The sequence below is a fragment of the Zingiber officinale genome, chromosome 4B (assembly GCF_018446385.1).
Source record: "Zingiber officinale cultivar Zhangliang chromosome 4B, Zo_v1.1, whole genome shotgun sequence".
NCBI lineage: Eukaryota > Viridiplantae > Streptophyta > Magnoliopsida > Zingiberales > Zingiberaceae > Zingiber > Zingiber officinale.
In genome coordinates this window covers 129,659,045-129,803,223 of record NC_055993.1, presented here as the reverse complement: position 1 = coordinate 129,803,223, position 144,179 = coordinate 129,659,045, and the positions used below count along the sequence as shown (strand labels likewise).

Here is a 144,179-nt window from a genome sequence, read left to right as displayed (position 1 = left end):
AACTGTTTGAACTCCTATATCCTTGAAGAAATGTGTTAAGCATATAATTAGCTAGTCGATAACCCATGCACAAAAATTAGTTTCTTCTTAAGTTGAAAGATTTTAAAATCACCAATCAAACATGAAATATTTACTTGAAAATTTTACTGATTATTAAATTAAATTGCTCACCTTGTTAATTTAAAATTTACGAGTTATTTGCTGAAATTTAATATTGAGAAAAATAACTATTAAATTTGAAACAACTACAACAACAACAACAACCAAGCATTATTCCATTAGGTGGGATCGGTTATATGAATCCTTCTACTCCATTGGGCGCTATCCCCTACTTTATCATCACTAATATTTATGATATGCTTACTTGGGAGAGCAGAAAGTAAAACTAAGGAAAAGTTTTCGCAGTGAAAAAATTTCTATTATTTACTTCATTAAAATTTTAAGAGGGGAGAGAAACACAATCTATCATCTATCAGCAGATGGTTTTAGAGCCAAAATCGATCACCTCAAAATCGGACGGAAAGCAATGGATGGAAAACAAATGATACATGTACTCCTTTTCATTCACAATATTACATCATATATAAAAAAAATGGCGCATGTACCCTTTTAACTCACAAAATTACACCATATACCTCCCCAAAAAAATGACGCATGTACAAAAATTACACCATATGTACCCACCTTCCTCAATCAAGGTAAACAAGAGGAAGAGATTTCTTTCCCATTCCACTCTCTTCCCATGCCCCTAGGTTTATTTGATCCATCCATTGTTCACTCCTTAAGATAAACAGAGCATTAAATAAATTTTATCTTAGTTTATTGTTGCTAACCAAGTTTTTTTTATCTTTCTCGTTTGATGATCATATCTGTCATAGTTTCACATCATTTGCATTTATTGGTCTACATGCTCGTACCATTTTAAACGTGTCTTTCGGAGTTTTCCCAACAACTTTCTTTCTAATATTTTTATTTCTTATTATGTCCATCATTGTATGTTCGCATATTCATTTTAACATCCTTGTCTCTATAATTTACATCTTCTGCTCATGTGCTCGATCCAGATATTCAGCCCCATATAACATAGCAAGTCTAATAATCATTTTATAAAGCTTTCCTTTAAGTCATAGAAGTATTTTACGATTAAAAAGAACACCTAAGGTTCTCATCCATTTTAATCATCCTGCTTGCATTGTAAGACATAGCAGGTCTATTATTTAGTGATATTATATTGATTTAAAGATACTTATTTTTTTCATATATAATAAAAGGAATGAGATAGATGAAATTGACAAAGCAGCTTACAATGCAAACTATCTTTTAATTTTTTTATTTGGATTGGAAATAGAATAATTAATTAAAAAATTTACTTGTATCCAATTAAGATAATATTGAATTATTAGTAATCTTGTTTTATAGATATTACAAAAGATAAAACTTTTAGGCCATTATTCTTTTTTGATTCATTTAAATTAGATTCTTTTGCCATAACTTTCTTATCGATGAAAATACTTGAGATAAGAAATACTAGTTGAGAATTTGGTTAGAGCATGATCTTTAATAAAATGTTTTATAACACAATCATTATTATTTTGCACCTTTCTAAGCATGTTCTTAGAGACATTACGATTATTTGAATACATCCGCTAATCAAATATTTGAGAGAAACTAAATAAATTGAGATACTAGTGCACCTATTAATTGGTACAAACTCGAAGATTTCATTTATCATCTTAAAATGGATGATGAATACAAAGAGTCAAAGATCTAAAATATCTTCATAAATAAACTTTGGCTTGGTGTTTAAAGTGTTGAGTCATGCTAGTTACCACAATCAGACTATTGATTTTCATGGTGATTGATATGTGAGAAGGCATTGATATCGACACTGGAGTCTCACAAGTCACAATTGATCTCCTCACTTTGTAAATCCACCACTCCACGCAAGAATTCTTAAGAAATGGTGGCAACACACGTGGGAGAAACAAAGGGACGAGAGAGAGAGACTAGATGAGAGAGAAGGTTGCTAAAGAAGTGGGTTGAAGGAGACCAATGATTGCCGACAAATGATGTGCGCTATTGACTGCATCGTGAGGTAGAGGAAGAGAAGAATTCAGGGAGCTGAGTGAGGAGAACATGTGGAGAGAGAAAGGGGGAGTAGAGTAAAAATAATTTCTAACCTCCTATAACTTATAGCAATCATTGAACTCATTAACTAGACTATTGGACTACCCTATACATGATGTTAGTTTAGTACTACACCGACAAAAAATAAGGTGCAAATTGAGCCTCTTTTGAGCTCATCAAACCCTAATCGTTGTTTGCTTAATGGACTCCACCCAACCCTAAACTGAGTTTCATTTGACCCCCAAAACTTAAAATATTAATTCATTTCAGCTTAATTAGTCTCTAAAATTTTTAAAAATTAAGATGCAAAATTTTAAATAGGATAAAATTTATTATTTAACATCAAGTAGACTTGAGTTTCAACTTTGGTGACGTTGGGAGAGACAGAGAGATAATGAGCAAGTGACAAAAAAACTAGAATTTAGTGAGATCGTGTTTGTTTGGCTTCTCCTCCACAGCTTCTCTGGTTCCCATTTTCTCGTTGTTCATTCCAATGTTTTAATCAATAAATATAAACATAAAATAAACATTATCAACAATCTAATTAATTATTAGCAAATAATTAATTATAATAAAATAAATAATTAAAAGTTATAATTTATACTAAATAAAGTTAATCATATTATCATCAATAATTCAATTAAATAAATATCGAAATTGTACAGGCACAAAATAATACTATATGAAAATTTGTATCATTTTAATTTGCGATCAAAACTTTAACATGTCACTAGATTTTAAACCTTGTTTTGACATGTTATAATATCATGAAACAAACTGTAGTACAAAATTGGTCATTAACAACAGAAGGTTGCTTGAGTTAGATTGATGTTGATCATTCTTTTTGAGAAATATGCATCTCACAAAGAACGAGAAAGTAATTCAGAAAAAAGGATATTCATAGAGAACTCGTACAGTAAGTAACTACAATCTTCCTTGCCCTCTTGATTGCTTAGCCTTTTCGGGGCTTAAGATTCACTATGAGATCAAGCATGACTCATTCAACTTTGTCATTGCTCGATAGAGTTGATGCTTCACCTATCTTTCTCTTGCTTGCTATTGATTGAGGATTGTGGATTAAAAAAGATTATTATGGCATGAGAGAGAACACAATAATCTCTTGGCCAATAGTCATCCTAAAATTGCCCTTCAACTAAAAGCCATGTCGAATATAGTTAATTTGACCTAACTAGAGCCCATAAATTGAATACATAATACTACTTTTATTAAAAATTGTATTAATAAAATCTAGCACTATTGAATAATTTAAACAAAAATATGATTTGATTATTGGTTATAATATTTTTTTATTTATTAATGTTGTATTAATATGTGTGACATTATTTATAAATATTGCATTATTAAATTGATTGTAATAGCATATAATAGACATTTAACCATTTTAGGATTTATGGACAATTGAATCATCAGCCAACACCCAAAAATTTGCTATTGGAAGGATTTTATTGTTGTTGGTTTAAAATTGAACTGCTAAGTGTTCATAGGATAGCTAGAAAGAACCTGCAACTCTCATTAGTCTATGCTATATCCTAGACAGATGTCATTCACCACTATGGCGCCATCATCATGCGGTTAGATTGACTAGTTATAGTGGCCTAAGTTGATCTTTGCTATTGAAGTGACAACAAATCTTCCACATTGTGCTTCCCATGGTTTGGAATCTCGTGCCGGACTACGATCAAAAAGTATCATATCGGTAAATCACTCAAACTCAATACCATTCGGCACCAAAGTTCACAATCTCAAGTTGTGCTGTAGTTTCAGCCAGAAAGATACTATTCTTGTATCATGTTGATGCTCCGATGCATGATATCAGGGACAGTTTGGAGGTTGAAGGAGAAAGAAGATGAAGTAAAGGAAGAAGACATTGTTTGTGTTGAATGGTATGAAATTTTGGTATGCATCAAAATATTGACACGATACAAACAATATCATTCTAGTCATAAACTAAAACTTCGGCATGACTCGAGATTTTGCACCATGGTGCTTCCTAGAACCTCACCTCAATTACTAACGTGATAGAATGACATTTGACATTTTCTAGGAGTTTGAGATAACTATTGTAAACTCGTGTACGAAATATTTTTATTTCTCGATTCTCATTGGTTTCAATATCATTGATCCTACCCATCCAATGTAATTACTACTTAAATTCTTTGATTATCTTTTGGTGATTTTGACAACTATGAGGAGAGATCTCAAAAACTAACCATATTGGTGGAATCACTTATCTTTGTAGAATGTGACTATTATGATAAAATTTTGCAAAGGATATACTACTAGGAAATGTCCATGAAAACGCATTAAAATTTCCAAATGCAAAATAGAGAAGATGGTGTTGTATAAGAAGTTTTGCTATTATGGAATGAGAAGAAAAGTGTTTCAAAGTATAAAATAATATGATTATCCCAAATGTCCAACTGGATTTATGTTGATCCATCTCTGATGCTAGCAAACTGCTGTTCTTTCTATTAGGAGATTTCTTAGGACAAAAGTTTTAGAATTTATAGAGAAATTCCTTCTGAACTGAAAAGAGAAAAAAAGGACTTAAGGAGAGTAAGAGTTTACCTAAGGGAAAGCAATTTAAGAAGAGAGATGAAATAGGTATTGTATATAGTAACTTCATTACATAGTTATTCAAGTAGTTCAGATTTATTGGTGCTTTATGAGTTGCAACAACCGATCTAAATTAGGTGACTTTAGATTTTTAACTTTTGGTTTATGACCCATTGATGCATTCTGGTGATGAAGTAGTACGCTTTCCTTAAATGATGAGACCATTTATGTCTCAATCACACAATCAATTCCCATAAAGAATTCCTAAATCAATTGGAACCTAGCACTTCAAATGGGAAATTAGCTTTTCCATTCAATTTGGAAATCTTGCAACTAATCTGCATGGTTTTCTACTGAAGCTTGTCAGAATCCATTTAGTCATTTACCATTTTGAAATTAATATAACTGTGAATATATGTTGTGGCAAGTAGAACAAAAATGGGAACTTTTGATTAGCTATTCAATCTAAAGAAACAAATTATGTGGCAAGAAATGGGTAGGCCAAGTGTTGAACGCAACTTTTAAATGCATATAGATTTGGCATGAATCCTGAAAAAGTTAACCATTTGTACATCTTGCTTAATAGTCAGTGACACTTTTTTTTTTTTTTGAGTAAACTGACTTGGATTAATATGCTTCCTCAATCATGTAAATCACTCGTGGCCATGAAATTTGCTGGTGTCACGACCTGTAATTTTTTTTACTTTCCTGTGCATTTGTATGAAGTGATATTTGCAAAGTGAGGTAATTATGAAACTCATCCTGTACTAAGTCACCCATGAATCATTCAAAAGTTGAATCTTTCACTTAGCCTTTCTTGACTTTGAATAAACAAACACATGTAACTATTGATAAATTAATATTACATCCTTGTAGTTTATTGTTGTTTTAATTGATTATTGGTGTTTATGAGGGCTATAAACTATTCAAAGTATTTATGAAAAAAATGCTAAAACAAACTTCTTTGGATTGTGGAGTAATAGAAATTGAGGAAACAAATAATGCTTGTTATATTTTTGCTAATAGAACTATCCATATTTTATGATCTAAAAACTGATTCTACTCCACCGTGCAGATTTCAGATACTTAGAGACCTCATACCTCAGTGTGATCAGAAGAGGGATAAAGCTTCGTTTCTTTTAGAGGTAACTGCATGATTCTGATGTTTTCAATAACTTTTATTCCTGTACGATTAATAATTTGAGAAGTTGTTTCTCCTTGCAGGTTATTGAATATGTCAAATTTTTACAAGAAAAGGTACAAAAGTATGAAACCTTCCCGAGCTGGAATCAGGAAAATGAGAAATTGATACCATGGGTAATCTTCTGTCATTTCTTTGTAATTGTGGCTTGATAAGAATTCACATTTATAGGCTTCCTCCATGTAGATGCAAATTAATATGGTGGTAAACGTAATGTCAAACTGGATGAACTACATCATAGCCTTGATATTTTAGAATCGACCAGATGCAATTAATAGATAACAGTTGTTCTATATGTTTGGATTGTGAATTTTTAGGACATGGATGAAAGGTAAATCTTTGTGTCTGCATGTGTTTGTAATCCATGATCTTGTACATGAAAGTCAAAAAGAAAATGGAACAAAACCCATATGTTTTGAAGAAACTAGAATGGTGTTTCACTAAAAAATCAATTTTGTTGGCTATTGTGACAAGTGGAGAAGTAGGAAGAGATAGTAGGGTATGAAATTGCATGACATATTTGTTTTGCTTGATGAGGTTGTGGTAAGATGGTTTTGGGCTTGTCAATGTTTTGTGGACCCAATTAAGGTAAAACTGTGGTGGTTGCCTGATCTGAAAATACAAGCTACCAATCAATTTCCTTGTTGTCAGTCCTCTGCTTATCAAATGTAAGAGATATGATCTTAATGAAAACCAAAACAAGTAATCTGTAATGTTTACTTGCCAGATTGATTAATTTAATTTTATGCTGGTCATTTTATTCTTTGAAATTAGGAAAAAGAAAAGAAAAAAGATTGTGGAAGTCTAGGAGTTATAGGCACACTAGTCAACATTGTAAGTGCTTGTGTAAAAGAACATACTATTTAGGTAGTTTGTTCAAATGCACATTTAATTTTTATGTATGGAAATGTCTCTAAGAATATTGTATTTAGAAACTAAATTGGAAACTGATGCGTGAAAGTTGATTTTTGGTTAACTGGGAACTAGAATTTGTTTGCTATCATATTGATCATTTTAGTTTCATATTTGAGCGAAATGCAACCAGGTTTAGTTTGAATGATAAGTTAAATCTGGGCAGTCTTCCTTTTTTAGCATACTAGCATATAGTCATTTGCAATGTGCGTTCTGCTCTTCTTTATCTTATGCTTTGCTTTTGTTGGTACATTTTGACTAATGATTTTTCTTGGCTACCAGAGCAACAATCAAGGAGGGTCTAGAGAGAGTATAACAGACCCTTCTAACCTTGCTAAAAATGGTCCTCAGTCTGGCCTCTTGTTTGCTGGAAAGTTTGTGGATAATACGAATCTGGGGGAACAAATATCTCTCTCGAACGTGCAGAATGTAGCAGAAGCTGATGTGAATCTTGTTCCAATGCAGTCAAACTATTATGCTTCTGTTGGTAGGGGATCTGATTTTATGCAGCCTCAAGAGAGATTAATTACAGACTCTGAAAACTTAGTATCTCATTCTCAATCTGAGTGGCAAGGTTCATCCTGCATGGCCGATTGCACTGTCGGCTGTGAAAATGATCAAGAATTGACCATAGATGAGGGCACAATTAACTTTTCTAGCATCTACTCCCAAGGGTGAGTCCTCATTCAAACCTTTAGTTTTTTTTTCCCTATTATGTTGCTAAACATGAAATAAGTGATCTTTATATTACCTGATGCAGTTTGTTGACTACGCTATCACAAGCGGTTGCTAGTTCAGGATTAGACCTGTCGCAAGCAAGCATTTCTGTACAGATTAATCTTGGTAGGCGTGCAATCAAAAGGCCTACCAACACTAATGTGTCCGATGGAAAGGTGTGAACTATTTATCTAATATTTTCCCCTTATCTTTCACTTAACTAGACGGTATGATCATCAATTGCAAACTTGGGATCAGTGCGATTAGAGCACTCATGTCGCCTAGGGTTATTCTTAGATGCAATCAGGTTTTCTAATGGCTACTTGCTTAAACTCATTGTCATACGAATCAAGTACTTACTGGATTTCAGAACACTTGATGTCCATGCCCTGCTTAAATATGCAAGCTTAGTATTTTGCTACTTGTTTCTTAGGATCTGTCTGACCCGTCAATTATGAATCAAGCGATTGGGGTGCCCGGGCCAGGGAGCAACTTTTCAGAGTCCGAACAAACTAAGAGGCAAAAGGTAGACAACAGCTAATGCCTATTGTGCCTGTGATCTCCTGCCAAATGAACTGGTGGTGTATGAGCAATATTGTGTATTCTTTGTATTCTGCATCATATTTTGTGAGGTTTTCATGTAGTGGTCCTTGTTAACCGGCTAGCAGCGCGAATTGTACTGATCAAGAAACACAATTGCTTTCCTCCTATGCTTAATTCGATTCATCTGTCTAGTTTAAAGTGTTGTTTATGCAGAAACTGATTGTTCCTTCACAAGCGTCTCAATGCTGAAGGCCTATTTACTTGCAAGGACAGCTACCCAGGGCCAGGGAGGGATTAATGGAAGCGAAGGTGTAGGAGACGAAAATAGCGGGCTATTTGGAGAAAATTTATTAGAGAATAGGAATAAGAAAAGTATCAATCCTTTTCACTGGAGCAAACAAAGAGCCTAAGTTTTCATTTCGATACCTTTATCTTTGGCATCAGAGAAGTACTTTCATCATTGGGCTGGATCCATGCACAAATGTTTGACACAGAGGTAAGGTTATTGCTTGAATTGCTGCACTCCAGCTAACAGGCCCCTTGGTTGGATCAACAGACTTTGAATCCTTCAACTTGTACCTAAGCTTTCTTCCCACTCAGACTGACTCAAGCATTAAAGTACCATAAGCCAAGCCCACACCCGACACTGGTTTTGCAGGTTAGAAGACAGTCGAAGGTAACATCTTCGACTTAACAACTAACATACTCTGATAAAATTCACTAGTCATAGCAATCTGGTTTACCACCTTAGACATTCATCTGCTAACACTTTTTACATGGGCCATTCTTACAAGTCTCTTGTCTTTGCTCCTTAGGTGTTTCTAGAGTCGAACTACAGAATCATCTCTTATTGGAAACTGAAAAATCCACAGAAGCAGTTGGAGGAACAATTTAACATGAAATGGCAAAGATATTCATTCATATTACAGATACAACATTGCAATTACACTGAATTGACTGCTAACTATTTTCTATCCCGTGCCAAGTTATTAATCATATTCACAAGAGGGAGAGTACCTTTTGCCATGATTTCTAACCTAGAAGTATTTGAAGCATGGGAGAACAAAGCAAGCCCAAAGAACACAAGCTCTGGAAGAAACAATCTTGATGACAGAAATCCATGCCAGTAGTGAGGTTCCAAATCAAAAAATGCATCAAAAAATCTCCTTGTACCTTCCAAGTCGAGTTTAAGCAGGATATCCATGCCAAAGCAGAAAAACTCCCTCTGTCTTCTTCTTTCAATAGGCCAGAGGTTCTTCCAAACTTGCGATGATAGTTGATCGCCAGTGAGGCGGCGGTCAGAACCAAGGAACTGAACAATTGATTCCGCAACTATAGGAGCAGCAGCGAGTGTCCTAGCAACCATGTACCCAGTGGATGGATGAACCATACCTGCAGTTCCCCCTATTCCAATGACCCTTTGTGGGAGCACGGGGAGTGGACCGCCCATTGGAATCACACACCTCTCGTCCTCTTCAATGACTTTCACTTTTATGCCCAGGTGCCTCAATCTTGAGGCCATCCTCTCCTGTATGTCATGCATCTGCAGACCAGGACGGGCGACTAGTGAAGTTTCTTCCAGGAAAATTTTGTTTGGTGAGAAGGGCATGGCATACAGAAACGTCGGAATCTTGTCATTCTTATCTTTCAACTGTGAGCCCTCTTTGAGGTGTGAATCTCTCCAATCCATGAAAACCATCTTATCCACATCAAAAGGGTGTTCTTCGACTTCAGCAAGGATTCCGTAAGCCACCTGGTAACCTGGATTGTAAGGTTTATCATACTGGACTAGGCATCTGGAGAAACCAGTAGCATCAAGCACCACAGCTGCTTGAATTGTGACTCCATCATTGCAAATCAACAATGATTTGTTCTCTTCGTGGATGACCTTAATGACCTTAGCTTGATGAAACTGCACACCATTAGATATGCATCTCTGCATCATCTTCGACTTGAGTTGCTTGCGGTTCACCCGACCGTAAGGCCGACCGAGAGACTTCTTCTCCACTTCATCAACATAGACCACAGCACTAGACCAAGTGGCATCAAGACAATCAAGTAGATCCATAGCTTCAAACTCGTCCACCCAAACACCATAGTTATTCGGCCATATCAGCTTAGGTGATGGGTCGATAGAACAGACAGAAAGGCCTGCCTGGGACACCTGCTGGGCGACAGCTAGCCCCGCAGGACCTCCTCCAACTACAGCGAGGTCCAAGGTGAGATCTTTAGACGGGTCATACAAAGGGAGATCGAATTCGAGATTCTCTTTTTTGGTTTCTGGAACAAGTTCAAGGAGTGCACTGCTGCTAGCTCTAGCAAAACCCCAACTCCTGTGACCTTTCCTACTGAAGCTGCATATCAAGCTGTTCTGAAGCTTGTGTAAAGACGAGAGGCCATGCCTTCCGCCGACCCCATGACTGAGGTCTAGCAACTCAAGCCTGCTGTGAGTTCTAAGAAGCGCATCCATCGAAACAAGAGGTAAGCTCGTCCAATAGTTCAACGCCGATCCTGTTTCCGAAGGCTCGTGTCAAGGAAATCTCAACACATACCTAGAAATAAATTTCTGGACGAGAAAAGAGCTAGAAAAAAACAACAACAATCCCAGAACATCTCTGATTTTGTTCCGAGAGGTCAGGAAAAACTCATCAGCTTCAAAAAAAAAAAAAAAAAAAACAGGAGCAACAAACATCATAGATTCACCAAACCCTAAGAATTAAATATGTAAGAGCAATTGCCATCTTCGGAAATCTACTAGAGTAGATTCCAAGATCTCGATGGGTTCTATCCAATGGCAAGAAAGGAGATTCGAGGAACTAAACGACTACGTAGCAGAAAATACTCACCGGAGGAAGCGATCGAAGCAGAAGAATCCCAAACGGCTCAGGGATTTGGAAGAAGGCGACTGGCGAACACCTTCGTGAGGCCAATAAATCTCGTCATATCGCCACTTGCCAAACGCACTCACTGATATAATCGCCTTGGAGTTTAACCACTTTTATCGTTTTCACCTCTTTAATTTGAAATATTTTCATCCATCCCCCGGAGTTTCCTGTCAACATACACCCTCTATTAACGTTAATTTGCCAGCAAGCGTACGAGATTCGAGAAGCAAGGCAATTGTCATTTAAAGATTTTTTATTTATTTAAATTTTGGTTAAAAAGCTCCAATAAAAATTCTCATGATAAACTGGAAATAGTAGTTGCAAGTTGCAACTTGCAAGGGAAAGGAGATTAAACCCTTATTAACCGGCTTTGACCTTTTTTTTTTATAAAACAAAGTGTGAAATTTGAAAAATAGGAAAATTTCTAGGCCCGTGTGAAATTGTTCTCGTATTATTATTATTATTATTATTATTATATTGGCCGCCTAATGCACATCACGTGCGACACCAGGAAGAACAGGCGCGCAGCGATGAAACGTGTCCCACGTTGCTACGTTCTTCTCGGATGAGACAGACATAGGCGGCCGCACCTAACCGGTATTGAGAGGAGGATAATGGACCGGATTGTTTGTTGAGCGTGACGTGGCCCCGCGGAACGCAGCTTTAGTGCCGTGTTCGAGTTGCAGTGCTCACTTCTCACTTCTCACTTCTCACTTCTCACTTCATTTCATTTAATTCATGTAATTAAATATTGGACAAAAATTAGGAAGAAAAAAAATTAAAAGGATGATAATAGGGTGTAATCGTATCAAGTCGAATTGAATTTTTGAATGTTTGAACTTGACTTATTTATAATTGATCTGAACTTGAGTTTTATTTAACGAATATATTCATAGTTAATGAGCTTATTCGAACTTTTATCGAACTAAATGAGCTTAATAAATATAAATCATAAATTTAAATATCCATCAAAAACTAAATTATATATTTAGGAAAAATTATAATATTATTATTAAAATTTATAATTTTATTCTAATAAATAAATTTAATATATTTGTCTATATTTTTTATAAGTAGAGTGTAAAATCTATAAATTCAATATCAAAACTATTATTATTTTTATTTAAAAGTTATTTAATGAGCTTAATGAATGTGTTCACGAGCTAACGAGTTGAATATTGCGAAGCTTGAACTTCGTTTGCTTATCTTAACGAGCCTCATTAAATGAGTTCAAATAAACTTTTATCGAATCGAGTTTCGAATAACTCGCGAGCAGCCTGATTCATTTATATCCAAGATAGACCACATTATATATTTATTGCAAGAATATCATAATGCTATTTTAACTGCTACGACTACTTGTCCCAATATATATAAATTATTAAATATATATTATAATGTATACCACTTAATATAATATTATAATAACTATTTATTAAATTCTATACGGTATAATAAGTAGTTTTATGATTTTAATTCATTTAGAATAATTTTAATAAAGTTTAAATATTTTTTGCTAAATTGATAAAAACATATTAATATAATAGTATTAAATTTAAATTTTATTAAAATATTTATTTATTTTTAGTTATAATAACTATTGAGTAGATTCTACGTACTTATAAAAATTATTGAATAACTTCTACGAGCTATATTCTAAATTTTAAAATATCAAATTCTAAATAATGAAATAATTTAGTTTTTGATATTTTAACAGTTTCCAGTAATTTTTATGTGATATAATAATTACCAATTATCTTCTACACGTAAAATCTTAATCCCAATCTTAATTTCTAAATAGTAGCTACATAATACTTTCTGCACATTATAATCATAACTATTATAATAACTCTAAAAGTAAAAACTAATATTGTAATAACCACTCCATAGTTACTACAATAATACTACATAAAAGATATTTTAGAAATACAATATCTAATGGGTGTCGTTTTGACTTTTTTTTGTTTTGTTTTTGTTTGAAAGAGTGTTTTTTTATGATTTATATATTTTGAATGACTCTTTTGAATTTTGCCCTTAAATATTAACAACAGATTGTTATAAAATGTAATAAAAAGGTATTTAAATGTAGGTATATATCTTCTATTTGCTTTATACATATAATTAAAATTTTAATATATAAAGTATTATTTATATTATATTTTAATATTTAGATGATATTTAAATAAAAGATGACAAAACGATGAAACAAATTAATATGGTAGTTAGCTATTTATATTTTGTGTATATATAGATCTGTATTGACATAAATAAAATATTAAATGCAACAATCGTCGTTTTGCGCGGCTAAGTGAGACGAACTCAATAAAGAAATAAAAAAAATGTCTGTTTACTATTTATTATTTTATATTTATTATCTTAATTTCTAAATAAATTCTCTGAAAAAAATACACGTTGCCATAGTGGGTAGAGCCGTCGGGGTCTACTCACAGGGACGAAGCCAGGATAGCCCGTCAAAAATCAAGGGCCGGGCCAATATCATGAAGGGGTGATCTGAAATTATCTAAAATTTTATCTCCGTATAACTTTCAAAACACACGTTGTATAAATCCTCTTTCCCCAAAAAAAACAAAAAAACAAATGAGACAAATTAAATAACTCAACCTGGTGTATCTCAAAATTTATTCAACTAAAAATTAATATAACACAATCTTATATGAATATCAGAAACGGTGTAAATAAATTTTTAAATACTCGAATGTAACTAATTAAATTAAAGAATTTAAGATATCTGACCAATAATTACATCATCGGCTCCGAAAAAATTCACATTCTAACGCAAAAAATAACATAAACTGAAAAAGAAAAAAATAAGATCATCGGATGTACAGTGCCTGGTATGAGACTATGAGCGAGCTCATTCATTAAGACTCTCCGTCTCCTCATTACATGTACCATATGGATCTAGTAAGTCTAACGACTCAGTAAGTTTAAATATTTTATAACAAAAATAAACATTTAAAATTTAAACGACTCAGTAAATATTTTATAGTAAGTCTAATGACTCAGTATGTTTTTAAATATATATTTTTAAGAAAAATACTTTAAACATTTAAAATTTAAATTTTGCTGACACTTGGTCCCATGGACCTTCAAATTTTAATAAAATAATATCAAACATTAATTTTCAACATCAACTTTAAACATCAGAATATTTAAGTGAGTTCATATCATTGAATGTGACTCCTTTACTTCAATCTTTGTTCGTTTGGCTAAACGTTTACTTTAGTACAAGGTTTGGTAGTGTTTATCGGTATCGTTTAAACTTAATTCCTTTACCATAGTATTAGATTTGGTAATGTTCACCTGTATCTTCTAAGCTAGATTTCACAATCCTTTTTCCTCTAATTTAGTAAGGATTCCAGTATCCTTTAAGTTGGACTCCTTACCTGTCAAGTAACCACAAACAATTCACATTTACTTTAAAAAAATAATTTTACTTTTCATATATAAAAATCATTATTGCAAGAAAATTATAATTTTATTTCCTTTCTCTATGTTTTAAAATGAAATACTAGCGACTCACATTAAATAAATTAAAGGTGCTTAGACATAGAAAAAAAATTCAAAGATGTTACTCGCCTTCCTCAATTATTCAAAATAAAACTCAGACTCTCTTCCATCCACCTCTAGACGTTCCCATATAAGTCTGAACCTTCAACCCCTCAATTTAGGACTTAAAACTCAACTCGAGACCCACATACTGACACCTCAAGTTGTTGTCTTCAAATTGATCCAACTCCTCTCATCTCCAACTGTAACTTCTAAACATGATCGATAGCAAATCTTCATTTGAATCTCTTCCCAACCCTTGACTCAACCATCAACTCGACCATTAACTCATGGTCACACCATTGGACCGAACCTCCCCCTCCAATAAACAACGCCCACACAACCCCAACAACGACCCACTCGTCTCGCCCAACCCTCCATCCAATGCAACCCTCCTCCTCTCCTACTCCATCCCTTATTCCTTGCCACAACCACACTTCTTCAACCACTCAAACATCCCTACAATGTCCCTAGGGAAACAAAAACTCTCAATTATTTCCAGCATCAAATTTTTAATTAAAAATTGATAAAACTTTGTTATGATCCTAAGTCAGCAGCAAGCTCTCGGTTCTTCCCAGCATCAGAATTTCAATCAAAAATCGATAAAAACTTCATCAAATCATCGCTCCAACAACCCTAAGGCAGCAACAAGCTTTTAGTTCTTCCCAGTTGATATGGGTTGTAATAAGTGGATCCAGGATTGACCTTATAATCAAAGTCCAGGTGACATGACAGTCAAAGTTAAGGTGACATGACAGTAAAAGTCGGGATAGGAGTATACTTCCTAGTTAGCTTCGTGGTTTGTCCAACATCAAGGCTCTCGGTCCTAGCTTGATCGAATAACAAATCGTGCGGGAGAGAGCCGATCGGTTAGAATAAAAGCCGGTTGGACCTAAAGCACTTAGCATTATAACTCTCCATTTGCGCCCGGTTGGATGAAATATCGGTCGAACCTAAAGCACTTACCCTCATAAATCTCTATGTATGATCGACTGGATGAAAGACTAGCCGGGCCTAAAGCACTTATCATCATAACTCTCCATGTGCACTCGACCAGATGAAATACCGACCTAACTTAAAGCACTTGTCCTCATAAATCTCTATGTGCGCCCGGCAGGATGAAAGACCAGCCAGGCCTAAAGCACTTAGTATTATAAATCTCCATGTGCGCCCGACCGGATGAAATACCAGCTGGGTCTAAAGCACTTGACCTCATGCATCTATATGTGCGCCCGGCTGGATGAAATACCGGCCGAGCCTAAAGCACTTATCCTCATAAATCTATCTGTGTACGTGCAGCCAAATGACAGGTCGGTTGGGCTTAAGGCCTATAGCCTTATAAATCTTTCCATATATACCAAGCTAGATTAAAGGTCGGTCGGGTTCAAGGCAATTAACTTCATAAAGCTCTTCATACATGACCAACCATGAGGTCGTAGGAATTAAGAACCTTAGTTGTATACTTACTTCTGAATGGATCTTCAATACACACAGTTTATCAGATGGTTGTTTATGTGAATTTTAGCATGCTTAACGTATCATATGAATTTTTGACCAAATGTATAACAACATTCAATACATAACAAAGAAGTTCAATGCAAGGACAGGCATGAGGGTGGCCAGCCTTGTTAGCCAGCTGAGATATATTCAGCAGACAAGCAATAGATAACATTTTAACAATCTATCAGAATTATCGGGGAATATTCCTTTGAGACATCTTTCAGAGGTTATGTTGTTTCCCATTGGGCGACCGTTTATGATAACATATTCTTGTAACAACTTCATCAAAGGTCTAAGCCATAAATGACAAAAGAGATATATTTATGGGTAAATAAAAGATTCATCGGATACTCATTATAGAAAAAACTAACAAACTCATATACACGAGGTCACCTTATGATCACGAAGGTTATGCGCAGTAGTATATAAAGGGGGTCTTCTCCGTTGATGAGTACACATTTTACATCATCTAAACCTCATTCTCATGTGAGCACCTTTTTTTTGCTATTCCTCATTTTCTTCATCCGACACCGAACTAACTTGAGCGTCAGAGGGCCTTGCCTGGGTTCCCCTTCCCGGGTTTTTGGTCACGAACTCTTTGTTGGATCGTCGGCGTGTGTGCAGGATCACAAGAAGGCCTCATCAAGAAGAAAAAGTTTTGCTCTAGTCAACCATCCAGTCATTGCCACCAACGCGCCATCTTTTCAGCTTTCAGACAGGATCAAATTTGACATCATCTATGGGAATAACTATGTAAGAGGGAAGTCTGTAGTTGAGGGTGAGGTCGTAGGCCTCCATGAGGGTAAAATCGGAGGAGCATTGTGTGTACCACGCATTATCTTCAACCATGAAGGGGAAGAAGATGAGAAGAATGATGAGGGTGAAAACGGAGAAGCATTGTGTGTACCCTTAGGGTTTTACAAAAATTTTTTATAAGAGGTTATTAAAATCACCTATTTAGCAGAGCCGTCGAATTATGATAGTAAAAAGGCAGGTTGTATTTTCAACCGTTAGATGAAGAAGATAAAATGGTGGGTATAGGAAAAGGTGTATACTCATAATGACAAATATATACGTGACACCAATTAGAAACCAACAGTAGTAACTGATTTGACAGGTAGTCCTTTCAAAGCGTCGATGCTTTAGTTGAGGAAAACTTGGTTTTTTGTACAACTCTTTTTAAAGCACAGCTAGCCCTAAGCTCGCACAAGTTTTTACAACTCGCTCAAGATGACAATAAGTATAGTAACTTGGCTAGAATTGCGTTGGATTAATTCAAGACTTCGAGCAAAACTAATACCGATCAGGTTTTATTCTGACTGAGCCTAAACATCTCCACCTAAATATGTAATATTTATTGTGGTCTGTCTTGCCTTAAAGTCTAAGCCTGAGTGGAAGTAAACTCAAGCGAACTTAAGCCCGGTCGGCTACATGGGTTGTCGTACTTAGCTAGAGACGTTTTATACCTTATAATCCGTTTAGCCTTAAGGGTTGAACAAATTCCACTCCAAAGGGGGTCTGCGAAGATTGGTTTTCCCCTGATTAAATTTTTGTTTCGTCCTGTTCAGATTTTTGCTTGGCCGGATTTACTTTATCCTTAATATACATAGGTTAAGGAAGGAAAACATTAATTATTGAACTACTAAATTGTATAGTAAAGACAACTAAAATGAAAGTCAATCTATATTAATGGCAAATATTTATATCTTATTCATTAACTAAAACAACAAAAGAAAAATAAGAGCGCAAATTACAATAGGTTTGGAAATAAGCCGGGTGGATCACTCTGGATTATCCTTTTGCGATCCAAGAAAGTGGCAGGGGGATAAGAAGTTAGATAGTCACCTTCTTTTAATTGCTCCACTGCACCATCCCCTCCGTGTAAGAGTGCTTTGGAAAGAGAGTAGGAGATGGGTGCGTTAAACTCACATGTTAGAAAAAGGGATTTCTTCTTCATCTTGAACCTTTCGTCCTCCCTTGCCTAATAGGTCGCTAGGTCCGCCTGGGTAGTTGTCACTTCAATTTGAGCGCTCGCCAAATTTGAACACGCAGAATCACATTCGGCACGTTGCCTGATCTGAAAATACAAGCTACCAATCAATTTCCTTGTTGTCAGTCCTCTGCTTATCAAATGTAAGAGATATGATCTTAATGAAAACCAAAACAAGTAATCTGTAATGTTTACTTGCCAGATTGATTAATTTAATTTTATGCTGGTCATTTTATTCTTTGAAATTAGGAAAAGAAAAGAAAAGATTGTGGAAGTCTAGGAGTTATAGGCACACTAGTCAACATTGTAAGTGCTTGTGTAAAAGAACATACTATTTAGGTAGTTTGTTCAAATGCACATTTAATTTTTATGTATGGAAATGTCTCTAAGAATATTGTATTTAGAAACTAAATTGGAAACTGATGCGTGAAAGTTGATTTTTGGTTAACTGGGAACTAGAATTTGTTTGCTATCATATTGATCATTTTAGTTTCATATTTGAGCGAAATGCAACCAGGTTTAGTTTGAATGATAAGTTAAATCTGGGCAGTCTTCCTTTTTTAGCATACTAGCATATAGTCATTTGCAATGTGCGTTCTGCTCTTCTTTATCTTATGCTTTGCTTTTGTTGGTACATTTTGACTAATGACTTTTCTTGGCTACCAGAGCAACAATCAAGGAGGGTCTAGAGAGAGTATAACAGACCCTTCTAACCTTGCTAAAAATGGTCCTCAGTCTGGCCTCTTGTTTGCTGGAAAGTTTGTTGATAATACGAATCTGGGGGAACAAATATCTCTCTCGAACGTGCAGAATGTAGCAGAAGCTGATGTGAATCTTGTTCCAATGCAGTCAAACTATTATGCTTCTGTTGGTAGGGGATCTGATTTTATGCAGCCTCAAGAGAGATTAATTACAGACTCTGAAAACTTAGTATCTCATTCTCAATCTGAGTGGCAAGGTTCATCCTGCATGGCCGATTGCACTGTCGGCTGTGAAAATGATCAAGAATTGACCATAGATGAGGGCACAATTAACTTTTCTAGCATCTACTCCCAAGGGTGAGTCCTCATTCAAACCTTTAGTTTTTTTTTCCCTATTATGTTGCTAAACATGAAATAAGTGATCTTTATATTACCTGATGCAGTTTGTTGACTACGCTATCACAAGCGGTTGCTAGTTCAGGATTAGACCTGTCGCAAGCAAGCATTTCTGTACAGATTAATCTTGGTAGGCGTGCAATCAAAAGGCCTACCAACACTAATGTGTCCGATGGAAAGGTGTGAACTATTTATCTAATATTTTCCCCTTATCTTTCACTTAACTAGACGGTATGATCATCAATTGCAAACTTGGGATCAGTGCGATTAGAGAACTTATGTTGCCTAGGGTTATTCTTAGATGCAATCAGGTTTTCTAATGGCTACTTGCTTAAACTCATTGTCATACGAATCAAGTATTTACTGGATTTCAGAACTCTTGATGTCCATGCCCTGCTTAAATATGCAAGCTTAGTATTTTGCTACTTGTTTCTTAGGATCTGTCTGACCCGTCAATTATGAATCAAGCGATTGGGGTGCCCGGGCCAGGGAGCAACTTTTCAGAGTCCGAACAAACTAAGAGGCAAAAGGTAGACAACAGCTAATGCCTATTGTGCCTGTGATCTCCTGCCAAATGAACTGGTGGTGTATGAGCAATATTGTGTATTCTTTGTATTCTGCATCATATTTTGTGAGGTTTTCATGTAGTGGTCCTTGTTAACCGGCTAGCAGCACGAATTGTACTGATCAAGAAACACAATTGCTTTCCTCCTATGCTTAATTCGATTCATCTGTCTAGTTTAAAGTGTTGTTTATGCAGAAACTGATTGTTCCTTCACAAGCGTCTCAATGCTGAAGGCCTATTTACTTGCAAGGACAGCTACCAGGGCCAGGGAGGGATTAATGGAAGCGAGGGTGTAGGAGACGAAAATTGCGGGTTATTTGGAGAAAATTTATTAGAGAATAGGAATAAGAAAAGTATCAATCCTTTTCACTGGAGCAAGCAAAGAGCCTAAGTTTTCATTTCGATACCTTTATCTTTGGCATCAGAGAAGTACTTTCATCATTGGGCTGGATCCATGCACAAAGGTTTGACACAGAGGTAAGGCTATTGCTTGAATTGCTGCACTCCAGGACCTTCCTAACAGGCCCCTTGGTTGGATCAACAGACTTTGAATCCTTCAACTCGTACCTAAGTTTTCTTCCTACTCAGACTGACTCAAGCATTCAAGTACCATAAGCCAAGCCCACACCCGACACTGGTTTTGCAGGTTAGAAGACAGTCGAAGGTAACATCTTCGACTTAACAACTAACATACTCTGATAAAATTCACTAGTCATAGCAATCTGGTTTACCACCTTAGACATTCATCTGCTAACACTTTTTACATGGATCATTCTCACAAGTCTCTTGTCTTTGCTCCTTAGGTGTTTCTAGAGTCGAACTACAGAATCATCTCTTATTGGAAACTGAAAAATCCACAGAAGCAGTTGGAGGAACAATTTAACATGAAATGGCAAAGATAATCATTCATATTACAGATACAACATTGCAATTACATTGAATTGACTGCTAGCTATTTTCTATCCCGTGCCAAGTTATTAATCATATTCACAAGAGGGAGAGTACCTTTTGCCATGATTTCTAACCTAGAAGTATTTGAAGCATGGGAGAACAAAGCAAGCCCAAAGAACACAAGCTCTGGAAGAAACAATCTTGATGACAGAAATCCATGCCAGTAGTGAGGTTCCAAATCAAAAAATGCATCAAAAAATCTCCTTGTACCTTCCAAGTCGAGTTTAAGCAGGATATCCATGCCAAAGCAGAAAAACTCCCTCTGTCTTCTTCTTTCAATAGGCCAGAGGTTCTTCCAAACTTGCGATGATAGTTGATCGCCAGTGAGGCGGCGGTCAGAACCAAGGAACTGAACAATTGATTCCGCAACTATAGGAGCAGCAGCGAGTGTCCTAGCAACCATGTACCCAGTGGATGGATGAACCATACCTGCAGTTCCCCCTATTCCAATGACCCTTTGTGGGAGCACAGGTAGTGGACCGCCCATTGGAATCACACACCTCTCGTCCTCTTCAATGACTTTCACTTTTATGCCCAGGTGCCTCAATCTTGAGGCCATCCTCTCCTGTATGTCATGCATCTGCAGACCAGGACGGGCGACTAGTGAAGTTTCTTCCAGGAAAATTTTGTTTGGTGAGAAAGGCATGGCATACAGAAACGTCGGAATCTTGTCATTCTTATCTTTCAACTGTGAGCCCTCTTTGAGGTGTGAATCTCTCCAATCCATGAAAACCATCTTATCCACATCAAAAGGGTGTTCTTCGACTTCAGCAAGGATTCCGTAAGCCACCTGGTAACCTGGATTGTAAGGTTTATCATACTGGACTAGGCATCTGGAGAAACCAGTAGCATCAAGCACCACAGCTGCTTGAATTGTGACTCCATCATTGCAAATCAACAATGATTTGTTCTCTTCGTGGATGACCTTAATGACCTTAGCTTGATGAAACTGCACACCATTAGATATGCATCTCTGCATCATCTTCGACTTGAGTTGCTTGCGGTTCACCCGACCGTAAGGCCGACCGAGAGACTTCTTCTCCACTTCATCAACATAGACCACAGCACTAGACCAAGTGGCATCAAGACAATCAAGTAGATCCATAGCTTCAAACTCGTCCACCCAAACACCATAGTTATTCGGCCATATCAGCTTAGGTGATGGGTCGATAGAACAGACAGAAAGGCCTGCCTGAGACACCTGCTGGGCGACAGCTAGCCCCGCAGGACCTCCTCCAACTACAGCGAGGTCCAAGGTGAGATCTTTAGACGGGTCATAAAAAGGGAGATCGAATTCGAGAGTCTCTTTTTTGGTTTCTGGAACAAGTTCAAGGAGTGCACTGCTGCTAGCTTTAGCAAAACCCCATCTCCTGTGACCTTTCCTACTGAAGCTGCATATCAAGCTGTTCTGAAGCTTGTGTAAAGACGAGAGGCCATGCCTTCCGCCGACCCCATGACTGAGGTCTAGCAACTCAAGCCTGCTGTGAGTTCTAAGAAGCGCATCCATCGAAACAAGAGGTAAGCTCGTCCAATAGTACAACGCCGATCCTGTTTCCGAAGGCTCGTGTCAAGGAAATCTCAACACATACCTAGAAATAAATTTCTGGACGAGAAAAGAGCTAGAAAAAAACAACAACAATCCCAGAACATCTCTGATTTCGTTCCGAGAGGTCAGGAAAAACTCATCAGCTTCAAAAAAAAAAAAAAAAACAGGAGCAACAAACATCATAGATTCGCCAAACCCTAAGAATTAAATATGTAAGAGCAATTGCCATCTTCGGAAATCTACTAGAGTAGATTCCAAGATCTCGATGGGTTCTATCCAATGGCAAGAAAGGAGATTCGAGGAACTAAACGACTACGTAGCAGAAAATACTCACCGGAGGAAGCGATCGAAGCAGAAGAATCCCAAACGGCTCAGGGATTTGGAAGAAGGCGACTGGCGAACACCTTCGTGAGGCCAATAAATCTCGTCATATCGCCACTTGCCAAACGCACTCACTGATATAATCGCCTTGGAGTTTAACCACTTTTATCGTTTTCACCTCTTTAATTTGAAATATTTTCATCCATCCCCCGGAGTTTCCTGTCAACATACACCCTCTATTAACGTTAATTTGCCAGCAAGCGTACGAGATTCGAGAAGCAAGGCAATTGTCATTTAAAGATTTTTTTTTATTTAAATTTTGGTTAAAAAGCTCCAATAAAAATTCTCATGATAAACTGGAAATAGTAGTTGCAACTTGCAAGGGAAAGGAGATTAAACCCTTATTAACCGGCTTTGACCTTTTTTTTTTATAAAACAAAGTGTGAAATTTGAAAAATAGGAAAATTTCTAGGCCCGTGTGAAATTGTTCTCGTATTATTATTATTATTATTATTATTATATTGGCCGCCTAATGCACATCACGTGCGACACCAGGAAGAACAGGCGCGCAGCGATGAAACGTGTCCCACGTTGCTACGTTCTTCTCGGATGAGACAGACATAGGCGGCCGCACCTAACCGGTATTGAGAGGAGGATAATGGACCGGATTGTTTGTTGAGCGTGACGTGGCCCCGCGGAACGCAGCTTTAGTGCCGTGTTCGAGTTGCAGTGCTCACTTCTCACTTCTCACTTCTCACTTCTCACTTCATTTCATTTAATTCATGTAATTAAATATTGGACAAAAATTAGGAAGAAAAAAAATTAAAAGGATGATAATAGGGTGTAATCGTATCAAGTCGAATTGAATTTTTGAATGTTTGAACTTGACTTATTTATAATTGATCTGAACTTGAGTTTTATTTAACGAATATATTCATAGTTAATGAGCTTATTCGAACTTTTATCGAACTAAATGAGCTTAATAAATATAAATCATAAATTTAAATATCCATCAAAAACTAAATTATATATTTAGGAAAAATTATAATATTATTATTAAAATTTATAATTTTATTCTAATAAATAAATTTAATATATTTGTCTATATTTTTTATAAGTAGAGTGTAAAATCTATAAATTCAATATCAAAACTATTATTATTTTTATTTAAAAGTTATTTAATGAGCTTAATGAATGTGTTCACGAGCTAACGAGTTGAATATTGCGAAGCTTGAACTTCGTTTGCTTATCTTAACGAGCCTCATTAAATGAGTTCAAATAAACTTTTATCGAATCGAGTTTCGAATAACTCGCGAGCAGCCTGATTCATTTATATCCAAGATAGACCACATTATATATTTATTGCAAGAATATCATAATGCTATTTTAACTGCTACGACTACTTGTCCCAATATATATAAATTATTAAATATATATTATAATGTATACCACTTAATATAATATTATAATAACTATTTATTAAATTCTATACGGTATAATAAGTAGTTTTATGATTTTAATTCATTTAGAATAATTTTAATAAAGTTTAAATATTTTTTGCTAAATTGATAAAAACATATTAATATAATAGTATTAAATTTAAATTTTATTAAAATATTTATTTATTTTTAGTTATAATAACTATTGAGTAGATTCTACGTACTTATAAAAATTATTGAATAACTTCTACGAGCTATATTCTAAATTTTAAAATATCAAATTCTAAATAATGAAATAATTTAGTTTTTGATATTTTAACAGTTTCCAGTAATTTTTATGTGATATAATAATTACCAATTATCTTCTACACGTAAAATCTTAATCCCAATCTTAATTTCTAAATAGTAGCTACATAATACTTTCTGCACATTATAATCATAACTATTATAATAACTCTAAAAGTAAAAACTAATATTGTAATAACCACTCCATAGTTACTACAATAATACTACATAAAAGATATTTTAGAAATACAATATCTAATGGGTGTCGTTTTGACTTTTTTTTGTTTTGTTTTTGTTTGAAAGAGTGTTTTTTTATGATTTATATATTTTGAATGACTCTTTTGAATTTTGCCCTTAAATATTAACAACAGATTGTTATAAAATGTAATAAAAAGGTATTTAAATGTAGGTATATATCTTCTATTTGCTTTATACATATAATTAAAATTTTAATATATAAAGTATTATTTATATTATATTTTAATATTTAGATGATATTTAAATAAAAGATGACAAAACGATGAAACAAATTAATATGGTAGTTAGCTATTTATATTTTGTGTATATATAGATCTGTATTGACATAAATAAAATATTAAATGCAACAATCGTCGTTTTGCGCGGCTAAGTGAGACGAACTCAATAAAGAAATAAAAAAAATGTCTGTTTACTATTTATTATTTTATATTTATTATCTTAATTTCTAAATAAATTCTCTGAAAAAAATACACGTTGCCATAGTGGGTAGAGCCGTCGGGGTCTACTCACAGGGACGAAGCCAGGATAGCCCGTCAAAAATCAAGGGCCGGGCCAATATCATGAAGGGGTGATCTGAAATTATCTAAAATTTTATCTCCGTATAACTTTCAAAACACACGTTGTATAAATCCTCTTTCCCCAAAAAAAACAAAAAAACAAATGAGACAAATTAAATAACTCAACCTGGTGTATCTCAAAATTTATTCAACTAAAAATTAATATAACACAATCTTATATGAATATCAGAAACGGTGTAAATAAATTTTTAAATACTCGAATGTAACTAATTAAATTAAAGAATTTAAGATATCTGACCAATAATTACATCATCGGCTCCGAAAAAATTCACATTCTAACGCAAAAAATAACATAAACTGAAAAAGAAAAAAATAAGATCATCGGATGTACAGTGCCTGGTATGAGACTATGAGCGAGCTCATTCATTAAGACTCTCCGTCTCCTCATTACATGTACCATATGGATCTAGTAAGTCTAACGACTCAGTAAGTTTAAATATTTTATAACAAAAAATAAACATTTAAAATTTAAACGACTCAGTAAATATTTTATAGTAAGTCTAATGACTCAGTATGTTTTTAAATATATATTTTTAAGAAAAATACTTTAAACATTTAAAATTTAAATTTTGCTGACACTTGGTCCCATGGACCTTCAAATTTTAATAAAATAATATCAAACATTAATTTTCAACATCAACTTTAAACATCAGAATATTTAAGTGAGTTCATATCATTGAATGTGACTCCTTTACTTCAATCTTTGTTCGTTTGGCTAAACGTTTACTTTAGTACAAGGTTTGGTAGTGTTTATCGGTATCGTTTAAACTTAATTCCTTTACCATAGTATTAGATTTGGTAATGTTCACCTGTATCTTCTAAGCTAGATTTCACAATCCTTTTTCCTCTAATTTAGTAAGGATTCCAGTATCCTTTAAGTTGGACTCCTTACCTGTCAAGTAACCACAAACAATTCACATTTACTTTAAAAAAATAATTTTACTTTTCATATATAAAAATCATTATTGCAAGAAAATTATAATTTTATTTCCTTTCTCTATGTTTTAAAATGAAATACTAGCGACTCACATTAAATAAATTAAAGGTGCTTAGACATAGAAAAAAAATTCAAAGATGTTACTCGCCTTCCTCAATTATTCAAAATAAAACTCAGACTCTCTTCCATCCACCTCTAGACGTTCCCATATAAGTCTGAACCTTCAACCCCTCAATTTAGGACTTAAAACTCAACTCGAGACCCACATACTGACACCTCAAGTTGTTGTCTTCAAATTGATCCAACTCCTCTCATCTCCAACTGTAACTTCTAAACATGATCGATAGCAAATCTTCATTTGAATCTCTTCCCAACCCTTGACTCAACCATCAACTCGACCATTAACTCATGGTCACACCATTGGACCGAACCTCCCCCTCCAATAAACAACGCCCACACAACCCCAACAACGACCCACTCGTCTCGCCCAACCCTCCATCCAATGCAACCCTCCTCCTCTCCTACTCCATCCCTTATTCCTTGCCACAACCACACTTCTTCAACCACTCAAACATCCCTACAATGTCCCTAGGGAAACAAAAACTCTCAATTATTTCCAGCATCAAATTTTTAATTAAAAATTGATAAAACTTTGTTATGATCCTAAGTCAGCAGCAAGCTCTCGGTTCTTCCCAGCATCAGAATTTCAATCAAAAATCGATAAAAACTTCATCAAATCATCGCTCCAACAACCCTAAGGCAGCAACAAGCTTTTAGTTCTTCCCAGTTGATATGGGTTGTAATAAGTGGATCCAGGATTGACCTTATAATCAAAGTCCAGGTGACATGACAGTCAAAGTTAAGGTGACATGACAGTAAAAGTCAGGATAGGAGTATACTTCCTAGTTAGCTTCGTGGTTTGTCCGGCATCAAGGCTCTCGGGCCTAGCTTGATCGAATAACAAATCGTGCGGGAGAGAGCCGATCGGTTAGAATAAAAGCCGGTTGGACCTAAAGCACTTAGCATTATAACTCTCCATTTGCGCCCGGTTGGATGAAATATCGGTCGAACCTAAAGCACTTACCCTCATAAATCTCTATGTATGATCGACTGGATGAAAGACTAGCCGGGCCTAAAGCACTTATCATCATAACTCTCCATGTGCACTCGACCAGATGAAATACCGACCTAACTTAAAGCACTTGTCCTCATAAATCTCTATGTGCGCCCGGCAGGATGAAAGACCAGCCAGGCCTAAAGCACTTAGTATTATAAATCTCCATGTGCGCCCGACCGGATGAAATACCAGCTGGGTCTAAAGCACTTGACCTCATGCATCTATATGTGCGCCCGGCTGGATGAAATACCGGCCGAGCCTAAAGCACTTATCCTCATAAATCTATCTGTGTACGTGCAGCCAAATGACAGGTCGGTTGGGCTTAAGGCCTATAGCCTTATAAATCTTTCCATATATACCAAGCTAGATTAAAGGTCGGTCGGGTTCAAGGCAATTAACTTCATAAAGCTCTTCATACATGACCAACCATGAGGTCAGCCGGAATTAAGAACCTTAGTTGTATACTTACTTCTGAATGGATCTTCAATACACACAGTTTATCAGATGGTTGTTTATGTGAATTTTAGCATGCTTAACGTATCATATGAATTTTTGACCAAATGTATAACAACATTCAATACATAACAAAGAAGTTCAATGCAAGGACAGGCATGAGGGTGGCCAGCCTTGTTAGCCAGCTGAGATATATTCAGCAGACAAGCAATAGATAACATTTTAACAATCTATCAGAATTATCGGGGAATATTCCTTTGAGACATCTTTCAGAGGTTATGTTGTTTCCCATTGGGCGACCGTTTATGATAACATATTCTTGTAACAACTTCATCAAAGGTCTAAGCCATAAATGACAAAAGAGATATATTTATGGGTAAATAAAAGATTCATCGGATACTCATTATAGAAAAAACTAACAAACTCATATACACGAGGTCACCTTATGATCACGAAGGTTATGCGAAGTAGTATATAAAGGGGGGGGGGGTCTTCTCCGTTGACAGAGTACACATTTTACATCATCTAAACCTCATTCTCATGTGAGCACCTTTTTTTTGCTATTCCTCATTTTCTTCATCCGACACCGAACTAACTTGAGCGTCAGAGGGCCTTGCCTGGGTTCCCCTTCCCGGGTTTTTGGTCACGAACTCTTTGTTGGATCGTCGGCGTGTGTGCGGGATCACAAGAAGGCCTCATCAAGAAGAAAAAAGTTTTGCTCTAGTCAACCATCCAGTCATTGCCACCAACGCGCCATCTTTTCAGCTTTCAGACAGGATCAAATTTGACATCATCTATGGGAATAACTATGTAAGAGGGAAGTCTGTAGTTGAGGGTGAGGTCGTAGGCCTCCATGAGGGTAAAATCGGAGGAGCATTGTGTGTACCACGCATTATCTTCAACCATGAAGGGGAAGAAGATGAGAAGAATGATGAGGGTGAAAACGGAGAAGCATTGTGTGTACCCTTAGGGTTTTACAAAAATTTTTTATAAGAGGTTATTAAAATCACCTATTTAGCAGAGCCGTCGAATTATGATAGTAAAAAGGCAGGTTGTATTTTCAACCGTTAGATGAAGAAGATAAAATGGTGGGTATAGGAAAAGGTGTATACTCATAATGACAAATATATACGTGACACCAATTAGAAACCAACAGTAGTAACTGATTTGACAGGTAGTCCTTTCAAAGCGTCGATGCTTTAGTTGAGGAAAACTTGGTTTTTTGTACAACTCTTTTTAAAGCACAGCTAGCCCTAAGCTCGCACAAGTTTTTACAACTCGCTCAAGATGACAATAAGTATAGTAACTTGGCTAGAATTGCGTTGGATTAATTCAAGACTTCGAGCAAAACTAATACCGATCAGGTTTTATTCTGACTGAGCCTAAACATCTCCACCTAAATATGTAATATTTATTGTGGTCTGTCTTGCCTTAAAGTCTAAGCCCGAGTGGAAGTAAACTCAAGCGAACTTAAGCCCGGTCGGCTACATGGGTTGTCGTACTTAGCTAGAGACGTTTTATACCTTATAATCCGTTTAGCCTTAAGGGTTGAACAAATTCCACTCCAAAGGGGGTCTGCGAAGATTGGTTTTCCCCTGATTAAATTTTTGTTTCGTCCTGTTCAGATTTTTGCTTGGCCGGATTTACTTTATCCTTAATATACATAGGTTAAGGAAGGAAAACATTAATTATTGAACTACTAAATTGTATAGTAAAGACAACTAAAATGAAAGTCAATCTATATTAATGGCAAATATTTATATCTTATTCATTAACTAAAACAACAAAAGAAAAATAAGAGCGCAAATTACAATAGGTTTGGAAATAAGCCGGGTGGATCACTCTGGATTATCCTTTTGCGATCCAAGAAAGTGGCAGGGGGATAAGAAGTTAGATAGTCACCTTCTTTTAATTGCTCCACTGCACCATCCCCTCCGTGTAAGAGTGCTTTGGAAAGAGAGTAGGAGATGGGTGCGTTAAACTCACATGTTAGAAAAAGGGATTTCTTCTTCATCTTGAACCTTTCGTCCTCCCTTGCCTAATAGGTCGCTAGGTCCGCCTGGGTAGTTGTCACTTCAATTTGAGCGCTCGCCAAATTTGAACACAGAGAATCACATTCGGCACGTTGAGCTATCAGCTCAGACTCTTTAGCGGCTAGCTTGGCACTGTGCGTAACTCGTAACTCCTGCAGTTGAGCGGACAATTGTGAAATCTTTGCAGTTTACTTGTCCAACTCTATTTTCATTTTCGCCCAAAGAGTTGTTTCTGATTGGAGTTGGGCCTCGAAGTTGTCCAGAGCGATTTTCAGCTTGGTCACTTTCTCAAGTTTAATTTTGGCTAGCTTTTGAGCCTCTTGGAGCTAAACATCTAACTCCTTTATCCGTCTAGAATCACGAGTGGTGACTGCCTCAGAAGCTTGTTGCTTCAATAAGTCATTTTCTCGGGCCTGGGTATACAATTATTGGGTCACACCCATACTCATCGCCCGACGCTTAAAGATAAGCATTAGTGTGAGCATTCAATATGGGTATAAAATAATAAAATAAATCATATTACTTTGGTTTGTTCATAGGAATGCTCGTCTGCCAAGTCCATAAGTGAGAGCTCACTGAGTTGATTTCCAACATTCGCCCATACATTTGTTAAACGACCCTCTAGCATTTTTGAGACGACAAATAAAGAGGTGGTTGTCGAAACAATCGCGTCCTAGGCAGATGGTAGAACAAAAGTGATCAGCGATTGATAAGGTCAATTCAGTGTAATAATAGGGGGTCTTTGCCTGAGGAGATACAAAAAATGTGGGCGATGAGAAGCTGCTTGGTTGAGAAAGGGCCTCCTATGTTGGGTTGGTTCATTGGGTTGGACTGACAAAGGGACGACCAGATAAGGTTCGTTCGGAAGATTGCGCCTCTTCCCAGATGGGTTCTTCTTGGGCTGACGATGGAGGCAAAGAGGGTGTTTCCAAAAAGGAAGCTCACCTCTTAGGAGATGGCGCAACGATTAGTTTACGCCCTTTGCATTTTTTCTTTAGGGAAACATCCTTCTCTAAAGGTAAATCTTCAGGTATGGGAAGTAAATCCGGAGGCAGCTCTCCAGAAGAAGCGGCAGCGCCAGACTTAGTTGCGTGAATCTCAGAGGCCCCACAGGAAGGGGCAGCCAAGGGCAGGCCTCGTTCAACCAACAATTCTTGCTTCTTGAGGTGGAGCTCTTCGGTGGATAGGTCAATGGCTTTATTACCCAAGGATTTTAAAATAACATCCACTGTATAGAATAAAAAATATCTTAGTTAGCAATAATGCAAGGATTAAATTACTAAAACTTACCAAAAGAGTAGGATAGTTTCTTTTGGATGGAGCTTAAACCAAACAGATACAGAAAATTTTCATGTGGCCACTTATGGATTTTAAAACATTGGTTGCTCAACTTGGGGAGGTAGGAAACATAACTTGGATCTTGCTTGAACTTTCTAGGATCAGGAAGAGGAGTGATGCGGATATGTCCCTGGGCCCAAAGGTAATTAGGGAGAAGAAGAGCGACCTTTTGGTCATTTCACGTGAAGAATTTTTAGGGATTATGAGAAGAGGCACTGTTCATGGGTTGAAGAGGGGATTTGGTTCATGTTTTGTTCCGCCGCCAAGAAGGGGGCTTTCTTCCTCTCACACTCCTCACCGGCGCCGACGCCAATCATCGGTTGCTCCCCTCCTCTTCTCCTCTATCTCCTTTCCTCCGGCCTCTTCACACTAGCACCACCACCAGGAGGAGGAAGTGGGGTTTTCTATCGCCGCCCTCGCAACAACGCAGGCTGGGGCCACCTCGCCGCATCCCCTCTCATCAGCGGCACACAGGCAGCTTCTCTCGCCGGAAGCCTCCTCCGACGTTGGCTTCCTTGCGCTTGGCCACCGCAGTGTAGAAGCGCATGCAGATGTTACCCTCTCCGCCTCCGGCGCCGGTCGCGCTCAATGTCGGCAACCCCTCGCCCTCACGCACGAGGGCTCTTTGCCACAGCAGCTCTTTTCTCCTCGCGATCGCTGTCTACGAGCTCTGTCATTGATCACACCTCTTCTCGCCCTCACCGCCGTTACCATTGTTCCCAGTGCTAGTCCAGCAGATATCGCTGCCTCTGTGAGCGTTGTCGCCCTCGCCAGCCGCCGCCATCCTCAGTGCCGCCTCTAGTGGCTGCCGCCGAGTCCAGCAGCCACCACCGCCACCTCTAGTGGTCGTTGCCACCCTCCGATGTCACCTCCAGCGATAACCACCGGTCGACCCATGACCTTTGTAGGTGGCACAACGTCGTCACCGCAGTTGGCACCCCTATTGCCAAATCCAATCGTCCAGCGCCACTGCCACATTCATGGCCTTTGTTCAACCCTCAATCCACACTGTCATACACTTCGGATGCCGATTCGATATTCGATCTATGTCGACGTACGATTTTGGCGATGATCCGACTTTTGAGCCACCGTTGATCCGGCCTTTGGGCTACTACTATTGCACTTTACCTTTGTGATCTATGTTCTGCCCTGTGTGTTGTGTTCTGGCCACCGAGCCGCTGTATTTTTTATCGATATTATGATTGTAAGTTACTGGTATTATCCAGCCTGTGTGCCATGTCCTGACCTACGAGCCGTTGTGGTATTCTGGCTCAGGAGCTATTGTCATATTTTGACTGACATACTGCCTCTTGGATCCATGCTGCATCAAATTCCATGTCGTCGCCCCCATATCCGGCTCCTCAGCTGCCTCACATTCGTCTACTCTTCAGGGCCGCGATGACTCGATCAACATCGCGACCAACTCACCGATCCATCCGAGGGTGCCCCCCGGGGTCAGGGTATGTCATTGTACTCATGCATCCTGTATTTATTTCATTGTTCTACTATTATTCGGTTGCTTATATATTCATGGAACCTGCCTCGAGCTTTGGGGTACCAGAGATCAGGGTAATCCGGTCGCTGGCTGCAAGTACTATTGACCAGAGGACTTCTGACGACTTGGTCAACACAGAAGACAACTCACCATCCGGGTCATGGAGATGTGGTCAACATTCTAGACACATCATTCCGGTAGTTCTATCTTCTCAGATTCCCGACAAGATCAAGGAGGAAAGGAAAATTATCACTCGATGGACCAAGTAGCAGGATCAGGCATTTCCATGAAGATGAAATGAGATTTCCAGCCTTTGTTTGAGGACGACATGTCCTCAAAGAAGACCACCTTTGGTTGAGACTGGAAAAGAAAAGCTCCAGGTTCTGATTTCTTGGGATAGGAAAAGAGATAGGGATTTCAGGTGTTGGTCCATTGCGACCGGTAAGAGGAGGGTGAATTGTCCTGCACAAATAAACAACAAGTACCTTTCTCAACTGGATCGGGCTTTAAAACAATTACACACTTTGAACACAATATAATGAAATAAAGCAAGTACGATACAATCAATTTACTTGGTTGACAATTAGAGGATTGCTACTCTAAGGAAAATAAACTCACTATGAAGATCTCCTTCTCAAACAAAGCGTCGGAGGCGGAGAAGCCTCATATATGAAAGTAATGCTCAGAAATGAAAAGCAGAAAGTGATTTGAAGTACAGAGTGTGTTGTATTGAACTACTGAGATGAAGGCTATATTTATAGCCCTGCTCTGAGCGCCTAGAAGGTTTTCGTGCGCCTAGATGTGGATAATTTTATTCACGTCGTAACGGATCACAACAGTTCGATCTGGATAAAACCTCTTTAGTTTGGGCGCTTGGAATAACTTCAGGCACTCGAATCCTTGTTGACTTTTATCCACAACGTCACCAAGTCGAGGCGCCCTTGGGTTGCCCTGGGGGTCCGACAGCTTAGACCAAGACCGGGCACCTGGACGGTCCGGGCACCCGGATCAGTCAGCTTCAGCTGACTGGTCCGACAACTTCTTCGATAGCTTGGGTGATTTCGGACATCCAGAATTGGGCCGACCCGAACCTATCTTCTGATTTTCTTGAGTAATCTTCCACTTTGGCTTCTCATCTCTCGGAAAAGTCGCACGCTTCCTTCTCGTCCGCTAGCGTACTCTTCCGTAGCATCTCGTTCCTCAGACGCACCAATCTCGTCGACTCTCTCCCGTGTCATCCTTCTCACTTGCTGCATCTTTCGCTCGACTTCTTATGCTCCTTTGTTCTTGCACACTTAGACACAAGGTATCAAAAGACAACATGACCAAACTTGACTCGATTGATCACATCAAAAGCTACTACAGGGTACTTACAACAGGGAGTAGGAGGGATGCTAAATGAATGGAATAACATAACATCCCACACATATATCGAAAGGTGTTCGGGACAAACTATTGTAACGGGATACGGAAGTATTGATTTACTGCCAACAAAAAGGGATGGACAGGAAAGCGGAGACCGACTGCTAGCTAGTCAGAAAAGAAAGTGATATGGTTAAGTGGAGGGTGATGGGGAGGATCATCTGGAGACGAAGGGTGATACGATAACTATTGGGAATGACATACCTTGACTATAGGAAATCTTTATCAGAATCGTTAATACTAGAACTGGTGAAGGTATATTAGGGGACGAAAGATTCTTGAGCTATAAGAAAATGTAAGAGAAGTGAAAATGAATTACTTACTGGATCACTTAAGGTGTGAGAGAAGAAAAGATTGGGAAGAAGGTTCATCAGAAAAGAAATCGACGGAGATAAAGTGCGAAGTACTAGGAATGTCGATCGCTTAGGGTTTTTATAAAGAATAGTTTAATTGTAGTCGTTTGATCAAAATGGCATGTGCTTAAATAGTCGTTGATTTGCAAGGAAAGGTGTGCCATAGAGTTGCACGAAGTAGTGTGCGTCAGCGGCTTCTTTAAGAAACATGAAGTGATGTCACGTGGCGTTTACCCATAAATAGACATTTATAATGGACATGACAATCAAATTATTTCGCTACTAGAGTGTCTTTCATCACGCCCTTGGTACTTTTTCCTTCTAAATGGTTAGCTACCAACACATATTTTTTGAAAAAACCGCTAAGTGCTTGGGTCGTAAAGAATAGCATGATTAGTGAGATGACCTGTAGATAAAAAGGACGAGTGCGTGAAAGTAGGACTTAGGCCTAGTCAGTCGCTTACGTCTCCTTCGATTAGACTTGAAGGGGAGGTTATGATATAAGTTGTAATAAGTTGACCCAGGATCTGACCTGACAGTCAAATTTCAAGTGACATGATAGTCAAAATCAAGGTGACATGGTAGTAAAAGTCAGGATCAGAGTATACTTCTTGGTTAGCTTCGTAGTTTGTCTGACATCAAGGCTCTTTAACCTAGCTCGATTGAATAACAAGTCTTATGGGAGAGGGCCGATCAGTTAGAATAAAGGTCGGCTGGGCCTAAAACACTTAGCATCATAACTCTCCATGTGCGCTTGACCGGATAAAATACCGACCAGGTCTAAAGCACTTATCCTCATAAATCTCTATGTGTGTCCGGCTGGATGAAAGACTAGATGGGCCTAAAGCACTTAGCATCATAACTCTCCATGTGTGCTCGGTCGGGTGAAATACCGAGTAGGTCTCTAAAGCACTTGTCCTCATAAATCTCTATATGCGCTCGGCTAGATGAAAGACTGGCCGGGCCTAAAGCATTTAACATCATAACTCTCCATGTGCCCCCGACCGGATGAAATATTGACCGAACCTAAAGCACTTGACCTCATGATCTATATGTGCACCCGACCGGATGAATACTGGTCAGGCCTAAAGCACTTGTCCTCATAAATCTATCTGTGTACGTTCAAGCAAATGACAGGTCAGCTGGGCTCAAGGCTTGTAGGCTTGTAGGCTTATAAATCTTTCCATATATATCGAGCTAGATTAAAGGTCGGTCGGGTTTGAGGCAGTTAATTTCATAAAGATCTTCATGAACAACCGACCATGAGGTTGACCAGAATTAAGAACCTTAGTTGCATACTTACTTCTGAATGGATCTTCAGTACACACAGTTTATCAGATGGTTTTCTATGTGGATTTCTAGCATACTTAACGTATCATATGAATTTCTAATTAGATTTATGACAACATTCAATACATAACAAAGCAGCTCAATGTAAGGACAGGCATAAGGGTGGTCAGCCTTTTTAGTCGACCGAGATATATTCAGTAGACAAACAACAAATAATATTTTAACAACCTGACAGAATTATCGGGAAATATTCCTTTGGGACCTCCTTTAGAGGTTATTTTATTTCCCATTGGGCTACCATTTATGACACCATATTTTTGTAACGGTTTCATCAAAGGCCTAAGCTATAAACGATAAAAGGTACTCATTATCTATGGGTAGATAAAAGATTCCTCGGATACTCATTACAAAAAAATAACAAACTCATACAGACAAGGCCACCTCATGATCACGGAGGTTATAAGAGGTGGTATATAATGGGGGATCCTCTTCGTTGACAAAGTATACATTTTACAACATATGAATCTCATTCTCGTGCGAGCACCTTTTTATGTTGTTCCTCATTTTCTTCATCCAACACTGGACTAACACTAGCGTCGAAGGGCCCTTCCAGGGATCCCTTTCCCTAATTTTTGGTCACTAACCCTTTGTTGGGTCGTTGACGTGTGTGCAGGATCGCAAGGATGCCTCATCAAGAAGGAAAAAGCCTTGCTTCGGTCAACCATCTAGTCATCGTCACCAGCACGCCATGATCTCTTCAGCTTTCAGATAGAATCACCAGTATCAGAATTTTAATAAAAAATTGATAAAAACTTCATCAAATCATCATTCCAATGACCCTAAGGCAACATCAAGTTTATGAAATTCCAACATTTAAATTTTCGAATAAAAAGTGTGTGGAACTTCACCAAAACGTTGTAATGATTGAAAAATATACTCATTATCAATAAATCATATATCAAGTATCAAAACATCCATATTATGACCCATATAGTGCAAAAATAAATGTTAGAAATTTTGTCTTAGCGTTTTAATGTGCGAAAAATCGAGCGAGGTGTAGGGGACGACGGGAGATGATCCGACCACTTTCTCCTTCAATTTCTCAAACTATTGGGATATTTACTCGGGGATTTCCTAAGGATGAAGGTGGCGTCACAAAGGTTGAAGAAAAAACCCTAGAATTCCTTCACTCCACTAAGGAATTATCTGTTTGATGCAAATTGGGTCAGACCGTTAATGCATTAGTTTAACATTAATTATATAAATTACACAACTCACATTTTATTTAGTTTTATTATCATTATTTTTTTTATTTTTTTAATACTATAATTCCTCTCTCCTTAAATGAATTTTGTCCTTGAAATTTAAAACTTAACGAATAGTTCTGGGTCCCCTCATGTTTGACTCAGTTTCCCAAGTGGCCTCCTTGTCGAAGTGATTTAGCCATTTGATTTTGACCATCTTGATTGTCTTGTTCCATAACTTCCTCTCTTGTCTACCTAAGATCTGAATAGGCTTCTCCTCATAGGATAAGTTTGGTATAAGTTGCAATGACTCATAACTCAGTACATGCGAAGGGTTCGACACGTACTTTCTCAGTATCGACACATAGAACACATTGTGTACCTCTGCAAGATTCGGCAGTATCACCACTCTGTATGTCAATATTCCCACTCTATCTAGGATCTTCAATGACCCAATGAACCTCAGACTGAGCTTGCCCTTCCTCCCAAATTGCATAACATCCTTCATTGGTGCTATCTTCATGAAGACATGGTCACCAATTGCAAACTCGAGGTCTCTCCTCATTTTATCTGTAGTGTAGAACTTCAACAAAATGTTGCAATGATTGAAAGACGTACTCGTTATCAATAAATCATGCATCAAACATCAAAACATCCATATTATGACCCATATAATGCCAAAATAAATATTAGAAACCTTGCCTTAATGTTTTAGCGTGTGAAAAATCGAGCGAGGTGTAGGGGATGGTGGGAGACGATCTGACCACTTTCTCCTTCAATTTCTCAAACTTTTGGGACATTTTCTCTGGGGTTTCCTAAGGATGAACGTGGTGACACAAAGGTTGAAGAAAAGAAACCCTAGATTTCCTTCTCGCTCCCTCCTTAAATAGCATGCTAAGAAATTATCTATTTAATGCAAATTATGCAAATTGGGTCTGACCCGTTAATGTATTAGTTAAAACATTAATTACATAAATTACACCACCTGCATGCATTTTATTTATTTTATCATTTATTTATTTTAATGCTACAATTCCTCCCCCCTAAATTAAATTCATTCTTGAAATTTAAAATTTACCGAACAACTCTGGGTAATGACTCCTGATGTCAGACTCAATTTCCTAAGTGGCCTCCTCGTCAGAGTGATTCAGCCATTTGACTTTGACTATCATGATCATCTTGTTCCATAGCTTCTTCTCTTGTTTGCCTAAGATTTGCGTAGGCTTCTCCTCGTAGAACAAGTTTGGTGTAAGCTGCAATGACTCGTAACTCAGTACATGAGAAGGGTTCGACATGTATACCTCAGCATCGACACGTGGAACATATTATGCAACCCTACAAGATTCGATGGTATTGTCACTCTATATGTCAATATTCCCACTCTATCTAGGATCTTGAATAGCCCAATAAACCTCAAACTGAGCTTGCCCTTCCTCCCAAATCGCATAACACCCTTCATGGGTGCTATCTTCATGAAGACATAGTCACCAATTGCAAACTCGAGGTCTCTTCTCATTTTATCTACATAACTTTTTTTTGCCTATTTTGTGTAGTCTTCATCCGATCTCATATTCTGACTACTATTGTTGTTGTCTGTTGTATGATACTCAGGCCCACCTATGTTCTTTCCACTGCTTTGTCCCAATTGATGGGAGATATGCATTTCCTCTCATATAAGGCTTCATATGGAGCCATATATATAGTCAACTGGAAACTGTTGTTATAGGTAAACTCCACAAGCAGTAGTTTATTCTCCCAACTTCCTGGATAGTCTATCATGTATGCTCAAAGTAGCTAGATCCTCTAAAATCTATATCGCCCTTTTGGACTGACCGTCTATCTATGTGTGAAATATTGTACTAAACAATAACTTCATCCCCATGGTAGAATGGAGACTCTCCCATAAAGATGAAGTGAATCGTTGGTCTCTGTCTGACACTATAGAGATTAGAATGCCATGCAATTTGACTATCTCCCTAAATATATAACTTTGCATACTACATCATGGAGAAAGTCATCTTCACTGGCAAAAAATGTGTAGACTTGGTGAGACGGTCAACTATCACCCATATAGCATTGGATCCTCTTTCTGTCTGTGGTAGCCCAACTATGAAATCCATCATGACATTCTCCCACTTTCACTGGGGAATAGGGAGTGGCTTAAGCCCCATTGACATCTAGTGTTCAGCCTTAACCTGCTGACATGTTAGTCATTCATATACAAAATGTACAATATCTCATTTCATACCCGACCACCAATACAATTGCTGTAAATCTTGGTACATCTTTGTATTCCCTGGATGAATGGAATACGGAGTGGAATGAGTCTCAGTCATCACATCGACTCATAAGATGTACGATCCTAGCGCCCAAAGATGACCTCTAAACTTAACGATATCATCCTCAATTGTATAAAGTGCATGCCCCTTGGCCTCATCTTGCTACCTCTACTTTTACAGTTGCGCATCGGAGGCTTGCTCATCTCGAATACGGTCTCTCAGAGTAGGTTGCATTGTTAAAGTAGACAAGTAGACAATCGTGGAGCACTGCCCCTCGCATAAATCTCCAATCCAAATCTTTAAATTTGTGTGCGTAGAGGTTTTTGTACTACCAATTGTGATACAACTATTGTCTTTTGACTTAGGGTGTTTGCAACGACATTAGCTTTTCCTGGGTGGTAGCTAATCTCACAATTATAGTCCTTTACAAGCTTTAACCAACGTCTTTGCCTCATGTTTAGCTCTTTTGTGTGAAACAGTACTTGAGACTCTTGTGATCGGTTAATATCTTGAACTTCTCACCGTATAAGTAGTGTCTCTAGATTTCAAGGTAAAAACAACTATCACTAACTCTAGGTCATGAGTCAATTAATTCTTCTCATGCAACTTCAACTTTCTAGATGTATAGACAATAACTCTCTCATGTTGCATAAAACTGCGCCCAAACCAAGCTTAGAAGCGTGAGTAAACAACACAAAGTCCCCTTTGCCCTGAGAGCATAGCTAACACTGGTGTTGTTGTAAGTATTTGCTTCAATTTGTCAAACCTCCTTTGATAGTTTGCTCCCCACTCGTACCTAACATTCTTTTTCATCAACACTATCAGTGGTACTATAATACTTGAAAAAAAAATCCCTTGATAAATTTTTGATAATAGCCAATTAAGTCTAAGAAATTATGAATCTCGAATGCATTCCTGGTTACCAACCATTCTTTCACGGCCTCTACCTTTGATGGATCAACTTCTACCCCTTCATTCAAAATGATGTGGTCCAGAAATGCTACCCTCTCTAGTTAAAACTCGCACTTACTGAACTTTGCAAATAGTTTTCGGTCTTGCAGAATCTACAGTGCTGTCCTCAAATGTTATCTATGCTCCTCTCTGTCTCTAGAATAGAACAACATATCATTAATGAAGACAATAATAAACTGATCAAGATGTGGCTAAAATATACGATTCATGAGATCCAAGAAGATCGCTAGAGCAATTATCAACTCGAATGACATCACTAGGAACTAATAATGCATATATCAAGTTCTGAAGGTTGTATTGTTGGACCCCGTGGTTGTTTTGATGTGATCAACCAAGTTAGGTTAGGTCATGTTTGTTATTTGATCCTTGTGTCTAAGTGTGCAGGAGCTTAGGAGTGCTAGAAGTCGAGCGGAAGACGCAGCTAGCGAGAAGGATGGCACGGGAAGGGAGCCGACGGGCTCGGTGCATCCGAAGGACGAGAGAGTTGCGGAATAGTACACTGGTGGACGAGAAAACGTGCGCAGTGTTCGAGGGACGAGAAGTCGGGTTGGAAGCCTGCTCGAGGAGAAGGCCGAAAATTAGATTCGAGTGAGCCCTATTTCGGTTGGCCGCAATCACCCATACATTCGGAGCCTTAGAAGAAGAGAACAAGTCAAAAGGAGCTGGAAAAGCTAGCTGGAGCCGCCTTCAATGAATTGCTGAAGGTGCCTGCGCTAACTGCAGGCATGGAGGTGCCTTCATTGCCTTGAAGGCTCCCTCAACCTTGTCCAGGGCGCCTTCAAGGCCATTAGAGGCGCCTTCGACCTGGCCAAAGTGGTCGTTTGTAATCGGATAGAATTTTATCCGATCAAACTCCTTGGAGGCCCCCTCAAGCCCTTTGGAGGCGCCCTCAAGACTCGAGATAGAGTTTCCAGGAGCTATATAAAGGCCCCTAGAGCTAGGAAATTATTCAATCAACTATGTATCAACTTCCTATCAGCTGTTTGAGCTTCTAATGTGTAAAAGGCTTCCCCGCTTTCAGAGAAGGAGACTTTTCTAGTGCGCATTTTCAATCGCCTTGGATTAACAACCTTCTTGGTTGTAACCAAGTCAAAAGTCTGGGTCCTTTCTCTTATTGTTTATTTCTGTTATTTCTTTTATTATTGTTGCTATTTTTCGAGTTGAAAGTTTGAGGAAGGTATTTTTATTTTACAGGCAATTCATCCCTCCCCTTTTACCAGCTCCGCTGCACGAACAAGTGGTATCATAGCAAGACAGTCTCAGAAGGACTAATCGTCGACTGAAGCATAAAGATCAAGATGATGGCCGAAACAAGCATTCAACCCCCGAAATTCGACGAAGACTTTGCTACATGGAAGCGAAGAATGGAGGTATTTTTTAAAACGGATTTTGACATTCTTCTAACTATGAAATTTGGTTTTAAAGCTCCAAAAGACAAAGAAGAGTATTAATGGACGAAAAAGGAGCAAGGCGATTTCGTGGCCAACAGAAAGGTGGAATTTCACCTGCTTAGCGTCCTGCCGCCCCAGGAGGTAAGTCGGATCGGAAGATACGACTCCGTTAAAGACCTCTGGGAAAAATTCTTGGAGCTCCACAAAGGCACTTCAGAAGCGAAGTTAGTAAGGCGGGACATCCTCCGGACTCAGCTGACAAATCTCCGATGAACAACAGCGAAAAGGTAGCGCAACTTCAAGCGAGAATTAAGGAGCTGATAACGCAACTGAACAACCTCGGAGAATCGGTAACAAACTGAGACTCGATCCGGTACACGCTCAACGCCTTCCCAAGGTCTCTAGAATGGGCATTCTTAGTAAATGCATATTACATCTCTAAGGACTTTGAGGTAAGTACTTTAGAAAATCTGTTTTCTACATTCGAACTTCACGAGTCTCGAATTGCAGAGCCTAAACAAGTAGAGAAGACAAACCTCAACGTTGCCCTACAAGCCGAGATGGACGATCCCGACTCCAAAGCGTCGATCGATGAAACCGAAGCAGCACTATTGGTAAGGAAGTTAAATAAATTTATTAAAACTAATAAATTTAGATCGCAGTCGAGGAAGCATCAACGCAACAAAAGGACGGTATGATGCTACAACTGCAATGAGGAAGGACACATCAAGGATGACTGCCCGAAGATGAAGAAAAAGAACAATAAAAAGGAAAAGTACAAAAGACTGACGTCCTCAAAGCGCAAGAGCCTGAAGGCTACATGGGATGAATCTTCATCCTTCGAGTCTGAAGTGGAAGCCTTCTCAGGATTAGCACTGATGGCCAACCATCAAATAGTAGAAGATGAGACCAGCTCATAAATGAGCATAGATGAAGGGGGAGGATCATCAGAAGAAGGAAGCTGCGATGAAGGGGGAGCATCAGAAATAGAGGTAAGTGAGGTACATAATCTGACTCCTAAGCAGTCCTTTCAATTCATAAAAGTTCTCACTAAAGACTTAGTTAAATTAGAAAAGGAGAATAATGAGTTGAAGTTAAACTTAGTAAAAACATGTCCACTAGAAATGTACGATAATTTAGAATTAGAGAATGAGAAATTGAAAAATTAAAAAATGTGTTGGTGTAGGAAGCATCAGACGATCGAACCCGAGTTTTGATAATGGCAAAGGGTTCAAAGTTAAGTCGTCTTGTGATCTAACAGTTTGAATGAGCTTGTAAGAAAAGTCCTACGTGTACTTAGGCAAGAGTCCTAGCTGCGGTTAGGCAGGTGGAAAACCCTAGGGGGTGGTAACCCTAGGTCATAGAGGGTGGTAACCCTATGCGGAAAGTCTTGGCGGGTCGAGAGCTTCAGGTAAAAGTCCTAGGGGGTGGAGGCTCCTCGGATGAAGCTGGAGGTGCCTCGGACCAAGGCTGGAAGGCGCCTTGAGGAGGCTTGAAGGCACCTTGAACCAGCTAAGGTTCGACCTGGTCTGTGCTGATCCACCCGTGCGACTCGACGGGCTGGAGGTACCTTGGACAGGCTTGGAGGCGCCTCCAGCACAGTATAAAAGAGGGGTCGAGGCAGCAGCTCAGAACAACAATTTCTAAGTGATCAAGCTACAACGTGCTGCTTCAAAAACACCCTGAAGTGCTGCTACAAGTTCCCGACGACTCGAAGATCCGAAACAACCATTCTATCGTCGGTATAATTGCTTTTTTAATTACTGCATTGATTGTAATTCATTTGTAACCTTTTACCGAGCTTATAGTAGTTGCCCATAGAAAGCGATCAACGATCGCGGGCCTTGGAGTAGGAGTCGTCACAGGCTCCGAACCAAGTAAACATCCTGTGTTTGCGTGTGTTCTTGTTTTATCTTTTATTTCCGTTGCATTTAATTATCCATATTTTACGATTTCGAAACGAAATAGCCATGAGCGCTATTCACCCCTCATCTAGCGCTTCTCGATCCAACAATTAGTATCAGAGCGGGGTCGCGTTGATCTGGTGCAACCACCAATCACGCAATTTTTTCTTCATGGTGTTTTCAATTTTATGGAGTCAATTAGAATCTAGCTTAATAGCTACATTCTAATTCTTTTTACAAATCGGTTTTTGCTCGAAGTTGGTGCAACACCACTCGAGCTCGTAATCTTAACTTTATTTTCCGCACTGCTAATCCAAGACCTAGTCTTGGGACGTTTCTTTTCCCTTTTATTTTTACATACTATCAATGGCCCAACAAGAGGGTTTCAGCACCGTTCGACCCCCGCTCTTCACCGGAGAAGATTTCGGGTACTGGAAGGGACGAATGGAAATGTTCCTTAAAATCCAGTTCGAAACATGAATGATCATCAAGACGGGATTGCAACTACCAACCGATGAAGACGGCAAGCCTACACCCTGCGAAAAATGGGAACCGACCCTAATCAAGAAGGTGGAAGCCGATGCCAGAGCGACCTGCACCCTCCAGTGCGGACTGACCAAGGAAGAGCTCAACAGAGTTGGACCGTTCTCCGACGCAAAAGAGCTATGGGAGAAGCTGATCGAACTCCACGAGGGCACCTCCGACACCAAGGTTAGTAAGAGAGATTTGTTATTTAATAAATTATATAATATAAAGATGCAAGAAGGAGAGACAACAAGTCAACTCCATGCTCGCATACAAGACATTCTCAACTCCCTCCATGCGATCGGGCAGAAAGTCGAAAATCGGGATATTATAAGGTACGCTCTAAATGCTTTTCCAAGGAGTACATTGTGGGCCTCAATGGTAGATGCCTACAAAGTCTCCAAGGACTTATCTTCCATTAGTCTAGATGAATTATTTTCTGAATTCGAACGGCATGAACAGACTAATACACAGCCAACCGAGAAGGGTATTGCTTTGGTTGCAGGTACCAGTCGAACACGCGAACCAAGATCACGGCAAAGAACTGAACCGGAGTCGGAAGATGAACCCGACTCAGACGATGAAGACGACGAATTAACCTCCGAACTCGTGAATCTTGTGAAGAAGCTCTACAAGAAGAAGAAGGGCTTCAACAAGAGAGACCTAAAGAAAGCAGTCCAATCCAAGGAGAGTCAACCAAGCTCAAAAGTCAAGTTCAAGGTAACTTGCTACGGGTGCAACCAGAAAGGGCACATCAAGGCCAACTGCCTAAATCAGAAGGATGTAAAGACGTAGAGGAAAAAGGAGGTGTTGAAGGCGACATGGGACGAATCCTCAGAAGAAGATACTGACGATGAACTTGATCAGACGAGTCTCCTCGCACTGATGGCCCGGGACCAGATCGTTGTGTCCGAGAGCGAGAGCGAATCAGAAGCCAAGTCCGAATAAAGCCACGGATCTGTATCCGTTTCTGAAGGGCCTGACACCGCTGTAAGTATTCCTCGACTTAATAATTTAGTTAATTATTTATTACGCAAATTAGAAAAATCAAACCTTAGGGTCAAGTTACTTCTAAAGGAAGTAGCATTTCTTAAAGAAGTGACTAATTCCAAAACCTTGCTTGACCCAGCTCAGACTGGAAATTCAACTCAAGTTCAAAAACTTGAGGAAGAAAATTCCAATCTGAAAAATCAGGTCAAGGATTTGGAAAAGACATTGGAACGGTTTTTTTTGGGCTCTAAGAACCTTGACCTAATTCTTGGGACACAAAGAGTCGTTTACAATAAAACTGGGCTAGGATATAAAACCAAAAAGAAATATAGATCTTATCTATCCTTAGTAAACAGACTAAATAGCAAATCAGTCCAAGCATGGGTACCCAAGTCCAACCTGATTAATCAAGTTGGACTTGGTCAATATTGGGTCCCTAAGGATCGAATACATTACCTCGATAGACCATATCGAGGTTATGATCCAGGGGGAGCTAGAAGAAAAAAAATAAAAATAAAATTAAATTAAAATCCAAAATCCAAAATTTAAATTAAAATTTAAATTAAAATTAAAATTAGCGTTAAAATAAAAATTTAAATTAAAATTAAATTTAAAATTCAAATTAAAATCCAAATTAAATAAAAAATTCAAATTTATGAAATTAAGTTTTTACAAAAATCTTAAAAAAAAATCCAAGGGCAGGCTTCAGAATAGCTGGCACCTCCAAAACTTAATCTACCCGACAAGGGTAACCAAGAGTAGACTACCCGGTAGGGTAATTAAGGTTAGAATAAAAAGGGCTAGGTTTAACTTGACTCATGGTACTGGTGAAGTATTGGATGATAGTACGTTGGGGAAGCTTAGTCATCGCATGTCTAGGAAGATATGGCTTCGACCTGGTGCATTTGGCTAAGTGGAACTGACCGAAGCTACCTTGTATGGATCCTAACCCGTTAGACCAAGGTTTTGTACTAAGTTCAATGGGTAGGACTATTTGGAAAACCTCGAAGTCATGGTTATTTTAATGATGTCCTTGTGACTCACCATAACCCAGAAGTTTATCCGAAGAATGTCTATTTGTTGAACCCAAAGCTAAACATGAATCTAACACAAAGTTAAACCTAACCCTATAATTAAATCTAACTCATCTCATAAAATTATAGGATTCCCTGATTGAAAACTTAAATCGGGTGAGATGACTAAGGACTAAAAACTAAAAAAGAAACTCAAATTAAAATTCAAATTCAAATTCAAAATTATATTTGAAATTAACTTAATTTTCAAAATTGAGCTAAATCAAAATTCACAATTAAATTAAATTATATTTTTTATTTAATTAACTTAATTCAATTAACTTAACTATTTTTCAAACTTAATTAACTTAATGTTTTCAAAAGTTAATTAACTTAAAGTATTTTTCAAAATTTAATAATTTTTTCAAAATTAAATTAACTTAATAATTTTTCAAAATTAAATTAACTTAAATACTTTTTCAAAATTAAATTAACTTAATAATTTTTTCAAAATTAAATTAACTTAATAATTTTTTCAAAATTAAATTAACTTAAATATTTTTTCAAAACTTAAATACTTTTTCAAAAACTCAATTAATTTAATACTTTTTCAAAAAAATTATACTCTTTCAAAATTTAATTAACTTAAACACTTTTCAAAACTTTAATTAACTTAATACTGTTTCAAAATCCCAATACTAACTCAAACTTAATCACTTCACTTTCTTTTCATCAAATAGAGTCCAATTCAACTACTTTATGTGTAGGAACATAAAGAATTGGATCAGTGGATATTGGATAGTGGATGCTCCAGACATATGACTGGAGATAAATTAAAGTTCACAAAGCTCAAATTAAAGAATTTAGGGTTTGTTGCATTCGGCAACGACGACAAACTTAAGGTAATTGGAAGAGGTAACATCGAACTCAAATATGATTTTATTATTCAAAAAGTGTTACTAGTTGAAAATTTTAACTTTAATTTACTCAGTATAAGTCAATTGTGTGATAGTGGTTATTCAGTTAACTTTACAAAATCTGAATGTATAGTTAAAAATATTGATAATCCTGAAATAATACTTAAGGGCACTAGGAGAGATAATGTCTACACCATTAACCTACCAACATCCTCAATAAGTGTTTTCTAACACAACAGGAGGAAATTGAGTTGTGACACAGAAGACTGGGACACACTCACACTAGACTCATTGCAAAAATGAGTCAAAATGGTCTAGTTAGAGGTTTGCCCAAATTAAAATTTATTGAAAATTCAACCTGTAATGCTTGTCAACAAGGTAAACAAACTAAGGCAAACCATAAATTAACCAACCTTAATAGAACAACCTCAATACTTGAGCTCCTTCACCTAGACTTGTTTGATTCACATGGAGCTAAGTCACTAAGTAAAAATCAATATTGCTTAGTGATAATCGATGATTACTCAAGATTTACTTGGGTAAAATTTATAAAAAATAAAAGTGAAACCTTTGAAGTATTTAAAATCTTCTGTAAACTAATAGAAAATGAAAAAGACACTCAAATAAAAATAATTAGAAGTGACCACGGGGGGAAGGGGGAATTTGAAAATCACAACTTTACTGAATTTTGTGAAATTAATGGGTATCAACATGAATACTCTTGCCCTAGGACCCCCCAACAAAATGACCTAGTAGAACGTAAAAACCGAACCCTATAAGAAGCCGCTAGGACTATGTTAAATGAATACAAACTATCCAACCAATTCTGGGCTGAAGCGATAAACACAGCATGTTATGTACAAAATAGAATCTTAATTAACAAATCTCATAATAAAACACCTTATGGAATATATTATAATAAAATCCCTAATCTAAATTATTTAAAAGTTTTTGGATGTAAAGTACACATTTTAAACACTAAAGACTACTTAGGAAAATTTTCATCAAAAATAACTCTAGGAATATTTTTAGGGTATTCAACAACCAGTAGGGCATATAGAGTGTACAACAAACATACCCTAAAAGTTGAAGAAACGATAAATATAATATTTGATGAAGATAATAAAATAACAAATGAAAATAATACAGAAAATCTTAACCCAAGAATTATTGAAGATGATGAAATTCAATCTAACACTAATAAACCAGAGGAATAAACTTTTGACCCAAATATAAGACCAACAAGAGTAAGTACTTCTCACCCACCTGACTAAATTTTGAGTGATCCAAACCTAGGAGTCAGAACTAGATATTCCTATAGAAAACTGAGTCAGATTGCCCTTATTTCTAAGATTGAACCTAAGACCATTGAAGAAGCCCTACCTGATCCAGACTGGATCATTGCTATACAGGAAGAATTAGTCCAATTTGATAGAAACCAAGTCTGGGAACTTGTACCTAAACCCGTAGATAAGTCCATAATTGACACCAAATGGGTATTTAGGAACAAATTAGATGATCAGGGTGATATAGTGAGAAATAAGGCAAGACTAGTAGCCAAAGGGTTCAACTAGGTTGAAGGTTTGGACTATGACAAAACCTATGCACCAGTAGCTAGACTCGAATCCATTAGGATGCTACTGACTTATGCAACACATAAAGGATTTAGATTATATCAAATGGATGTCAAGTCAGCCTTTTTGAATGAGTTTATTAAGGAAGAAGTATATGTAAGTCAACCTCCAGGGTTTGAGGACTTAGACAACCCAAACCATGTATTTAGATTGAAAAAGACATTATATGGATTAAAGCAAGCACCTAGGGTATGGTACGAACGGTTATCCAATTACTTAATATCCAAAGGCTTTAATCAAGGTCAAATAGATTCGACCCTATTTGTAAAAACCGTAGAAAAAGACATCTTCATAGCCCAAATCTATGTTGATGATATAATTTTTGGCTCAACCAACTCTAAACTTTTAAAAGAATTTTTTAAACTAATGGAAAATGAATTTGAAATGAGTTTGGTTGGGGAACTTAACTTTTCCTTAGGCTTACAAATCAAACAAACCAAAAATGAAATATATATTTATCAAACTAAATATGCTAAGGAATTAATTAAAAAATTTTACATGAAAAATTCAAAAATTATAAATACTCCAATGGCAACTAACATCAACATTGACTCTGACCCAGAAGGAAAACCAGTATACCCAAAGTACTATAGAAGTGCAATAGGTAGCTTACTCTATCTAACTGTAAGTCAACCCGATATATTATTTGCAGTAGGTATGTGCGTAAGATACCAATCTTGTGCAAAAGAGTCGCACCTAACATATGTTAAAAGGATAGTTAGGTACATTAAAGGTACCCTAAATGTAGGACTTTGGTACCCTAGAACTTGCACCTTTGACCTTTTGGCTATTCTGATTGAGACTATATCGGGTGTAAACTAGACAGAAAAAGCACAAGTGGTAGCTGCCAAATTCTAGGTCAGTGCCTAGTAAGTTGGTCAAGCAGAAAGCAACATTGTGTTGCTCTATCCACTACTGAAGCTGAATACATAGCCCTAGGAGAGTGTGCTTCTCAACTTTTGTGGATGATGCATACACTAAGAGACTATCAACTAGAATGCAAAAATATAAAAATTTTAATTGACAATATGAGTTCAATTAATCTAACCAAAAATCTAATTCACCACTCAAGGACTAAACACATAGAGGTAAAACACCATTTTGTAAGGGATCATGTAGCCAAGGGTGAAATTGTACACAACTATGTTGAGGCCAAATCAAACTTAGCTGACATTTTCACAAAATCCTTATCTGAACTTGAGTTCAGTGCACTTAGAAGGTAAATAGGAATATGTTGGGTAGAATAGATTTTGATTTTTAAATCAGTTTCCTACCTTTATTCTTAAATGTTTTACTTGTTTTCAAAATCATCTTGTGTTTTAAAAATTCTAGGAAAATTTTGGTTTCAAAATTCCAATTTTACTAGACTTTCAAATATGGACTTAGCCTAGGCTTTACCTTAGAAATCATGTCCCCCTAGAATTCAACCAGAGCATCTCACAAACACCTAGACTTACCTTGATTGTGCTTGAAAAACTTAGAATGGTGTGAGATGCATAGGGTACAGCCTGGACTCAAGAATGCTTATATCTATGCATCAATATGAGTCTGGGCGTTAAATACCTAATTTACAGTAATCAAGTCAAGTCTTCCAGCCCTAGTCAAATCTAATTGGATCTATTGACTTAACTTGACTAACCAAGTGAAAGCTGTTGTCTTCTAGGCAATCAGCTAGTAGCTAGATGGTTAGATATGTGGCCAAGAAATTAAGTGTTTGATTTTTAGGGTTACTCAACTTGCACTTTAGGGCTCTGATACCTTACTCAAAGAACTTAGTTAACTTGCAATCAATTTAACTCGACTCATGCTTGGACATTAAAGTTTAAACTTATTGCTCCTCCTTGCCCGTTAAGTATTTTGGAATTCATTATTCGTTTCAATATTTTTTAAAAATAGTCTTAGACTTTCTTAATATTTTTTTATATACTTTTCAAAGTCTTTTGAAAATTTAGTGAAGTTTATTTTTTTTTCTTTCCAAGTTATTGTTCAAAAAGCTTGTTCAAAATTGAGAAAATATTTACCAACAAAGCTTTTCGAATCTATCTAACAGAGTTTGAAAATTTATTTTTCCCCAAAGATTTCAACTAAGTTTCAAAATTGGCTAAAGTTATTTTTCAAAGTAAACTTTTGACTAGCTCTTTAAACTTAATTGAAAGAAAATTATCTCTTTAGACATTTAGCTAAGATTTTTACAATGAAAATTAATTATAAAAAGCTAAGTGTTTGAAAAGTTCTTTAAATTAGCCAAATATCCTTTCTTTAAAGCTAAGTGTTTTCTTTAAAAGTTTTTCCCAAACTTAATTCAATTTTTATACTTAAGAAAATCCCTTTTCTAAAGACTTTTAAGTTTAATGAAAAATCTTTAAATAAAGTCTTTAAAAGCTTAAGTTTTCAAAATTTTGGCTAACCAGAGTTGTTTTGCACTTAAACTATTTTCACTTAGTAAAATTTTACTAAGTTTTTCCTACAAAGTTTTCCCTACAAAGTGTTAAAAGCCAGGTATTTTAAATGTTATTTTTGGGCTTCAACATTTTTACTAAGTTTTTCCTATAAAGTTTTTTGATATATGGCAAAGGTGGAGAGTAGGACAAAAAATTCAAATTAAGGATAAGAGTTCTCTTATTAAGGGGGAGCCTTAACTTTAAAAATTTTAAATTTACCTTAACTTTTATAAAGTTTAAAATTTCTTTAGCTTGTACTTAACTTGTTACTTAAGTATGCTTACGTTTGTGCTTAAACTTCTTATTTAAAAGCATGCTTATGTTTATTTATGCATTTTGTTTTACTTAACTTTGAATTTGAGTTGCCATAATCAAAAAGGGGGAGATTGTTGGTGTAGGAAGCATCAGACGATCGAACCCAAGTTTTGATAATGGCAAAGGGTTCAAAGTTAAGTCGTCTTGTGATCTAACAGTTTGAATGAGCTTGTAGGAAAAGTCCTAAGTATACTTAGGCAAAAGTCCTAGCTGCGGTTAGGCAGGTGGAAAACCCTAGGGGGTGGTAACCCTATGTGGAAAGTCATGGCGGGTCGAGAGCTTCAGGTAAAAGTCCTAGTGGGTGGTAACCCTAGGTGGAAAGTCCTGGTATTGCGAACCAGGTGGAAGACTAGACGGGCCGGGAAGCGGGAGTCCAGCAGAAAGTCCGGAAGCTTCGAACGCTGAGCAAAAGTCCAGTCGATCTGGAGGATCACACTGGCAACAGGTAAATCTCCTGAGTGGAGTAGGTGAGGATGCATTCCCCGTAGAGGGAACAGTAGGCGTCGGGTCGACCTAGGGTTTCCGATTGGAAATCCGAAGTCAGACCCAGACAGTCCGATGACTGTCGACTATCATTTGTTATATTGTTTCTGTGCTAACTTTATTTTGCAGGGTATGTGTTTAGGACTAACACATTTTGCAGGAACAAAGAAGCAACCTTGGCCTCGGATGAACAGTGTCCGAGGCACCTCCATGGAGCTTGGAGGCGCCTCGGGTGTAAGCCGAAGCCATCTATCTAGAGGAGCTGGAGGCGCCTCGGATGAAGCTGGAGGCACCTCGGACCAAGGCTGGAAGGCGCCTTGAGGAGGCTTGAAGGCACCTTGAACCAGCTAAGGTTAGACCTGGTCTGTGCTGATCCACCCGTGCGACTCGGCGGGCTGGAGGCGCCTTGGACAGGCTTGGAGGCGCCTCCAGCACAGTATAAAAGAGGGGTCGAGGCAGCAGCTCAGAACAACAATTTCTACGTGATCAAGCTACAACGTGCTGCTTCAAAAATGCCCTGAAGTGCTGCTATAAGTTCCCGACGACCCGGAGATCCAAAACAACCATTCTGTCATCGGTATAATTGGTTTTTAATTACTGCATTGATTGTAATTCATTTGTAACCTTTTACCGAGCTTATAGTTGTTGCCCACAAAAAGCGATCAACGATCGCGGGCCTTGGAGTAGGAGTCGTCACAAGCTCCGAACCAAGTAAACATCATGTGTTTGCGTGTGTTCTTGTTTTCTCTTTTATTTCCGCTGCATTTAATTACTCGTATTTTATGATTCCGAAACGAAATAGCCACGAGCGCTATTCACCCCCCTCTAGCGCTTCTCGATCCAACAAAATGATTATGCATGCTTAAATAGTTTTCCAAAATCAAAACTCAAGTTATATGAAAAATTAAACTGGTACATTAGAAAACATTAGGGACAACTTAGGAAAGTTCCCAAAAGTTATGTACCCCTAAGTTCTTGATTAATCCAGTAGGAAGGAATCTTTACGGGTTCCAAAATCTTTTCTAGACTAAACTTTTTTTGAGTTCAAGCTTTCAGCGAGAAAATTAAACGTTAAAATTTCTTTATGAGGTTTTGTCTAAGGAAGTGGTTGTTGCTCCAATAACCAAGAAGGCCTAGTGCCTCGCCACGACCTGGAAGCCAAAATATTGAAATAAAATGTTTAATTAACTTTATGGTAAAGCATTAAAATTAGAATTAAATAATGCTTTAAAAAAAATTTCAAATATTTTTTTAAAATTTGTCAAAAATATTTTTATATACCTAGAAAAATGTTTCATGCATAAAATTTTTACTTAGAAAAATTCTCAAATAATATTTTTTTGCCTAAGTTAAAATTTCTTCTAAAATTAGAAATTTTTCGTTTAAATTTTTTTTTTAGAAAATTATCTCACCTAAGTTTCACTTAGAAAATTTTCAAAAGAAATTCTCAAAATTGTTTAAAAATTGCCTAAGTTATTTTGAAAATGATTTCTTTTAAAACTTGAACTTTTCCTTAGAAAACTTCTACTTGAAAATTATGACCCCATTTTTTGCTGTGATTAAAGGGGGAGAGATAGGAACAAGTTTAGGGAGAGTTAAAAATTAAAAAATTTCTTTTTCTTAGTGTTGCAAATTCTATTATTGCAAATCTTTATGCTTAAACTATTAGTTTAGTAATTTCTATAAATTATTGTTTGTCTATTTTTCCCTAACTTAAACTTGGGTTGATACACATTAAAAAGGGGGAGATTGTTGGACCCCGTGATTATTTTGATGTGATCACCAAGTTAGGTTAGGTCCTATTTGTTATTTGATCCCTGTGTCTAAATGTGTAGGAGCTTAGGAGCGCAGGAAGTCGAGTGAAGACGCAGCTAGCGAGAAGGATGACACAGGAAGAGAGCCAACGGGCTCGATGCCTCCGAAGGACGAGAGAGATGCGGAAGAGTACACAGGTGGACGAGAAGAATGTGCACGACGTTCGAGGGACGAGAAGCCGGGTTGGAAGCCTGCTTAAGGAGAAGGCCAGAAATTAAGTTCGGGTGAGCCCTATTTCAGCTGGCCACAATCATCCATGCATTCGGAGCCTCGGAAGAAGAGAACAAGTCAAAATGAGCTGGAAAAGCTAGCTGGAGGCGCCTTCAACGAATTGCTGAAGGCGCCTGCGCTGATTGCAGGCTTGGAGGTGCCTTCATTGCCTTGAAGGCACCCTCAACCTTGTCCAGGGCGCCTTCAAGGCCATTAGAGGCACCTTCGACCTGGCCAAAGTGGGCGTTTGTAATCGGATAGAGTTTTATCCGGTCAAACCCTCTGGAGGCGCCCTCAACCCCTTTGGAGGCACCCTCAAGACTCGAGATAGAGTTTTCAGGAACTATATAAAGACCCCTGGAGGTAGGAAATTATTCAATAAACTCTGTATCATCTTCCTAGCAACTGTTTGAGATTCTAGTGTGTAAAATGCTTCTCCGCCTTCAGAGAAGGAGACTTTTCTAGTGCGCCTTTTCAACCGTCTTGGATTAACAACCTTCTTAGTTGTAACCAAGTCAAAAGTCCGGGTCCTTTCTCTTATTGTTTATTTATGTTATTTCTTTTATTATTGTTGCTATTTTTTGAGTTGAAAGTTTAAGGAGGGTATTTTTATTTTATAGGCAATTCACCCCTCCCTTCTTGCCGGCCTCGCTGCACGAACATGTATTATACATATTTTCTTCTTTCACCTTCAGCTGATGATACCCTGATCGAAGATCTTTCTTTGAAAATACTATGTCTCTCTATAATTGATCAAATAGGTCTTCGATCCTCGGGAGTGGGTACTTATTTTTCATTGTGACCTTGTTCAACTCCTGATAATCAATACAAAGATTCATACTACCGTCCTTCTTCTTAACAAATAGGATGAGTGCACCTCGCAGGGAGAAACTAGGGCGAATGGAACTCTTCTCTTTCAGCTTCTAAATCTGTTCCTTCAACTTCTTTATCGATATAGTACCTTAAACATTGACACTATACCCGACATAAGATCAATAGAAAACTCCACCTTCCTATCGGGTGGAATACCAGCAACATTATTAAGAAAAGCATCAAAAAACTCCCTGGCCACCTCTACCTCTTCCAATGATGGAATGTTTGTAATAGGGGCCGGAATCAAACTGACTAAGAAAGCCTGATAGCCTTTAAAAATGAGGTTCCTTGCCCTTATACAGGATATCACTCTGGACAAGGCCAGGCATCTTAATTCCTCGAATCAAAACTGCTCTCTTCCTTTCGATCTGATCAACACTGATCTCTACTAGTAGTCAATCAATACTCATTCTTTGACAATTAATCAATTCTGAGTATAACGTCAAACTCTAGCATTGGTAATAAGATAAAATTGGCATAAATAGGGTGATCATGCAAGTTATGCTCAAGCTCTCTGACCATGCTAGTAGACCAGAGTTCTTTCTCTGACGAGACTGTCACAGTATAACCTACATCAAGTTTAACTATTTGGATACCCCCGCTATGAAGATTTTTCCTGCACATAAGTCATTAGTCACATGCAATTTTTCTCATGCTTTCAAAGTATGCTAAGAAATTTAAAGATTGAAGTACTAATAATGCAAAATTTTTAGCTCTACCAGTAAGTATATCCGTAATGAGTGTTGTGTCTAGATTTGCCTTCTCAGCATGCATTACATACAATCGCCCTAAAGTGGGCTATTTCAACTGTGAACAATCCTTAGATATATGTCTAGCAGCTTCGCATTTGAAGTACTTGTTCGATCCCCACCTACACGTACCGTAATGCCTACGTTTGTACTCCTTGCATATGGGCTTTTCATTATTCTTAGGGGCAGCATGCTTGTGAGATTGCTGCTCTTAAGGTCTCTATGGCCCTCTGAACAATCTCCTCCCTTGCTGTAGCTGCACTAGTGGTGGTCTCTTCCTATGCATCTTAAAAGCAATATTTTTCAAAGCCTGCTCGGCTGACCCTAGAAATTGTAGGGTCCGCCATTATGATGTCACGGCGAATAGTTGGTCGTAGTCTCAACTTCTTTGCCGCGTCATTAGTGATTAGGGGGCATGAAGTGACACCCCCGATCAAACTTCCTCACATACTTAGCCATCGATAAGTCCCCTTGCCTCAAATTCATAAACTCCCACTTCATTCGCGAGCGTACATCTGCAATGAAATACTTGGCATAGAACACCTCATTAAACCCATCGCACGACAGAGTATTCATATCAGCAGATAACTCCGCTCCTTCCCACCATAATAATGCATCCTCCTTCAATAAATAAGTAGCACACCTCACTCTGTCAGCATCATCAAAGAGCATGAATTTGAATATCACCTCTATAGATCAAATCCATCCCTCAACAACTAGTTGGTCAGTCGTTCCCATAAAATTCTTCAGATCCATTTTCCTAAAATGCTCATACACTGCCTTGGGTCTCACTCTACGAGCAGTCTCAGCGTGTTGTTCTAATAACTAAGCCATCCCCTAAAGCACTCGATCCCCAATGTCAGACGGAGATGAGGGTGGAGGCGGAGGAGGTGGCGCCTCCTCATGCCTTTCCTCCCCATACCCCCTATTCTCTTTGCGTACAATCTAGGAAACATCTTTGTACACAACTCAAAAAAAGCACATAAACCACATGTATTTTAAGAGAAAAGGTGTATCAATTAAATTCTTAAATTCCTCAGTGTAAACAGTTAAATATTTAAAATTAATCTAAACTTTTAAACTTCCAAACTTTGAGGCTTGACTTCTTGATCTTCTCGTAGCAGACAATATGCAACCCCTAATCAAGACCATGCTCTGATACTAATTGAAACGACCTAAAACTTTATCTTCTTATAACTTTCAAAACACGTCATACAAACCCTCCCTCCCAAAATAATAAAAAAAAGTTAAATAACTCAACTCCAATGTCATGTATCTCAAAACTTATCAACTAGAAATCAGTATAACACAATCTTTCCTAAACATCAAAATCAACAGTGTGAATAAATATCTAAAGACTAGAATGTAAAACCAACCAAATTAACGAATCTAAGACATCTGCCCAATGATTACATCATCGACTCTGAAAAGAAAACTTCACATTTTAACATGGAAAATAACATAAACTGAAAAAGAAATAACAAGGTCATTTGGTGTGCACTGTCTGGTACGAGCGAGCTTATCCATCAAGAACCTTTGTCTCCTCATTACTTTCACCATATAGATCTAGTGAGTCTAATGACTTAGCAAGTTTAAACATTTTATAGCAAAAATAAACATACATTCACATGTTTTTCAAAATATATTTTAAAGACAAATATCTTAAACATTTAAAATTTAAACCATGCTGACACTTAGTCTCATAGACCTTCAAACTTTAATAAGAAAACATCAAACATTAACTTTCAACATCAATTTTAAACATCAGAATATTTAAGTAGTTCAGATTATTGAATGTGACCCCTTTACCCTGTGTTCGTTTGGCCAAATGTTTACCTTAGTACTAGGTTTGGGGCCGTTTATTGGTATTCTCTAATGCAGATTCCTTGACCTTAGTATTAGGTTTAGTAGCGTTCACTGGCATCCTCTAAGCCAAATTTCACAAGTACTAAGGTAAAGATTTTGGTTTGGTAAGAATTCTGGTATCCTCTATACCAGACACCTTACTCGTCAAGTAGCTACAAACAATTTACATTACTTAAAAAAAATAGTTTTACTTTCATGCATCGAAATCATTACTGCAAGAAAAATTATAATTTTTCTTTCTTTTCTCTATGTTTTAAACCAAAATACTAGCAGCTCACATTAAATGAATTAAAGGTACTTAGATATAGTAAAAAATTTGGAGATGCTACCCACCTTGCTCAATTATTCAAAATAAAATCCAAACTCTCTTCTTTCCACTAGATATACCCATATAAGTTCGAATCTTCAACACCTCAATCTAGGACTTAAACCTTGATTCAAGACCCACTTACTGACACCTCAAGCTATTGTCTTCAAACTGATCCAACTCCTTCCATCTCTAACTGCAACTTCTAAACATGATTGATAGTAAATCTTCACCCGAATCTCTTCCCAGTTGATGGTTGGTCGAGTCGACTCGACCATCAACTCATGGTCACACCACTAGACCAAACCTCCCCCTCCAATGAATCATGTATGCACAACTCCAATAGTGACCCACTCGTCTTGCCCAACCCTCCATCTGATGTATCCCTCCTCCCCCCTACTCCATCCCTTATTCGTCACCACAACTAACTTCCTCAACCACTCAAACACCCCTACAATATCCTTAGGGTAGCAACAACTCCCTATTATTTATAGCATCAAATTTTTAATCAAAAATTAATAAAAATTCATTAAATCATCATTCCAACAACCCTAAGGCAGCAACATGCTTTCGGTTGTTAGGAACAGTTGAGCTAGAGGGGGTGAATAGCTTGCTTCGATTTCTTGATCTTCTTGATTGCGCAGTGGAAACTTGGAAGTAATGATGACTTCTTATGTTTACTCGGCATCCATCTCCTTGAAGTGGCTAATCCAAGGATCCGCATGGTGCACACACATACACTATCAAAACCCTCATCCTCGGAAATAATCCGGAGGCGGAAAAGCCTCGTACAAACTCACACGTGAAGAAATACAAGAAGAAGAAGATAAGAAGCTAATACAAATAAAATATTACAAGATTACAATAATGAAATCCTAGCTTTCTATCTTCTTGCTTGAAAACGCCTCTTGATCAACTTGGAAATGCAGAAGCACTTTACTCTAAGTCTCCAAGAACTGGTCGTGTGTCATTGAGAAACTATGAGCAAGAGAGTTAAGAAACAGTGCCCGCGTTAACCCTTTTCTAGGGATCTTCTACTCTCTTGAATAGCTTAAGATTCTCCTTAAGTGATTACTGCCTCTGAAACCTACTCAGAATGACTATATTTTTGAATCTAAGCGATTACCTCAATTATTTAAGAGGGTGTAATTGATTAGCCTGATTGATTCCGCTCCCTTCTACTCGATCGCGAGAAAGGTCGTAAGCAATTAAGCTACCCTGCTTAATTGCTTACCATCCTTTCTGTTTCCTTATAGAAAAGGTCGTAAGCGATCAGGATGATCGCTTAAGTCATCCTGAATTGCTTAGTTTAAGCGATTCAAGTCGTTGTTGTAATCATAATTTTGAGCATTAAGCAATTAAGCTGGAGCTTAATAGTTTAAGCTCTGCCAAATCCCAATCAATTTTGTAATCCTAGCTCCTAAACTCAAGTCTTAGGGTTTCCTGCCCAACATCTGATTAATCGTGATCTGTTGGGACTCCTCATTACCTAGCATTCGATCACTCTTGATCTGCTGGGGCTTCTCCACCAAATGCCTGGTCAATCCTTAGATCCACTTGAACTTTCCATCTCATGCCAAGTGTCCAGTCAATCTTTGATCCATTTGGACTTATCATCTCGTACCATGCGCCCGATCAACCTTTGACCCACTTGGACTTTCCAATCACCAGGTGTCCAATCAACCGCTGACCCACCTGGACTTTTCCACTGTATGACTTCACTCACCAAGATTTTCTAACTACCTAGCTCCACTTACTAGGACTTCCTCACTGTTTAGCTTCACTCACTAGGATTTCCCAATTGTCTAACTTCACCCACCAGTACTTTCTCAATATCCAACTTCACTCACTAGGACTTTCTCACTGCTTGAATTCACTCACCAAGACTTTTCACACCAAGTGTTCGGTCAACATTGACTTATTTGGTTTTTCTTCTTCTGTCAACCATCCTGTTGGTCTTGCCCTTTCCTAACCTCCAGTTAGGACTTTCTCAATCAAGTACCCGGTCAAACTTGACTACTTTCTCACTTCAAACTGGTCAACCTTTAATCAGAGGAGACTTGCACTAATATTCTCCTTGATGGACAATTGCACCTGTAATCTTCATATATTGTCAAACATTAAAACTCAAGCTTAAGCTAAATTGGTCAACTTTGACCCATGGACAATTACACCAACAATCTCTTTTTTTTTGATGTTTGACAATATATTTAAGTTAAACTTATCCAATAGCCTCAACTTCTTCCTGCCAAAACATGAATGAGAGTTTTCTATATTATCCCCCTTAACATGAGGGTTTCATATTCTCTCTCTTGAACATAAAGAATTTTTTTAACTTAAACTCTACATTCTCTCCCTTTGGCACACATAAAAAATCTCATCCTGAGATTATTTCATGTGTTGTTCACAACCTCACTTATTGTTTATAATATCACAATTAAAGTTCCATACCTTTCATTGTCTTTCAATGATCATCCTTAAGCATTTATCTCTCATCCAGTGCTCATCTTAGAGCATTCGCTCTCAAAACATGCTTCAAACTTCTATCATTGCAAAAACAATGATTTGGAATTTCTAAACCTTTAAAAAATCTAAAATTTGAAAGCATGAGGTTAAAATTATAATCTTGATAACTAAACCTCACCCTAAGCTCCAAATTAGCCCCCTTGAATCATTCCTTTCTTATTTTCATAAAAAAAAGTACCCTTAAATGCTTATCTAAGTACTTCATAGGGTTAGGTAGTTATCTTTGACTAAATGTGGATCAATCAACTTAAATAATCTTCGATTGCTTTCAGTAATCAATCGCTTAAACCAAACCTCAAGCACTTAGAGACGACTTCTAATTTCTTAAGCCCTGTCTTAAGTGATTAACACGAAGTGCTAATTGATTAAGCGACTTCGTATGTGATTAAGGAAAGCTCTTAATTGCTTAGCATTTCTGATTTTCGAAGTTTTCTTCTGTCCAAATTTCAAAAATGCCTTGATAATTCTATAAAATTTAAAAAATCACAAAAAAATCATGTGGGCATTATTTATGTCATATACTATTATGGAAAAAATATTTTTCTAAGAAAATATAATATATTTTCAAAGATTGACACGTAATTAGAAACCATTGAAAACTTCAATGTTTCTCTCAAGTTTGTGTCTAACTATTCAGTAGTCTTCACCAAGATTTTCCAAAATATTTTTGAAATCATTTTTAAAATCAATTTCCAACCTTGATCTTTGGGCTAAATGCACATGACTTGTACACTTACTTTCTCTATAATTGGATAACACATAATCTATATGTTTTAATGAAACTAAAACTCAAATAAATGCACTAAATTAACATCTTGAGTTTATTTATCCTCCTAATATCTTACTTGTATCTATATACATCAAAACACATATAAGCCAACTTATAGTCCTTGTTGTTAGAGTGTATACTAAAAGCCTAGCTTTTGGTATAAATATTTATCTAGAAAAAAGAATCACATTGGTCAAATGTCTACATTTATGATAAATGTAGTTGTTCAATTAATTTATATTGTAGATAATATGATGTGTGGTGTCACACATAGAAGATCATGTTATCAGCACCTTATAAATTATAAACAGTAGCTCACGACCAAGATGGAAAGGAACAAACCGTTAGAAGGTCGTAGTGTAATTAGGTATTAGTTTATCTTAACTATATAATTACACTAGTACACTTAGAGTGTATTGAGTAGGACCATTGGAGGTCGTTTCCTTTTATACTGACTTTATAAAGGAACAAAGACCTCAGTTATTATGGAAGTGTGTGCTCTTAATCCTAATATAATAACAAGCACATATATTTGATATTCATTTCTTTAATTTATCAATGGGTGAGATTTAGTTCGATAAATCAATAAGCCCGATAAGTTGGGAAATGATGTTACTTATAGTGTGACTTGTTGATTATAGAAGGAAACTGTGTCCTAGTAATCTAGGTTGATAATGTCCCCAAGAGGAGCTCATAAAGATTGTCAGGTTAAACCATGCAGGTGGACTTAGTCCGACATGATGATAAGGTTGAGTGGTACTACTCTTGGACTAAGATATTAATTAAATGAGTTGTCAGTAACTCACTTAATTAGTGGATATTCGACATCTTAAACACAGGAAGACTAACACACTCATAATAAGAAGGAGCCCAAAAATATAATTTGGGATTGGTGCGGTCGTTCAATAATAATTCTTTAGTGGTATGAATTATTATTGATGAAGTTAAGTTGTGTGTTTGGGGCGAACACGGGAAGCTTAATTTCATCGGGAGACCAAAACCAATTCCTCCTCTTGGTCTCTATCGTAGCCTCTTGTATATAGAGATTTATACCCACCATATACCCACCTTCTTACCCATTTTTGGTGGCCGGCCAAGCTAGCTTGGAACCCAAGTTAGGGCCGGCCAAGACCCAAAGGTTGAGCCAAGTTGGTGGCCGGCCAAAGCTTGGGTCCCAAGCTTAGGTGGTCGGCCACTAGAAAATTAAAAAGGAATTTTTATTAAAATTATTTCTTATGTGGATATCATGGTTTTAAAAGAGAGTTTAAAATTTAAATCTTTCCTTTTATAGTTTTCTACAAAAGATTAAGAAAAGATTTGAAATCTTTCCTTATTTGTAGATTGAAAGGAGATTTTAATTTTGAGAAAACTTTTCTTTTTTAACCATGTTCATGTTTTAAAATAGAGTTTAAAAATTAAATATTCTCTTTTATTAGTTTCTACAAAAGATTAAGAAAAGATTTGATATCTTTCCTTATTTGTAGATTGAAAAGAGATTTTAATTTTTAGAGATAACTTTCCTTTTTGGAAATTATCCACATGTTTAAATGAAAGATTTTAATTTATAAAATTTCCTTTTTACTAACCATGAAGGGATTAAAATTATTGGAGAAATTTTTATAAATTTCTGGAGATAAATTAGGAAGTTTTAATTAATTAAAACTCTCCTTGTTTATAGCTTGTGGTGGCCGACCATTATTATTAAGAGAAGAAAATTATTTTTAATTAAAATAATTTTTCTTTTTCATGGCAAAGAAATTAAGGAAGTTTTTATTTAAAATTTTCTTATTTTCCAAGACCAAGGATTATAAAAGAGGGGGTAGAGGTGCCTTAATGGCTAACGACTCTATTCTATTCTTCCTCTCTTTTCCTCCTTGGTGGTCGACCCTAGCTTCTCCCTCTTCTCTTCTTCTTGTGGCCGGCGGCAACCCCTCTTGGAGCTCTTGATGGTGGTTGGTTCTAGCTAGGAGAAGAAGGAGAGAAAGGAGGTTTTGTTTCTTGCATCCCTTGGAGCTTGGTAGTGGTGGCCAGACCTCTACTTCTCTTGGAGAATTGTGGTGGCCAGAACCTAGAAGGAAGAAGAGGGTGCTTGGTGGTTCTCATCTCGGAAGATCGTTGCCCACACAACATCCGAGGTTAGAAGAGGAATACGGTAGAAGATCAAGAGGTCATTAAAGTTTACAAAGGAAGGTATAATTAGTAATTAATTTCCGCATCATACTAGTTGTATTTTTTTTGTATGAATTCTAAATACAAGAGGCAATTAGATCTAGTTTTTCGAAATAGTTTTTCGAGTTTGTGTTTTCTTCTTTTTCGAATTTGTGATTCGATTGTTCTTTTTGGTTAACCTAGAGTTATTTAAGGAAATAAATATTAGCTTTCCTTAAAAGGCTTTGCCTAGGCGGTGGTGGTTGCTCCCATATCCAAGAAGGTCATGTGCCTCGCCATGTAGTCCTGGAAGCCAATTTTGGAAATTAATATTTATGGAATTAATAACTTAGGTAGATTTGAATCAATAGTGTTAAGTTCCGCTTGCGATTCAAATCTAAACCATTAAGAACAGATAAGTTAAACTTGGAATCAATGATGTTAAGTTCCGTCTGCGATTCCTAATTTAACTTCTAAAGAGCACAATAGGTTATTTAAGGAAAGGTTCGACACTTGTACAAAAAATTTTTGTACAGTAGAACCGGTACGTTTTCTTAGGACTAACCAACACTTGTGAGATGTAGATATTGGTTTCCCCTAATCTAAGGGATTATGCATTTCTAACTAGGCATTTTAAATTTAGATCATCCACCTAGGATGTCATTTGATAATTAATGTCAATGTCCTTAGTTACAAGGAATTAAAATAATGTATAAAAATGATCATGATATACATCACATACATACTTTCCAAAAATGCAATCTAAATATATCATAAATTGAATGATGTATATATAAGATGTATCAAAAATATCATGACATTTTTCATAATGAAATATAAGTATCAAATATGATGTCATGAAAGCATGGCATGTGATAGGGCAAATAAAGCATGATAATTTAACATAAATAAAAACACCTAGATTTTTCATCTATGTTTTGTCCTTAACCTATTTTTGCTAAGTTGAACCTAATTTGACCTAAAACCCATCTTTTTCGTTAAGTGTGCCAAAATTTTAACTTATCATATTTCGCCTTCTATCCTAGTTATGTCAATTTAATTAAGTTCAATTTCTCAAATAGTTTAATTGACACATTTACTCTTCAAGAGTAAAAATTAAATTTCCATTTTCAAAGTGTTACAACAACTTGAAAACGCCATAAGATGTCAACTTTTTCATGGTTAGGTTAACTATCCTTCCAATTAGGGTTGACATCCTCTAAACCCATCTAGGATGTAGAGAACACTTTCTTAGGAACCTAAAATCTATTAATGTTCCTTGGGTGTTCTAGGTACTCACTAAGGATAACTTCCCTAGACACCTTCCTAATGACTCTCCTAAGCTTCTTAGAAGCCTTAGTCACACTAGTCTCCTCAAAGTCAACTTTAGGAGTTGCTTTCCTTGTAACTTTGACTTGACTCCTAGATCTATGTCTAGTTCCATAATTATATAAAACTCTATGGTATGAAGACACATCCTTCTTGGCTTTAGGTTTGTATCCCAAACTCCTACAATCATTAGATGAATCTTATCGATTTTGACCTAGGTTTTTATTCTTAGACCTTTTTTCTTCATTTGTCATTTCTCTAAGAGTCCTCTCTAATTTTTCAAATCTTGACCTTAAGACTTGATTTTTCTTTCATAAATCCTCAAACTTATATTTTTCATTTCTCTTTTGAGAATATTTTTTCTTTTATCCTTATATCTATTTTTCTTAATTTTTTTGCCTAAATCATTTTCTACCTTCCTATCCTTAGGTAAGGTAGTTCTAGCATAATATGTTACATATTTTTCATTAATCCTATTATGCTTCCTATTTTCATAATAAATAGTATTAAAATAATAGAAATTATTTCTAGCATGATTTTTATTATTTCTTAAAGGAATTGCATCAATAAATGATATTTTGAGTTTGTTCGTAAGAGCTCCCCTTGAATTGAGCTTCCTTCTTGTCTCTTGGAGATCTCCTCTCACTTGGATATTGATTTTGATAGTGTCCCTTTTGATTACATGAAAAGCACACAATGTGCTCCTTGCCCTTTCGTATCACGAGACTGACCTCCTTTGATTTTTTTTCCTTCATCCTAGTTGCCACCAGGATATTCTTTTTAACCAAATTAGGACACCTACTCTTGTAGTGTCCTCTTTCCCTATACTCAAAATAAATAATATGATCTTTATTTTTATAACTTAAAATTATTATACCTTTACTTGTAGGAGTGGTACATGATCCTCCATTTGATCCATCTTGACTTATTGAGGTGACACCATCTTCCTCTTTATCATCTCTGGAAATTGAGGCTTCTTTTGATCCAGCATCAATGATTTACACTCCTTCTCAATTCTTGAGGTGGGTATCTCTTTAATTTCCTCCTCAGATGTTGCGCATCTCTCAACCTCCGAATTCTCATGTACATGAAACAAAGAGTTCCTTCTTTACCTTTGTCTTTGCATTCCATTGACGATGGTTCTTTATAAAGCTTCACCAATTTGCTCCATAGCTTCTTTGTATCTTAATAGTCTCTAATTTTATACAAAATAGCGCATGACAATAAATTAACTAAAATTTTGATTACCTTATCATTTGCTTTACATTTTTGGATTTGTTCCTCACTCCATTTGCTTCTCTTGATGAGTTTGCCTTTGCTATCACTTGAATCTTCAAATCCCTCTATTAGAGCAAATCATTGCTATGTCACCATCATGAAAATTTTTTGATCCTTGATTTCCAAAGATCGAAGTTTGACGATATGAATGGTGGAAGTGCTCGAGTATCAAATCCAAGTTCATCTCAGAAATTCATCTTGAAGTTGAGCTCTCTAGATGAAATCTTTGACTTGTTGACTTTTGGGCTTCAACTTTTTCTTCTTCTTCCTCTAGTTCGTTATCCTTTCCAGCAATGAGTCTGATGAAGTGGTCTCGCTCTAATACCATTTGTTAGTACTAGTTGAGCTAGGGGGGGGGGGGGTGAATAGCTTGCTTCGATTTCTTGATCTTCTTGATTGCGCAGTGGAAACTTGGAAGCAATACTAACTCCTTGTGTTTATTTGGTATCCATCTCCTTGAGATAACTAATTTAAGGATTCGTACAGTGCACACACATACACTATCAAAACCCTCCTTCTCAGAAACAATCCAGAGATGGAGAAGCCTCGTACAAACTCACACACGAAGAAATACAAGAAGTAGAAGATGAGAAGCTAATACAAATGAAATCTTACAAGATTACAATAATGAAACCCTAACTTGTTCTCTTCTTGCTTGGAAACACCTCTTGATCAACTTGAAAATGCAACATCACTTCACTCTAAGTCTCCAAGAACTGGTCGTGTGTCGTTGAGAAACTATGAGCGAGAGAGATAAGAAATAATGTCTACGTCAACCCTTTTCTAGGGCTTTTCGACCTCCTTGAATCACTTAAGATTCTCCTTAAGCGTTTACTACATTTGCAACTTACTCAGAACAATTATATTGTTGAACCTAAGTGATTACCCCAATCGCTTAAGAGGAGCATAATCGATTAGCCTAATCGATTTCACTCTCTTTTGCTCGATCGCGAGAAAGGTCGTAAGCGATTAAGCTATCCTTCTTAACCACTTACCACCCTTTCTGTTTCCTTACAGAAAAGGCCTTAAGCGATCAAGATGATTGGTTAAGCCATCCTGAATCACTTACCTTAAGTGATTCAGGTCGCTTTTGTAATCGTGATTTTGGGCATTAAGCGATTAAGCTCTACCACAATTGATTTGGCAACCCTATCTCCTAAACTCAAGTTCTAGGGTTTCCTGTCCAACATCCGATCAACTATGACCTGTTAGGACTCCTCATTGCCTAGCATCTGGGCACCCTTGACATGTCAGAATTTCTCTACCAAATATCCAGTCAATCCTTGGACCCACTTGGACTTTTTATCTCATACCAAGTATCTAGTTAACCTTTGATCCACTTGGACTTATCGTCTCGTGCCAAGTGTCCAGTCAACCTTTGACCCACTTGGACTTTCCAATCACTAGGTGTCCGGTCAACCGCTGACCCACTTGGACTTTCCACTATCTGACTTTACTCATCAAGACTTTCCACTATCTGGTTTCACTCACTAGGACTTCCTTACTGCTTAGCTTCACTCACTAGGGCTTCCCAATTGTCTGACTTCATTCACTAGGACTTTCTCACTGCCCGGCTTCACTCACCGAGACTTCCCAATTATTTGATTTCACTCACCAGGACTTTCCAATTGTCTAGCTTCACTCACTAGGACTTTCCATACCAAGTGTCCGACCAACATTGACTCACTTGGTTTTTCTTCTTCTACCAACTATCCCCTTGGTCTTGCCCTTACCTAATCTCTATTTAGGATTTTCCCAGTCAACTAGTCAAGTATCTAGTCAACCTTGACCTACTTGACTACTCTCTTACTTTAAACTTGTCAACCTTTGACTAAAGGAGACTTGCATTAACATTCTCCCTAATGGACAATTTCACCTGTAATCTCCATATATTGTCAAACATCAAAACTTAAGCTTGAGCTAAACTGGTCAAGTTTGACCCAGGGATAATTAGACCAACATCGATTATTCCCAACATCATAATTTCAATAAAAAATTGACAAAAACTTCGTCAAATCATTACTCCAACGATCCTAAGGCAGCAACAAGCTCCTGATTCTTCCCAACATTAGAATTAAAAAAAAGGATAAAAACTTTGTCAAATTATTGTTCTATCGACCCTAAGGCAGCAACAAGTTCACAAAATTCCAGCATCAAAATTTCCAAATAAAAAGAGTGTAGAACTTCACCAAAGCATTGCAACGATTGAAAAACATACTCGTTATCAATAAATCATGCATCAATCATCAAACATCCATATTATGACTCATATAATGCCGAAATAAATGTTAGAAATCTTACCTTAGCATTTTAACATGTGAAAAATTGAGCGAAATGTAGGGAGTGACGGGAGACAATCCGACCACATTCTCCTTCAATTTCTTAAACTTTTGGGATGTTTTCTCGGGGGTTCCCTGGATGAAGGTAGTGGCACAAAGGTTAAAGAAAAGAAAACTCTAGAATTTATTTTCTCCCCCTCCTTAGATAACATGCTAAGAAATTATCTGTTTGATGCAAATTGGGTACAACCCATTAATATATTAGTTAAAACATTGATTATAGAAATTATACAACCTGCATTTTATTTAATTTTATTATCATTATTATTTTTATTATTTTTATTTTTTTTTTCAATGCTACACGACTAGCTAATGTAAGATGGATTAAAAATATATATTAAATCATGTAACACTGAATCTGGGATCATCAACTAAGATAGATTATGTTTGATGGATCAATTTATTAAAATTATATATTTTTTAAAATGAATTATCATTTAATAAAATAAAATATTTATAAAAAATTTATAATTCTTAATTTCACACTCCAAAATAATTAACACATAAAATCCAATTTTTCCCTATAAAATAATATATATATATATATATATATATATTATAAATTCATAATCCAATTTTGATTTTTTTTCCCCTTCTCAATCCGGATTGAGTCAACTTAAGCATGTCACGATCTGGCCTATATATAGACCTACAATATGTGCAAACTAACTTGTTTATGTCCATTTATAAATAAATTAATAAAATTTTAATTCAACGTATTTAAATTATTTGATGGACGGCCAATGGACGGCCAATGGACAGCCAACTCGGTCAAAATCTATTTTAAATAGTTTGACATATAATTTGTGTTCATTATCTATTATATAATCATATCACACGGTCCTTTGATTTTTTTATTTTTATTTTTTGGCATTTTACTGGAGTGACAGTTAGGTTTTGGGATTTTTCATTTGGCTTATCTAATTTTCATAGTATCAAGCATTCCCATTGGCCATTATAGCAATCCTCTTTCTTCCGTGAAATAATTATGTGGGTTTACATGTGCGTCTTTAAATTTTTATTTGCTCATTCAAAAATTCATTAATCTCAAATTAGTTGAATTCAGATTTATGACATAGATATATTAACAAGACTTTAAGATTACTTTAATTTAGATTTAAACTGATTTGAAATTTTCTAAATCCAACTGCCAATTTCATTAGAGTTCTTTAAGTCCACCTACCCCATTCAAAAGTTTAATATATTTCGAACCAAATGATTCTTAAAATCCATCGGTAGTGTTGGTTAATATCATTGTGTTATATATTATAATGTATTTGTAATAAATTTTATAAAAAAATTTAAATTTAAAAATTTATTGTTCTCCTATCAATTCAAATATGAGGACATAGAAGTTTTATTAATTTTATTTTGAAGTGATTTAAAGTTTTCAAAGTTTATTAGCTAATTTTATCTTCTTAATATATTTATATCCATATATCTGAATTCAAAAAGTAAATTAATTAGCAGTGAATTTTTGAATGAGTAAAATAAAAATTTAAAAATGCGTATGTAAATCCATGTAATTATTTCGTGTAAGAAAGAAGCGTATAATTGGAATACACTGCGTGATTTTGATATTACCCAGATTAGATATGGGAAATGAGAAATCCCAAAATTTACACGCACGGTTTAGTAAAATACATAATTTATTTTATGCATGCGATTGTATTATGTGGGTTTAGAATCGAATTAATTAAATTGGCTTACCGTGAATTAATTACTTTTGCTGGGAGTATTTGTAATTTTAATAAACACATTAAGCACATTTATTTTTTTAATAAATTTATGTGCATATTTTTAATTTCATTATACATTTGTTACACAATAAATATGGACAGATTGATATGGGTAAAAATTAAGACTATAATTGAACGTTAACGAATACGTTTAAATTATATAATATTTAATTATATGTTTTTAAAATTATTTTTTTAACAAACAAATATAATTTTTAATAAAATATTAATTAAATTTATAAGAATACCAATATTGTTAGTTGAACTCAATAAAAATGAGGCAGGATCTCTTGGACCACTTTTTGTGATCCAGGGAATGTGTCACTCGTATTTGCGGTCGGATCATGGCTGTAATCCGATCGTAAATGGTTGCAATCCCTTCTTGGGGTCATCGTCCCCACCAGGTTATAATTTTTGTTCGGAGTGGACGGGTGGAGACCGCCCGAAAGACACCTTCGCTCGACGCCTAATAACCTAGCCACTTATCCATCACTGGAGGCCTCCGAGTGGTCTCGGGCCGTCCGCTCCAAACAAAAACTATAACATGATAGGGACAATGAACCCAGGAATGAATCACAACTATTTGTGGTCGGATCATGACCACGATCCAACCATAAATACGAGTAACACATCCCTTAGACCACAAAAAAGTGGACCAGGAGATCTGTGCTCAATAAAAATTTGAATTTTAATGGGCTCGATAAGTTTTTTTAAATAACTAAGCTTAAAACTCATTTATTGTCAAAATGTGAGTAGTGTAACAAAATTTATTGAAATGTTACCTAATATATTTATCTATGGATAATAATCTTATATTTTCTTTTAGAATTTAGAATTTATTGTTTAAGCTAAAGAAAGTTTATCTTTTTTTTAAAAAAAAATTACACACTAGATGTTCACAGACTGTCATGTGGTCGAGTTTGAATCAGATTACATATCTTTTCCATCCCTATATCTATTAAGATATATCCATCCTCATATCCATACATATATCTAGTAAAGGATTTATATCTTTTATAATAATAATTTTTTCCATCTAATTATATATATATATAGTCTCTATATATCGTCCTTCATTCAGATCATATCTATTGAATTTGAAAAATATCATCATCTCTAGTGTTATTTTTTTTTTTAAAAAAAAATTCTTCTTCCTTCATCCTACATGTTAAACCCTAAAAAACATTTAAAAAAAATTAACATGAAATGCCCATGAATAATGAGCACGATAATATCTATATGCCACCCATCTATAAGTATCTGGGAGTGCGTGTTATTATTTTTTTTTCCCTTTTTAATCATTTAACGGTTAATTATAAATTAATTTTGTAATTTATGTTTTTAATATAATTTCAATCGAATCATCTAGTCGGAAAAAATTTAATTGTTGTTGTTATATTTCTTTAGTATAATTTAGAGATGAATTATGAGGAACGTACGAGAAATGTAATAATATTATTATTATTTCTAATTTAGGCGTGTGCTCCACCGCAGGACATTGAGACGCCACTACAAATACATAAGCGCTCACGAACTTGCCCCAATGCTTAGACGATTCTCACGCCTTCATCTGCGCCGTCGACGCTCCAACCCTCGTCGCTTCATGGCTTCTCCCCCTCTCCCCTCCCCATTCGCCTTCTCCGGCGGAGATGGAACCGCTGTCCTCGCGCCCCAGCCAGATCCGCAAGCCGGAACCCCGCAGGGCGAAGACGGGGACCCTGCCCCTCCTGCAGCTTGGGAAGACGTGGAGTTCGGCTTCCAGAGGCCGGAATTCGGGACGAATCCGTTGGTCGGGACGGTCCAGCCCTACGATCGGCACCTGTTCCTCTGCTACAAGTCGCCTGAGGTGTGGCCTCGGAACGTTGAGGGGTCGGACTCCGATCGCTTGCCGAGGTTACTGGCGGCGGAGATCAAAGCTTCTAATTCTTCGTTCGATAAGAAGGTGAGCCTATCCCCCGAAGTTTCTTAGTGACATCTAGGTTTTTCGTACATTTCATAAGGTCAAGCATATATGATGATCTGATTCCTCATAAGGTTTTTCTTAGTGAAGTCGCATGATTACTTAACTGGAGCTAGTATTTGCAGTGAATCCACCAGTTAAGTAGGAGCTCCTAATTCTCTGGCATTACGATAGGAGCTCCTAATTCTCTGGCAAATATGGCCCTTTTCATCATTTCTTCACATGTACCTGCAGTAGCATTCAAGTAATGTCCTTTAATTTCACCTGTTTCGGCCTGCGCTTTATAAATTGCTTCAGCACAAAATAGGAAACGGTCTCTCCAATGCATAAATGGTTGTGAGTTCACGTTTTCATCATCTTTGGTAAAATCAAGCCCACCACGTAGACACTCATAAACTGCTCTACCATAGTTTTTTGCAGATAATCCCAATTTTGGTTTAATAGTACATCCCAATAGGGGACGACCATACTTGTTCAACTTATCTCTTTCAACCTGAATGCCGTGAGGCGGGCCGTGACATCTAGGTTTTTCGTACATTTCATAAGGTAAAGCATATATGATGATCTGATTCCACTATCCGACTTGAGAGCAAAAAGTGTATGCTGATCAAATAAGAAATTATGAACTGAATGTATCATCAAATATTTTTTGTCGTTTCTGCAGCGGATGTGTTGGAAAAGAAACATCCAAGATGCTTGTCCTAATTCTTGCCATCGCGTTCATAATTTCTTGTGGCGAGTCCTTTTGCATGTTCACCTTGTGCTACGGTAATACAGCTGAGGGTGTCACAAAATGTTACGTTGCAGTTACACTTTGGACTAAGAACTGTAACTCAGTAGTTGTGCAGTATGGTAGAGCTTCCTCTTTCTTAACAAAGAAATTTCAGTATCTGAAATTAATTTTGTTATTCTTTTTTCTCGATGATTAATTTTGGAATGACTACTGTATGTTATTGTTCTCGTGTTTGAATTGATCACTAATGAGTGGTAAATGTCTTGTTTGTTCGAAACAATTTTTCTGACATATTACCATAGATTGCCATCCTATATTTCCCTCTGTACACCATGTGTAACAAGTAGGACCTTCAGATGATGCAATGCAGTTTTTGAGCTAAAAGAATTGCATTGACAAAAATTTGAAATAGATTTAAAGAAGAGGAAGCTCTAGTTTGTCTAATTGTACACAATAAGCAGTATATCCCACACAAGAATTATTTTTAGATTACAGTTATGAATGTTCTCAAACCCTTAAATTTTGATGAAGATGGTTTTGAGCCCAAGACCTTGACAGTAAGTTCCATGATCCTCACCAATTGAACTAGTTGGCACCTTTGTGCTTCAAGAATGTTGATACATCTCGCCAGAAGTTTGAGATTTCTACTAGAGTTGCATTTTATTCAGTGTGTGTAATTCTATTACTTTCAATGGATCACTAGTCAAGAATAGTTCCTCTCATTAGTGTGTTTCCTTGTCCATCCATTTTAACATTTCTAGTGGATATTTCTCTTTATTAAGGGTGTCAAATGGGGTCAGGTTGCCTACAACATGACTTGGCCAGACAAGGTGTGGGTCATGCCCAACACCATGTAGGTCGTGCACGACATGGTGTGGGTCATGCTTGGCATAGGCTGCCAAAGATTGGTTTGTGTCATGTTGGCCCAACCAATGCTATGGGTTAGGCTGGGTGGCAGCAACTCGGCTCACGAGTTGTCCTCAGCATGACTAGAGCCTCGAAATTTCTTTATTTTCCTTTGTTTTTCTAAATATTTTATTTTTATCTTCTTTTTTTCCCCATGTTTTTATTTTTTTAAAGAATTAACTAAAAAATAAACTGATCTATGGGAACGGGCCCAAACTAATACAGGCACGGGTCACTTAGATCTTGCCCTGTGTTGGGTGGAGCTTATGGAAGTCATGGGCCATGTCTGGTATGTCATGAAAATTACATGGGTCCAATGGTTTTGTACCATGGCACAATCTATTGACATCTCTGTAAGTACCCCGGGGTAGTTTTGATGTGGTCAACCAAGTTCAATTAGGTTTTGTTATGTTTTATCCTTGTGTTTAAGTGTGCATGAGCTTAGGAATACAAGAAGTCGAGCAAAAAACGCAGATAGTGAGAAGGATGCCACTGGAAAAGAACCTAACGGGCTCGGTGCATCTGAGCGACGAGATGCTGCGGAAAAGTACACGACGAGAAGGATGTGCGCGACGTTCGAAGGATGAGAAGTCAGAGAGGAAGCCTGCACAAGAACAAGGACAGAGATGGGTTCGAGTGAGCTTAACTCGGGTTAGCCAGAGAATTATCCACATGAAAAGATCAGCCACTAAGGAACTGATCTACCACTTGGAAGGCGCCTTTAATGGCTGGAAGACGCCTTCAATGAACAGTGTAAAGGTGCCTTCCAGTAGTTGTTAGCCGTAGATAAAGTTTTATTGAAATGACCCTAAGTTTTTTTTTCCACGCATCATATAACATTCCAATAAATAAGAAAATTGTTTGTAATTAATAAACCAGTCATACATCTTGGGGATCTAAATTGAAAACTTCTTTATTTTCTCTGAATCATAAACGTTGTTTATTTATTCTTTATGCGGAATCGGAAGGTCCTCGGGAGTGTACTATTCAGCCTAGTTTGATCAAGGGTCCAAGCCTCCAACGTCGTCCATTTCTACACCTGCCACAAACCAAACCTAGTGAGTTTAACTCAGCACTTCCAAACCATAGCAGCAAAATTCCTTAACTAGTCCCATGCATCATTAAATCTATCTTTACTTGGAACTTGTTGTCAAGTATACAAGTAAGCAAGCATATAAGCATTTCTCCATAAAACATTAAACTATGAGTATCACACAACATTATTTTGAGTATCCTTTAATCATTACATTTTAGAGCATTTTCCTTTAGCATTTATCGTATATCATTCTTAGGTGGAGATACATTAGTCATCCTTTATCCTTTGTTCGATTAATCAATCTGTTTAACCATGGTACCAGGTGGAGGGGCGTCAGCAACTCTCGTCACTAAGTCGTGGCTAAATATGGAAATCTGGTATTGGGGTCCCTCTGGGGCCTTGTCCCGTAAACGGGATCCCTCTGGGGCCTTGACCCTCACAGAATTTCCATTAATCCTCATCATCATTGTCATTTTTTATTTTTTTTTTCCATCATTAAATAAACATTCATACCATTCATTTAAATAAGACTCATATAAACATGTATATCATTAAAGAGCTCAATAAGCATGGATGTCACTAACTAAATAAAGCTATATAAACATGATTATCATTTACTATATAAAGTTAATTAAACAATCACCATTAACTACATGAGCTTGATCAGCATGGATATCATTAACTAAGTGAAGCTAAATAAACATGATTATCATTTACTATATAAAGCTAATTAAACAATCATACCATTAATTACATGAGCTCGATAAGCATGGATATCATTAACTAAGTAAATCTAAATAAGCATGATTATCAATTACTACATAAAACTAATTAAACATTCATATCATTAATCTACATGAGGCTCAAATAAGCATGCATATTACTAACCATGTGAAGTTCAATGAATATGAACATCATTAACTATTTAAAGCTAAATAAACATCCACACTCCTAGACCTCCTCGAACATCAAGTGACCAATCATCCGTCAAAATTTGCTACACACCCTTTGACAACTTCTCAAACCTTGTCGCAAGTAGCCCAAGTAATCCTTCAGAAAATCTGCTGCTTATAGCTCCCAATTCCCCCTCAAAACTTGCTGCACATACCCCAAATCCCCTCAAAAATCTGTTGCTCTTAACCCTCAAATCTCCCTCGAAAACCTGCTGCGTATGACCCCGATATTTCTCAAAAACCTGCTGCTCTTAACTCTCAAATCCTCCTCGAAAACCTGCTGAGTATATCCCAGAAATCTCCCAAAAATCTGCTGCTTTTAGCCCTCAAATCCCCCTCGAAAACCTGCAGCGTATAACCCAGAAATCTTCCAAAAATCTGCTGCGTATACAAGTTCAAAGGCGTGGGAAGAAAATCGAAAAAAACTGCTGCATATACAGATTCAAAGGAGTAGAAGAAAAAGTCGAAAAACTGCTGCGTCTTCAGATTCAAAGGCGTAGAAAGAAAGATCAGAAACCTGCTGCATACACAGATTCAAAGGACTAGAAAGAAGGGTCGAAAACCTGCTGCATATACAGATTTAAAGGAGTAAAAAGAAAAGGGTTTAAGAGGTGCCTTGCTTGGTGGCTTGCTGTTGGCGCAGGTGACGACAAGGAGCAGCGGTGGGGCATCTCTTTGGCCTCGTTCTTCCTTCCAAGGTCGAAGCTAAGAGCTCTTCCTCCCCCTTTCTTTTCTCCCGCCGAGACTGCCCCCCCCTTTCTTTTCTTCCGTCGAGAGCCCTCCTTCCTCTTTACTTTTTTTTCCCTCTTCACCACCCCTCTTATAAGAACTAAACCCTAGGGTTAGGTCTAGTCCTCACCAATTGGGCCGAGCCCATGTGTCAATTAGTTGGTTATTAGCAAATTAGCCCCCCCCCCCCCCTCTCTCTCTCTCTCTCTTAAGTAAATAAAGAGGCTATTATCATTTTTTTAAAAGTCGGGCCTTACATTTATCCTCAACGGATAAAGCTTAGCTAATGGAAGGCGCCTTGGATCATCTTGAAGGTGCTTTCAAGCTACGGATAGAGTTTTCCAAGGACTATAAAAAGACTCCAGGAGTTGGGAAATAAACAACAACTTGAACAATTAGTATTGTACACTTTCCTAGTCTTTCTTTTGAGCTATCAACTTCTGTAAGAGGGTTCTCCGCTTGCAACAAAGGAGAATTCTAATGGAGCTTTCTTTAACGCCTTAGATTAACAACCACCTAGGGTGTAACCAAATAAATAGAATTATCCTCTTACTTTTTTATATTTAGTTGTTCAATTAATTCATTATTATTATTGTGTTAGTCTAATCTAATCAAAGGATTGAGAAAGGGGTTTATTTTTTTTTTTAAGGGAATTCACCCCCTCTTGCCGGCTTCGCTGCACCAACAAGTGGTATCAGAGGTAGAACGCCTCAGAAGGACTAACCTCAGACCGAAACACCGAGACGATGGCCGAACCGACAATATACTTGCTAAAGTTTGAGGGGAATTTTGCGACATGGAAAAAACGCATGGAGATATTTTTCAAAATAGACTTTGAATTACTCTTAATTATTAAATATGATTTTGTAGCCTCTAAGGATCAACAAGGAGTCGAAAAAGAAGAGTACTAGTGGACCAAAAAAGATCAAGCCGACTTTATAGCGAACAGACGAACCGAGTTCCCACCTGCTCAATGTACTTCCACCCTAGGAAGTCAATCGGATCGGAGATTACGAATCAGCAAAGGAACTTTGGGAGAAGTTCCTGGAGCTACATGAAGGAACTTCCGAAGCAAAACTCGCGAGACGGGACCTGTTTCGGAACCAACTGACGAATCTCCGGATGGAAGAAGGTGAAACAATGGCACATCTGCACCGGAGGATCAAAGAACTCATCACACGACTCACGAATCTCAGAGAAAAGGTAACGAATCGAGATTCATTAAGGTACGCTTTAAATGCATTTCCTAGGACACTCGAGTGGACATCTATAGTCGACTCGTTTTATATATCTAAAGACTTCGAGTTAGTTCATTAGAAAATCTATTTTCCACTTTTGAATTTCACGAATCAAGATGTGTAGGCTTACAAAATAAAGAAGAAAAGACAACCCAAAACATAGCTCTAAAGGCAAACCAGAAAGGCGAAACAGATCCAGACTCCGAAGAATCAATCGATGAAGATTAAGCAACATTATTGGTAAGAAAATTTAGTAAGTTCATCAGATCTAATAAATTTAATGTCGCAGGCAAAAAAGCACTTTCGGAGCAAAAGGAAGGTTCGGTGCTACATCTGCCAAGAAGAAGGGCACATCAAGGACGACTACCCTAAACTAAAGAAGAAGGAGAAAGACAAGGGCAACATACCAATAAAATCAAAGCACAAGATCTTGAAAGCCACATGGGATGAAACGTCGTCCCCCAAGTCCGAGATCGAAGCTTACGCCAAACTAGGTTTAATGGCAGACCACTAGAGGGACGTTGAAAGGTCCTCAGCGATGAGCATCGACGAAGGGGGAGGATCTTTAGAGGAAAGCTGCGATGAAGGGGGGGGCATCAGAACACGAGGTAAGTGAGGTACGTGCGCTATCTTCCAAGCAATCTTTTGAATTTATCAAAATGTTATCTAAGAATATAGTACAATTAGAAAGAGAGGATGCTAGGTTAAAATTAAACTTAGCAAATTCATGCCTCTTAGATATGTTTGATAATTTAAAGATAGAAAATAAAAAATTAAAAATAGAAATCGAAAAGTTAAAAATGACCATGCATGTTCAAAAGATTTAAAAAAAAAATCAAAATTTAGAAATTATGGTAGAATCAACTGGTACATTAGAAATCACCAGGGATAAATTAAGAAAATTCCTAAAAATTATGTACCTTCTAAATATTTAGTAAATCCAGTAGGCAGGAACCTACATTAGGTTCCAAAATCTTGTTTAGATTAAACTCCATTTTTTTATTATTAGGATAAAAATTTTCTCAATTAGATATTTTTTTTTAAATTTTCTGTTTGTATTTCGAGTTGAAATTTTTTTCTATGATATTTGATGATTTAATCTACTAATAGAATTTTTTTTCAAATTTTGTTTAGTGTTGAGTTATTTTTTATAAAATTATTAACATAAATCATACTTTGAAATTTAAATTTATTTCGCCGATTTAAATTTTAAAAATTTTATTTTTCTGCTATTAAACAATGTGTCTTATACATCCAGGAAAAATAATAGAATTTTCAGAGTTAAAAAAAATATTTTTAAAAGATTTATTTTCAAAAATTAGTTTTTGTAGTGAAATAATTTATTTCTTTTCAAATACAATGTATTTCTTCGTGTAAATTTTTCTACTAATCTAACTTATTCTGTTTAGATTCGACAAATATTTTCAAAAAATTTCGAAATAGTAAAGTAATTTTTATATTTTTTGTGTCAAATTGGAAGCTTTATTGTACCCCTAACAATATTTGCTCAACACTTTATTGTATTTTTTCCTATTTTTTTATGTGATCAAAGGGGGAGAAATATGTACAAGTTCAGGAGGAGTTAGAACATTTTTTTTTTTTTTATTTAGAATGTTTACTTATTTTTCAAGCAATTTGTTATCTACTTTAGTTATGTTATTGCATTTTTAACCCTAACTTGAACTTCAGTTGATGCACATTAAAAAGGGGGAGATTGTAAGTATCCCGGGGTAGTTTTGATGTGATCAACTAAGTTCAGTTAGGTCCTGTTATGTTTGATCCTTGTGTCTAAGTGTGCAGGAGTTTAGGAACACAAGAAGTCGAGCGGAAGACATATCTAGCGAGAAGGATGACACCGGGCTTTGTGCATCTGAGGGACGAGATGCTGCGGAAGAGTACACCGGTGGACGAGAAGGACGTGTGCGACGTTTAAGGGACGAGAAGCCGGAGAGGAAGCCTACTCGAGGAGAAGGACGAAATTGGGTTCGGGTGAGCTTAACTCCAGTTAGTCGGAGAATTACCCACGTGAAGAGATCAACCACTAAGGAACTGATCTGCCACTTGGAAGACACCTTCGATGGCTAGAAGGCGCCTTCGATGAACAGTGCGAATGCTCCTTCAAGAGCTAGAAGGCACCTTCTAGTAGTCATTAGTTGCAGATAGAGTTTTATCCTCAACAAATAAAACTTAGCTAATGGAAGACGTCTTCAAGTTACGGATAGAGTTTTCCAAGGGCTATAAAAAGACCCCTGGAGTTAGGAAATATACAATAACTTGAACAACAAGTATTGTACACTTTCCTAGTCTTTCTTTTGAGCTATCAAAGTTCTATAAGAGACTTCTCCGCCTGTAACAAAGGAGAATTCTAGTGGAGTTTTATTCAACGTCTTGTATTAACAACTACATAGGTTGTAACCAAGTAAATAGAATTGTCCTCTTACTTTCTTTTATTTAGTTATTCAATTAATTCATTATTATTATTGTGCTAGTCTAATCTAATCAAAGGATCGAGAAAGAGGTTTATTTTTTTTTAAGGCAATTCACCCCTCTTTTGTCGGTCATGCTGTGCCAACAATCTCTACTCTTAGCACGTGGATTTGTCATTATCTAGTTGCACAATGAGTAGCATTCTAATTGTTCACTAAATTGGTTAATTCCAATCTTGATCAACTAGCCCAAGTTAAAATCACACCAGAATTAGAAGAAAACAGATTCCCTTCCAACCTGTGACAGAACATTGGCACAGATAGTGGGATGCATCTAGTTGGCAATTGGAAGGAATCCAGCATGAATTGTATAGAGCAATCCATTCTTTCCCATATTGTATGAAGAGATTTTTGGAAATAATTAGCATAGTTAAAAGTCATTCATTATTAATAGCCTATCTTCCAAACCTAACAACCTTGATACTGAGGTTTTTTTTTTTTTTTTGCCTTGGGATTCTGATACTATTTTGTGTTTATACAACTTAATGGATCATTGGTTTTTGTTAACCTTATTGTTATTTAATAATGAATTATCTTTTATTTATACATTCTGATGCTATAGTCTCAGCCCATATACAGACAAATCATAGGCTCTTTCTTCCTGTATATCCATTTGGGCATATTATGTCAAAAGATATATGTGTAAAATTGGATCCTAAGAAAATTGAAGTTATATCTGCACAGTCTTACCATGAACTTTTCTTGCACCGGTTTTTGTAGACTCGTCTCACCGTTTGTCAAGGAGAGGATGGCACTGATTTCTCAAATGGTGATGTGCTGATCTTTCCAGATATGATAAGATACAGGTTGGTAAATAATCTTTAGTCTTTCAAGCTGCAGAATGTATAGTCTCACTTAGATTCGATTGGATTTGTTAATTACAGGCAATTGACACATTTTGACGTTGAACCTTTTGTTGATGAAGTGCTTAAGAAAAATTCTGAGTGGACTCCTAAACCACCTGAGCCACTTTCAGGTTCATATATCTTTGTATGTGCTCATGGAAGTCGAGATCGCAGGTGCGGTGTTTGTGGTCCTGTTCTAATTAAACGATTCCAAGAAGAGATATCATCACGAGGTCTACAAAGTGAAGTATTTATTAGCCCTTGCTCTCACGTTGGTGGTCATAAGTATGCTGGCAATGTCATCATATTTAGTCCAACTGTCAGTGAAGCAGTGTCCGGACATTGGTAAGGATAAAATTTCAGATGGCATAAATTTGTTGTTCTTGTCATCTCAGAATTACCACTCCCCTTCCATGTTTAGTTCCTTTAACATTACTCTCTTAATATAACCTTTAAAGTGGAAGCAATAGTTTACTTTTGTTTTTGTCTTGCCTAAGGTATGGATATGTGACTCCGGAGGATGTGCCTACATTGCTTGAGCAGCACATTGGAAAAGGCAAAATTGTAGAGCATCTTTGGAGGTACTCGTTTGTCTTGTATGAGGTGGTATTTTATTTGTACTCGACAAATTGTTAGTCATTTATGAGCTATTCTTCACATATTAAAAAGACAATCACAAATTTGACAATCATTATTTTGCATTATAAGCAAACCTCATGCAACTGAACTGATGAGTTTGGTGTTCGATTAGGGGACAAATGGGTTTATCTGAGGAAGAACAGAAAGCCACGCTGAATCTTCTTAAGGTCCAGCTCAACGAGGGACTAGATGAAAACAGAAGGAAAGAGTACATTAATACCTCTGTTGATGGTGGCAACAATGCTGCAACACCTGTTGCCGGCTGCTGTCAAGGGAATTCAAATGCTACTTGCTGCCAAGTCATGCCAACGGAAAAACTCATAGTGAGCAAAACAGAAAACGAAAGCACTCAAGTGATAGAGCGGGAGAGTGACAACAAATTGTGTGATGCCAGTAACAACCATGGTCCACGCGCCAGGAAGCTCTACAAGCTGCCTACCTGGTTTGAGAGCTGGGAACGAGAGGATGCCTATGCTGCTGCTGCTGTAGTTGCAGCCATTGCCTCTGTTGCAGTTGCTTATAGCTACTATAGGCAACCAAGATGAGAGGATCGTTCGTTGAGCCATCAGTTGGTGGCATAACTGTGTTTTTGTTGTGTTTTGTTTCGAGGCAGTAGGCTATGCCTTCGTCATAGAAATGGTATGTATGTTGGTGTGTGAGTGCTATAGCATGTTTGAAGTCGCATACTCTCAGATATTTAGCTTTAGAACACTATGAATTCAAATGCAATATGAATGGTTGGGCTCTGATGTTAACCTTCCAATCTATGGATGTGAATGCAATATGATTGGGCATGGATGTTGGCAGCTGAGTAGATATCTCATGTTTATCAAGCCATAATTGCTTGTTTTCTGTAATCAGAGGATGCCAAGGCCTTTCCTTCATTTTTGAATTGGTTGACTCTATGAAACGAAGGGGCATATGAAGTTTTTCTCTAAACTGGTGTTACAGAGTGACAAGTTTTTCTTCACAGATAGTTCCACACAATCAAAAATTCGCAGAACGATTAGGGTTTAGGGTTTACAATACACAGGTGGAGAAGACAGGATAAGCTCCCCTGCATCTTTTCCTTCATCCTTCTTCCGGTCTTTTACAAATAATCAGCATCACATCCTTCCACTAACTTGATATTGTCTGTGCTCTATAACCTTTGCCTGTGGATAACCTGTCAATATAGAGTCTTGGAGAAGAATTGGACCACATTGAATTTATTGTATATGAATATTAACTTATATGAAATCGGTGAAGGTGGTGAGGTAGAGAAGGACGTGGTTATGCTATTGACTCAATGAAGATTCCATGTTGTCCTGCAACACAAGAAGCGTTAATTCCGGGCCAGAGAAAGAGTCCCGACATTGATCCTCCGACGCTCAAGTCAGTACTCGGTTCTGGAGATGAAAGTAGTGGACTGTAGCAAATAGCGTGTGCAAGTAAGAAGCACCGCATACTTCCGTTTGTAGATGGAGACCCCTTTTATAGTATCACTGTTATGCTATACACGCATCTCAAAATATTAACATATTTTTCAAATCCTTTTTGAGAAAAGACAAGTCATAAATTGTCTCTGACACCTTTCCTCAAATGAGCATGTAAATCACTGTAAGTTGACATGCTGAAAGCTTCTAAAGGACGATTTGTTGGCGGGATATTCTCTGTCCTTTCCGGCATAAACTTCTAAATGAGTACTATACGACATGTATGTGGGTCTTGCTATAGGCTGAATGGCTGCCACTCGTTTGGGATATCACTAGATCGGTCGTACAGAGTGAAGCTATTGACCTGTTCTTTACTCGGCTTTCCTGTTGTTGGAGAGACTCACTATGTTCGATTGGCCCAGATCGTCCGATCGGCAAAGACGGTGGACCAGGTAACTTAGTATTTGACTCAACCTCATCTGCAAGTTATGGAGGATGGCCGATCGAATATTCTGGTCGACCCCTCGCATCGAACCGGCGCTGCGCTTTCGCTTGGCCAAACACCACCTGGTTCGCAGTCTTCAGGTCCATCCGACTCTGTGACTGACCATTTGACTTTGACCTCCATATCAGCAGATCTTCACTGCTTTGACCCACTTTTGGGGGTCATCTTTATCACCGTATCACAAACTTTCCCCGCAAGTCTAGTTGAAGGAGGCTGCAAGTCCGACTAATCGGATAATTAGTATTTTTTGCAACTCTCTTCCCAACCGGAAGCTCTGCTATTTGAGCTGCTGCTCGGCTTGAACGATTATTGTCCTTACATATCCAAAGGAAACTCATAGCTTCCTGGTCGGGAGACTACGAGGTTGACGTCGCTCGGATCGAATGTGGACGACACTAGGCTGTTTGTTATCTCTTTTCTAATCTTTTTCCCGAGCGACCTCTCATGCTCATAACGCCTTTTAATTGATGTTAACGTCATCCTGATTTCTTAAAAATCACTGAAAGCCTTTGCCATTAATGCAAAGCATGCGTAGCATGCTTTTTAATCATGCGTCTGTTGATCATTTCTATTCTTCATTAATGTCACCTATGATTAAATGCCATGTGCCACACTTTCATGCCGCCAAATGTCTAATGTGAGTATGTGACAGCCGACTATTAGGATTCAACGTGATAGCTGCCTTTTTGAATTGGGGCGGTCCAGATCAAGTCTTATTTTTCAAAAGCTTTGATCGAACGACTCTGAATAATTAGCAGCAGGGTTTTTAAATCCTCTGCTCTCATCAGCACAACACTGCTCTTTTCTTTACCTATGTTTTTGTCTTCGTCTGCTTCTTTGCTCTCTACTTCTCGTCGCCGGCAAATCTCATCTAGTAAGTTCCTTGTCCATTTTACTTTCGATCTTCGATCTTCATCTTTCTTCCTATGGCCCGTTCTCCTTCTCCCCCTACGTCTATTCCCGGATTCTCGGATTGTGGTACATCTCCAGTACTTCATCAAATTTTAATGGTGACGAAGTGGATCAAATGATCATGTCCTACTAATAGGCGCACAACTGTCACTTGCGCAAGATCAAATTAATTCATTTATACTCAACCGAACCCCTTAACCTACACTAAGGTAGTATAGTAAAGGACAGGGTCGTCTCCCAACGAACGCAACAATAGGATGGTAAACTTAGGATCGTATATTATTCCTATTTTCTGGGGTTTTAATATAGAATTGGGGGTTTGAGTTTCAATTCTAAACTGATTAAATGAAAAGCAAAGCAAATAAGAAACTAATCTAATACTAGAAAGAAATCTAACTAGGTGCCAACAATTAATCCACAACGTATTGTCACCCTACGTTATGATTTAACCTTCAATACACTTAAACTAAGAATGCAATAGTAAGACACAATTGAATCTGATCTAAAGCAAAAAATTATACCCTAACTTAAAACTTAGCCACTTAACAATTAACCAAGCTTAAACAAGGCTTAAATTAAATTGCACCAATGAAGTTCTAACTACTTAACACGAATTAAACTTCAACAAGATAAAGAAATGCTAGATTACTTGATAAGAACATAACAAACAAGAAATCTGTTCTAAGCTACAAAAACAGTAATAAAGTGAACTAAACCGAGCCAACTTACAATCAACTACACAAACAACACTTCTCATCGTCACACAAGAAGTCAGAGACGAGAACGCCCAACTTCGGTCATCAGTGAAGAACCCTCAGTTGCAAATCAGTTCCAGAATTGCTCAGCAACACCGGTGGAACGCCTCTGGCAAGCTGGAAACACTTTAGAACTTGTCAATGAACGAAAATCTGGAATTCTGCAAACCCGGTTCTCTGAATCTGGATGGAAGTTGCGGATGATGGATGATCGTCGGATGGAGCTCAGTAACACCGGCGGAACGCCGCCAAATATTGCTGATGGGAAGTAGAATCACAGATCGGAGGAACGCCGCCAAATCTGTGGTGGAAACAGAGAATATGAGAAAACAGAAATGCACCGGAAAGAACGCTTGTCGGCGGCTTCAGATGATCGGGAACTTGGTCTAGTAGCTGCCTTGAGGATCTCCACTGAGGTCGTCGCCTGAGAAGATGATCGGAGATGGAATCGAGGTCGAAATCGCCGGAGAGGCTCGCGCCTCCCTCTGCTTAACGCAAAGAGCACTGTTGAGATTTGACGAACGAAGCCAGCACTATAGCTTCTCAATTTAAATCAGATCACATCTATGATGGATGGTTCAGAATGATTTGGATCTTGGTCAACGGTGAAAAGTCGCTTAAAATTTGATCCGAAGGTGTTGATTTTGATTAAGGGTCTTGATCTACTCTTCCTTAGGTTGGATGGATCAGATCTTCAATGGATGGTTCAGATCTCTCTTGTTCTTGATGAATGGTCCAAATTAATTCTGGACTAGTTCTCCTTGATCAGTCCTAGATTTGAGCCCAAATTTGATCTAATAGATAGGGTGCATGATCCTTTTGATGGCTACAAATAATATATCAAATATTAGCATCAAATACCATGATTATAAGCTAATTTGCAATTAAGTCTAGGATTAAATGAAATGCATAAAATGTGATGTAAATATGAGTTTAACCTATAAACAAGACATCAAATCATGCATGTATGAATCAAAATAGTGTAATAAAATCATGATTATCACCTACCATATCCCTCCTGACCACAAGCTTGCCATCCGATCTGCCTACGATTGCTTCCACACCCCCTCCTGAAGGGTTTATAACTTTTTTCAAAGATCAGTTTCATGCTGGCCTCCATTTTTCCATCCATCCTTTCTTCGCTGAAGTTTATAGATATTTCCATATTCCATTACAGCAACTAGTGCCTAATTTCTTTAGGCTATTGTGCGAAGTTGTGATATTGTTCTACATGTATAGGATTCCTCTTACTTCTCATAATTTTTTTATTGTTTTTATTACCCTAAGCAATCCGAATTGGGAATCTTCCTATTCCAAGCCAAGGTCAGCTCCGTGTATTTTGATAAAATATTTTCCTCCAACAAGGGTCGGAAGTCACACTACTTCTACGTCCAACTTCTCAGTCGGGGCTGCCTTCCCAATCGACTGGCAGATGCAGCTACCCAACTACCCCTAGCTGGGAAAATATCGGTGGGATCCTACCTACCTCCAAGCTATGGCGCAGCTAGCCAGCCTGAAATATCACATACACAAGCTGTTATTGGAGGATGTTTTATATATGTTTGGGCTAAGTCCTGTTCGCGTCCGACTGTCCTACACTTTTGGTGAGCCTCTGTTCCTTCCTTTGTTTTTGGATCTAACTAATTTTTTCTTCTCTTTTGAAGCTAAAGTGATGCTTAAGGCTTTACTCAGTGACTCCACTAGGTTAACCGATGAAGAGTTGGAAACTCAAGGAGTTGCCGAGCTGGAAAGCCATGGGCTATTGTTGGTCGGGACTTCTAAAGCGCAGACCGATTAAGGAGAAGGGAGCCGAGTAGCGAGGAGTGATGCCGCTGCTAACACTGACGAGCTACCTCCCGAGCAACCCACCTTGGTGCATGTAGTGGTACCTTCAGAGTTGACGACTTCCGTGGAGCCGTTGATTCAGCATCAATGCTGCAAAAGGCTCTGAACAGAGGATCCTGCCCACTCGACCACTTTTGTCCCTCAAGCTTCGGCCACCGTGTCTACACCTCGACCACCTTCAGAATGCGGTGAAAGCTCCACTTTTGCTGCTCCCAAGAGAGCAACTAGTGGGTTGACTCCCCCATCCTTTGACCGGACGTCTTCCCTCTCTGAGTTCCTGTTCAGTGTAATAGTGGTACAACCCCTATCTTATTTGCCACCAGTGTCGGTCGACTCTATAGCCCCTTTCTCCACTATCCACTCTGCTTCAACACCAAAATCCAAGGGCAAGGCCAACTCGGAGCTAATAGGCTCCAGTTCGCACAAGCATATAATGACCATCCTTAGATTGCTAATAGACAAGTAATGTTACCATAATCTAGAAGAGCCACGTGTGCCTGAGCATAAAATAAAGATCCAGGAGCCCTTGGCCCAGACTTGGCCAGAAGCTAGAGCCAGGGTGACGACTATCCCTCCTAATGAGTTTTTTTTTCTATCCCTTCTAATGAGTTGGCTGATCAGTTCAGCCAAAATTCTATAGGGGTAAGTTTGTGTAATATTTTGAATTATTATATCTTCCACTTGACTAGACCTAACCGCTCTCTTTGTGTAACAATTCTAGGTGGACGACCTAACTCTCTCCAAAGGTTGGCCCAATTAGACAACAAGCTCAAGCTAGCGCAAACCGCGAGTGGGACACGGGTGCTTCCCAACTCTTGATCAATTGCTTAACTGCAGAGGTGACACAACTAAAGGAAGACTTGGAGAAACAATTTGAGCATCTCCTTGGATTTGAGCGGTTTTGACCATGGAGAAGGACAAGAATCACAACCAAGCCATCGAGCTGGGGAAGCTTAAGAAACAAGCACTTAACTTTGAAGCAAAGATTAGCTCAGCGAACGCTCAAAAGCTTAGGGCCATTGAAGACCTTGATATCAAGAATAAGGAGACTCGGGCCCTAACTAAGAAGTTAGAGGAGATGAAGGCGACTCTAGCCGTAGAGCAAGTTAGCCGCATTGTAGAGCAGGCGAGCCATGAACTCCAACTCGGCGAGCACAAAAGAATAATTGATGAAAAGGATGCTAAGCTGCGAGCACTAAAGACAGAACTTGCTAAATTCAAGTAGGAGGAGCCCGACCGGTTGGAAGCTCACCGAGTGGAGTATCTTCGCTCCAGGGAGTTCAATCAGTTGCTTATTGATCGGACCATCAAGCTATTTGGCTATGGCATTGATGGGACTATCAAGCAACTAAAGGAGGGTGGCTATCTCTCGACTGAGGTTCCTCCATCCTTTATTAAAAGGCAAAAGATCTTGGAGGTGCTCCCCAATGATATGATTACAGACCTAGCATAGTTTTTTATTAAGTCTATTGATAGTTCTTGTAGCCTCCAAGTAATTTTGTAAAAATCTTCTAAGTTTGGTTTAATGGATGCCCGTTCTGCGTCTTAAAGTTCTCGTTTCGTGGGTGCGCTAACTTATAGCTTACTTCTTTTCATCTTTGAGACTTAGCTTTCCTAATCTACTCGAGCAATACTATAAAGAACTTCTACCATAGTGGCCTCTTAGGTCTCTAGGAGATTTTCAGCAGTTAATGGTGATAGCAAGTTTACTTGCAACTTGGCTACTTGGTCTAACTCTCCTTAGATGACTAATTGGCTTGCTTATAACTCAGCCAAACGACACGAGAGTCTGAGACACTTAACGTGAGAGCTTAGCTCGCTTATAACTTAGCCGAACAGAGTGAGAGTCTGGGGCACTTAGCGCGAGAGCTAAGCTCGCTTATAACTTAGCCGAATGACGCAAGAGTCTGGGACACTTAGCCCAGGGCTTAGCTCGCTTATAACTCGGTCAAATGGTGAGAGAGTCAGGGACACTTAGCGCGAGAGCTTAGCTTGCTTATAACCCGGTCGAACGGCGTGAGAGTCTGAGACACTTAGCGCAAGAGCTTAGCTCATTTATAATTCGGTCAGACGGTGTGAGAGTCTGGGACACTTGGCGTGAGAGCTTAGTGTTGGTGCAGTTTGTACTAATGGTCTAACTCATGTTTTGATGAATGACAAGTAAATTAAGTTAGATATTGCTGTGATCTAACCATCATACAAAGTGTGCAGGAGATTAACCAGATAAGTCAACGAGCCAACCGAATATCTGGTACGAAGTCCAGATAAGTCAACTGGACGATCGAATATTTGGCAAGAAGTTTAGCTAGGTCAACGGGCCGACCGGATAGCTGGTGCGAAGTTCAGCTAGGTCAACGGGCCGATCAGATAGCTGGTGTGAAGTTCAGCTAGGTCGATGGGCCGACCGGATAGATGGTGTGAAATCCATATTGGTCGACGGGCTGACAAGATATCTGGCAAAGAAATCTAGTTGGGTCTACGGACCGGACAACTGGCAAGTTGGTAAGTTAAGGTAAATCATTGGAGGAGAGTGACCTTTTGAGGATGCGTCCCGGTTGAGGGACAGTAGGTGTCGGTCTAGGTTAGGTCTATATCAGATCCCTAATTTGAGACATTGACTAGTTCCTGGTTCTAGGAGGACAGTAACTAATTCATATTGCTCATTATTATTGTGCTAATATTTGTCTTGCATGTTATTATTTTGTTTATTGGACTAACGTGGTTTTGCAGGACAAAGGAGCAAAATTACCTTCGAATGAATAGTGTCCGAAGGTGCCTTCATACTGTTCATAGAAGGCGTCTTCTGTAGGATGAAATTTAGACTTTGTAGTGGATAAGTGTCGGGTTGTTCGGGATCAAGTTTTTTAGGTTGGAGGCGCCTTCAATGACTATGGAAGGCGCCTTCCATGCTCTTTATAAGCTTGCTCACTCAAAGCTTCAACATAGAACACATATACGAGCTTTTGCGAATTTGATTGAGCAGCCGACTGCTTCTACTTCCTGCTGTTACTCTAGAAAGTCTGTCTGTCTTCGTGCTACGCTTCCAGGATGTCCGAATCATCTCCGACAGACTGACAGCAACACACCGAGCTCTCCATTTTGTTGGTAACATTTTTATTAGTGTTGCATTCTTAATTCTACTGCTTTAAAAGGGAAGTGTAGGATGTTACACTGTCCCTATTCTTATACTTGATTCCCTCTTCGGAGGTACCAGAAGAGGTCTTTAATAGATTACCCATCGATAGATCCGCGGTACCTGGGTCTTGGAGTAGGAGTCATCGAAGACTCCGAACCAAGTAAATCGCTTGTATTCTCTCTGTTTCATTTTTGTTCATTTATTTTCTTTTTCCGTTGCGCGTGCTCGTGATTTTAAAAGCAAGAAAATAAGTTTTTTAAAAAGCACGTGATTCACTGCCCCTCTCACGTGCGTCTCAATCCAACACTTAGCTCGCTTATAACTCGGCCAAACGGTGTGAGAGTCTAGGACACTTAGCACGAGAGCTAAGCTCACTTATAACTCGATCGAATAGCGCAAGATTTTGGGGCACTTGGCGTGAGAGCTAAGCTCACTTATACCTCGGCGGAACAACGCGAGAGTGTGAGACACTTGGCGCGAGAACTTAACTCGCTTATAACTCGGCCAAACAACGCAAGAGTATGGGACATTGGGCGCGAGAGCTTAGCTCACTTATAACCCATCCAAACGGTGCAAGAGTCTGGGACACTTGGTGTGAGAGATTAACTCGCTTATAACTCGGCCGAATGGCGTGAGAGTCTAAGACATTGGGCGCAAGAGGTTAGCTTGCTTATAACTCGGCTGAACGACGCGAGAATCTGGGACACTTGGAGTGAGAGCTTAGCTCACTTATAATTCGATCAAATGGCGCGAGAGTCTGAGACACTGGGCGCAAGAGCTTAGCTCACTTATAACTCGATCGAATGGCGTGAGAATCTGGGACACTTGGCACGAGAACTTAGCTCGCTTATAACTCGGCCGAACGACGCAAGAGTATGAGATACTTAGAGTGAGAGCTTAACTCGCTTATAACTCAGTTGAATGGTGCGAGAGTCTGGGACACTTGGTGTAAGAATTTAGCTCGCTTATAACTTGGCCAAACGGTTGCGAGTCTGGGACACTTGGCATGAGAGCTTAGCTTGCTTATAACTCAGCCGAACGCAGCAAGAGTATGGGACACTTGGCGTGAGAGCTTAGCTCACTTATAACTCGGTCGAACGACACGAGAGTTTGGGACACTTAGCGCAAGAGTTTAGCTCGCTTATAACTCGACCGAATGACGCGAGAGTTTAGGACACTGGGCGCGAGAGCTTAGCTCGCTTATAACTTAGCCGAATGGCGTGAGATTCTGAGACACTTGGCATGAGAGCTTAGCTCACTTATAACTCAACCAAATGGCACAAGAGTCTGAGATACTTGGCCCGAGAGCTTAGCTCGTTTATAACTCGATCGAATGACGCAAGAGTCTGAGACATTTAGTGCGAGAGCTAAGCTAGTTTATAACTCGGACGAATAGTGCGTGAGTCTGGGACATTGGGCTCGAGAGCTTAGCTCGCTTATAACTCAGTATAACGACTTAATAGTCTGGGACACTTGGCGCAAGAGCTTAGCTCACTTATAATTCGGCCGAATATTGCGAGAGTTTGGGACACTTAGCATGAGAGCTTAGCTCGCTTATAACTCGGCCGAACTACGCGAGAGTTTGGTAAACTTGGTAATGTTTTATTTAAATTTTTCTACATTCATGAAACCATAATTTTTACAATCTACATAAATTCAACACAAACTTACTACTCAACTCAATAGGGTTGTAGATGGTTTGCGTTCCATGGTCGGTCCAAATTTCTTGGAAAAATTGTATATTTATCCACTCGGGGGAGTCGTCTATTCGAGTTGCTTTGCCCTTACAAGCGTCTTAGGCGGGCGTGTTCTCGGAGGACGATCCTTGTGTCCTCTCCGCTTGATCGTGCTCTTCTGAAAACGTTCTAAAAACGCTCTGTGGTATTGGATCGGTGCATTAAGCGTTGGTGGTAAGTTGGTCGGCGGAATGAGGGCTTGATGGAAAGCGCGCATTGGCTGGTGATTTGGCTAGTGCCCAGTGTGACCCTCCACTCGAGTCCCACATTCAGTATGCTGGCCAGTAGCGGACACGACCGAGTCATTCAGTGTTCGACACTTGGCTGCTATCTCCTATTGTTGTTGCACCATCTTCGCAGCTTGGATGTTTATCAGTATCTCTAACGGGTCTGCGGTTAACGTCATAGTGGTAAGTCGTCCAACGTCCTCTATCTTTATGTCTCGGATACAGGTAAAGTTCCCACAGACGACACTAAATATGATCCTGTCTAAAATTGGTGAAGGTGGTGGAGTTGGGACGTGGCCTGTTGTTGACTTGATGAAGACTCCGTAGTGTCCTGCAATATAAGGAGCGTTAGTACCTGGTTAGGGAAGGGGTCCTCTGCGCTAACCTCCGACGCTCAAGTTAGTACTCAGTTCTGGAGATGAAAGCAATGAATTGTAGCAAATGGCGTGTGCAAATAAGAAACATTGCATACCTCCGTCTATAGATGGAGATCCTTTTATACTGTCACTGTTGCGTTGTGCATGTATTTCAAAGCATTAACACGTTTCCTAAAGTCTTCTTAAGAAAGGATGAGCCATAAAGTGTCTCTTGACACCTTTCTTCAAATGAGCGTTCAAATCACTAGGAGTTGACAGGCTGGAAACTTCTAAAGGATGATTTATCAGTGGGATATTCTCTGTCCTTTCAGGTACAAATTTCCAAAAGAGTACAATACAACATGTATGTGGGTCCTGCTATAAGTCAACTGGCCGTCACTCGGCCGGGATATTGCTAGCTCGGTCGTACAGAGTGAAGCTACTGACCTGTTCTTCACTCGACTTTCCTGTTGTCGGAGAGGCACACTGATCGGCCTAGACCATCCGATCGGTAAAGATAATGAGCCGAGTAACTTAGTATTTAGCTCTCAACTTTATCTGTGAGTTAAAGAGGATAGCCAATCGGACAGTTTGGTCAACCCCTCACGCCCGACTAGTATTGTGCTACCGCTTAACCAAACACTACGTAGTTCATAGTCTTCAGGTCCATCCAACTATGTGACTTTTGATCATTTAACTTTAGTCTTCGTATTAATCGGTCTTTATTACTTTAATCCACTATTTTTTGGGCTCTTACTGTAGCATATACCATTAAAAAAATGTGATGTTTTTAATAGCTAATTTTGCCTCGGGGACCATAGATTTCCACTTGTCAGTCTTTGTAGAATAGCTATCATTATGATTCATGTTAAGCCACACATTTTGATCTAAAATTTTAGATAGTGAAAAAACTTCCTTGTATTAAATTAAATATAAGTAAGTTTAATAAACTTCTAGTTTATCATTCTAATTAAGTAGTTATAGAATGATCCTTTGTGTCAAAATGTTCGTATGTGAGTATTCAAACTTCCTTATTTAAAATATATAATTTAAGATAACAAATTATTTTATATTTTTATATATTTATTTTTCACTACATAATATATCAATTTTTTTAATTTTTTTTTCTTGCCTTTATAATGTTTAAAAAATTTATCGTATATCAACTTCTCTATTTTTTTTTCTCTCACCTTTATAATATTTAAAGAATTTATCATATACCAATTTCTCTATTTTTTTTTCTCTCACCTTTATAATATTTAAGGAATTCAATTAATTCCCTATATTTAAAAATATACTATTCATAAATATTAAATTTAGAAAATTATTAAAAAAACTTATTAAAAGATTTTTTTAGCTATCTAAAATTTCAGATGAAATTTTTTGATAACGTAACTATGAATTAGTCAGACAAACAAATCAATCATGCTTAAAACGAATATGCAGAGAAGCTTCATTTTAAAATCTAAAATTTGATCGATTTTTTTAAAAAAATGCTGAGACATAATTTTTTTTACAAATAAATTAACTTCCACAAAGAGATTTTAACATTTCCACGTGGTGTTAATATGTGAGATGATTGGATATCTATCCATCAAAAGAAAAATTCATTAACAAACAAATAAATTGGGCTGGTGATGGTTTTGGATGCTTCCGTGGCCTTGATGGCGGCTGATAGTTCCACTTGTGGCACACAAGCCGCCTATGCATTTATTTGATCAGAGCTTCAGTGGAAGTGGTTGAAACACATTCATTGACCTTTCTCTAATCCTCCTCCTACCGCTTGGCTTCTTTAAAACGACGATTTGTTAGATTATCTTTTTCAGCTTTAACTCGATCTTCCTCTCCGACTTCCCCTGCGTTGGCATGTCTCATACGCATAGCACTTCAATAAACAATTCCTACACTTGGCTTTAATTTAAAGAGTCCAGCCAAATCGATCATCCCTAGATGTCACGCACTTGACAATCAATCTTCTCTCTTCGCCATTTTTGACTTGCTTGCTTAGGTCATGGCCTCCGCCGCAGCCGCCGCCAACCGTCACCCTCAAGGATCTTCCTCGAGTACGTTGTATTTTCATGTTTACGTTATTGTTTCGGTGAGGCACTCTGCTGATCGATGATGCAGCAACAGCGTTTTGCTCAACTACTGCGAAATCACTGCTTGGTTTGGCACCAAGCGTGAGGTTTGGAGTCCATGAGAAGCTCTCTCACGGCCATGGACTGAGAATCCGAGCAACTTCCGGCGACAGCAACAAGGTGGAGGTACCAAGGCAGTGGTACAACCTCATCGCTGATCTCCCTGTAAAACCTCCTCCTGCTCTGCATCCGAAGACACACAAGCCACTCAAACAAGAAGATCTATCGCCCCTTTTCCCAGATGAGTTGATCAAGCAAGAGGTCAGCGAGGAGAGGTTCATCCCTATACCGGAGGAAGTCATCGACATCTACAGGCTCTGGCGGCCAACCCCTCTTATCAGGTTTGTGTTCTTGGATTAATCAAGCAACTTTAACAGTCATATGGACAAAACCCCTGAAGATTTGCCTTCCTTGATCTTCTGATACGTAGAGCCAAGAGACTAGAGAAACTGCTTGAAACACCTGCAAGGATCTACTATAAGTATGAGGGCACAAGCCCTGCAGGATCTCACAAGCCCAATACCGCAGTCCCACAAGCATGGTACAATGCTCAGCAGGGAGTGAGGAACGTCGTGACCGAAACCGGCGCAGGCCAGTGGGGCAGCTCTTTGGCTTTTGCTTGTAGCCTATTCGGTCTCAATTGTGAAGTAAGAACATAGAAATGTAGATCAGTGTGTAAACCTATTTGGTTCTTAAAAACTTAGACAGGCAATTTGGCACTCAGGTTTGGCAGGTTCGCGCTTCTTATGATCAGAAACCTTACCGGAAACTCATGATGCAAACATGGGGAGCTAGAGTTCATCCGTCACCCTCTACGGTCACCAATGCTGGTCGAAAAATCCTTGAGGATGATCCTATGAGCCCCGGCAGTTTAGGGATAGCAATCTCTGAGGCAGTTGAGGTTGCAGCTGCCCATGAGGACACCAAGTATTGTTTGGGGAGTGTTCTAAACCATGTGTTGCTTCACCAAACTATCATCGGGGAGGAATGTCTTGAGCAACTGGCGGCGATCGGTGAAACGCCGGATGTGATCATAGGCTGCACCGGCGGCGGGTCTAACTTTGGCGGGTTAACGTTTCCTTTCATTCGGGAGAAGCTGAAAGGAAAATTGAACCCCCTGATAAGAGCTGTAGAGCCAGCTGCTTGTCCTTCTCTGACCAAAGGCATTTACGCCTATGATTATGGTGACACCGTCGGGATGACACCATTGATGAAGATGCATACTCTCGGCCATGACTTTGTCCCTGATCCAATTCATGCAGGTGGAGGAATTTCATGAATGATTTTGGCTCCATACATAGTTCTTGTCTCTGTTTTACCTTTTGGATTCTGAAGTTGTTCTTGGTCCTAGGTGGTTTGCGCTACCATGGAATGGCACCACTAGTTTCTCATGTTTATGAGATGGGATTCATGGAAGCTATATCACTTCCTCAAACTGAATGCTTTCGCGGTAACTAAAAAAATTATTTATTACCTTCTTTTTGGCTTTCCACTTTGTCCCTAGAATCAAAGATGTTTCTTCCTGATTGATTTGAAAAGTTCAGTAGTTGCATAACTGTCGAGATTGTTCACAGGTGCCTTGCTGTTTGCACGAACAGAGGGTCTAATTCCGGCTCCAGAGCCAACTCACGCCATTGCTGCTGCAATTAGAGAAGCACTGCACTGTAAAGAGACGGGCGAAAAGAAAGTCATACTGATAGCAATGTGTGGGCATGGACATTTTGATCTGGCTTCCTATGAGAAGTATTTGGAAGGCAACATGGTTGATCTCGACTTCTCCAGTGAAAAGGCACAAGCATCGTTGGCTGCCATCCCTCAAATTGTTCCCTGAAGCTGAACACATCGATTGCAATAACTCTTTCATCGAAAAATTTGTAATCTGCAAGTTGCAAGGACGAGTTTTCATTAGCTGCTTCATTTGATAATATCAAACTCTTTTCATCTTACGAATGCTGGAGAAAAAGAAAGCAGAAAGAACTTCCAACCGGAGCTAACAGCATAACTAAGAAATGGAGAAAGAAATACCTATTAGGCCGATGCATCAGCTTTTGCCCGCTAATTAAGATAAACTGATGCAATATCATTTAAACAAAAAAAAAAAATACATACATATATGGTCATCTTCTCAGAACATGAGCTTCAAACATATTCTGGTGGACAAAACGAAGATTAGAATGTCATTTAAACATTAATGCAGAGAGGAGATTGAATCCTGTATATATACAAATTATGCTACCAATCTAGCTTCTTCAGAATCTGGAACTATGATGTCCAGCCTCATCATAGGCTTGTAACTCTCAGGAATCTCTGCCCCTGCTTGTACACATACTTCTACTACTGCTGGAGCCTTCCCATAGTACCTTCTGAGAGCAGTCCTCAAGGGTGGACCATTCGGATCACAAACGTGCCAAACGTAATTGTGAGGGATTACCTCATCCAACGTTGCATCCTGCCATCCGTGCTTACCATCTCTCCATTGGTGCTTGAAGGCTCCACAAAGCTTGACATTGTGACCCCATGGACCTACATGAACCTCAGAGCAATAACCGCACGCCTTCACTGAATATTCCTTCATCAGCTGCCTCACACCGCGTCTGACTGTGCTGTATGCTTTCAGAGTTGTTTCAGCAAGTTTTCTTGTTTTATCTGCTGACAGCAGCAGAGGTTGCTCCAGTTTGGCTCCGTAGGTGTCCAGCTCTACAAGGAGTGACATGTAATCTTCTGGACACTGTGGCTTTGGTTCCTCCATATATCCACCCCGGTCAATCACCTTTTTTCCCAGCATTCGAATAGGGGATGTCCTTCTGCGAGAAGGGTATTCGGGCAAATCAGCACCCGCCTGAATACAGAGCTCCACAACTGCTGGGATTCTGTCATAGTTGAAACGAGTCTCATGCTTGATGCGCCTTCCAAAGGGGTCAAAGAGGTGGTAAGATTCGATAGGGATGAGAACATCATTGATGGAACCTTTGACCCAGCTGTGGTAGTTTCTCCGCTGCTCACTTCCAGTGCCATGGCAACCTTGAATTTGGTGGCCAACTGGGCCAACATGGACTTCAGGACATTTGCTGAGGTGGATTGTCAAAATGAGTTTGATTATATTTAAGCTAAATAAATAGGATTTTATGAGATAAAAATCAAGACACTTCAGCTCATCTTAGGTAAATGACAACATAATGGAAAAGTAGAAATTTAAGTAATGCGAAGAACCTATTTGTACAGTTCGTAGCAGTTTCATTCTTCAGTCCATCTTATCATTGAACTTACTAATGCATAGAGCAAATGGTTACTTTACAACATAACTAACTTCTAAGCATAAATCAAGCAACTGTGATCATTAGATCCTAATAAACAGTTTTAAAAAGTGTAACATTTTCAAAACTCAGAAGAAAATAGAATTTCAAGAAGGGTATCCATCTGAAGATATTAACCAATAAAATTGCCAATGCCAAATTAGTCCAGCAAATTCTTGCTGGCATTTAATCTAGACAACAAGATATATTCAAATTACGCATAAGGCAATGCATGAAGGAAAAAAAAAAGTATATACATGCAGATGATAGGTAATCAGGGAAGCCAAAGAACAGGAAAAACCATTATTTTTATATTACCTACAACCATAGACTGTAACCACATTCATCAACTGTGAGAGGCCTCTTATCAACACCTTCCAGTAGTCCAATACCTCATAAGCAACAGGAATAAGCTCAGGGACCAGTAAGCCATTTTTGGGCGGCTTGAGAGGTTTCTCAATTCCCTTTTCCGCCAGTTTCTTATCTTGCCTAGATAGTTGTAGCATCTTCTGGATTGGGATAGGGAAGGGTTTCTTTTTGTTCTTTGGCAGTACAGGTGGGAGATCAACATTTTGTCGATGACGTCTATAAACCTTCTTGTTAGAAAGATGCTGTGATTCCTGAGAGACAAACACAAATCAAGTGTTCAACAAAGCATCAATTGGAATGTCATTCTTCCATATACATTTTAAATGGGAATAGTTTTTAAACCTTATACTTTGTTGAGCCATCATGAAGGACACATAGCATACTAATTGTGGGATTACCAAAAATGAACAACCAGACACTAAGCAGTAGGAAACATCAGCTATATAATATTGAACCCACAGTGTATCTGTCATGTACATAGTATAGCACTCAATTACACTTAATAATCTAAGTGTTCCATAATATTGTTGTTGGATTTTTCTCCTCCTTGGCTTTCAACAAGTAACTTGAGCTCAATGTGCTTTATCCTCAACTAGATGACCAAAATCGGAGGTTGATTTACTTCCATAGTTGTAATTCTGATTCATGGTACACGATATGAATTTTGCAGGGCATAGGCCTCTATGGATCTTATGTTCGATTTGAAAGAAAGAATATTATTTTACTGCAACAACTTGAAACAAGTGATCGCATACACAATCTTTCGATTACAAATCGCACATCATCAAAGAGAAGTTGTATGGTTAGCCGAAATCATGAAGAAATCAAAAAAGGAGAAAGTGTGACAAAAACTAAAAGAAATTTTCAACTTTTACATATCCAGTCTATCTTGGACAAACTAAAACCTAAAAGCCAAAACCATATATGGGTATAAGAACACACTGATACTAAAAACTTACACGACCGTCATGAGTATGGCGACCCGAATTCGACCTATCCATCGCCAACGAAGAAGCGTGGAACCACCGGCCCAGCGGCGTCTTGGAGATGCGGAAGGGAGAGGGGTTGTTGATGCAGGAATTACAAGAGTCGTGAAGGGTAGGCGTCGCAGGAGGTATCCGCTCCAAGTTAGAAAATGGAAACCGGAGGAATGGAGAGTTGTGGGACGGCGATACAAAGGCCACGGCGGATATCGCCGCCATGAACGCAGAGATCAACTCCCCCGGTCGACGACGAAGTGAATCTGACGACTCAATACAAATATTTATCTGAGGTCTGCATTGTGTTGGGCTGATCTCCAAATGGCCCATGGGCCTTTTTAAGAAGATATACTATACGAATTGATGACCTCAAACCCACTAAGAGTATTTAGCGAGCCTTTATTGTTGTCCAATCATTTTTTTTTTAATTTCGGCCAAAAAAAAAACATCCCAAATTATACAAATCATTACAAGACTGATCTTTTGTTTTTTTTTAAAAAAAAAACAGTCAGCAATATTTTATCTCCAAAATATCCTTTATCCAATGTTAGTGTAGGAGTTATCCATAACCGCTACACCATGTAATAACTATTAGATAACTGATATAATATATAACTATCAAATAATTACTATAATATTATTCTTTATTTTCAAAGTTGTAGCAATTATCATTTTGTTCTCTACTTTTATTATTGTAGCACTTATGACTAAGAGCATCCATAATAACTTGGGATATTTCTCCCAAATATCCCACTATTCAAATATCTCAACTTTCATAATGAAATATCTCACCATCCAAATATTTATGGGTCCCACCAATCAAATATCTCACTCTCAAATATTCTCAGCTTCACAATCAAACCTCCCACCAATCAAATATTTATGGGTCCCATAACCATTTTATTAACTTACATATATTTTTTATATGAGAAATGATATGCATCTCGAAATACCTTCTCGAATTCATATCTCGGCTGATGTGGATTCTTGCGTGGGCATGACACGTCAGCATTAATTTTGGGGTTTTTTCACTCTGCGTCGCTCGATTCGCGCTCATTTCTCGCCGCAATCCTTCCTCCTTGCCCTAAAACACGCAGAGTACATCAGTCGTCTCCTTGCCGCCGCTCTTTCTCTCCGCTCTCTGCCCCGATCGAACTCCCGGTGATGCTCTCTGCGCCCTCTGCTCTCTGCTCTCTGTGCTCCTAACTCTCGCCGCTCTCCGACGCTCTCTGCTCGCCGCTCTCCCTTCCCATCGAAGAACGTCCGACGGCCAAAGACTCTCGACGCTCTCTGCTCGCCGCTCTCCCTTCCCATCGAAGAACGTCCGACGGCCAAAGACTCTCGACGCTCTCTGCTCGTCGCTCTCCCTTCCCATCGAAGAACGTCCGACGGCCAAAGACTCTTCCCCTAGCCCTCCCCTGCCCTAAATCTGCCCTGGTATTTTCCTTAGCTGATTTAGTTGGATCTTAAGATTTTTTTTTGTTGGATCTAAACGTCGCATGATTTTCTTCTGTTTAGCTGCTCGCCTCACACTTCCTTGTGATAGAGATTCTTGCTTTGTACATTCATTAGTGTAGCCTGTGTATGGAAGCTCTCTTTCCATCAGTTTTTCCTTGTGTGGCATCATCAAGTGTTTAAATTAGGTTGGGATTGGTTGGAAATATTTAAGAGATGGAGATTCTTCTTAATGAGATGATTAAGTTACAACTCCAGAATACAAATCAACTGTTTGGTTCCATGATTGATTCTTTTTGTGTAAATTGCAGGGAAGTTGAAGCTTTACTGGTATTCAGATATTCAATTTGTGATATCTGTCGTGATATAATCATTACATTTGCTTAATGTCTGTGGAAGAGTTTATATTGAAAATTGTTACAACATGTTGCATTTTATCTTAGAATAAGTTATCTAAGTTGGAGCCTGTCTTAACAGCTATAGTTCTCTATTGTTATCAGGTTGTGATCACCTTTCTAGTTTCTTATCTATTTAATATGAAATATGTTCATTGTAATTTGCAGATTTGATTAAAAATCCACAATTTTAGCAATCGTAGCATGGAGGAAAGTCGTTGTTTCGGATAGGTCGGTGTTTATAAAGACCAATGTTTAGAGTTTTGTGTGTTTGGTTTAGTAAATTTTTAAAATAAAACATGAGAGAGACCAGTACTGCGCTGACAAACATCTCTTAGAACTTTAGTATTTGGATGTATGTTCTTTACCATCTGGATGTATGGTCATCGCAAAATAGCTTATTTCCTATTTTTGAATTGATTTAGCATATAATCTATGAGCATTAAAAATATTTGAATCTAAGTAATTCTTGTTTGCTTAATAGGTTGTTATTTGATGGCATCATCAAGGTACGACTCCATCGACAATACAAAATTTGAACATGTACCATGTAGAGATTGCGGACGAAGAACATTGGTATGTGTTTCTAGATCGAGCAAAAATCCCGGAAGGAGGTATTATGGATGTGCGCAACATGGCTGGCAAAAGTGGGTGGTAGCTGATACTTTGTCTAATGAAGACACAAGTGAAATATGTCGTGGAAGGTTAGGAAGAATAGAATCAAGGTTAGACAGTGAATACATTGCTTCTCGCGGGCATAATCAAGGAAATTGGAATGTACCATCAGTGGTCTGGATATTAATTATAGTGAATTTAACTCTTTTGGCTGTATATCTTATTACTTTGTTAGTTCGGTCTTGCTAATTAGTGTTGAGTAATGTTGTTGTTGTAATATGACAGATTAAATGTTTGTAATAACCAGCTTAAGACTAATTAGTTTATTAGTTTAGGTGATTAATTAGTGTTGACTAATGTTGGTACTGTAATGTGATAGGCTAATTTGTTTTTAGTTAAGATGGATAATGCAGAACTTGTTATATACCGGTTTGATCATTTTATAATGATTTTTTGTGCGTTCTTCTTCTTTTTAGACTTGTTCTTACTAGTACCCATTTTGTAATGGTTTGATCATTTTGTAATGATATATAGCTGTCTCTTGATATCTACTAGCATTGCAGAGACCCTTGAGCAAGGCATTGTAAGGTTCAACTTGCACAACGCCCTCCCTATCTAAGAAGGTCATAGCCTCATTCAACTTCACAAATTTGCAAAGCCCATTAACAACATCTGTGTATGTAACAGTTAGAGGAGTAAATCCCCAGTTTTTTATTTCTTGAAGAAATTTTATTGCAGTCTCAAGTTGCCGGTTATCATTTCATCGAACAATGAATATGCAAAGAGTCCTTCCCTCTTAAACAATGGATATGCAAAGAGAAATTAAGTCTCAGCAGTTTGAACAAGCATTTCTCTTTGTTAAAATGGCATGCATAGCTACACTTAATCATCACACATCATTGAACAAGCTTAGAAACATAAGAAACAAGTCAGCACTAATCACACAGCATTGAACAAGTTTAGAAACATAAGAAACAAGTATCATTTAGACAGATCAAGATCCATATACTGTGTTTCAAGGAAAAAAAGTTGAGACATCCTGATCTGGCTTAAACTTCTTGACTTCCAAAGCTTTGGCTTGACACACTGCATTCTTAGCCCCTGACAAGCCTGGGAGTGCCAGGAAGCTCTCCACTTGTTTCAAACCCTTTCCTCCGAATGTCGCCAAGTGTAAGAATACCCTCAAGAAAGTCTTCGTGATCAATGACAAGAACACAAGTTTGTTGTTTGTCATGCATAAGCACAATGACATCCTTTAGTATAGTAGTTGTATGAACTTTAGCATAGGTCTTTGAGAGAGACCAGAGAAAACTGGAGGAGAAAATAAATGTTTATGTGAAGCCAAACAAATTAAGAAGCACTAGTTGGGCTAGTAAGAAAGCTCTCTCATTACATTCGCCACTACCAATACATTAGCCCAATTCATTACATTCGCCACTACCAATACATTCGCCATTGGGCTAGTAAGAAGCACTAGTTGGGCTAGCAGCATTTCATTGTTGATAGTGCCAGAGCGGTGAATGTCAGTTTCCAGTTGAGATAGTTCGAGATCACCTCCATCATCATGTTGCCTCCAAACTGAAGCAATATTCTGTAGTCCTTTGTTAGCTCAAAGAGCAACAGTACTGAGGTTAGTGGAACCGAACAAACTGAAGCCAGTGTAGCAGCCATTCCAACCTGTATCAATGATATCAGTTTTAAATAATGAACATGAATTTGAATCTCCTTGGATTTTCAAAGAATGTAACGACACCTACTAATGCATAAGCCTGGGGCTGAGCAACAACACCATTTCCTGGAATTGCTGAATTTATAAGTTCTACAGCTAAGCCTCCAAAAACTGCACCAAGGGCAACACCTATCATCAAGCTTGGCGCATAAACCACCTAAAGCAGGCAACATAACAGATGACAGAGCTATCATGCCTACTCCTAAACCACCTAAAGCAGGCAACATAACAGATGACAGAGCAAACTGGTCCTTTATAAACTCAAAAAGCATCGTCAGGAGAAACATGTGGCGCTGAAGCAGAATGGACCTGACATTGTATTCAACAAAGAACCCTATAAATAGTAAATAGAGACATTTGGCTACAAAAAAAATATATAACGCAAAAGTTATCTCATAAGTACCGAACAATAATCCTCTATCGCTTAAAACATAATAAATCATACCTTTCTTCTGGCCTTTGCAACTGATTTCTTCATAATTTGTTCAATCTTAGATTGTTTTCTCTTTGTGGGTGGACGACCTCGAGATCTTACTTTTAATGGAGAGTGTATTGTTTTTGAACTCGATGTAGATGCTTCTTTCAGTTGATCCACTCTTGAATGATCTAGCTGAATAGCAATCAATTTTTCCTTCGCATCTTTCAAGATTTCCACCAAAACAGAACAACCGTCATCATTATTTGCCCCAAGTTGTTGAACCTCTTGTATCAATGGAGTGAGAATATTATACCGATGTCTTTCTCTTTCACAAACATATTCATCATAAATGTTAGTGATACTTTGATAACCACGCTTAATATCTTTGCGCCATCGATCCATAATATAATTCATAGGAACCTCAATCACCTTCATTCGTATCAACACAGAGATAGCATGCCTACATAAAATTCCCCGAAACTCAAAAAGATGGCATAGACACTTAACTTGACAATCTAACTCAGTATAATGTACCTTGAAGGAAGCATCTCTTATAGGGTCTCCATTTTTTCCCAACAAAGTTTCTACCACTTCAAATATAAAACCAACCCCTTCTTGCCTCACTAGTGAGGTATTGCAAAACATCAACCCTCTTATCTCATCTTGGAACAACTTAAATAAGTTGTTAGTGTAGAAACTTTGAAATTGTTTTTCAATTGGATAACCAGAAATTACTGGTATCATAGAATTAAAAGAACCAAAATCCAATTTTTTTTTCTTTTTCAATCTTCTTCTTCAGAGCATTATCAAACTGTTCAACAAATTGCTTCAAAGAAGTTTTCGAATGAACATATTCATCAAAAAAAGCATTCATACTTTCACTCCTTTGAGATGTGGACATACCTGCCCAAAACTTATCCTTGACGTACACAGGTATCCATCTATTCCGCTGTTCATACAAAGATTTCAACCAGTCATTATTCTCTAAATTAAAATCCTCAATCATTTTCATCCAATTCTCATCACATTCATCAATAGTAAGTGAGTTGTAAACAATATTCTTCAATTGTTTCTTTATCAGCTTATATTGAGCATGTCCACTTAATTTTGCTGGTAATTTTTTCATTATATGCCAAAGACACAAACGATGATGAGAATCTGGAAATATCTCTTCAATAGCAATTGCCATGGCGCGACACTGGTCTGTGATTATGGCCTTCGGAGCACGCCCAAGCATACATGTCAGCCAAGATTTGAACAACCATTTGAATGTTTCTGAATCTTCACTGGATAATAAACCACATCCAAGCAAAATGGATTGACCATGATGATTCACCCCAACAAAAGGAGCAAATGGCATATCATAACTATTAGTCAAATAAGTAGTATCAAAAGTCACAACATCAGAAAAGTAATCATATGCAGCCCTACATCTTGCATCTGCCCAAAAAACATTTCTTATTCGAGACTCTTCATCTAAATCAAGCACATAAAAGAAGTTAGAGTTCCGACTTTGCATGCGACAAAAATAATTATTCAAGGTTTCAGCATCTCCATCCCCTAACCTCAACCTTCTAGCTTCTGAAATATAATTCCTACACTTTCTCTCATCAAATGTCAAATTCTCATAGCCTCCAGCCTCAACTACCAATGAATGAAAACTTTTACTTAAAGTTATTCCTGCTTGATCATTTAATTCAAGTTTCCTCTTTGTAGTTGAATCCAATAATTTATTACATCTAAAATGTCATGACTTTCCCGGGCTCAAGACATGATTATGTTCAAGAGATACACTATTTATCACAAAGTTATCATCATTCCGAATAACAACATTAATCTTAGCTTTGCAATTTGTCTTAGTAGAAGGTCTAGGGTACAAAGCATTTTTGGCTTGAGATATTGTTTTACCACTTTTGGCACATCCAAAACAAAAATATTTTTGCTTTCCATCATCTCCCTTTTTACCACCTAATTTGCAAATACCAAAACCAACATTCTGAGCATAGGATTTATAAAAATTACGAACTTCATCTTCAGATATAAAAGTCATTCCAATCTTAGGAATCATGACTTCATGTAAATTAGATGGAGATAGATCTGTGCTCACATGGTCGTTGCTATCGTTTACCTCATTTGAATCACTTTTTCCTTGTTCCATGATTATTTTTCACCTACATTTATTCAAAAATGGAAGACAGGTAAGTATTCAACTACATTTATTTGTTTAAAAATTAGAAAACAGATCCAAAAGAAATGTAACCGGTAAGCAAATAGCAACAAAGTTAGTACCAAATTTACTAAACCAAACAAACAAAACTCTAAAATAAAAACTAAAACCCAAATAGCAAATAGCAATCGGTAAGCAAATGTAATGGTCATATCACAGCAAATAACTTATGAGCTTAGGAAGCACGAATGTTATTGCTTCCATACACTAATGTTATCACGGCAGATAGCTAAACATGAAATTTGATCACTAATGTTATCACTGTCGATACACAGGCTACACTGATGAATATACAAAGCAAGAATCTCTATCACAATGAAATTTGATCGACCCTATTTTGATCTACACAATGGAAGTGTGAGGCGAGCAGCTAAACAGAAGAAAATCATGCGACGTTTAGATCCAACAAAAAAAAATCTTAAGATCCAACTAAATCAGCTAAGGAAAATACCAGGGCAGATTTAGGGCAGGGGAGGGCTAGGGGAAGAGTCTTTGGCCGTCGGACGTTCTTCGATGGGAAGGGAGAGCGACGAGCAGAGAGCGTCGAGAGTCTTTGGCCGTCGGACGTTCTTCGATGGGAAGGGAGAGCGGCGAGCAGAGAGCGTCGAGAGTCTTTGGCCGTCGGACGTTCTTCGATGGGAAGGGAGAGCGGCGAGCAGAGAGCGTCGGAGAGCGGCGAGAGTTAGGAGCACAGAGAGCAGAGAGCAGAGGGCGCAGAGAGCATCACCGGGAGTTCGATCGGGGCAGAGAGCGGAGAGAAAGAGCGGCGGCAAGGAGACGACTGATGTACTCTGCGTGTTTTAGGGCAAGGAGGAAGGATTGCGGCGAGAAATGAGCGCGAATCGAGCGACGCAGAGTGAAAAAACCCCAAAATTAATGCTGACGTGTCATGCCCACGCAAGAATCCACATCAGTCGAGATATGAATTCGAGAAGGTATTTCGAGATGCATATCATTTCTCTTTTTATATTTAAATAAAATTAATATATATTTTAAATACATTTCGTCTATCATTTATTCATAAATATATTTTAGACAATTATTCAATATAATTTTTTTAATATTAATATTTTATTTAAATGAAAACAATACAACATCAACAATACAACATCATACACATTTTTAAAAAAACTACAACATAGTTCAAATATTTCACAAAATCAGAATTGAATAGCTAAATATTTCACAAAATCAGAATTGAATAGCTAAATATTTCATATATAATAAATTAGTTATTTACTCATCACGATGGCATGTTTCCCAGATGTGTTCAACCAAATCATGACGAAGTTGATGATGCACCTGAGTATCACGTAACTCGGAATTTCTTCGAATGTATTCAGCAAATTCACTGGTTGAGCCATGATTCGCTGTGATTATATCTTATTCTTCGCGATCACAAATCGATATTGCATGACTTTCGTCCTCCACAATCATGTTGTGTAAAATAATGCACGTATACATGATTTCTTTGCATTTGTCCATAAACCAATGTCGCCCTGGACCTCTTATAATTGCCCAACGAGCTTGGAGTACCCCAAATGCCCGCTCGACATCTTTTCTTGTAGCCTCTTGTCTTTCCTTAAATTTAATTCTTTTCGGATCCTGAGGACAGGAAAAACTCTTGACGAAAGTGGCTCATTCCGGATATATACCATCTGTTAGGTAGTACCCTTTTGTATATTGTGTACTGTTCACAATAAAATTAACTTCCGGTGCATTTCCTTTCAAGACATCATTAAAAATAGGTGACTCATTAAGCACATTGATGTCATTGCGAGATCCAGCAACTCCAAAAAATGCATGCCATATCCATAAATCGGCAGATGCGACTGTCTCAAGCACAATTGTTGGATAGCCATGATCGCCTCGCGTGTACTGTGCCCTCCACGCAACCGGACAATTTTTCCAGGCCCAATGCATGCAATCAAGACTTCCTAACATGGAAACCATGCTTTTGTTCATGCATTTCAAGCAAACGAGTGATGTCAGTTGCATTGGGTTTTCTTAAGTACTCACCTCCGTATATTTGTATCACGCATTGGCAAAAGTTGGACAAGCATTCGAGGGCAGTTGTTTCACCCATTCACAAGTACTCGTCAAATTGGTCGGCAGAACCTCCATATGCCAGTTGATGGATAGCCGCCGTGCATTTTTGAAGCGACGACAGACCTTTTCTCCTTGCTGCATCTTCCCTCCATTTAAAAAATCCACTAGGATGATTTTTCAAATCAGTGACTATGCGCAAAAATAACTCTTTTATCATTCGGAATCGTCTTCGGAACATATCATCAGTATACACCGGCTCAACACAGAAATAATCATTGACAAGTCAAGTGTGTCCAGCTACACGATCTCTGCTAATTGTTCTTCTTTTTTGTGTACTCCCATGATAATCTTGCACGAATTCAGCTACTCTAAATTGATTGCGTAGTACCATCATAAATAACGCCTCATCGGGATCTGATATTGTAGGCCTCGTTGTGTCTTCGGGAATATTATGACGAACTTGAGAACCTTCTTCACTAGAATTTTCGTCGTTACTTGGAGAGTTGAACAAATCCATTTCTCTCTAAATTTTTGGTAGACAATGAGTATGGAAATGATGAAAATAGATGAAAGAAATGATGTATATATAGAGAGAAATTGAACGTTACCCAACGTTTAAATTTTTGAACGTTTATTTTTCTGAACGTTGTGTTTTCGAACGTTACCTTTTATTTTATTTTTAAGTTTTTAAAGTTCTGATTTTACTTTAATTAAAAAAATATATAAATTGTAAATAGTGGCACCCACATTTAATGTTCTGATTTCAAACGTTTATTTCTCTAAATTTTTTAATGTTCTGATTTTTATTAAAAAAAAAGTCACCCATTTTTTGGGTGGGACCCACCGTATTTATTTTTAAAAAATAAAAAAATTGTAAATAGTGACAGCCCACCAAAATGGTGGGCCTCACAAGGGGAATCAGTGCCCGGTGATTTCCATTACCCCATCAAATATCCCCTGCAATGGGGGATATTTGGGAGTGGGGGATATTTGGAGAAATATCCCCTCCAAATATCCCCCATTGGAGATACTCTAACTAGTTCAACGTTGTTCCGAACTTTTAGAGAAATTATAACAATTACAACTAATTATTATAATATGTAGAAGATACTTCGTAATTGCTACAACTTGTAGAAGTGATTAAGTAGTTGTTACAATATTTTTAAAATAATTTTAATAAAATTGGTAAAGAGTATTTTGATATAATAGTATTCGGAATTTAAGATTTAGGATTCAAGATTTTAAAATTTATAGTTTAGTCATAATGTGTAAAGCTAATCGGTAACTATTAAGGTACATGTAGAAGTTATTTGGTAGTTGCGAGAGTGAAAAATCAACTATTTCAATATTGATTTAGAGTTAAAAATTTTAAAATTTAAGGTTTAGTCCTAACGGGTATAAGCTACTAGCCGCTATAACGTGTAGAAGTCATTTGACAGTCGTTATAACGTGAAAAATTAACTATTTCACTAAAATCTTAAATCATAATTACTGTATATTATTATATTAAAATATTCTTTATCAATTTAGTCAAAATTATTTAAATCTTACCAAAATTATTTTAAATTGGTTAAAATTACTTGAATTGAGTTGTAATAGCTATCTAATAACAAAAATTGATAATCTCAGTTAGTCTCATTGGCTATCTCTGGGATGATCGATCCGGTCCCACGGAAGTTTCCCACCAGCTGCTAGGATAAATTAAGAAGCGCACGTGATGACTAGCTCAGAAGCCCAGCATCCGTTGATTACATTCCCCCATTTAGAGGAATAGTATATCAAATCTTACATATAAAAATTATTCAATAACTTCTACCTAATATAACAGCTAGCGGTAACTACTATAATAGCGCTGAAAGTGCCCCCGGGGCTATGGTGCAGTGATAGGATATTCAGGTTGTCACCCAGACATCTGCGGTTCGAGCCCCAGCTATGACGAATTTGTAGGAATTTTTTCTCCAAATGGGACACGCAACTAAAGGATGTTAGGCTCCTGAACTGCCCGCTGCGAGTGCTTCTCGATTTATCCTAATTACCAGTAGGAAACTTTTCTGGGGTCAGATCAATCATCCCAAACTCAGACATTACCAATGCTTGCAGTTCAAACTTGACAATTTGTTACTGCTATCTTAAACCAAGAAACATCTTTGGATTTCTTTGTTTTCTTCGCTGCATTGATGGCACATGCTCCAATGGATCGTGTTTCGCCTATGAAGACTTCCTATAAAACACATCTAAATGTACTCTTCAAGTTGTATGATTCCTATATTTGTTTCTGCACTTAATACAAACCTATTTAAACAATGCTATTTCGTATCATTCATCTCGTTTTCCTGCATAATTAAGCATTCTTGTGATATTTACAATAATTAAAAAAAATGCAGATACAGAACTTGCTATGGCAATAGAAGATGGCTGTTAGACCACCTTCAATGGAACAAAATTTGCTACTTTCTGAACCTGAAACAGATCAAGGTGTTCTTTCTCCGGATTCATCAATTGTAGCTCGATCGATTGCTATCCCATCAAGGAAGTCGCTGTCTGTGTCGATTTGTAGCTCGTTGAACATTGCCATAACTTGAATCATTGTGGGTCTTTTCGGCGGTCGATCATCCAAGCACAGGCAGGCAATATTCAGATATCTGAATAGCTCAGCCACTTCAGAGTTTGTCTTCATCAAATCAGGATCAAAGATTTCACTGTACCTGCTCTCTTTCACCAATTGCTTAGCCCATCCGGCGAGGTTGTTGTCCCCGAACTCAGACGGATCGATGGGCTTCTTCCCTGATAGGAGCTCCAAGAGCACTACTCCGAAGCTATACACATCCCCTTTCGTCGTGCACCTAAAGCTCATGTAGTACTCCGGCGGCACATAACCGGGTGTTCCAGCCAGCGTGCTCACGCTAAGATGAGTGTCGAGAGCATTCATAAGCCTTGCCATCCCGAAATCTGAGACCCGGGCTTCCATGTTCTCATCCAGTAGCACATTGCTGGATTTCATGTCTCTGTGTATGATATGAGGCATGCAATTATGATGAAGGAAAGCAAGCCCCCTTGCCGAACCAATTGCAATCTTCTTCCTCACAGCCCAATCAAGCTTGATGGCTCCGCCCTTCACCTTTTCGTGAAGAAGAACATCCAAGCTCCCAAACTTCATGTATTCGTAAACCAAAAGCCTCTCTTCCCCGATCTTGCAGTAACCGAGAAGAGGCACAAGGTTCCGATGCTTAATTTTGCCAATTGTCTCCATTTCTGCTGTGAACTCCCGATCCCCCTGGCCGGTGACATGAATCAGCTTCTTGATCGCAACCACAGTTCCATCCTTGAGTCGAGCCTTGTAAACCTCTCCAAAGCCACCCGAACCGATCAAGCTATCGGCGCTGAAGCCATTGGTGGCCTCAAGGAGGTGTGCAAATGTTAGCTTCCTCAGAGGCTTCTCAAATGTGGCAACATTGATACTGAGAGGCTCAGGAACACCAGAGAGCTTCCAGCTATTTGTCCCGGATGTGGGGAGACTATCGACATTGCTGAATCTCAAATTCTCAGCTTTTTGGCACTTCTTCATCTTATATAGAGCCAATAAGAACAAAAATATGATCAGCACCGATATCAGAATGCCAATGAAAATGCTGCCACCAAAGACTCTCCTCCTCCCACCCGAATCATGGAACAAGTCGTGGCCTCCGCCTTTAGCCCCACACGGGGGCAAAGGTAGCCCGCACAGACCGGAGTTGTTTGCATAGCGAGATGCTGGGAATGTGGTGAGCTGGCCGGTGGTTGGAATTGGACCACTGAGGTTGTTGTTTGAGACATCCAAGTCGCTTAGAAATGTAAGACTTCCTAGTCCCCCGGGGAGGTAGCCTGTGAGATGATTGTTGGAGACATCAAGAACACCAATGAATTTCAAGCCACCGAAAGAATCAGGCAGTGAACCGATCAGCTGATTGTGTCCGATGTTGAGAACTTGAAGGTATTCCATGAACCCGATGCCGTCCGGTATCGTCCCTGAGAGTGAATTGTACGATAGGTCCAGGTAGATCATGCTCCCATTGCTTGCAAAAGTGTAGACTGTTGTTCCAGTGTAAATTCTAGTGGCAGGGCAAGAATGAACTAGAGGAAAATTGGCCAGTCTCTCTGGCCTTATGCCCTCGAATTCGAATAGCACACCAGCACCCGGGCATATGTTCCCTGCCTCATTCCTCAAGAATGCGAATTGCTTACCGGAGACAATTCCAGGGACTACAAGCCCAGCTTGAGCTGCAAGGGATGGGGGAATGGAACCAGTAAGGTCATTGCTGGTGAGGTCGAGCCATATGAGATTCCGGCAGCTACCAAGTCCTTCCGGTATCTCGCCTGAAAGCGAGTTGTTGCCCAGTTGGAGGATAGCCAGGCTTTGGAGATTTCCAATACCGACCGGAATGCTTCCTGTGAGCAGGTTTCCTGAGAGAGAGACCCAAATAAGATTCACGCAATTAGAGAATGAGGGCGGGATGCCGCCATGAATGGTGTTGTAGCTCAGAATTAAAGTCTCCATCGTGGTACTGTTCGAGCAGAGGCTATCAGGTATCTCGCCGGAGAGATTGTTTGCCCAGATCACCAAATCCATAAGCTTCGGCAGGGACCAGATCCCCAGTGGAATAGGCCCACTCAACCCGTTGAAGCTAAGATCAAGCATTCGAAGATTTGTACAGTTTGCAAGATCCACAGGCAACGTTCCTGAGAGGAAATTGTTGGGCAGGAAGATGCTCTCGAGATTAGGGAGAGATGAGCAGAGCCCATCGGGTATTTCGCCGGTGAAGGCATTCGAACCGAGATCCACAACCTCAAGCAGCGGGAAGCTTGTCAATGCCTCTAATGGAACGGGGCCGGTGATATTGTTGAAGGGAAGGTGGAGATACCGCAGAGCAGGCATAGTGCTAATGACTTGCTCGATGAAATTTCCGGAGAGCTGATTGTCTCCGAGATCGAGCCGCATCAGCGATGCGCATGAAATGAAGGTGGAAGGGAGGACGCCGGTGAGGTTGTTTCCGGAGAGGTTGAGCTCCACCAGAGTCCCACATGTGTGGCCAAGCTCAGGCGGGATGTCGCCCCCAAATTGGTTATTTGCCATCGACAATCGCCGCAAATTTGAAAATTTTCCCAGAAAGGATGGAATGTGTCCGGTGAAGTCATTTCCGGAGAGGTCGAGGTCGGCGAGCTGCCTGCAGTTGGTCAGGCTCAGGGGAAGCCCGGCGCCGCCGAGGCTGGCGTAGGACAAATCGAGCACCGTGATGTTGCCGCAGGCCCCAAAATAGAAGCTTGAGAAGTCGCCGGAGAGATTGTTGTAGGAGAGGTCGACGGTGGTGAGGTTGGAGCACGACGGCAGGGAGCCCAGCCTCGCAACGAGCTTGTTGGCGGAGAAGTTGAGAAAACTGAGAGCGCCGCAGCTCGTGAGGGAGTAGTTGAGCAGCCCGGAGTCGGATATGTGGTTACGAGACAAGTCCAGCACACGGATGGAAGCGCCGAAGGGATAAATGCCTCCGGCGATTGCGTTCCTTGATAGATTGAGAGAAACCAAACTCCGGCAGGAGGTCAAGAACCCGGAGGGGACCGTCGCGTTCAAGGCGTTCGACGAAATGTCCACCGTCTCAAAACCGCAGTTTTGGGAGGCGGCGGCGGCGTCGCTGACGTAGGAGAGGTTGCCGTGGAAGGAATTCCCCCGAAGATTGACATCGCGAAGCGCGGTGAGCACCATAAGATGATCGAGTCTGAGACGGCCACTGAGGCCCATGCCGTTGAGATTGAGGCCGCCAACACGGCCGTCGGACGTCGAGCAGACGACCCCCGTCCAGGAACAGGGGCTGCCGCTCGAATCAGAGGAGGACAAATTCCAGCTCTGCAGAAAGTTGTTAGGATCGGAAGCAACGGAGTTGAGCTTGAATTGGATCAAAGCAGAGGCCTCCTCCGGTGTCGCCATGGCAGTAGGCAAAGCGAGTAAGCTCGTGACGAAGAAGAGGGCGAAGCTGCTGCTCTCCATGGCTCGAGATAACTCGAAGGGAACAAAGGCGACTCTTTTCCGATACGCTACTCCTCTTCCTCCGGTGATCATCCTACAACACTGACTTCACACGGAAGAAGAAGAATCACAGATTTACAAGTGCACAGAAAAACTTCATCGAATCGCCGGAGGAGAAAAAAAGATCGGATTTTTGCAGCTGAAGTGTGAAACTGCAAGCGAACCAAAGCAGACCATGATTAAACGGATGAAGTTCTTCCCGGAATCTTTAAAAACAACAAAAACAAAAAGCTTACCTTTTTAAGCTGCCGGAATCGATCCCCAAGCGATCTTTCGCAGAGACAAATCGACGGAAGCAATCAAAATGGGATATCGACGCCCGTGTTCAAGCCAGAAATGGACAGAAAAAGGGAAAGATTTCGCCTTGCTTGCGAGAAGGAAAAGAAGCCCGCGGAGCTCAACTGCGAGAGACGGAAGGGACAAGGGCAATGGGCAATTAAATTACAAAAGGCCGCGATTAATTAAATCAAGATAATAGAGCTATGTGCACTGCTGCGTCTCTGGTTCCAATTCCATCTTCAACTCTGGAAAAAGGAATTTTCCAGTTGATCAAGCAAAAGCCCTTCCTTTTTCCTCCCCGAGTCAGTCAAACCAGGGATTTGATGCTCCCGAGTCCGCTCTTTTCGCATCCCTCTTTCCCACAAAACATAAGCTAATTCACCCCAACTTATCAAAAAGGGAGCCCTAATAATCAGAATCATCTCAAAAACACTTCTCTTTTTAAAAATGCCAAAACAGTAGGCTTTACTCTAAAACTATTTTATTTGAATGAATATCATTACTTTATTGATGGTATCTGGAGTTATTTTCGATCATTTAGCTTCACTCCCAATTCTACATTTTCCTTTCTCAAGTGTGACCTTCTGTAAAATTTTATCAGAGATAAAGAAATAATCTTAATTAAAATTATAAATTAAATCAGACTTATCTAGTTAATTTAAGCTAATAATTTCAGACTATCAAATAGAAAAGGAAGAGCTACTTGATTGAAAATTGGGTTGGCTTGTATGCCACAGACTCTAAATGTAGAGTTCAAGTGCATACTCATACATTCCGAGTGCAGAGACTACAGAGTCTGAGTTATAAACTCTCGACTACAGGTTCCCGAGTACAGACTCTCGAGTCTCGAGTACAGACTTTGACTGCAAAGTCCAAGTTGTAAAAAGAAGATATCGAGGTCTTATTTCAAGCAGTTTCCTTAAAACAGATTCATCCTCCTCCGACTATATTTTGAGGTTATGATGGATGTTTATTTTCCATGATATAATGGTGGAACCACGTATATAACCAAGTACTGGTTGTTCATGGTGAACTGAAAAATTACCCGATTACTATCATGGGCAAACCACCGAGAGGAAATGTACGACGAAGATAAGATTTGGGGAAACGAAGGTAGAAGAAAATATTTGCTATTAGCTCTGTACCACTTCCTCTTGCTTATAACCTCCTTATATAGGAGTTTAAACCCTTACAGTATTCAATGGTTGAATTAAAGCTATTTACTTTCTATTAATTCATCCAACTCAAACGGTTGGAGGTTAACTTAGTTTAGTGCAATCTGGACCCTGAATTTACACCCCCTACACACCTACGCGTGAGAGAAAATCTTTTCCCATGCATTTAATTACATCATTAATGCATGTGCAACACTATAACAATATAAAATATCCCAGATTAGTGACGGAATTACCGATGAGAATGTATACTGTCGTGTGTTCTTCCCCAATCTCGTGCTACTCCAATGAGTTCTCTCCACCCCTCTCTCCCTCTTCTCAATGCCTGCACTGACTAGTGGCTAGCCGCCAGCACACGGCTGACAACTACGCTGGCTACCAACACGTGGCTGGTGGTTGTGCCGACTGCTAGCCCCTAGCTGTGCCAGCCACCAACACACATGAATTTGTTCTACCTTGTCATTGTTTGTGATTAATTTTATCTTTTTTTTAAAAAAAATTTTGTAGTATACCGCATTTGCTGCTCTTCTTCGGTTGGATTATACATTTTCAGGTATAATTTATTAAATAGTACCTATATATAATTTTACATTGATGAATTTTGATGTATGTTAAGTTAGAAATTTGATCTATAACATTATATAGTCATTTTGTTATTTGAGTGTTATTATATTTACATCTAAGATAATAATTCTCAATTTAATAGTTTTAGTAACCCATATATTTTGTAACAAATTGTATTTCATTAGGTGATAATGTATATGAACAAAGCTTGGATATACAATCGATTAGAAAATAGATTTATTAGAGATGATTTTATTGTTAAAGTTGAATAGTTTATAAATTTTGTTAAGAATCATCCAGAATGTATGAATGGTGTCGAGTTACGGTATCATTGTAATATTCCAAATGTAGAAATAAAGTCTTCCGTGATGAGGATACCGTGAAAGTACATATATATAGAAATGATTTTGTACCAAATTACTACAATTGGTATTATCACGGAGAGTTATATTTCTAACATGACATTTATGTCACTTGCGAAAATATAGATGATGAAGCAGTGAGGATATTGTCGAACTAACAGAATCTAGCAATGTGAAATTAGAAATTCTTAATGTTAATTAGTCATATGTTAATGATGATTAAATATTAACATTATTATTCATCAAGTTATGTTTCCATATTATTTTGTATTTATATTATCATGATAGTAAATTTAGTATGATGTGTTTTAATATTATTTTTGCAGACATTATTATGGCAGAGCAGTAGGCAATAGCACTCCGTGGTTATAAGGTGCTGCTATGAGTTGTTGAAGACTCGTAAGTATTTTTTTTATTATTAGTAATTCAAGTTTATATATGACTTTATTATAATATATTTTTCATATCTTAATATTTTTTTCATACACATTTTCCCTGATGGCCACAGAGTTGCTACCTATATCATCAAAAAATTTAAAGAATGAGTATACGCTTCTGGTACTACATAGAGACATATAGACCAGGAGATGAAGACATTTTATTATAATAAATTTGTAGTAAGTAAATTTAATATATTTGATATAATATATTTATCTTTTAATATACTAAATTTTAAACTTATAATTTTAGAAAAAAATATACATGGGAGGAAGGGCACGAGGAACTATTTAAAGATACTTGAAATAGTTATCGTATCAAACTTTACAAAGATCTTCTTTACTATATGAGAAAAAAAGCACCAGATTAGCGTATGTTTTCGACGAGATATAAAGTGCTTGGACAACCACCTAGGCTACAGAAAGATGACAAACAAATGCTGAAAAGGCTCGAGTAAATAGAAATACAGAGCCAGGTGATGGCTTGAGCACCGGAAATGCTCGGCATACGTCAGGATCCAGATCTATTGTTAAGCATGTCATGAATCTGATGAGTTTAATTTAAAGATATATAAGCAAATTTTATATTTATTACCAAACTTGCATAATTTTGCCCCAAATTATTTGTGTATGCAGGAAAGTAAGCTAAACTGTCAACCCACTTGTATGGAGGTCTTTATCAAGACTCACAAGAAGAAGGATGAAACATTTGTCAATCCTCGATCCCAGACCATACACATAAATTATTAACTTTATTACATTTAATTATTTCTATCTTGATTAAGTTTAGTAATTGTGATCAAATTAAATATTAATCATATTATATTTGTCCACACATGATTAAATTACAAACAGAGTGGCTTAGGCATCTTAGCCACCGATAGATTGGGGGGGGGAGTCACAGTCTCTATCCACCGAGCCGCTAAAACTTCACCCTCTACGACCTTGGCTCCCAGGCCAAAGTTGTATTTGATAAGAAAATCAAGAACTGTGTACTCAAATTGTCTCAATTGATCAAAAGATGAATCAGTGGGTGACTGCTGAGGAGAATAGGAGAGCTGTTGATGAACAGAGGAGAGTCGAGAATGATCTGAGGAGAGCTGATTATGAGGCTCCATGACCCATATGTGAGTGATCGTAGCTAATTTCACCTATACACAATATGACTTTGAGTCACATGACATTCAATGCCATCAGACTGTGGTGATTAGTTTTTTTTAGATTTATTCAATTACAACTTAATTTTTTATTTATTATACATAAATCATATAAAATATATTTATTCTGTTTTGATTTTATAATCTACTCATTTCTAAATATTGTATTACTATATATTTATTCTAAATATTGTATTACTATATATTTTCGGAGTTCTGACTTATTGATAGATTGATGATGATCATTATCGACTTTTTTCTATTATTATGATTTGTTTAGATTTTGTTTGTTTTAGATGATTGTAATTATTGGATATTTAAATACTTTCTATTTATCTGTTTCCATAATTTACTATGTTTATTTGTATGGATGTTAGTTTATTTGTATTTGTGATATTATGGATGTATGAATGTATGTATGGATTGTTAAGATCTATGAAATATGCTTGTACGTGAATTATCTCCCGACAAACAATTTTCCGTCATTAAACCATTGCACTGACGAAATTATGACGGATGATTTTATCATTCTATTTTTTTTTTAGTGTAAATCAATCATAGTACCTTGAAACTTTCACTGTGGGACAAAACTCATACACAAAGGAGTTTCCTTCCTCCTTGTCTATTCACATGTATCCAACACCTTTGTCCCACGACATTTGGGTCACTTCCAGAGCACTCGACCTTCATCTTATGGTACCCCACTCGGGATTAGGTCACTTCTCAAGCACTTAGTCTTCGTCTACCAACATCTCATTTGGACTCGGAGATCTAAAAATTCAATAATATGATACTCAACCAATTTGAAACTCGACTTCAACCTCCGACAACCTAACACAAGGCAACACCTAGCTAATGGTCCAACAATGTCGGGTATACGGTTTAATGGTTGTTGTCCCGTAGCCCTAACCGCCCTTCATGCGACCAGTTGGTGGACTACGTATAGATTCTTTTTTGTTGACTATATAAGAATCGACAGAGGTAAGTGAAAGATATGATGATTTTCTTCTTGCACTCGGAGGCAACTCTTTCCCATTATTCATATATCATTCTTTCTCTCTGCATCCCCTTCTCATCGAGTGCTAATTTGATCGTCGAAGGGGCCATGCCGATAATGCTACACCCCATTGACGTATTTTGCTTCGCAGACCACCCAATCTTGGTCAGCTAAGAGACTATCTAGTTTCAACTCCAAGGGCAACGGTAGAGGAGGAGCCCAAGTGAATAAACGATCCCATCAATTATATATAAAGTTAAAATTTTAATTTAATTTAGTAAAAAATACTGCATATAATTTTTTTTATTTTTTTTACAAACATTCAATATTACTCGATCTTAATAAAATCACTCTTATATATTAAAACTATTTTAAATGACTACGATCATGGTTATTACCATAATGATTTTAATCATTTAAAATAATTTTAATTAATTTTTAATGTTTTAAGTTGATTTTTTAAAAGTAAAGGAGGTCCTCTTAGGATCCGAATAATTAATGGCGCCGCCTTTTAATTTTTTGCCCGGCTTGTGCTCGGAGGACAGTGGACGGGCGCATTAAGAGGTAGGTTTAGATTAGATACGGAAATGATAAAATCTTTCTCGAGCCTGTCCTTGGATCCTCTCCGATCAATGCGGCCGCCCGGCCGGTCGGGTGGCCTAAGCCCGCGTTGTTTAGCCTAGCCGAAATTATAGATCCGGTTCAATCTACCACACCACCAGATCGTTCGACCGTACTGGCTAGTAGTTAGTGGTGGATGGATCTTGGGCGGACGCAGAATCTTGTCCATCGGAATCCAAGGATGCAATCTAACGGAAGGGGTACGAGACGCACGAGGGGCGATGGTTTGTTTAATTTTTCTGGTAAAGTTAATTTTTTATTTTTAGTGAAAAAAGAAGAGCTGTATCCTCGAGGATTAACCGCCAGTTCACATTTTTTCCTACCAGCCGTCACGTGCGGTGCTTATCACCACGGGGTGGTCCCGCGGCAACGCCATCGCTGGGTGGGTGCACGAGCGGCCCTTGATTCTGGCAAAACGATAACGACGCGTGGCGGGCATCCACGAACAGACGACAGCGGGCCGAGCGAATCGGCGCCCCGCGCCCCGATGAGCTTACCTGAAGGGCATTTCTGGCAATGACAAAAAGGGCGGCGGCCCAGAGGGTAGATGTAGCAACGGGCCCCACCTAGGGCTGCATCCTTAATCGATGAACTGTCAGACTCGCACGTGTCAAAAGAAAAAAAATCAGGAAAGGAAAAACAAACTAAAGAAAGATGGCCAGATTTTACAATTATGGATCCTATCAAATAAAGGCTCCCTAAATTATATAAACAGATTTTTATTGAAAATTTTTAAAATTATCAAATGGGGTAGAATAATTTTAAAATTATTAAATCATATATTTATTTTTTATTTTGACTGATATTTTTAAATAGTAGTATCGACTTAGCCCTGCATTGAAACGATTTACAGTAGACTTATTTATTTTTTAAATTAAAATTAATTTTAGAAAAAATCCATCAATTAAATAAAATTAACAGATATATCAAATAATCTATATGTTTTTATAATCTCGGATTAAATTTCGTTGTTATATATTCGTTTACCTCTTATATTATATCTTTATCTTCAAATATCAATTTAATTTAATATATTGAGAGTAATAATTTTTAAACATGAATATATTTAAAAAAATTTAATTTATGTTTAAAAAATTATTGTTCTTAATATATTAAGTCAAATTGATGTTTGAGGATATGAACATAATCAAAATAATTAGTCGAATACATAAAATCTAGTTTTATGTCAAGATTATTTGATCTATCAGATAGATTTTTTTAACACGAATTTTTAAAATTTTCAAATATATTCATGTTCAAAAAATCATTACTCTCAATACATTAAGTTAAATTGATAATTGAGGGCATGTATATAATTAGGAGAAATAGACGAAAATATAGGAACTAGTTTCATATCAATCTGAAATTATTTAGTCAATCAGTCGATTTTAGGCAAACTCGTATGATTTTTAAGGGAATGAATATAATCATGAGAGAAAGAAGAACACATAAAAATTAATTTCATGTTAATCCAAAATTATATTTAAAATTGACTTTGATTTAAAGAAAGGAAATAAATTCGACATAGAGTCCATCTATTTGACTATTCCAAAGTATCAGTCAATTAATAAGGATAAAATAGAAAATAGATAGATAATTTAATAATTTTAAAATTATCTATTTGATAATTTTAAAATTTTACCTGATTCGATAAGAAGCTGTTATATAAATAAAAGGACTCTATTTTTTTTTTTAAAAAAAAAAGAATCAAAACAATACCCTATCGCATATTTTATTTTCAAAAAATTTCTGATCCAATTATTGTAACAATTGCACGTTATTTTTACTTTCAAATATTAGTAGAGTAGTAATCATTAATTGTTACAATTTGTAAAAATTAATCTGTAATTATTACCATGTATAGAAACTACTAAACACTTCTTATTATATTAAATTATTTTTTGATCAATTAAAATAATTTTGGTTAATTTAAAGTGATTTTGATGTAGTTTAAATAATTTTTATTAGTGCAATCTACCTTTGGTCAAGCTTTACTAGGTTGACTAAGTTCAAATTGGCTGAGTTGGATTTCAATATTTGATCAATATATTAGTTGGACGTTAAGTAAGTCAAAGTTTACCAAATATTTGATAGTCGATTAATATGTTAAGTTGATTAAGAGAAAAAGTAAAATGGGTTAAAATTGATCGAATACTTGACAAGATAAAGTTCTAGTAGGTCAAGGTTGGTAGGATGTAGGCAACGAAGAAATCCCGACAGGTCAAGGTTGACTAGATGCTAGGTAATGAGAAGTCTTGACAAGTCAAAGTTGATGAAATGTCGGGCAAAGGAAGTCCTACTAAATTAAGACTAACTGAATATCAAATATGATGAGAATTTGGCTTTGATAAGGTTAAAATATGAGTATTAGTTGATTGATATAGTATATTGATTAGCTAATGGACACAAAACTTCAAAAATAGGATTGTTACCATGTTGTTATAGTATTGTTATATTAATTGTAAACAATCTTTTGCTATGGTAATATTTGATTGCTAAGTTTGTTCAGTCGAATGATGTTAGTATAGCAGTAAACAGATGCTTCAAAAATCGATTAGAAAACTCAACTGGTCATAATAGTCGACTGATGGAGTGTATCAGTCTACTGATGGAGTGTATCAGTTGATTGATGTCATTGTTCAAGTGAACAAAATGTTCAGAACTGGACTATAAGATTTGATTGATTAGGCAACAGTTGACTAATGATCATGGTCAATCGACTGGTGCTGAGGTAGATGGAGTCGTTGAGCTGATAGGTCAAAGCAACATTCGAATCTATAGTTGATCAATCGACTGATGGGTAAGATATTGATATGCAGAAATCAGCTTGAATAGCAACCATATAAAAGAAGGTTTTGAGGTGTTTTGAAGGTGCAAATTTTTAACGGGTTAGAGGCGAAGTGCTGCATTTTCTACTAATCCTGTCCGAAAATGGGAAGGTCGAAAGCTAGTGATGTGGCTACTACGCTGACTAGTTGTAGAACGTGCTTTGCTCTGTAAAACAAGTAATGTCAGTGCCGAGTCAGGGAAGGGGTCCCCGGCGTTGACCCTCTGACGCTCAAGTCAGTCACTAGAAGTGTAGAAGGAAAGCAGAGCAATAGTAACGCAAGCGCAAACAGTAATCACGCGTACCTCCTCCAGTGATGGATCCCCCTTTATATAAAGCCCTGTTGGGTGACGTGCACACTCCTTGAAGTGTAGGCACGTTCTCCAATATGTCCTATGAAGGGACCTGTCAAGAAAGTACCTCTGACACCATACCTTAACAGGGTATACATATCCCTGACAAAATAGTAGAATCTTCCACCGTACGATCCACTTGTCGACCATGCTTCGTGTCAACAGAACTATCTCCCAGAAGAATATTGAGAGATATGACAATGATCTCGCTGCTTGGCTGAGCGGGGTAGCTACTAGACTGAGTGAGGTAGCCGCTCGACCGGGGCTCCTCCGCTCCGTTGATGGCCAGATCCCGCTGCTTGGCCGAGCGGGATAATCGCTCGGTCGGGACTCCTCCGCTCTGTTGATGGCCATGTCCCGCTGTTTGGCCGAGCAGGATAGCCGTTCGGCCGGGACTCTTCCACTTTGTCAACTTTAGAGAGATGACAAGGCCCCGCTGCTTGGCCAAGCGGGGTAGCCGCTCTGTCAGGATCCCTCCGCTATGTCGACCTCAGTTGCTCTTTCCTGCGGTGACTGTATAGTAGCATGCCCTCCCCGCTCAGACAAGCTCTTCGGTCTCCTTAGCGTCCTACTGCTCCACACTGAGCGTTTGGTTCTCTTATCATATTATATGAGCTAGACGGGTGGCCCGCCTAGACACTTATTGCCGATTGACCTCTGTAATCTCTTACTGATCAGGCCCTGATTGCCCCGACTGGCCATTGTAGCTAGCCTCCGTTTGGTCACCGTAGGCAAGCCTTTTAACACCTTGGTATTGACCACTTTGACTTTGACCTCCACCTCGGCAGTTGACCAGTGTCGGGTGGGCCCTCCTCTATCGTCACATCATAAGTCTCTCCCTCAAGTCTAGTCGAAGGAGGCTACAAGTTCGACTGATTGGACCAGTAGAGTTTTCAGTGGCTTCCACATCCGATTGGACCAGCTACTCTCTCGAGTTTACGCCGCTTGGATCAAGAGTTTACGCCGCGTTTACATTTGTTTGGATTATATCTATGAAGGTAAATAGTGATTCAGACACTCGGCAGTGTGATAACCCACTCTCTGTGCCGATCGGGATGATGGGCGACAATACTTGGCAAAAATTTTATTTTCCCTACACCCCCTCGGATGAGCGCCCTTTCACAGTAGCTGACGTCATCCAAATTTCTTGAAGACCGTATAAATCTCTGATTATTATGGCCGAGCACGCGGCCATACCTTTTAATTAAGTCTCATCAATGTCTTCCGTTAGCTAAACGTCACATGTCCCACTTTCTGTCGTGGCACGTTTGATGTGACAAGCGGATATCTGCTGCTGATGTGATATGCACCTTTTCAAATTCTACGGTCAGATCTTCTCTTAGTTTTTCGAGCCCTGGATCGGACGACTCAGGGCGATCGACCACAAGGTTTATAAACCTCACTTGCGTCGCCATCTTCTGCACTCCGTGTGCCTTCATCTATAAGCCATCTGCGACGCTTCTCCTTTTCTTCTTCTCCGGTGATCTTTTCTGTAAGATTCTTTACCTTTTCCTTATCGAAATTCGTTCGCTGCTTCTTCCTGCAGCTTTTATTTTCGATGGCCAGTTCTTCGCAACTCCCCATCACTGTCTCTGGGCTCTAATATACTTCCACCGAGTCCAGGTTTGACAAGGACAATATTGAAAGTCTGAAATCCATCTATGAATTTCCATCCGACTACCAAGTTACTATTCCTTCTACGTATGATCGGCCACACGAACCACCTATGGGTTTTTTGTGTTTTTTTAAGGATTAGTTTATCGCCGCCCTACGGTTCCTTGTTCATCTGTTCTTCTCTGTTGTTTGCAAATATTTTCATATTTTTCTTAATCAGTTAGTGTTGAACTCCTTTAGGCTTCTATGCAGGGTCATTGTCTTGTTCCGCCCGGACGACATTCTTTTGACTCCTCGGCTCTTCCTTTATTTTTATTACCCTAAATTGTCCAAGACAGGAATCTTCTTGTTCCAAGCCCGAGTGGGCTTGGTCTTATTTGATAAGATGTCATCCTCTAATAAGAATTGACAGGACCACTACTTTTTTTCCCGATTTCCCGAGCAGCCAGACTTTCTGACCGGCTAGCAGATAGAGGTGACGAATCCCCCATCGCTTGGGAAGTACATAAGCCAATCAGACTTTCTCCAGGCATCTTCCAGTTTAGCTGGTCAGAAATACCACATTCATCGGTTGCTATTGGAGGGCACCCTTTATGTATTCGGCTTGAGCCCGATTCGCACACGGCTTTCGTCCAACCTAGGTATGCTCTCTTCCCTTCATCCTTGAATCTAACTGATTTTGCTTTCTTTTTTGCAGTTCGCATCATGTTAAGGGCGCGTCTAGCCGGCAAGAGTAGACTCGTGGACGTTGAGATCAATGCTACGGCAGTGGCTGAATTGGAGAGTTGAGGCCTACAGCCGGTCGGCTCCCACGAGGATCGCTCGGCCAGGCCGAAGGAATGCAAGCATCAGCCAGCGAGGGTGGGAGAAGTCAGACAGCGACGAGTGATGCTATGGCCGAGCCGACCTTTCTCTCAAATGACCCTCGATATTGCCGATCGTAGTGGCTTCTGAGTCAGCCACTTCAGGCGAACCCTTGCAACACCGCAAGAGGCGCCGCGCGGAAGGGTCCTCCCAATTAGCAACTTTTGCCCTGCAGACTCCAACACAAGGCGATTCACGACCTTCCTCCGAGCGAGGTGAGACATCTACGCCTGCTCTTCTTGAGCAAGGAGCCACATCACTCCACACCTCATTGTAATCCTACCGAACGCCGTCATTGTCCGAGCTACCGCTGGGGACGATTTGTCACCATCGGTCGCCCTTCTGCCCCCCTATCTTTGTCGGTGGCCCAAGTCTCCCGCATTCGACCGGTCACAATGCCCCTGTCAATAGGCAGAGCTACCTTAGATCCCTCTAGTCCAAGCAGCCAGAGGCAAATAATGTCAATTATACATTTGTCGATCAACGAGTGGCGCAGTCTAAACGACATTGAGTCCCGCACCCCCGAGCAACAAATATGCATCTAAGGGTCGTTTGCACAAATATGGGTCGATGCCCGGGCCCGTGCGGCGATCATCTCTCCCGAGGAGCTTGCGAATAGCTATACCCAGATGTCCACTGAGGTATGTAAGTAGCCTTTGTATTTACTTCTTTTTATCCGTTCGGCTCTTACCATTTTTCTGATGCTATAGTACTGGGTCAAGAGTCTGGCCATGTGCCAAAGACTCGCATTTTTAGAGCATGAAGTCTAGCAACTATGCACGCAGAGTGGCCAATCAGTAGCTTTTGAGGCGCGTTTGGAGCAGGTAACTGCTGAGGCCGCTCAACTGAAGGCTGATTTGCAAAAGAGTGTCGAGCTGCTAGAGGCAAAGAGAGGTAAGAGCGCCGAGCAGGCTTCGTAACTGGCGAGGCTCAATAAGTAGGCCAGTTCCTTCGAGGTGAAGATCCGTTCAGCTAATACTAGGAAGCTCCGAGCCATCGAGGACCTAGAGATCAAGAACAAGGAGACTCGGATCCTGGCTCAAAACTTTAAGGAGGCGATTATAGCTCTAGCTACCGAGCAAGAGAGCTGATCGGCTGAACAAGCAGCGGCACAAGAATAGCTCACCGCTAAGGATGCCGAGCTGGCCACTTTGAAGGCAGAGCTGGAGGTTTCCCGAATGGCCTTGAAGGAGTATCAGAGCAGTGAGTCCACCCAATTTGAGACCCTAAAGTGGGATTACCTTCGCTCAGACCCTTTTAACGACCGACACATCGTTCGGGTCATCCGCCTTTTCAACCTCGTCATTGATGGCACGCTCGACCAGTTGAAGGCCAGCGGCTATATTCCATCCGCATTGACCAACAAGGTCATCAGTCGGGATAAGCTGACCAAATAACTACCCGATGATGTACTGGATTATCTGGAGTGAACCCGCCCCTGCGAAGCTCGCCTCATTTTGTACTGCCCTCGCCAACTTGTAAAAGTTTCTAAGTCTTAATGCATGATGACCTGTTCGACGCATACTTATTTATTTGATTTTGTATTTCATCATGAATCGTTGCTCGACGTTTCTTTATTTTGTTGGTTGTCACGCTTACTTATGCATTCTTCGTCGCTCTGTTCGAGTAGGACTACAAACCACTTACCGTTTTGTGAAAAATTTCTAAGTGCGGTGCTATGTCCTCCTGAATCCCGATCGTCGATGTAGCCAGTCGCTGGGATATCCGAGCGATCGATTCAACGCTGCCAAATGACTCTATTTTAGTGGAAACTGTCGCTTTTTCGAGCAGCACGTTTCCTGATCAGCCTTATTCTCGGCTTACATATTTGTTGTTCCTCTTCGTTTGTCATAGACTTGGTTTTAGAGCGACCGATCAGCCGTTATTTATTATAGACTCGGGTTTATAGTTATCGCTCAACTGTTAACGAAGACTAGGGTTTAACGTCGTCGCTCGACGGTTGACGAAGACATGAGTTTAAGGTCGTCGCTCGATCGTTGATGAAGACTAGGGTTTAACGTCGTCCCTCGATGATTGGTGAAGACCAAGGTTTAACGTCGCCGCTTGACGGTTGACGAAGGCCAGGGTTTAACATCGTTGCTCGACTGTTGACGAAAACATGGGTTTAAGGTGGCCGCTCGACCGTTGGTGCAGACTAGGGTTTAACGTTGCCGCTCGACGGTTGGTGTAGACTAGGGTTTAAGGTCGCTGCTCGACCGTTGACGAAGATATGAGTTTAACGTTGTCGATCGACGAGTGACGAAGACCAAAGTTTAATGTTGCCACTCGATGGTTGACGAAGACCAGGGTTTAACATCGCCGCTCGCCGGTTGGTAAAAACCAGGGTTTAATGTCGCTGCTCGTTAGTTGGCAAAGACTAGGGTTTAACTTCGCCTCTCGATGGTTGGTTTGTGTAGACAAGAGTTTATAGTAATCGCTCGACTTTTAACTTTGCCGATCGGCACAAGAGTCTTGGATACTTGTGAATTTTATTCATCGTTTACCTGCGTTTATAGGACATTCTATTGCAATATTATTTGTATTTATCCACACACCTCTCAACCAGTCATATAGGGTTGGAGATGGTTCGCGCTCCAAGGCTGATTGAGTTTTCTGTAGGACCGTCGCGGCCGACTAAGAGGGGGTTGTTGGATAGTCCTGTGAACACAAAAAGCAAACAACCCTTCCTCGAACTCTTTAAGCTAACACTTGCATAAATAAAGTAGAACAGTACATTAAAAACATAAAGTAAGAGACAAGAGGTTTACTTGATTACAACCGATGTGGTTGTTAATCCAAGGAAAATTAAGCACTAAAATACTCCTTCAGGCGAAAAAGCCTCTTACAATGTTGAAGCGCAGAAACAGAAACTTAACTACAACTCTAAAGCATACAAGCGTTGGAAATGATTACTTGGAGTTCGTTGAAAAGTTCTGGACCAAGGCTATATTTATAGCCTTGGTCGGGGGCACCTGGAAGGGTTCCGGGTGCCCTGAGGGGGATAAAATTTTATCCCCAACGTTCAGATCGCGTTTGACGCGATATGGTCAGAATTCAAGGTCCGGGCGCCCGGAGGGATTCCGGGCGCCCCGGACCAGTAAAGTCAACGCATGTTGACTTTTTCATCCGGGACCACTGCTCTGGTTCGGTTCGGCTCGGTCTGGGTCTTCTACTCCGGATCCGCTCGCTTGGGTGATCTTTGCCATCCGGAAAAGGGCTCACCCGAACCCAACTTCCGGTCTTCTCGAGCAGCCTTCCGCTCCAGCTTCTCGTCACTCGGAATCGCTGCGTGTTTCCTTCTCGTCCACCAGCGTACTCATCCGTAGTCTTTGTCCCTTGGTCGCACCCCGTGCTGACCTTCTCGTTAGCTGCGTTTCTTGCTCCCGAGCAATCTTCCGCTCCGGCTTTCGTCTCTCGGAACCACCGCACGCTTCCTTCTCGTCCACCGGGGTACTCTTCCGTAGCACCTCGTCCCTCGGACGCACCGCGTGTCGTCCTTCTCGCTAGCTGCGTCTTCCACTCGAGTACCTGTGCTCCTAAGCTCCTACACACTTAGACACAAGGTTAGAAACACACAGGACCTAACTTAACTTATTGATCACACCAAAACAACCTTAGGGTTCCAACAATCTCCCTCTTTTTGATGTGATCAACCCAAGTTAAGCTAGGGTCAATAATAGAATGAAAATTAAACAGTTTATTTTGCACTAACGTGCAACAAGATAAAAACATTAAATTTCAAGATAGAAACATTAAATTTCAAATTTTTTAATTTTCTACCTCCCCTAGACTTATACTTTTTCTTCTCCCCCTTTGATCACATAAAAAAATGGGGTTGCTAGAAAAATCTAAGGGTTGACACTTAGAAAATTTATAAAGATCTATTTCAAAGATTTTTTGGAAAGTATTTCTAAGTCAAGAAAATTTTCTAAGTCAAAAATAACTTTTGAAAAAATTTCTAAGTATTCGTCATCAATAATTTCTAAGCCTAAAAATTTATGCAAGAAAATTTAAGAGAATTGATATCATTTCTTTAAAAGAAATGTTCTATTCATTTATTTATTTATATATTTTATTCTAATACTTGTATCAGAGAGTTTTAAATTTCCATTTTAACTTATTACAATTTCTCAAATTTGAAGTAATAAAATTTGAACATGCGAAGAATTGTATCATGTTAATTTCGGTTAATAGTTTGTCGAGATACTTTAATCGACAGGCTATTTCTTTCAACTTTAAAGCAACAAATATTAAACATGCAAGAAATTGTATTTACAAAATAATTGGTAAAACTTCATTTGACAATTTTTCTAATTTGCAAGATTCATTCGACAAAATATTTTGTAGCTTGCAAGAATCTTTTGGCAATATTTCTGATTTGCAAAATTCTTTTGACAAAATAATTTGTAATTCGCAAAAAATCTTTCGTCAAAACTTTTTTCAATTCAAGAAACTCTTTCGATAATATTTCTAGTTTGCAAGAATCTTTCGTCAAAAGATTTTATAATTCAAAAAATTCTTTCGATAATATTTCTAATTTGCAATAAGAGTTCGGCAGTTGATTTTCTTGTTCCAGAGGCGTAGATCGAGTTCTTCTCCATTCGTTGTCTTTGGTTCTTCATAGCCACATTTCAATATTAAAGAAATACCAAAATCAGAATTAAGATATACCTCCATTTGTTTCTTCCATGAAGAAAACTCCCCCTCGAATGCTAGTGGATATTCGCTAGCTCCTGCCATCATTTTGTTGCTTCAGACGGCGGTTAGTCCTTCTGAGGTGTCTCGGCTCTGATACCACTTGTAGGACCGTTGCGGCCGGCTAGGAGGGGGTTGTTGGATAGTCCTGTGAACATAAAAAGCAAACAACCCTTCCTCGAACTCTTTAAGCTAACACTTGCATAAATAAAGTAGAACAGTAAATTAAAAACATAAAGTAAGAGACAAGAGGTTTACTTGGTTACAACCGATGTGGTTGTTAATCCAAGGAAGATTAAGCACTAAAATACTCCTTCAGGCGGAGAAGCCTCTTACAACGTTGAAGCGCAGAAACATAAGCTTAACTACAACTCTAAAGCATACAAGCGTTGGAAATGATTACTTCGAGTTCGTTGAAAAGCTTCTGGACCAAGGCTATATTTATAGCCTTGGTCGGGGCGCCTGGAAGGGTTCCGGGCGCCCTGAGGGGGATAAAACTTTATCCCCAACGTTTAGATCGCGTTTGACACGATCTGGTCAGAATTCAAGGTCCGGGCGCCCGGAACAGCGCCCGGACTGTTCCGGGCGCCCCGGACTGTTCCGGGCGCCCCGGACTGTTCCGGGCGCCCTGGACTAGTAAAGTCAACCCGTGTTGACTTTTTCATCCGGGACCACTGCTCTGGTTCGGTTCGGCTCGGTCCGGGTCTTCTACTCTGGATCCGCTTGCTTGGGTGATCTCTGCCATCCTGAAAAGGGCTCACCCGAACCCAACTTCCAGTCTTCTCGAGCAGCCTTCCGCTCCGGCTTCTCGTCCCTCGGAATCGCTGCGTGTTTCCTTCTCGTCCACCAACATACTCATCCGCAGTCTTCGCCCCTTGGTCGTACCCCGTGCCGACCTTCTCGCTAGCTGCGCCTCTTGCTCCCCGAGCAATCTTCCGCTTCGGCTTTCGTCCCTCGGAACCATCGCACGCTTCCTTCTCGTCCACCGGGGTACTCTTCCGTAGCACCTCGTCCCTCGGACGCACCGCGTGCCGTCATTCTCGCTAGCTGCGTCTTCCGCTCGAGTACCTGTGCTCCTAAGCTCCTGAACACTTAGACACAAGGTTAGAAATACACAGGACCTAACTTAACTTGTTGATCACACCAAAATAACCTTGGAGTTCCAACATTTTCTTCCTTCCTCATCCTGTAGGTAGTAAGTATGCTCCCGAGCTAAGCTTTTGCATGACCTTGTAAGGTCCCACCCACGGAGCTTTGAGCTTGGTGACATCACCGACCGAATTTATTCTTTTCCACACCAGATCGCCAACCTGGAAGGACCTTGGGATTAACCTCTAGTTGTAGTTTTGCTTCATTCATTGCATGTACATTGTGAGCCAGACGGCGGCCTTATCTCGAGCTTCATTCACCAAATCGAGCTCCATGAGTCTCTGCTCAGCGTTCCCCTCGTCGTAGAGCTGCACCCAGTTGGTTTCTACTCTGACCTCGACGAGGACCATCGCCTCGCCGCCGTACACCAGCTTGAATGGTGTGACACCGGTCGCCTCTTTTGGTGTCGTGCGAAGAGCCCACAAGATACTGGGGAGTTCATCGACCCAACTGCCTCCTGTGGTCGAGCCGAGCCCGTAAACCTCTAAGGATCTACTGGTTGGTAACTTCCGCTTGGCCGTTGCTATGAGGGTAGATCACTGAGGTGAAGACTTGCTAAATGTTGTAGCCTTCGCACCATTTCCCGAGTCTCCGTCCGGCAAACTGCCTCCCGTTGTCTGAGACGAGCCGGTGAGGAATGTCGAACTGGCACAAGATGTTCTGCCAAATAAACTTGATAACCATCTGTTCAGTTATCTTTGCTAGCGGCTCGGCCTCCACCCATTTTGAAAAATAATCCACCATGACAAGTAGGAATCTTCGCTAACCAGTCGCCATTGGAAACAGTCCAACGATGTCCATGCCCCATTGGTTAAACGGGCAAGACACCGTAGATGCCTTTATCTCCTCGGTTGGTCGATGCTGGATGTTGTGATATTTTTGGCATGATAGACAAGTGGCTACTGTCCGAGTGGCATCATCTTGAAGCGTAGGCTAGAAATATCCGATGAGGAGGATCTTTTGGGCTAGCGATCGGTCGCCCGGATGACTTTTGTATAAGCCTTGGTGCACTTCTTGAAGGATGTATTCTGCGTCCTCCGATCCAATACATTTGAGCAGGAGCCTGAAGGAGGCTCTTTTATACAGCTGGTCCCGATCAAGGTGAACTGTCTGACCCTCTTTTTCAGTAAATGGGATTCCTCCTGACCGGCAGGTGTGATGCCCGATCGGAGGAACTCTATTAGAGTTGCCCCCCCCCCCCCCCCAATCGCTCGGGAAAGCTATTCCCTCCATCCTATCGATGTGCACCACCAATGAGACTTGCTCGATCAGCTACTCTATCACTACCGGTAATAATGAACTAGCTAACTTAGTCAATTCATCCGCAGCCTGATTTTCCGACCGGAGGATCTTCTGAATCACCACCTCTTGAAAATCGGATTTTAACTTCTCAAAAGCTTGTACATACAACCTGAGTCGGGAGCTACTTATCTCAAACATCTCTAATAGTTGTTGAGTGACTAACTGAGAGTCCGAGTGGATGAGGATTCTTGTAGCTTCGGCATGCCGAGCTACCTGTAAGCCGGCTATCAAGACTTCATATTCAACTTCATTATTCGTCACCCAATAATCTAATTAAACAGATAGTTGCATCCTGTCTTCCCGCGATAAAATCAGAAGAATGTCGATCTCGCTGCCTTGTTGAGTGGATGAGTTGTCCACATATATCTTTCACGTTGTGTTTGGCTTGGCATTCAAGACCTCGGTAACGAAATCAGCTAAGGCCCGAGCCTTGATCATCATTCGAGATTGATACTGTATGTCAAATTCACTCAACTCAGTTGTTCATTTGAATAGCCGCCCAAACTCTTCTAACTTGAGAAGGACCCTTCCCAAGGTGCTGTTGGTCATCACGATGATAGGATGCGAAAGAAAGTAAGGACGGAGTCTCTGAGCGGCGAACACTAGTGCATAAGCCAACTTTTCAAGACAAGTGTAGCGGGACCCTGCATCTTTTATTATATGGCTTAGAAAGTACGTACACAAGCTATTGCTCATGACCGTTCTGCCTTACCAATGTCGAGCCGACCACATACTCGGTGGACGACAAGTAGATCTAAAGCGGTTCGCCAACGCTGGGTTTGGTCAGTACAGGCAAAGAGTTAAGGTTCTCCTTGAGCTCCTCCAGTGCCTTGTCGCACTCCGCATCCTATTGAAATTTTATTGCTCAGTGTAGCACCTTGAAGAACGGATGACTCCGATCGGATGACTTGGAGATGAACCTTGATAGTGCAGTAATCCGTCTGGTCAGTCGTTAGGCCTCCTTCAAGTTACGGGGTGAGGGCGTGTCCTGCAGCACCTTCACCTTTCTCGGATTCGCCTCGAAGCCCCGTTCGGTGATGATGTATTCGAAGAAGCAGCCACTCCTTGCGCTAAATAGGCACTTATTCGGGTTCAACTTTATTCTATAAGCCCTCAAGGTTCGACAAGTTTCCTTGACGTCTGCACAAAAGTCAACAGCTCTGAGGGATTTTATTAATATGTCATCGACATATACCTCCATGTTGCGGCCGATCTGTTGTCAGAATACCTTGTTCATTAGTCTCTGATAGGTGGCGCCAACGTTCTTCAATCCGAATGGCATGACATTGTAGCAATAGATTTCGTTAGCCATTATAAAGCTGACCTTCTCTTGATCCTCTTGAGCGAGCGACACTCGATGGTACCCTTGGTACACGTCGAGTATGCAGATCAACTCGCAGTCCACCGTAGAGTCCACCATCTGATCTATCCTGGGTAGCGGATAGAAATCCTTCAGGCATGTCTTATTCAAATCATGGAAGTCGATGCATATTCTTCACTTGTTGCCCGGCTTGGAGACCAGCATGACATTTGCGAGCCAGCTCGGGAATTGAACTTCCCGGATATGACCGACCTCTAGCAATTTTTCTATCTCCACTCGGATGATCTGATTTTGCTCAGCGTTGAAGTCCCTCTTCTTCTGTTTCATAGGCTGAGCGTCCATTCGGACATGAAGCTCATGCTAAGCCACGTTCGACGAGATGCCCGGGAGCTCGTGCGTCGACTAAGTGAGCACGTCATTGTTTCGCATAAGGCAGACGACCAACTCTGCCTTCTTCTCGCTTTCCAGGTTGGCAGCGATAAATGTAGTTGCCTCTGACCGGGTGCGATGGATTTGGACCTCCTCCTTTTCTTCATAGACCAGCAAAGGAGGTTCCTCCCTAGTAGCATTCACCTCCAGGCAGGGGTTCTTCCGAGCGGCCATTGCTTCAGACTTGACCATCTCGACGTAGCATCGTCGAGCGGCCAGCTGGTCGCCCTTTACTTCGCCCACTTCGTTGTCCACCGAAAACTTAATCTTCTGGCAGAAGGTGGATACCACCACTTGGAACTCGTTGAGCGCCGGTCGGCCCAATATGACGTTATAGGCAGATGACGTGTCCACCACAATGAAGTTCATTATCCTCATCCTCTTCAGCAACTCCTCTCTAAGCGAAATGGTCAGCCATGCCTGGCCGATCGGCAACACTTCGTTGCCTGTGAAGTTGTAGAGTGGGGTTGTCATTGGCTACAACTCGCTCCTGTCGATTTGCAGCTGGTCGAATACCTTCTTGAATATAATATTCACCAAGTTTCCTGTATCAACAAAGGTTTAGTGAATAGTATAGTTATCGATTACCGCTCGGATGATGAGGGCATCATCGTGAGAGATCTCTACTCCCTCTAAGTGTCAGGGGTCAAAGCTTATCTTAGGTCCTTCAGTCTTCTCTTTGCTGCATCCAACAGCGTGGATCTCCAGTCGCCGAGCATGCGATTTCCTTGCTCGGTTGGAATCACTGCCAGTCGACCCACTAGCAATCATTCTAGTTTCTCTCCAAGCGGCGTTGCTCTTGTTCTCCTCCTCTCAAGCCGAGGCGTTGTTCTGCTCAGTAGGAACTCGGGCGAGACTCATGTCGTTCCTCCGTTGGGGCTGATGATGGCGGCGCTCGGACGCCCCTCTTCTTCCTCCCTCCCGCCAGTTGGCCGGCATCTATGATGCCGATCGGGTGATGGTGACCGACGATGATATCCACGTGGTCCCGGTTGGTTCACAATCGACGTCAAATCATAGCAGTCGCGCATGTTGTGTGTCATCGACTGATGGAAGGTGCAGAATAGTGGCATCCACGCCTTGCCTTTTGCAGCCTTTGGACGATCAACTGCTACATGCTGCATGACATGTGTCCTCGGCTCCTTGTGTTGCTGGCACTACAAAAAAACCAATATTTTAGGACCGGTCTTCTAAGAGCGTTTGATTAACCACTCTAAATATGTGTAGCAACAAGAGTGGTTAAATGAAACCGCTTGTAAAAGGTAAGAGTAATAGAAGCGGTTGGAAAACCGATCCAGCTGATTAATTGTAGCATCAGTTATTTCAAACCGTTTTAAATGTCATTAAATTTAAGAGCGGTTTTATAAACCGATTTAATTTTTTGTTTGGTAGCGGTTTATTAGACTTTTTAAAGTGGTCAACAAAATCGTTTCTACAAAGTCACATATTTTTTTAAACTAGGGTCTTTTGCCTATTATTAATATTTAAATTTCCTTAATTTTTAATCCTACGCCCCACATACACACAACAAATCGTGATTCATTCTCCTTACTCCTTAAAAATCCAACATTCCGATCGAGATACTTAGAAAAAATAACAATCCAATTTCTGCGCCATTGTTGGCTTCTCTGTCACCGGAAATTGACTCACTTGTATAGGTAATACGCATGGAATCCATCTTCTAATTTTATTAAAAATTATTTTATAGATAATAATACAAACTGTCAAATCTCGATTGATTTGATGAAGTCCAAAATTAAATTACATTAATATCCTTTTTTATTTTCATACCTAAAATAATTTTAAAACTTATTAATAATTTTATCTTCTTATCTTTATCAAAAATTTTATAAAATAAATACACGCAACATGTGTATTTCATTAATCAAAATGTGAGATGCATTACATACTTTAATTAATGAAATAAATAAAATAAATAATCGATGCATATAATTGAAACGTACTAAATAAATCTGAGAAAGGGAACAAATAAATTTTTTGATATATTACTAAAATAGATTTAAAACTACAATTTACAATTCCATTAATTGTAGTATGATACAATTATAGCATGATTTGGAGAGTATGATATATAACGTCAAACAATTGTAGTAAATGAAGAGAAAGTTAAATCTTATGTGCTAAAATTATTTTTAAATTGTGTGTTTTCAATTTTATCAATTCTCAGTTTCAATTATAAACTAGCCATCAAGACCATTTGCAAGAAAATGGTCCGTATATATTTTAAAAATCATAAAATAAAAGTGTTAACTAAACAATTCACGCATTTTTGTTTAAATACTCATTATAATAATTCACTATCAATCTTATCATTGTCTATATTTTAAAATATAATCATATTTTATTTATATAAATGGATGCAATGGAAAATTTGCTCGTTGGTAAATTATTTTAAGAAAGAATAAAATTCCTATACCTGTACAATTTTAATATGGTTTACCAAGATTCTAACCATAAAATTTTACCAAAATAGAAACTAAAATACCATGTTTATTGCCTATGAAAGGGCTCCCCTTTTTTAGCGCTCACATTATTTTGCTATTTTTTTTTGTGATTCCCGCTTTTAATTTCTAGAACCCTAAACTTACCTATCTAATGTATTGATATATATATATATATATTGCTTCATCTACTCATCTCCTTTTACCGATACTTCTCAGGGAGAACATTACAACTAACTTTGATTCTTGGAGGTAATTTCTTGCTTGAAGTAATATATTTGAATCTAGTTTCTAGAATTTTGGATGACTGTCCCAGACTATCATATTGTTTTAGGCGTGATTAATTTTTATTTTCATAGTTTAAAGATGTTGATATCTCGTTATGTTTTTGACTACCTTTTGTTAGCTTTTATTTATTGTCGTCATTTGCAGATAAAATTGTCTGATCTTAATTTTCTGACCTTTTTTTTTGGAATTGTCAAAATTTAAAGATATAAAATCTGGATAAGGGTTATGTGCAACATAAATATGAGTATGTAATCATCTTTTGAAAAATGTCACACACTTATTGTCTATTTCTTGTAGGAATTGCTTCACTTTGAAAATGGTGAACAAAAGAATTCAAAAGTTGCTTCAAAATACCAGAGGGCGATCTAGAAGAGAAGAATCAAATAATAGAGGATTAAATGGTGAAAATGAATCACAAGATGTACCACTGCCGCACTCTCCATCGGAAACACAAAATGCTGAATTGGACTTACAACACAATGTTGAGCATAATGAGGAAGGTTAGAATTTTTTTGGGGATATGAATAGCTAATTGAATTTACAATGAAGTAACATTATGTTTTTTAATGAATTAACATTATGTTTTAAATACTTTTTTAGGTTCATCTCAAAGGAGCCAAAATACACGGGATAGGACAGTGATGAGGGATGTTCATTCATTAGGTCCCAATGACTTACTAGTTGTAAGATTTAATGAAAGGGGTCAACCTTATGGAGAAATGCAACCCACGCTTTCAAATTTTGTGGGAACGATTGCTCGAAATGGAAACTTGTTACCCCTTAGTTTTCTAGACTGGAGGAAAATACCTAAAAATCGTTTGGATCTTGCATGGGGATATGTAATTGTAAGTTGAGAATCTTTTAGTTCCAAATTTCTATTAGAAATTAATATAATTTGTTTAATATTCATAGGAACATTTTTGTATCCCTACTCGCCACAAAAAAATTGTGATGCAAATGATGGGAGTTGCATGGAGGCGATGGAGGACCGAAGTCAAGGCAACGTCTTATGACCCAAATATTCCTTTAGATGAGCTCTTGCAAATTCGTCCTGTCCCTCATAAGCTGACACTCGAGGTTTGGGAAACTTTATGTGACTATTGGAAGAAGAATGAGGCAGTAATAATAAATTTATTATTTTGTACATATAGATGGGTGTATATGATGCATTTTTGTTAACCTATTGCAGAGAATGTCAAAAATTAATAGAGAAAATGCTCATAAAAAACGAAGAATTCATGCACAAGGACGCATAAATATTCCAACATTGGAAGATAAATTTGTAAGCATTATATATAATGATTGTTTTTATAAGTTCTATATAATTTTTAATTTACAAATTCTATATTTTTAGGGCCGAGATTTAAAGTATTGATTAAAGTGAATAGAATATAGTTGGTGTTAGTTAAGTTTGATGGCGCAATTTGTTGATTAGTTTCAGGAAAATGGTGTAAAACCTACTCGTATTGAAATATTAGAATTAAGTTGTCATAGTAAAAAGAAAGGAAGGTCTCCTATTGCTGATGAAGCTATACAACATGAGGTAAGAATTCTATTTCAATTTTTTAAAATGACTTGTCAATATTTTTGTAATGTTATTCACAATTTTTGTGGCAGGCTTTATTGAATGAGGCTGTGAAACGCCATCTCCAAGACATGCCAGAGGGAACAGATCCAAGACAAGTGCATGAGCAAGCATTTCGGTAATGAGCACATTTAATTTTTGCTAAAGTTATAACTTTTATGATACTAATTATTTTTTATGCAGTGAGGTGTTCGGGCCTGAGCATTCTGGCCGAGTTCGATGTTTAGGAGCTGGTGCACTGCCTAGCCAAGTTTTTCCTGACCAATATAAGCGTAGCCATTGCCAAGGATATGACACTGCTTCGGATGCCATAGAAAAGTTCAAGGAAATGAAAGAAAAAATAAAGGAAATGGAAGCTAGGGAGGCAGAGCGAGAAGCACGACTACAAGCAGAAATGGAAGCACGTGAAGCACAAAGGAAAACCGAGATGGAGCAATCAATGAGGCGGATGCAGGAACAACAATTCCAAAATTTTATCCGTATTATGCAAAGTATGATGGTTGGAACTGCTGGGGGATCTCAAGGACTCGAAACATTACCGGGACAGGTATTAGCATGTTTGATGTTAACAAATGAGTTATTAAAAATTACTTGTATAAATGCATGATGTAAAATCCGCTTTCTTTTGTAGATGACAAGTGTGATGGCAGAAATCATGCAACAATATATGAGTATTCCATCAAACGCTCAAGAAAATATCCGTAGACCTCCTCCATGAGAGAAATCAAATGGTAGCAGCTAGAATTTGAGAAAAAAGATATTTTGATTTATATTAAGGTTGGAAATAAAATTCACAATGATTGTTCGTAAGGATTATGTACTGATTTTTTATGATGGAATGCTATTGTTTTTTTCATCTATTTATTATGTTGAGTTATGGAATGATTTATAAAGAAACATAAATGTTTTTTTTTAAAAAAAAAATCTGCCATCTACAAAAGACCGTTCCAAAAAATTAAAAAAAATTGATGTTAAACCATTCCAAAATTACAAAAAATCGCTTCGAAATATGACTTTCAAGAGCAGTTCCACATGAACACATATAGAAGCAGTGAATAGAAACCCACATTTAGGAGCGGTTATTATGTGCTCCTGATATGTGCAAACAAAAGCGGTTTCGTAAACCGCTCCTAGTTTTCACCTTCTACAGCGGTTTAAAAACCATGGCAATATCCATGTTTCACAATCGGTTGGTCAACCGATTCAACATCCTCACTTACAAAATCGGTTAACAACCGTACCTAAATATAGATTTCAGATCGGTTTCAGAAACCGCTCTAATTGAGGATATATTAGAGTGGTTTTTAACCGGTGGGAAAACTAACATTTTAGAGCGGTTAGGACAACATTTACCACCGCTTTTATCTTCCGCTCTAACTGGGCCTAGCAACGGTGGCAACAAGTGCGCTTGCCAAACCGTTGCAATATTTATAGCAGCGGTGGAAAACCGCTCCTATAAGTCAAATAAACCGGTCCTATAGCTTCTTTTTTTTGTAGTGTGGGCTCCTCCCAATCGAGGCCCCTTTAGTGAAGAGGTAAATAAGATATCACCAAAAAAACATACAGTCCAATGGTACAAGCGGTCCCAATCACATCATGTCCAAACAAATGCTGGATTAGTGTGAGTACTCGACGTACCGTCTAGTGTTTCGATACTCTACACGAGGCATAACACCTAGCACATGGGATGGTGTATGCGTAGATACTCCAACCTACATCGCTGTCAAACATAACCAAACGACAAGTAATCTCACACTCAATCACAATAGACAACACATCACTGTCACCAATGCACTACTAGGGGTTGATGGCTGCTCGATGGTCGCCGCTCGAGTGCTACTGGGGGCTCGGCAGGTGCCTCCTTTCTTCTAGCCGCTTGGGTTTCTTCCACGTTTATATATTCAGTGGCCTTCTTGAGTGGGTGATCGAAGTCCCTCGGTGGCTTCCGAATGAGCGATTGGAAGAACTCTCTTTCGGTAAGCCCCTAAGTGAAGGCGTTCACCAATACTTCTGAGGAGACCGCTGGAATACCCATGACCACCTAGTTGAAGCGCTGTATGTAGACCCTCAATGCTTCCCTAGGTCCTTGTTTTAAGGAGAACAGATTGAAGTTTGTCTTTTGGTGGCGGCGACTACTAGCGAAGTGGTGTAGGTACACCGCTCAGAAGTCCTTGAAGTTGTGAATGGATCCGTTCAACAACCTCTTGAACCAACGTTGTGCTGATCAAGAGAGGGTGGTGAGGAAGACCAGACAATTCACCCCGTCGGTGTATTGACGAAGTGTGACCGCGTTATCGGACTTGGCCAAGTGGTCTTCTAGATCAGTGGTTTCGTTGTATTCCCCGATCGCCAACGGGGTGTAGTGCCTAGGCAAAGGGTCATCCAGAATCCCTTGTGAGAATTTTTGATTGATCTGCTCAGGCGAATGATCGCCCCTTGGTGCCTTCCCCTTTTGTACGTTCCGAATGGGTGCGTCGTCCAAGGAAGATCCCCGATCCTTGTCTGCTCGGCCTTGTTCCTCTGATGGAGTCCGGAACAATGCTCGATGGAAAGGGATCGGTGCATTGGGTACCTCCCCATATGTGCCAGTCAGCTTCTTATTCTGTCCCAGAGCATATGCACGCTTTGCTCGGTCTCTATATTCTACTTGATACCCGGTCGCTTACATCACGAGCTCATGCACTTGGCCTCAGCCAGCATTTGTTGTTGTTGTTGCTTTACCATCCTTGTCGCTCAAGCTTGTATAAGCATGTCGAGCTCCTCCTTTGTCAGCATACCGTAATGAGTCGTCTAGCGTCCTCCATCTTCTCATTTCAGATGCAGGCTATGTTCTCACAGACGGTGCCAAAATGATACTATTCGAAAGCGAGAGAGTGGAAAGCTGGGGATGAGGCTGCTACACTGACTGGCTGTAGTACGTGTTCCGCTATGCAAAACAAGTAATGTCAGTGTCGAGTTAGGGAAGAGGTCCCCGGCGTTGGCCCTTCGACGTTCAAATCAGTCACCGAAAGTGTAGAAGGAAAGTAGAGCAACAGTAACGCAAGCACAAACAGTAATCACGCGTACCTCCGCCGGTGATGGATCCCTCTTTATATAGAGCCCTGGTAGGTGACGTGTGCGCTTCTCTAGACATGGACACATTCTCCAATATATTCTATGAAGGGACATGTTAGGAAAGTACCTATGACATCATACCTTAATAGGGCATGCATATCCCTGACAAGACAGTAAAAGTTTCCACCGTACGATCCGCTTGTCGACTATGCCTTGTGTCAGCGGCACTATCTCCCAGAAGGATATCGAGAGATATGACAATGGTCCCTCTGCTTGGTCGAGTGGGGTAGCTGTTTAGCTGGGGCTCCTCCACTCCGTTGATGGCCATGTCCCGCTACTTGGTCAAGCGAGATAGTCGCTCAGCCGGGACTCCTCCTCTCTGTCAGCTTCAGAGAGATGACAAGGCCCCGCTGCTTGGCCGAGCGGGGTAGCCGCTTGGCCGGAATCCCTCCACTATGTCGACCTCAACTTCTCTTCCCTGCGGTGACTGTGTAGTAGCATGCCCTTCCCGCTCGGACAAGCTATTCGGTCTCCTTAACGTTCTGCTGCTCCACACTGAACGTCTGACTGTCTTACCATATTATCCGAACTAGACGGGTGGCCCGCCCGGACACTTATTGTCGACCGACCTTTGTAACCTCTTGTCAATCGGGCCCTGATTACCCTGACCGGCTGCTATAGCTGGCCTCCACTCGGCCACCGTAGGCGAGCCTTTTGACACCTTAATATTGATCACCTTAACTTTGACCTCTGCCTCGACAGTTAATTTGTGTCGGGTGGGCCCCCCCTCTATCACCGTATCATCTATCATAAGAGGCAATCCAAAGTAAAATTCACTTGTGAAATTGTAACTTTAATTTGTGTTTGTGTATTTGTTTTGTATTTTTTTTTATAACAATGGGTGTTGTAAGAGGTTTTTTCATCTTCTGAAGATATTCGGGAAGAAAAAAGATAGATATGATAGATTATTAGGATTAAGCCTTGGAGTAGTCGTCTTAGGCGGCGGTGAATCAAGTAAAATCAATTTGTTGTGCATATACTTATATTATTTTGTTGTATTTTATTTTTATTGTGTATTAACTTTATAGATAAGTACAAGATCAAGATGAAGTCATCGAAATTATTCACCTCTTCTAGTTTGTAAGGTTCTAATAATTTTGACTAAATTAATTAAAAATATTTTAATATATTAATGTTCAGAATATAAGATATAGGGTTAAAGGTCTTCAGTTTAGAATTTAATTACAACTATCTTGTAACTTACCAACTAGTTTCTGTAATAGTATTAAATGTCTCGAGATAAAATATGCGGTGGAATGCCCTTTTATTTTTTTTATTATATATTTTTGATATTATTATAAAATTATGATTTATAATTATTATAGTATAAATATTTCAACTCCAATTAATACTAATAATAATATATAATTTCTGATCATATAATAGTTATGAATTATACCTATTATAATTATATTTATATTATTTTTATATATTGTAATAGTTATTATAATAGTTTCGAAAATAAAAATGAAGTTTCTTTTATGATTTTAATATTTTTAAAATTTTTATCAATATCTAAAATCCTTTATTGCTTGTTAATTTTCACTGAATAAAAACAAAAAAAAATCTTTATTAAATATTTTATCATCTATATGTCTAATAAAATCAGAGTCAGTCAACTACCTTAAAGCATGCATTTGTCTGTAGCTGAATTTGTTCTGCATTCAATGCACACGCAAAATACAGATAGAAAGTAGTTGGTATTTATTTATTTTATTTAAAAAAAAATCAAGTTTTTGATATTTGATTTGATTGATAAAAACATTGTTAAATATTAATCATTCAGTAAATTTTGAGGACAGATATTCTAATCCATTTTTATATATCAAAATAGTCATTTACATATATTAATGAGGAGTCATAACCCCTACGTATTACAAATGGAGGTATGACTCTCATTAACATATACAAATGACTTTTTCTTTGATCGATAAAAAGTGTATAGGATTAGGCTGATAAAATTCATAGAATAATTCTAATACGTACAACTTCAACTAATTAAAAAAATATTTTTTTAATGATATTTAATTTTTAAACTTTTGGGTTTCTATGTATCCTATGATTTGATTGGAATTACTTGTTAATCGAAACCTAGAGGATGAACAATAGAATCAGGTGGGATGATTTAGGTTAACAACTAAGATTAATTAGTACAAATCCTTAACTAGACAAATGGCTACGCCTACCACGTCCATTTATAATACTAGTTTAACATCTTCGTCAGCGTATGACGTGTTTCGATCACATTAACAACAAAAAAAAAATATATATTATGAATTATATTAACAGATATCGTGCACACTCATCCACGTCTCTTACTCAAGCACTCGCTATCAGCAGTGTTCTTCACTTTGATTTTTATTATTTTTATTATTCTATATTTTATATATTTTTTAAATATTTATATTATTAATTATTTTTAAAAAATAGATCTTCCTTTATAAAGGATATACATTTGGTTCTTATCCACTAGCTAATACTTCTTTTTCGTTTATTTTTAACATAAGAATTTATTTGTAACCTTACAACTTCAAATAATATTGTAACAACTATGGATAATTATTATAATTATTTTAAATAATTTTGATAAAAATTAAATAGTATTTTAGATTTAAAATTAACGATTAATTTAACTGGCTGCTACAATTATTTGAAAGTGATTTTAATTGATTTAAAATAATTTAGATGAAGTTTCAATAAATTTTACTAAATTGATAAAAAAAAATAATATAATAATATTTTATATATAGTAATTTTAATTAAAATAAAATAGTCAATTTTTTACTATTAATAGTTAATGAGCAGAATAAGAATAAGGATATTTTTGATATAAAACACGTGGAATATTTTTGTCTTTTTCTTAAAAACAGAGGTGCTCTTCTAACAATTTGCA

At 38.6% G+C, this 144,179-nt stretch overlaps 10 protein-coding genes and 1 pseudogene across 14 annotated transcripts in view; 5 read left to right on the top strand and 6 right to left on the bottom strand.

Annotated features, from left to right (window-relative positions):
* LOC121976711 (transcription factor BIM2-like) overlaps window positions 1-8,275 on the top strand; it is a 9,964-nt gene extending 1,689 nt beyond the window's left edge. For both annotated transcript variants that reach the window (XM_042529009.1, XM_042529008.1), the window contains exons 3-7: window positions 5,780-5,849; window positions 5,929-6,021; window positions 7,100-7,491; window positions 7,578-7,710; window positions 7,968-8,275. In XM_042529009.1, the coding sequence (XP_042384943.1) occupies window positions 5,780-5,849; window positions 5,929-6,021; window positions 7,100-7,491; window positions 7,578-7,710; window positions 7,968-8,075 (796 nt within the window). In that variant the 3' untranslated portion in view covers window positions 8,076-8,275. The remainder of the gene's footprint in view (window positions 1-5,779; window positions 5,850-5,928; window positions 6,022-7,099; window positions 7,492-7,577; window positions 7,711-7,967) is intronic.
* Window positions 8,276-8,942: 667 nt separating this feature from the next.
* LOC121976710 (lycopene beta cyclase, chloroplastic/chromoplastic-like) lies at window positions 8,943-11,079 on the bottom strand. 2 transcript variants are annotated; one of them, XM_042529006.1, is made up of 2 exons: window positions 10,924-11,079; window positions 8,943-10,588 (listed from the first exon to the last, which is right to left on the bottom strand). In XM_042529006.1, the coding sequence occupies exon 2, from the start codon at window positions 10,545-10,547 to the stop codon at window positions 9,042-9,044; it is 1,506 nt and encodes a 501-aa protein (XP_042384940.1). In that variant the 5' UTR covers window positions 10,548-10,588; window positions 10,924-11,079; the 3' UTR covers window positions 8,943-9,041. The 2 variants fall into 2 exon arrangements, with proteins under 2 accessions (XP_042384940.1, XP_042384941.1); XM_042529007.1 differs by having other exon boundaries at window positions 8,943-10,692; window positions 10,924-11,031.
* A 7,573-nt stretch (window positions 11,080-18,652) lies between these two features.
* On the top strand, window positions 18,653-19,864 carry LOC121976709 (transcription factor BIM2-like). The gene is made up of 3 exons (XM_042529005.1): window positions 18,653-19,080; window positions 19,167-19,299; window positions 19,557-19,864. The coding sequence occupies exons 1-3, from the start codon at window positions 18,668-18,670 to the stop codon at window positions 19,662-19,664; spliced, it is 654 nt and encodes a 217-aa protein (XP_042384939.1). The 5' UTR covers window positions 18,653-18,667; the 3' UTR covers window positions 19,665-19,864.
* A 698-nt stretch (window positions 19,865-20,562) lies between these two features.
* Window positions 20,563-22,634, bottom strand: LOC121976708 (lycopene beta cyclase, chloroplastic/chromoplastic-like). Of its 2 annotated transcripts, none has more exons than XM_042529002.1 (2): window positions 22,516-22,634; window positions 20,563-22,183 (listed from the first exon to the last, which is right to left on the bottom strand). In XM_042529002.1, exon 2 carries the CDS (start codon window positions 22,140-22,142, stop codon window positions 20,637-20,639), a length of 1,506 nt encoding a protein of 501 aa, XP_042384936.1. In that variant the 5' UTR covers window positions 22,143-22,183; window positions 22,516-22,634; the 3' UTR covers window positions 20,563-20,636. The 2 variants fall into 2 exon arrangements, with proteins under 2 accessions (XP_042384936.1, XP_042384937.1); XM_042529003.1 differs by having other exon boundaries at window positions 20,563-22,287; window positions 22,516-22,623.
* A 14,237-nt stretch (window positions 22,635-36,871) lies between these two features.
* On the bottom strand, window positions 36,872-37,544 carry LOC121978679. The gene is made up of 2 exons (XM_042530986.1): window positions 37,442-37,544; window positions 36,872-37,314 (listed from the first exon to the last, which is right to left on the bottom strand). The coding sequence occupies exons 1-2, from the start codon at window positions 37,542-37,544 to the stop codon at window positions 36,872-36,874; spliced, it is 546 nt and encodes a 181-aa protein (XP_042386920.1).
* A 33,539-nt stretch (window positions 37,545-71,083) lies between these two features.
* On the top strand, window positions 71,084-81,827 carry LOC121976707. The gene is made up of 5 exons (XM_042529001.1): window positions 71,084-71,498; window positions 80,318-80,403; window positions 80,482-80,787; window positions 80,940-81,023; window positions 81,194-81,827. Exons 1-5 carry the CDS (start codon window positions 71,100-71,102, stop codon window positions 81,624-81,626), a joined length of 1,308 nt encoding a protein of 435 aa, XP_042384935.1. The 5' UTR covers window positions 71,084-71,099; the 3' UTR covers window positions 81,627-81,827.
* An 11,838-nt stretch (window positions 81,828-93,665) lies between these two features.
* LOC121976704 (tryptophan synthase beta chain 2-like) lies at window positions 93,666-96,052 on the top strand. Of its 2 annotated transcripts, none has more exons than XM_042528998.1 (6): window positions 93,666-94,031; window positions 94,096-94,447; window positions 94,537-94,753; window positions 94,831-95,368; window positions 95,458-95,556; window positions 95,681-96,052. In XM_042528998.1, the coding sequence occupies exons 1-6, from the start codon at window positions 93,980-93,982 to the stop codon at window positions 95,935-95,937; spliced, it is 1,515 nt and encodes a 504-aa protein (XP_042384932.1). In that variant the 5' UTR covers window positions 93,666-93,979; the 3' UTR covers window positions 95,938-96,052. The 2 variants fall into 2 exon arrangements, with proteins under 2 accessions (XP_042384932.1, XP_042384933.1); XM_042528999.1 differs by having other exon boundaries at window positions 93,667-94,031; window positions 94,102-94,447.
* Window positions 96,053-96,260: 208 nt separating this feature from the next.
* On the bottom strand, window positions 96,261-99,001 carry LOC121976706 (APO protein 1, chloroplastic-like). The gene is made up of 3 exons (XM_042529000.1): window positions 98,728-99,001; window positions 97,718-98,019; window positions 96,261-97,174 (listed from the first exon to the last, which is right to left on the bottom strand). Exons 1-3 carry the CDS (start codon window positions 98,968-98,970, stop codon window positions 96,334-96,336), a joined length of 1,386 nt encoding a protein of 461 aa, XP_042384934.1. The 5' UTR covers window positions 98,971-99,001; the 3' UTR covers window positions 96,261-96,333.
* A 4,202-nt stretch (window positions 99,002-103,203) lies between these two features.
* On the bottom strand, window positions 103,204-105,518 carry LOC121978678 (annotated as a pseudogene).
* A 4,428-nt stretch (window positions 105,519-109,946) lies between these two features.
* LOC121976703 (brassinosteroid LRR receptor kinase BRL1-like) lies at window positions 109,947-114,353 on the bottom strand. The gene is made up of 2 exons (XM_042528997.1): window positions 113,928-114,353; window positions 109,947-113,843 (listed from the first exon to the last, which is right to left on the bottom strand). Exon 2 carries the CDS (start codon window positions 113,722-113,724, stop codon window positions 110,107-110,109), a length of 3,618 nt encoding a protein of 1,205 aa, XP_042384931.1. The 5' UTR covers window positions 113,725-113,843; window positions 113,928-114,353; the 3' UTR covers window positions 109,947-110,106.
* A 22,550-nt stretch (window positions 114,354-136,903) lies between these two features.
* On the top strand, window positions 136,904-138,890 carry LOC121978677. The gene is made up of 8 exons (XM_042530985.1): window positions 136,904-137,087; window positions 137,188-137,432; window positions 137,500-137,664; window positions 137,777-137,869; window positions 138,023-138,130; window positions 138,205-138,290; window positions 138,356-138,719; window positions 138,804-138,890. The coding sequence occupies exons 1-8, from the start codon at window positions 136,904-136,906 to the stop codon at window positions 138,888-138,890; spliced, it is 1,332 nt and encodes a 443-aa protein (XP_042386919.1).
* The last annotated feature ends 5,289 nt before the right edge of the window (window positions 138,891-144,179 follow it).

What these genes read in the sequence shown, in the direction of transcription:
- LOC121976710 (XM_042529006.1), bottom strand. Translation starts at nt 10,547, where the DNA reads ATGGATGCGCTTCTTAGAACTCACAGCAGGCTTGAGTTGCTAGACCTC.
- LOC121976709 (XM_042529005.1), top strand. Translation starts at nt 18,668, where the DNA reads ATGACTTTTCTTGGCTACCAGAGCAACAATCAAGGAGGGTCTAGAGAG. An exon ending in TCTAGCATCTACTCCCAAGG is followed by an intron (nt 19,081 to 19,166) that starts GTGAGTCCTCAT and finishes TACCTGATGCAG; the next exon opens with TTTGTTGACTACGCTATCAC. An exon ending in CTAATGTGTCCGATGGAAAG is followed by an intron (nt 19,300 to 19,556) that starts GTGTGAACTATT and finishes CTTGTTTCTTAG; the next exon opens with GATCTGTCTGACCCGTCAAT.
- LOC121976708 (XM_042529002.1), bottom strand. Translation starts at nt 22,142, where the DNA reads ATGGATGCGCTTCTTAGAACTCACAGCAGGCTTGAGTTGCTAGACCTC.
- LOC121978679 (XM_042530986.1), bottom strand. Translation starts at nt 37,544, where the DNA reads ATGTCCCAAAAGTTTGAGAAATTGAAGGAGAAAGTGGTCAGATCGTCT. An exon ending in CGCTAAAACATTAAGGCAAG is followed by an intron (nt 37,315 to 37,441) that starts GTTTCTAATATT and finishes TCTACACTACAG; the next exon opens with ATAAAATGAGGAGAGACCTC.
- LOC121976707 (XM_042529001.1), top strand. Translation starts at nt 71,100, where the DNA reads ATGCTTAGACGATTCTCACGCCTTCATCTGCGCCGTCGACGCTCCAAC. An exon ending in CCAGATATGATAAGATACAG is followed by an intron (nt 80,404 to 80,481) that starts GTTGGTAAATAA and finishes TGTTAATTACAG; the next exon opens with GCAATTGACACATTTTGACG. An exon ending in ATTGTAGAGCATCTTTGGAG is followed by an intron (nt 81,024 to 81,193) that starts GTACTCGTTTGT and finishes GTGTTCGATTAG; the next exon opens with GGGACAAATGGGTTTATCTG.
- LOC121976704 (XM_042528998.1), top strand. Translation starts at nt 93,980, where the DNA reads ATGGCCTCCGCCGCAGCCGCCGCCAACCGTCACCCTCAAGGATCTTCC. An exon ending in CGGCCAACCCCTCTTATCAG is followed by an intron (nt 94,448 to 94,536) that starts GTTTGTGTTCTT and finishes TCTGATACGTAG; the next exon opens with AGCCAAGAGACTAGAGAAAC. An exon ending in TCAAACTGAATGCTTTCGCG is followed by an intron (nt 95,557 to 95,680) that starts GTAACTAAAAAA and finishes GATTGTTCACAG; the next exon opens with GTGCCTTGCTGTTTGCACGA.
- LOC121976706 (XM_042529000.1), bottom strand. Translation starts at nt 98,970, where the DNA reads ATGGCGGCGATATCCGCCGTGGCCTTTGTATCGCCGTCCCACAACTCT. An exon ending in GCCATACTCATGACGGTCGT is followed by an intron (nt 98,020 to 98,727) that starts GTAAGTTTTTAG and finishes TTTGTCTCTCAG; the next exon opens with GAATCACAGCATCTTTCTAA. An exon ending in GTTACAGTCTATGGTTGTAG is followed by an intron (nt 97,175 to 97,717) that starts GTAATATAAAAA and finishes AATCCACCTCAG; the next exon opens with CAAATGTCCTGAAGTCCATG.
- LOC121976703 (XM_042528997.1), bottom strand. Translation starts at nt 113,724, where the DNA reads ATGATCACCGGAGGAAGAGGAGTAGCGTATCGGAAAAGAGTCGCCTTT.
- LOC121978677 (XM_042530985.1), top strand. Translation starts at nt 136,904, where the DNA reads ATGGTGAACAAAAGAATTCAAAAGTTGCTTCAAAATACCAGAGGGCGA. An exon ending in CAACATTGGAAGATAAATTT is followed by an intron (nt 137,870 to 138,022) that starts GTAAGCATTATA and finishes TTTGTTGATTAG; the next exon opens with TTTCAGGAAAATGGTGTAAA. An exon ending in GTGCATGAGCAAGCATTTCG is followed by an intron (nt 138,291 to 138,355) that starts GTAATGAGCACA and finishes TTTTTTATGCAG; the next exon opens with TGAGGTGTTCGGGCCTGAGC.